At 42.2% G+C, this 119875-nt stretch overlaps 1 pseudogene; it reads right to left on the reverse strand.

The window, feature by feature from the left end:
- Positions 1-23346: 23346 nt before the first annotated feature.
- On the reverse strand, positions 23347-105452 carry LOC147422733 (uncharacterized; annotated as a pseudogene).
- Positions 105453-119875: the final 14423 nt, after the last annotated feature.

The raw sequence follows: 119875 nt of genomic DNA on the forward strand, positions 1-119875 counted from the left end.
CAAACCACGCCTCATGCAAACAAGAAAAGAACAAAACAAAGGGGGCACCACCCTAAATTAAGAGGTTTAGGGACCTCACACATAGTGCACATAGGCAAGTGAGACTTTTGGCATTATGATGGCATCAAAACATATGGCAAAACACATAGAAACGAAGCTTAGGGACCTTATGTAGCATATATATACACAAGACATCAGCTTAACAATACAACGGCATCTGATCATACATAAGAAGGATATAGAGAAGCAAGCCAAGGATGGCATAATCCCTTGTCAAAAACAATCAACCCAGCAAGTAGGTATGATCCTACTAGCAACACATCAATACCTTAGAGAATGATGGTGAGGATGGTGGCCATGGAGCATGAGAGAAGACTCCTTATTTAGGTTTTAGGGCTAGTAATGTAGCATACTAGAGGGAGAGAGAGAGAGGGAGAGAGAGTAGAGCTCCATCCATAGCTCCTCGTTGTGAGCAATGTCGTCATAGCTTCGTTGCTTGGTGAAGTGGGTGAAGTGTTGGTTTTGAGTGAGAGAAGGCCTCCTTATATAGGTTTCTGAGAGGGTTTAGGATTAGGGATAAACATGCTTAAATCCGTTGATTGGGGTTACTTTTTGCTTAGGGTGGTCAACAGATTGAGGTCACCTGATATGTCACCATCAAGATATTCTCTAGAGTGATGTGAGAGGGGAGGGTAAATGCTGATTTTTCTGATTGTGACACATGGGGATAAGGCCTTGACCAGCATTTAAGAGCAGGTAAGGTGGCTGTTGAAACTGGAGGTTCTGCACATGTCAGGGGGGGACCTGCGGGGGGGAGGTGGCAGCTGGGTCCTCCTGAATATCAAATTCTCAAAAAATCCTCAACCATGGCTTCTTTTAACATGTGTTCTTTGAAAAAATCAGCATGTCTCTTTTCAACTCAAAAGTCTTTATCCCTGTGGACTCACCTTTACCATAAGATTTTCCCCTTTTCTCCTCCTGTAACTGCATTGTTGATGCCCAATCACTGCTTCTAGTAACAGTGAACTGTTACCTACCGAATACTTATGGTGCAGTAAAAAATATTTACCATGGGTAAAAAAAGTTACTGTAGGTAAAAAGTGATTTGTATTTACCATGTAGGTGAAAAATATTTATTGTTGGTAAAAAAGTGAAAACGGAGTATGTTGTGCTGTTAGTCCACACGAACATCCTCGTGTAAATTTCACTAGAAATTCACACCTAGAATGGGCTATTCTGTAAGATATAGGTTGTAGGCATGCATAAGAGCTCGTTCCCACGTATCTTCTGTCCATGGCACTTTTTACTCTTTGGTGCTTGTGAAGTAGATTTTTCTTCTCTTTCGAGATCCCTTGGACTAGAGTATCCTCATCTCCCCAACAGCTGACTGTGCCTTTATTACATCTTCAGAAGGGGTCCTAAAAACCATGCATCAGGTCGTGATCGCTCAAGGCGGAGCAAGTCACGCACAAAGTCAGTTCTTGAATGTTGGAACTGCGGCAAGAGGGGCCACGTCAAGAAGGATTGCTGGTACAAGAAGAAGAAGGAGACAGAGTCTCAAGAAAACAAGCCAACATCGGAGGCCAATGTGGCAGGTAAAGTAGAGCAAGATGCTCTAATTCTCTCATTAGACAATGTGTCTAATTCCTGGATAGTAGATTCCGGGGCTTCATTCCATGCGACACCACACAAGCAACATTTCCAAGACTACACCAAAGGTAATTTTGGGTATGTATACTTTGGAGATGATGAAGCTTGTGAGATTGTCGGCAAAGGTACAGTTTCTGTCAAAACTGCTAACGGAAATGAATGGAAGCTTAAAGATGTTAGGCATGTTCCTTCTCTTCGCAAAAATTTGATCTCTACAGGACAATTGGACGATGAAGGTCACAACAGTGCATTCGGAAACAAACGGTGGAAGATCTCAAAGGGATCTTTGGTGGTTGCCAAGGGAGAAAAAGTCGGTACACTTTACTTGTGTACTGTTAGCACGCAACCTTCAACTTGTGCAGCAACTACAGAAGTTGACAGTGCGGAGTGGCACTATCGACTTGGGCATATGAGTGCCAAAGGAATAAAAATCCTTCAAACAAAGCTTCTACCAGGTTTGAAAGAAGTGGACTTAGAGTTTTGTGAAGATTGTGTTTATGGTAAACAAAAGAGGGTAAAATTTCAAAAATCAAGAAATGAAAGAAAAAATAAAAAACTTGAGTTGGTTCATTTTGATGTTTGGGGTCCTGCAAGTACACCATCACTTGGTGGCTCATTGTACTATGTAACATTCATAGACGATGCGACTAGAAAAACATGGGTTTTTGTCATGAAGAATAAATCTGATGTATTTTCCATATTTCAAAGGTGGAAAGCCTTTGTGGAGAATGAAACAGGTACCAAGGTTAAATGCCTCAGATCCGACAATGAAGGCGAATATTGCAGCCAAGCTTTTGAAAGCTTTTGTGCTAGCAATGGCATTCGGAGGCAAAGGACAACCCCAAGGACACCTCAACAAAATGGGATTTCGGAAAGGATGAACAGGACAATCATGGAACGAGCACGAAGCATGCGGCTACATGTAGGCCTACCGCTTGAGCTTTGGGCGAAAGCTGTAAGTACGTCTGTGTACTTAATCAATCGGTCACCCTCAATGTCATTGGATGGGGGAGTTCCAGAAGAGGCATGGACAGGTAAACCGGTGAATTATGCATTTCTCAAAGTGTTTGGGTGTGAGGCTTTCATGCACATAGATAGAAGCCTAAGATCAAAGTTAGATGCAAAGTCCAGAAAGTGTTTCTTCATTGGCTATGGAGAAGGAGACTTTGGGTATCGCCTATGGAATCCTGAAGATGGTAAAATCTTAAGGAGTAGGGATGTAATTTTTAACGAACAAAATATGTACAAAGATTACTTGGAAAGAAAACAAACAAAAGAAACAGGTGATGAGTACATGGAGCTTGAGGACGGTGAAGACTCAAGGACTGCAAACTATGACAATGTGCAACAACGTCAACCAAATGAGGAGCCTCAAACTATTCCCCAAAGATCTACAAGAGCAAGTAGACCTCCAGAAAGGTTTGTTCCTTCCTTCAACCATCTCTTGATCTCAGATTCTGGAGAGTCGGAATCATATGAAGAAGCTATGCAACATGAATCCAAAGAAGAATGGACGAAGAGCATGCAAGTGGAGATGGACTCACTACATCGCAACCAAACATGGGAGTTGGTTGAGTTGCCTAAAGGTAAGCGGGCACTTCAAAAAAAATGGGTGTACAAGCTGAAGGAAGAAGAAGGTGGGAAGAAAAGGTACAAGTCTAGGCTTGTGGTAAAAGGGTTTTCTCAAAAGAAAGGTATTGACTTCAATGAAATATTTTCTCCTGTTGTAAAAATGAATTCAATTAGGCTTGTCTTAAGCCTTGTGGCTGCTCATGATCTAAATCTCGAGCAAATGGATGTAAATACGGCATTCCCTCACGGTGACTTAGAGGAGGAAATCTACATGCTTCAACCAAAGAGGTATGAAGTAAAAGGTAAGGAGAAAATGGTTTGCAGATTAAAGAAGAGCTTGTATGGTTTAAAGCAAGCATCAAGACAATGGTACTTGAAGTTTGATCGATGGATGTTGGATCATGGATTCACAAGATGCAACTCGGATCACTGCGTCTACACGAAGAATTTGGGAGATGGTAAATTCATCATCCTAATGTTGTATGTTGATGACATGTTGATTGCAAGTGCTAACATGCAGGACATCAAAGACCTAAAAGAGGAGCTATCCAAATCTTTTTCAATGAAAGATTTAGGTGCTGCAAAGAGGATACTTGGTATGAAAATATCAAGGGACACGACAAAGAAGACAATAAAGCTATCTCAAGAAGATTACATCAAGAAGGTACTAGAAAGGTTTGCAATGCAAAATGCAAAACCAGTTTCTACACCTTTGGCTGGTCATTTTAAACTAACGAAGGATATGTGTCCAAAGACACAAGAGGAGATAGCCTATATGTCTAAAGTTCCATATGCTGCAGCGGTAGGTTCTCTAATGTATGCTATGGTCTGGACAAGGCCAGACATTGCATATGCAGTGGGAGTTGTGAGTATGTTCATGGACAACCCAGGTAAAGAGAATTGGCAAGCTGTGAAGTAGATACTTAGGTATCTAAAAGAGACAACAACAAATGCTTTGTATTTTGGAAGAATTGATATTTTTCTAGAAGGGTATGCTGATGCAGATATGGCAGGTGACAAAGATACTCGAAGGAGCACTACTGGCTATGTGTTCACGGTTGGAGGCACAGCAGTAAGCTGGGCTTCAAAGCTGCAGAAAGTGGTTTCACTTTCTACCACGGAAGCAGAGTATGTAGCAATGACGGAGGCAAGCAAAGAAATTCTGTGGCTTCACAGATTCTTAGAAGAGCTTGGATTCAAACAAGACAATTGTGTCTTGTACAGTGATAGCCAAAGTGCTATCCATCTTGCGAAGAACTCAGCCTTTCATTCAAGGAAAAAGCACATTGAGGTGAGATATCACTTCATACGCACTCTTTTGGAAGAGGGACAACTAAAGCTAGGAAAGGTGCATACAAGTGAAAATCCTGCAGACATGTTTACAAAGGTGGTCAACAAGGAGAAGTTGAGTTTTTGCTCATCTTCAATCGGCATTCAAGGATAAGAAGCCAGAATGGAAAGCAGTCACAGGTTTGGTTTGGAGATCAGTCTCCAAGTGGGAGATTGTTAAGTATGGAGCCTGATTTACCCTTGTAATTTTTTGTGGTAAAAGCGCACATTTGTAAGGCCCCCATTATGAGGAGAAGCCATCGTGCGTGAAGGAAAATCACTCACCAGAAACCAAAATTTTCACGGACAAGAATCAGGGGCAACTTTAAAGGAATATTCTTTTTCGCCGGAATATTATGGCCGGACGGCGGCCGGAAAGTGGTCGGAAAACAACTGGTCGGTTGGCCGGTGGCCGATGGCCGGTGATCGGAAGTCAATGGCCGGTGGCCGGTGGCCGAATTCAAAAGCGGACTTGTCTTCTGAAGGGCGGCCACACATGGGCGGATTGGAGGGTCCGATTTGGACTTATTCGCACAAGGGCGGCTACACATGGCTGTCTCTCATAAGAGAGGGCAACCCTTTTGGCCTATAAAAGGAGGCCATTTCTACACACATTTCATAGTGTGAAGTTGATGCAACAAGGTGAGTGTGAGGTGGTGAGAGTGAAGCAAGGCGGGAGCTCCATTAAGGGTATAATCCCTTTGTAAACTACTTCTTGTTTTGAAGTACTAAAGCCATTGAGTGGCTGCTTTCCCGTGGACGTAGCCCACATTGGGTGAACCACGTATATCGTGTGTACTCTCTCTCTCTCTCTCTCTACTCTATAATCTCGTGTATATAAATCTGTCTCTCTCCATTAAGTAATCTACTCAATTATCTATTTAGCTACGTCTTATTTCCTAACAGTCATGTGTGTGCCAAGATGATGGAAGTCCGTTGTATCTTCATGATGATCAATATAAGTGGCTGCCTCGCTAGTGGAAGGTAAGCCTAATTTGGTCTTACTCCCGTGTACACCACATTGGTGGAGGAGACGGGCAGTTGAGAGGCCTTTCTTGGTTTTCACTTTCTAGGTTGCGAACGCACAGTGCCATGGAGAGCCTCATTTTTGACCCAGGATAGGGAGTGAACCCCGCTCAAAATCTCTCTCTCTCTCTCTCTCTCTCTCTCTCTCTCTCTCTCTCTCTCTCTCGCATGGCGAACGTTGAAGTGACAGAGAAGTAGTCACAATGCTAGTGTTATAGGTGGCATCTTAAAAATGGAGCAGGAGGGGGCACTTGTCAGGCTGCCCACAGACGCGCAATCCTTAGGAATCTAAGCCCACAAGACCCTCTGCAATGTGCCATCTATTTTCGCCTTCTCAGCTCTCACTTCTACGTTGAGTCCCTTTGGATGCTCCTCTGCAATCGATGGTGTCACATAATCACCCTTTCCGCTTGGCAGTCCTCGGACCATTCTACACTCTCCCTCTTCCGCATCCTCTCCTCCTTGGATCACATTGTTGGGGCCTGGACTGCTCAGGAGCAACAACCATGGAACAAAGACATTACTAGAAATCCTAGGGGTCTCCGCAGGCTGAGAACTTCTTGTGAACGGGCCAAGAGGACCTTGTCATCCACTTCTCAGACAACCATTGAAATTGACTCCTTGTATGAAGGAATTGATTTCTATTCAACCATTACTAGAGCCAGGTTTGAGGAGTTGAACATGGATTTGTTTAGAAAGTGTATGGAGCCCGTTGAGAAGTGCTTAAGGGATGCCAAAATGGACAAGAGCTCTACCCATGATGTTGTCCTTGTGGGAAGCTCAACCATAATTCCCAAAGTTCAACAGCTTCTTTAGGACTTCTTTGATGGCAAGGAGCTTTTCAAGAGCATTAACCCTAATGAAGCAGTGGCATATGGTGCTGCTGTCCAAGCTGCTACACTTAGTGGTGAGGGTAATGAGAAGGTGCAAGAACTATTGCTGCTTGATGTCACTCCGTTGTCCCTTGGTCTGGAGACTGCTGGAGGTGTGATGATAGTATTGATTCCTTGCAACACAAAAAACCCCCAATTCATTATCTTCTCCTCATTTTTTTTCTTAGTTTTGATCATGTTCAATTTGGCGTTTTCACAAATGTTTCTTTAAACATTTGTTGGATCTAGCTCTTAGCATTACTTTGTGTTCAATAAAGAATGGAATCACACGCACCAAACCCATTTTGGAAAGATGTAAGCCGTAAAAAGATCCCATACTTGTTATTATGATGCAGCCCTCAGTCCTTCCTCATCTTGTCCATTACATCAGGATAGCAACCTCATGTTTGCATAAGCGAGATGTTCGAGTTCCATGCCTTGATGATGATCGGCATGATGACGAGTCTAGCCCCCAAGATCACTCTCTTAACCCCGAAGCCGTTGTATGATCACCCCCCCGGATGAGGCGTTGGAGTTGATCCCTTTGTGTCGAGTCCTTTCTCAGCCCAAAACTCTAAAAAGATGTCCATCTTTTTCTCCCTAAGGGGGTAGGTGTGGTGTGTAGGGCGTGAGCCCGCCCAAGGTGTAGTGTGAATGTCCCGAGGTCATGTGTGTGCCAAGATGATGGAAGTCCGTTGTAGCTTCATGATGATCAATATAAGTGGTTGCCTTGCTAGTGGAGGTAAGCCTAATTTGGTCTTACTCCCGTGTACACCACAATATAATAATTAATTAGCTTAATATCCCTAAGCATAATTACAACAATCAACAGAGAATATTTAATTAAGAGAGGATTTTTGAGTATACATAGGATTAATCTTTAATTTATTAAGAGAATAGGTTAACCTAGCTTTGCTAATTAAGAAGGATTAGGCTAATTACCATTTAATTAACTAACTAGAGCTTGATCTCTAGTGATTTTTGCGTAGCGGTCTCTCTAGATGAGAGAGAGTGTGTCAAGGCTCCGAGTCTGTTCCAAATTGTGAAGCAAGGGGTCCTATTTATAGTTTTCAGGCACTCATAAGCTCTCACAGGTTGGAAAAAGCAGTTGCTTGCAGCTCAAGTAGCCCTACAGCTCCAGATGGCGCCCCTTGCTGCTAAATGAGTCCCTGGCAGGTGAGTGATGACCCTCCCATTACCTGCCAGCTTTTAAAATGTCAATTCTACTATATTTTGACCTATTTTTGCTTAATTGGTAAATATCTTGTAAATATATGGGAGGCCTTTAATAAAGTCTATGCTTAAATGATTACTGCAACCCTTCAATTTTTCTTAATAATTTAATTTACATTGAATCTTTTTGAAGGACTAGCGGGGTCAGTTTTTGTCCGAATTTAAATCCGATAATTTCTAGCCCGGGGTTTGCTGTGCTTAAGATTCCAAAAATACCAATATTTGCCACAGTCGGAAAATTCTACATTGCTTTTTCAATAATCATATCAATTTGATTAGGATTTATATAATCTTTAAGGTTTCAGAAACTGGAACCTTACAATTACACTTCACTTTGTAGGGATGGATTGCCCATGGCTTGTTGAAGCCTAGAAACAAGGTAGTTAACAAGCATAGGGGCATCATTAGTAGCCTGCTTATTAGCAAAATCAAAGTTATCAACGTTAATTTCACTCTCTTTATTATTGTCAACCATTCTAACAATTTTTAGGTGTACTTTGGCACTTCAAGCCCTAGTTGCTACTCCTCTTTACCCCTTTAAAAAAGCAATCAAGCTACTGTACCTGTGGCTCGAATATCATTAATTGCAAGGAATAGAAGAGAGGGTATTTCAACACCAAAACAATACCGGCTCTTGTCAAGCTTCTAATAGCTCAATAGTGGTTAACCTGTAGGCAAGCCCCCTAGGACTCCACTATTAAGACCATAGCTCTTGACGGTGATGCCCCTTTATCTGCACGAAGGCAGGCGCACTGCAAGGCTGAAAAATCCCTATTCTACTTACTCAATTGCAATCAATAATACCAACCATTTATAGCTAGCTTGAGGACCTCCCTTCTTGAGCAGGAAAAGAGAAACCTTGTGCTCTAATACCAATGTAACATTTAATGGCCTAGTAACTTGTGTTTAACGGAAAATAGCATGAACATAGTGAGAATTTCATTTGAATAGATTCCTAATGAGCATAACAAGAGTGCTTGGGTGGAGAGAGAAACAAAAAGCATAACACCTAGTTATATAGGCATGAAAAATACTTCAAAAGAGAGAGAAATTAAGCTATTGACAACGGTTGAGGACCGGATCTACACGGAGCTGGTCCCCCCTTCAAAAGACTTTGTATTATAGGTTTCCCCCATTAAGGGAGACATTTTACAATACAATACTTTGTGTTCCTTCAACAACTAGCTAGTGCAATGAAGATGGAAGATTCAAGCACTAATCAAACACTTATAAAACACAACATCAGTTCCCTCACGGTCTCAGACCCAAGACCTCACACACCTTCGAAGATGGTGAGAGGTAGTGGGGTATGAGAGTAGATGGAGAGGAAGAAGGAGTAGTCTAATTATGAGAAAGAAGTATATCTCCTCACATAATCACTCATAAGAGCTTAGCATAGCTTAGTGATTAGCATGGTAGAGGAGATGAGCATGCATTGAATCTTGTCTGTTGGTTGGATTTGCATCACAAAGCCAAGAGTTGTTTGTGTAGGCCTCCCTTCTCACAAGCTTGGAGTAGATGATGAGCTTTCCATTGGGTTATATGAGATGGCGAGCGAGTATTTTCGAGCAACAAAGTAAACGAGCGAGTCTCTTCAAAAATGTTACCACTTGTCAGACAAAGTTGAAACTAATGCCATCTCCTTTTGAAATGTCTGCATAGAGACCATAAAGGCCCTTTTTCCTTTATGTAATCCTTTCTAGCAAATGTAGCCTTCCAACTTGAAACATCGGATCTAAGACCATGAACTCGTCCATATGGAATGAGTCTAAACAAAGGCAGTGGCAAGTGCTCAAAAGAAGTAAACACCCTTGTTGTTTTAATAATGTCCTCTACCCTGTCCATATGCAAGCGACTGTCATCTTCTACACTATCCATATGCAAGCAAGTGTCACATCAACGTTTGGCACTGATGGCTTATCCAAATTGCTTCCCATAACTTGCTTGGCCATGGCTCCTCTACCGCTAGGATACCATGATCACTTAGTGTTGTTTTTTGTTACCATGATAGCCTAGTATTGTTTTGGAGAATACTCGCATGTGAGCTATCCACGTGGACATTGTTTTTTATGAAGGTGAAAATACAAAATCTGTTAAAACAAACATGGAGTTGTAAAAATAACAGACGTGCAAAGCAAAATGGGGCTTACAAAGGAGTGGACACAGAGAGGTAAAGGTTCCACCTCCAAGGTGGTAAAAGCAGCCACCATTGTTGCTATTGCCTACAATTGAAAGCAAGAGAGATAGATAGTTGTTGACAGTATTTGGGAAAAATGTGTGTCAGCTTAATATCGTGCCGTTTTCAATTTCAAAAATTTCAATTGAAGGCAAGCGGAAAAGGAGAAATTCCGCCCCAAAATAGAGATAATTAGTGTAAAAACCAACCTGGTTTTCTAAGATTTCCTCTTGGAAAATTCAAGAAAGAATCTTTTGTATGTTTGAAAAAATGATTTTTCCCGAACACTGGTTGTTGATGTTGTTGTTGCCGAGAGAGAGAGAGAGAGAGAGAGAGAGAGAGAGAGAGAGAGAGAGAGAGAGAGAGAGAGAGAGAGAGAGAGAGAGAGAGAGAGAGAGAGAGAGAGAGAGAGAGAGAGAGAGAGAGAGAGAGAGAGAGAGAGAGAGAGAGACAGAGAGAGAGAGAGAGAGAGAGAGAGAGAGAGAGAGAGATGGGTTGTTTAACCTTTCTTTTGATAACATGTAGAAAAAGGTTCACTTAATAATGAAAAAAAAGGAATTCTCGTTCCAGCAACCTGCTGGTCTCCTGTTGCAACTAGTCCGCACCGGCGTGGACTGGTTGCAACAAGAGACCAGTAGGGAGGAATCTTTCTCAAAAGATGATCCTACTTGTGGAGGCATAGCTTGAGAGAGGCGCTATGGCAGGGCTTGGGCAGGACGTAGGTGAAGCTGGTGTTGGCAAAGACGATGAAGTGCACTAGAAACTTTCCCTTCTCCTGTTTGGACCCGCTCCTGGAGGCCACTTCTGCAATGCCTGCATAAGAGATGAGGTGATTGAAAACCCTGGATTCTTGAACAAGGTTAAGTCAGAAGAGAAAGAGTGCGTTAGATTCAATGAGAGTGTCATGGATGTCATTCAATTGGATGCCATTGAGGTATGCAGTCAACCTTGATTCTCTTGAATGTGGAGGTTTCTTTATTAGCTAGTGAGCTTATGCTGCTCTTTTTGTCTGTTTGTGTAGGGATCCTTCCCTGATGCCCGAAACTAGAGGAAAGAAGCAACAAAGATGGCCATCAAACTGCAAGATGCCGCGGATGCCATTATGTCTTCACAAGAAGAAGATGCTGACTACAATAGTTTGCTTGTTGTAAATTCAGAAAACATTGTCTGCTCCGATGCTACCGATGCATTGCAAGAAACATTTCCCTCTCTACATAGGAAGGACCTTCATGCATGAAGCCTCATTAGCATGATGCAAAATGGCACAGATTCTATTCAAGAGAAATTCTTGATGAGGCAGAGGTAGTAACTCAAGACTTACAAGGAGTTTCGATGCAAGATGGGCCTGCAAAGATGATGACCAATGATTTGCAAGAAGAGGCCGTGAAAGTTGTGACCAATTTAGACATTCTTGTGTCTAGAAATGAAGAAGTACGTGTAGCGCAAGATGATTCTGGAGAATTGATAAATTGTGTAAAATGCGATCCTTCAAGCAGAGAAGCTATTGTGAGAACTTAGAGATTAACTTAAATGTGATTAATATCGCTATTAATTCATATGCTAATGTCAAGACATAAGAGAGTGCAAGATAGAAATAGAGCAATGACAATAGATTGCACTTGAATGGAGAGTGAACACATTGTTACAAATGAGGGCAGCTAATGGGATTTATAAACAAGTTGAGGGAGTGAGGATTATCCATCACATGTGAATTATAGGTTGGTAGGAATAGACACATGTTGAGACTAACATAGGTAAAAGGGGTCCATGAGGGAATTAGGTGTAAGGACTTTGGGAATAGAGGAAGGTGGAAAGAAGTCCACACTTAATAAAGTAATATGTTACTTTTACATCCCCCCTTAAGGGTGGACTTCTCGTTGTAACGCATTGAGATTGATGAACAAAAAAGCTTTGTGAAGTAGACATGTCGTAGATACATGCTATCCCCCCTCAATGAGAAGTTCATCCAGTAGGGATCAAACTAAAATTACGAAATGAGGTGTGAGAGGTGCATGCGATTGCTTGCAGAAGCATGTAATATGATGTGCCAAGAAGAGGAATGTCATCTGATGTGCCTAAGATAGACATGCCTTTACAGATTTGCCACATGTAGATATTGTAGTCTTGTTGTGGAGTGAAGCCGTGAGCGACAAGGCGTGCCTTGTACCGATCAACTAAGCCGTTGGGGTGGTATTTCTTCTTTAATAGCCATTTGTAAGAGACAATGTTATGATTCTTAGGAGGTGGAACAAGCTCCCAAGTGTTAGCTTCTTTGAGGGCTTGGAGTGCATCCGATATGGCGGCATTCCACTCCTTACTCTCGCTAGAAGTGAGGGCATCGAGAACAGAGAGGGGAAGGGCATCTTCAAGAGGCTCTGGTGGATGTTCAAGAATCATTTCATCATTGAGGAAAGCAGAGAAATTGGTGGCTTCATAGATCTCGCGAAGAGAGCGAGTGTGGCCATGCGAGCTAGAGGCGGCTTGGTCCAAGTGTATAGCCAAAGTGTGTTGCGATGGCGAGGTGGCAGAAGTAGAGCTATGGGGGGCTTGACTTCATCGACATCTACTAGGATGGGAGTAACTGGCAAGGCTTCGTGGAAGTTAGGGAACAAAAATGGCAATTGTGAAGGTGAGACCGGTAGCGAAGGTGATGGGAGCTCACGAGGTGGAGCACCGAGTCTTTGCGGTGTGACGGAAGCAGCGGCAGTCGGGACGGACGGTGTTGGTGATGGTGTCAACTGTGAGGAGATGGGTGCAAGAGGTGGTTCAGGAGTGTTTCTGATTGGCTGTGCATGAGAATGCGGGACACGAGGAGGTGGATGGGCAATGAGTAAAGGCCTTTGGATGGTGAAGGGAGGCTCAAGATTGTGTCCAGAAGGGTGGAAAATTTGCATGGGTGTGTGTGTGGGTGAGGCTGTCAACAAAGATTGATGAGAAGAGTGGTTTGGTGATGAGAATGTAGGGTGCAATGGTGGAGAAAATTTGCCTGAGATGATGAATTCTTAATCAAAGACGACGGTGCGGGAAAATATAAACTTGTAATGGTCTAGGATATAGAGGTGGTATGCCTTGATGCCAAAGTGATCACCATAGCCGACAAAAGTTGTGCGTTGAGCACGTGGTGATAGTTTTGATAAAGGTTGCATCACAAGTGGGTATGCAATGCTTCCAAAGATGCGAAGGTGGCCAAGATGAGGTAGGCGACCATGCCAAAGGGTGTAGTAGTAGGATTGCGGGTGGATGGAATGCGGTTTTGAATGTAGCACGTAGTGGAGGTAGCTTCTTCCCAATAGATGTCTGGGAGGCTAGCTTGAAGAAGCATGGCACAAGCAGCTTCAAATAGTGTGCGATTCTTGCGCTCGGAACGACCATTTTGTTGTGGGTGGTCAGTGATGGAGAATTCATGTGGAATACCATCAGAATGACATAGACCTTTGAATGCATGAGAAGTGTATTCCCCACCATGATCTGTGCGGAGAGTTTTAATGTTGCAGCCATGTTTAGTCTCAACTAATGCCTTGAATGTGCAAAAATGAGAGAAGGTTGAGGATTTCTCCGCCATGTAGTAAGTAGTTGTGTATTTTGAGAAATCATCTATAAAAGTAAGCATATACTTATTGCCAGTGAAGGAGTTGACGGGCAATGGGCCACAAACATCAAAGTGGATGAGGTTGAGAGGTGCAGTGGCTCGTGATGATGAAGTGGGGAATGGGACATGATGTGCTTTAGCAAGAATGATTTAGCAAGAATGTAGCCCTCACAAAGTTTGAGGGCTGCATGGGTCTTGGGAAGACCTAGTGCAAGTTGGCGATGAGTGAGTTGGTGCAAAACATATTGAGAAATATGTCCTAGTCTATAATGCCATTTGAGTGTGTTTTCTTGTGTTTTTATGGATGATACAAATGCATGTGCAGGCGATGAGTCACCCAATGGATAAAGACGCCCAGTTTTGGGGACCAAAAGTGTGACATACTGACCATCTTTGTTTAGTGCCAAAATGTGGTAGCCTTCTCGCATGAATTTGATGATGATGCCGTTGTCGGTTAGCTTGCTGACAGAGATGAGATTTTTCTTGAGACTAGGGACATAATATACGTAATAAATAGTGGTGTGTAGGCCATTAGGTAGGTTAATGATAGCATCTCCATAGGCTTTGGTGAGCTGGATGCTGTTATCACCGACGCATACTTCTAGAGGGTGTTCTAGATAAGTGATGTTGGATAGCCGGTGTAGGTGGTATGTCATATGATGGGTGGCACCCGTATCAAGTAGCTAGATATTGGGATATGAAGTAGCTTAGTGGTGGCATATACTTGCAAAGGATAAGATGGGCTATCATAAGTAGATATGTCAGCATAATGAGCTTGACCATAAATAAAAGGAGATGGCTGGCCATGCCCCCCTTGAGGGTAAGAAGGATATAGATTAGGGTGAGAGATAGGACGATTTCCTTGATTGTGTGGTTGCCGAAAATCCTTTGTAAGGTGTCCAAAGCGATGAGAGTTGGCGCATTTCTTTGAATTTTGGTGATTGTGGTGACTTTGAAATTGCCACTTTCTTCCAAATTATTGTGTTGTCGAGGAGGGACCAAATGTTGAGGCTTCTTGCCGTTGTAAGGGTGTGAGTTTCTTGTCATAGTGACAAGTGTTGTGGACTTTTGCGAGCTGCTAGTGTGATCGTGAAGGGTTGCCTCATGATGGATCTTGGCTACAAGATTTTGTAGCTGCAAGTTAGCAGTGGTGGCTTGTGTAGTGATAAAGGCTCTCCATGATGCAGGTAGAGAAGCCAATAAGAGCATACTTTGAAGCTCTTTAGGGATGGCAAGCCCTGAGATAAGTACTATATCTAGAAGTATTTTCCACGTCTCCAAAAACTTGGAGGATGACTGACCCTCTTGCATGGTAGTGTTTACAAATTTCTTGATCAGGGAAACTTGGTAGATGAGGTTAGTGTGCTTATAGTTCTTCTCGAAGAAGTTCCAAATGGCACTAGCAGTAGTTAGCTTTTACACCATTTGGACTTGCCGATATTGGCAATGGAGAATGAGCTCCATCTTGGCACTATTGTTTCTACTATGTCAATTATTATAGGTGTCGATGAAGTATGTTGCTCTTCGGGGTCTTTGGGGTGGTCAGGTTGCTCTTTGACTCCTGATGAAGTATCTTTGTCTTCGGGGTCTTTGGGGTGGTCAGGTTGCTCTTTGACTCCTGACGTGACGTCCCAAAGTTGCAGCTACGTGAGGTAAAGTTCCACCCAAATCTTCCACACTTGGTAGTTAGTGCCGTTAAGCTTGTCGATAATGTAGCGGGGCTTGTAGGTGGATGCGGAAGATGAAGAATCCAACTCGGACATCTTTCGAGGTTCCGAATTCCTTGAAAAGAATGGAGAGTGAGGCTTCAAGTGTGGGCTAGAGAGATGGAATACTCTTAGTGCTAATTAGAAAAACTGATCTTAAGTTCTATCACTCTGATACCATGTGAGAACTTAGAGATTAACTTAAATGGGATTAATATCGCTATTAATTGATATGCTAATGTCAAGACATAAGAGAGTGCAAGATAGAAATAGAGCAATGACAATAGATTGCACTTGAATGGAGAGTGAACACCTTGTTACAAATGAGGGTAGCTAATGGGATTTATATACAGGTTGAGGGAGTGAGGATTATCCATCACATGTGAATTATAGGTTGGTGGGAATAGACGCATGTTGAGACTTACATAGGTAAAAGGGGTCCATGTGGGAATTAGGTGTAAGGACTTTGTGAATAGAGGTAGGTGGGAAGAAGTCCACACTTAATAAAGTAATAAGTTACTTTTACAGCTATAACCCTCTACGATGGTAGTGAGGTTACTAGTGTGCCATCTGTGGGTATTGATGGGGCCTATCCTGCCATGGTGGGCAGGGCTATTGCTCCATGTAAACAAGAAGCATATCTTCTGCATGGATCTGCCCTTGGATTCAACTTCCGCAATGCCTGCATCGATTTCCACCGACAGAGGGAGCAGCGGAGTGCATGGCTACATTTGATGGCTATGTGTGTAGGCAAATGCATCCACAATAGTGTACGGCTTGATGTCGCTTCACCCCCCCCCCCCCCCCCCCCCCTCTATCTCTCTCTCTCTCTCTCTCTCTCTCTCTCTCTCTCTCTCTCTCTCTCTCTCTCTCTCTCTCTCTCTCTCTTTCAACTCCTTGTAGGCTAGATCTTTAAGGTCTCTTTGAATAGTTTCTTACAACGTTAAAACTCTCTTCTTCTTCTTCCTCTCTCTCTCTCTCTCTCTCTCTCTATCTCTCTCTTCCACACACACATACTTTTGGCAAATTGAAAAGGCATCCCATCAATGGTGTACACCTGGTTCTCCATTGTAGGGAAGTGCTTATTGCTGCCTACTCTACCTTCCCACACCGGGGTTCCCTTTATATTTTTCTTACCTTTCTTTCAAGTGAATTCAAACCTTGCTTGCATGTCAAGAATCGGAGCACCATCTTAGCCTTGAACTATGCTTAAAGCCATTCACGATTGCCATTGTATGTCTGAAGCGTGTTTGCATGCTACCTGTGCCAAGGTCGAGTCTCTACATATATAAGGCACAGATCGCTAGTTTGTGATGGTGGTTAAAATATGCATGGAATAACTATTTTCTTCCAACATTGTTGCTAGTTCTAATTTGTCTTCAGACTCACTCGGACTTTGTCTATGCTCGTTTTCTTTGGCTCGGTGATTAGAATCCCCCCTTTCCATTAAAGCTTGAGAAGGAGAGAGAGAGTCTTCTTGCTTCACACATGAGGTTGTGTGTGTGTGTGTGTGTGATAATGCCTTGCCAAAATCAACCCCCTCTCTCTCTTGGTCGACCTCTCTTGCAAAATACTCATGCTGGCACCTCATTGGACCCTGCAAAGCTTAGCCAATCATAATTAAGAAGCATAAGTGATAGCCTTGTAACATGTGTCCCCCTTTCCACTTTTGTGAGAGCTTTAGGTAATTAAATAATGCAACTAAACTCTCATTAGACCCCTTTGTCTTCTGGCCAATGGGAATCAGGCAAGCCATTGGGCTGCTGAATGCTCATTGGACCCCTTGGGAGACTGTCCAATAGTCTTCTAGAGAGATTAATTCTTATTGGTTCTTTATCAAGTTTTTTTAAATGAATTAAACTAGATTTAATCTAGCTTGATTTCTCATTGGTCCACCTCTATGGCCATCCAATAGGATTTGAGTGCACCTTGTGGGCAATTGGCCTAGGGAGCTGACATGTGTCCATTTTGCCCTTTGTGTAAAGGGAAGCCTTTGAGTGTGTGTGTGTGTGTGTGTGTTCTCTCACAAGCTTCTCTCTCTTCCCCTACCTTTAGGGCTTGCCCCCTCCTCTTTAGGAGTCATGAAAGACTTTTTGGTGATCACTAAACCATCCAATTTTCCCTAGGGTTGGACCATTGGACATAGCCTTTGAATTTTGAAACCTTAGCATTTTGGAAGTCTTAATGGGCTGAACCTTAGGGTCTTTGAAGCCCATTGTTGCACATTGAACTTTTGCAGATAGCCCCCCCTTTGGATCGCTATTTTCCTGTCTTTGGATCCCTACTGTAGCTGGTCTGCCAGCTTAAGCAATATTTTAAGTTTTTCTCCCTTGGTACTTCCCCATATTAAATGATCAGTTTAACATGAGAAAATCATTTAGGAGAATTAGATACTAGTTATTATGATAGACATGTAGTCAAGGGGGCCATATTAATAGCTAGGATGGCCTATATAGTTTCATGCTCCACTCTTCTCAGTCTTACAATATCTTTTTTCATCAAATTTTGTCCAATGCAAGACTTGTATATTGTGATGTATGTTGAATTCAAAATCTAGCTATGTTGATTTTGTCCAATGCAATACTTGTATATTTGTGATGTATGTTGAATTCAAACTTGAGCTATGTTGATTTTATTTTTTCTTTGCTATGTTGATGTATGGCAGGTATGTAACATTTAATGGTCTAGTAACTTGTGTGTAGCAAAAAATAGCATAGACATAGTAAGAATTTCATTAGAATACATTTCTAATGAGCATTGCAAGAGTACTTGGATGGAGAGAGAAACAAAGGAATAACACCTAGTTAGATAGGCATGAATAATACTTCAATAAGAGAGATAAATTAAGCTACTGACAACAGTTGAGGACCGCATTTACATGGAGCCGGTCCCCCCTCCAAAAGGCTTTGTATTATAGGTTTCCCCCATCAAGGGAGACATTTTACAATACAATAATTTGTTTTCCCTCAATAGCTTGCTGGTGCAATGAATATGGAAGCTTCAAGCACCAAGCTCACACTTATGAAACACAACATCAATTCCCTCACGGTCTCAGACCCAAGACCTCACACACCTTTGAAGATGGTGAGAGCTAGCGGGGTATGAGAGGATATCGAGAGGAAGAAGGAGTATTATTACGAGAAAGAAGTATGTCTCCTCACATAATTACTCATAGTAGCTTAGCATAGCTTAGTAATTAGCATGGTAGAGGAGATGAGCATGCATTGGAGCTTGGCTCTTGGTTTAATTTTCATCACAAAGCCAAAAGTTGTTGGCGTAGGCCTCCCTTCTCCCAAGCTTGGAGTAGATGATGAGCTTTCCATTAAATCTTGAGAAGGATATAGTCTTCTTTACTCCACACATGAGATTGTGTGAGTGTTTTTGTGATAACGCCTTGCAAAATCAGTCCCCCTCTCTCTTGGTTGACCCCTCTTGCTTTTTACTCATGATGGCATCCTATTGGACCCTGCAATGCTTAGCCAATGATAATTAAGAAGCATAAGTGATAGCCTTGTGACATGTGTCCCCCTTTCCCATTTTGTGAGAGCTTTAGGTAATTAATTAATGCGATTAAACTCTCAGTGGACCCCTTAGTCTTCTAGTCAATAGGAATCAAGCAAACCATTGGGCTGTTGAATGTTCATTGGACCCTTTAGGAGACTGGGCAATAGTCTTCTGGAGACCTTAATTTCTATTATTTATCAATCAAGTGTTTTTAAATGAATTAAACTAAATGTATTCTAGCCTAATTCTCATTGGTCCACCTCTATGGCCATCCAATAGGATTTGAATGCACCTTGGGGGCAACTGGGTTAGTGAGCTGACATGTGTTCCCTATTCCCTTTGTGTAAAGGGAGCTTGCTATAGTGTGTGTGTATTTCTCTCTCATCCCCTAGTAAAAGGGCTTGGCCCACAAGCATCCAATTTACCTAGAGTTTGACCATTGAACATAACCTTTGAATTTTGGAACCTTAGCATTTTGGAGGTCTTAATGGGATGAACCTTAGGGTCTTTGAAGCCCATTGTTGCACATTTCTCTTTTGCATATGCTCCCCCCCCCCCCCCCCCCCCCCCCCCCCTTGGGTTCCCTATTTTCCCTCCTTGGGATCCCTACTGTGATCGATCTGCTAGCTTAACGAGTATTCTAGCTTTTTCTCCCTCGATACTTCTCCATATCATTAGGGAATATGGAAAGTCATTTGGAGGGCCTTCTAAGAAAATACAATTTTTTGCCCTAGAAAATTGGTGTGGTGCAAGTAAAGGTGTCCTCATCAATTGTTCAAAAAGTGTACTTCCAAGTGGATTCTTTTCATAGAGTCATAACGGCCGTAATGATTGATGGAATTTCCATTTTCAGTTATATTGAATGCACCCCGTCATATTGGAAGGAATTTCTTTTACATACGATGTATGCAGTAGATACCCTAAGGAGTAATGGCGCTATACTCTTTCGTTTCTTGATTTTCTTGACTGTGTATTCATGGCTTCTTCATCCACACCTCAAACCTTCTCACTTTATGCAAGAGAAGTAAAACAAACACAACAGTAACAAGAGAAAGCAAGACTTAGAGTAGAAGGAGCAAACACATAGATTTATGGACAAATGGCTCCCTCTATCCTTTGAATCCTATGACCAGTGCCTCCCCTGCATTTGTAAATCTGACTACTTTATTGACCTTTGCAGGTGATGGACAGAATGGTTTACTTGGCAACTGCAAAGCTCTAATTGGAAAATCAAAAGTTCAAAAAAGCATGGTTCACCATCAAGCAAATGAGATTATACGACTTTCTAATTTGCATTGTGAGGACCAAAAATCCCTTTTGCAGTGCACACAAGAAATACAGATATTGCAAGAAAAAGTGTGTAACGTACAAAGGAAAGATACAATCTTGGGTGCTCGTCTGCAAAAAAAGAGACTACGGAATCTTGAAATCTTGAAGGTTGGCTCTGGAGGTCTCAAGAAAAGAATACAAGCATTGAGATCATGATTGTGAACCTTTTAGTTTACTTCAACTATACATTTTTTTTTCTTATGTCTGTTGAATTTTCTATTAGACATGCTATATATCCAAACAAAGAAAATATAGATCCAAAGGCAAATGTGAAAAGCAGTTGAAGCCTTTGATAACAAGTGGTCTCGTAAAGGATATACTGCCTGACAAAAATTATAAGGTTTTGCAGCGGGATGTTGTTGACCATTTTATTACAAAGCGTGCAGTGCTTGCAAGTGAAATCCAAGGCACACTTGACTCACTTGGTGTGAGTAAGAGAGGGTATTCAACTATTCAGCAGTCTATCTCCTCCTTTTTTGTGAAGGATGGAATCAAGCCTAAACTTCTACCAACAGCAGCAAGTGTTTGGAAAGAGAGACTTCAACTCAGCCATGCAAAGATAGATTTCATTGGATGTCCCTTTCATATTGATGGTATTTATAGATCTCAAGGAACAAGTGTAACCTACGATGAGTACAACAATACCTTCATGGACCTCACTTTGTTGCAAGCTAGAATGGTTGAGTTCTACAATATAGCATTTGAAGAGACAGGTGGAGTTTTATATTTTGTTTTGAAGCTAGATGAGTGTGAGATCCTCAAAGAGAAGAAGCTAGAACGAGTTACAATAACATTGATAAATAGGGATCTTTCAAAATGCCCCACTAATGATCCTTCATACTTCAATGTTCAATCAGAAACCAACATATGGTGGCTTGGTGCTTTTCAGGTATTCCATTTCCACTTTCTGTACAGCTTTGGTGATCCCTCTTCAGATTAAATCTAGATTTACTTTAACGTCTCATGCAGATTTAATCTTGAAAGTAAAGAAAGAAGACCACAACATTTTTATATTGGGTGTTCCATCAAACCCGTAACCCTGATATCATTGACAAATAAATGAATCATGGAAAGGTGCTGGTTGTCAATGGGAGGGGAGACTTTCATGTCCAATGGCATCTTGTAGGTGATCTTAAAACACTGAAAAGTATGTATAATTGTGGAATGGGTGCTATGGTAAAGGCTCCATGCTTGTATTGTATGGAGCCTGCATGGATGATGGACCCAAAATGGTGGAGAAAGGCACCTACTCGCGACAATGAGGATCCTAATTTCCACCCAGTTCTAGACATACCACTTGTAAGTGTCCACATTTGTACAATGCATGCTCTTTGCAAAATTTTGGAGAAGTTAGTATATCTGTGCATTGGGTTTGCTTGGAAAATCAAGAGCTCAAAAGAACAGTAGGTTGCGGTAGTAGCGCTTGAACTAGTTTATTAGAGATGGGCCTCCATGGGGGCAATGTGAAAATCCAACGGGACGGGAAAAGGTCAACCAATGATAAACATGTACCTTGCAAACCATCTATCGGTGGGGTCAAGGCACGTCGTTTTCTATCAAAGCCAACAGGCGTCAAAGATAGGAAGCTAACCAAGCATGGAAGGATATATCTATCCACTTATGTTAGCAAAATTGAGTTTCAGTAATGGGAAAATCTCCATATGGTAGTGAAGGACCACGAACCCACAACTCGCAATGCCAAGGGTGAAGTGTGGCGTTCCATCGATGTGCTATTTCAGATGTGTGACAAAGATGAGTGGACACAAAATGATCTAAACAAGTTTAAGGAGAACCTTCAGCTACTAAATAAAGCATTTAGGTGAGCATGGACTGAAACTCAAATTACTCATTACATGGTATTGTTGACGCACCCTTTTAAATGATAAGGACTAAGAGGTTGTTTATAATTCCTGACAACTTGTTTTATTTGCAGCACATCATTTTCAATCACTTACTGTACTTCATTCAAAAGTATGGAAACCTAGGCATATGGAACACCCAAGGCTTGGAAAAGTCTCATTACATGGCCAGGAATGCATATTTCAGACACACACGTCATGTGGATCTCGAGATAAGGAAAACAATTTGAAAGAGTTGTTCCAGTGGTTTTATCGTAGAATCCTTCATCGGATGCAACAAAAACATGTATTAGACTGTTCAACAACAGCACAAGCAATTAGGCATTTGCAAGAAAGGAAACAGAAACGAGTAGAGGCATTCAACAACTCCAGTGCTCTTGAAGGCCGGAGAAAGTGGAGAGACAATGAAATATGGTAACCATAGGTGGATCAAGAGATTTTGATTTTAGGTAACAACATGTACAAGAAATGTCTAAGGAGAAAATAGATACAATACAAGTCACAAGTCTCTCAACTTGATGACAGGTAGTGGATATCTTTTGGCACGTTACCCTTGTATCGGATCATTAAATGTTTGCCATAATCTAATAGTTCATTTGGGTTTTGTTTCCCCAAAGTGAGTGCCATTGTTGTGTATATGTAATAATAAGCTGAACGACCACCAGTGTACCCCGGATAGTATCCAAAACATTCTGTAGCAAAAACTTTATCAACGAGGATAACTTTGTCTGCATTCTGTGGTAGCATTGGCCCACCTAGGAAATGTGATAGTGTCTTGAGGGCGAATGTTGCAGTACTTCCCTCTTGGGACATTCCATTGTGAGATACTAGTATGGGTGCCTCAAAGAGTCCGGCAATGTATTATCCTAGTGTTGCATCCCTTCCGCAATACTCTCTTCTCCGAGGGTGAAGAAAGTCACCCTTTTCAACAATCCGTGATTGTGAATAAAAGTATGAGTTAAAGAAGGACATGACAGCTAGGTTTTTTTTTTTTTTTTGGAGGGGGGGGGGGGGGGGGGGGGGGGGGGGGGGGAGGCTTACCATGTAGCTCTCATCTTGCATATATAAGTCATCCTTCCATAGGTCCACTGACCTCGTGGACCCTTGAGCGGGACGCGTAAACCAGTCTTCTACTTCCTGAGTATTGGTTGATGGCCTGAGGTTGTTTCTAATAGCTTAGAAGGTGGCCTCATCTGGGAGTGTCTCCCTATACTTTTCGGCCTTGTCAAAGCAAAGTTTTAGGCACTCCATCGGGTCACTAGAAGTTTCCCTTGCCTCGTCATTACTGCTGTCATCAGATACAAAACCACTCCTCCCCTCTTGAAATTTCAAGAGTGTAGCAAGTGCAAAGTCCTCCCTTAAAGAAAATATAATTTGAATGTCATGGAGGAAAGTATAAGATCTATCACCAAATTTAAAGTCTGGCAGTCCAGGAAGCATCAATGTGGCTTGTTTCTCATTAAAGCCAGAGACATCTAAAGGTAGTTTAATGTAAGATGTTTTAACTGTAAGTATTTTTGGTTCGTTGCACCTCTTTAGCCTCTACCTCAAGATTAATATCCTCCTCAATCTCACAAAACTCATTGGATTCCAAGTCCTCATCATCTTGTTCATTGGGTGGTAGATCCTCCTCCTCCATTACCTCTGAAGGATCATTCATTATACTAACAAATAGAGAATTTAAGAAAAGAAGGAACCCAAAGGATTCTTTAATTAGCTTGAAATCTTGTTGGTGCATAGGACACTATGAGGGTCTGTAGATAATAGGCAGTTGATGGTACTTATTGTACGCCCGTCTTGTGGAATCACAATCTCTTAAGTGCACTACCACCATGTCAGCAAGAACCACCCTGCCCTTGTGGACCTCACGCTCAAACTTATCTCTTTTAGACTTGAGGAAATCGTTGTGCTGGGCTACAAGGTCATCCAAAATGAATGGGGCATTGAACATAGAAGAGAACTTGTTGAGCATTTCAACAGCTCCTACTAATACTACAAAATCAAAAAGTATTTCATCCACACATGCAGGATTTTCAACCTCTTTCTTACATTTTGTAGTTGGCTCACAGGTAGAAGAAAGATCAATGTTTCTCTTTTTGGTGCTAGTCAATTGAAACTTCTAGCTTACAAACACTTATTCCTCTTCTGAAGATTCTGAGTCATTGGGGGGTTCCTTTGTTACCACAACTTCATCTCCAAGAAATGTGTCTTTAGCAAGAGCAAGTCCACATCTCTCTTTAAAGATACTCTCAGCAACTTAGGTGGTCTCTCTTTTGCCACCTTTTTACCACAAACAATTTCTTGATCCACCATCTGCCTCTTCACTCTGTGGGATCTTAATCTTAAGAAAAAGAAAATACAGGCACAAAGAGTTAATTATTGGTAAGTATGGCTAATAGGTTGGTTTGTTCAAAAATCTCTCTCTCTCTCTCTCTCTCTCTCTCTCTCTCTCTCTCTCTCTCTCTGTGGTTTCTACATCTCCTATCACGCAAGGCGTTGTCCAAGCAAAGAATGTAGAGAATGTGGACACTCAAGAATTGCAAGAACGGCAAAAACGCTCAAAGAACATCGTCACTCATGGAATCAAGGAAGAAAGCATGGAAACACCCCAATATCTTGCGGTTGCTATTGAAGAGTTTTTTGCTACACACTTTGGCATGTCTAGAATCATGGCTTATGGTGCATATTGAGTTGGAAAACAAGGAGTCCTTTGCTCAGGAGAAAGAACTATTGTATGTACCATGACTGATGAGGTAAAGAGAAATATCATCCTTGACAATAGGTGGATCTACCTCAAAGGAACCGGTTGTAATGTATATGAGGATCGCACTCTTATGCAACAAAATCTACACTGCAAAGCATATGAGGAAAGACCCAAGAAGGTCAAGGTGTCATCTCAAGAAGAAAAGTCACTTGAGGAGGATGCAAATCCACCCAACAAATAGGGACACATGATCTATGAGACCAAATCACGCTTACGAATAAGCTTTTGGAATTGTAACGGCTATCCATGGAATGTGAGAATTGGCATTGATGAGCTTACCAATGACTCCGATGTGATACTTCTTGTCAAAACATGGGAGCATGATGCGCAATGACTTCTTGGATTTGACAAATATGATGTGCATTCTTTGATGTGGACCAAAAATGCAAAGCAACATAGAGGCCAAGGAGGCGTAGCATGTATGATAAAAAAGGGTTTGAAAGATGTTTCAATTGTCAAATAAGATTAGTATAAATGCTACTTATGGCTGAAAATTAGCCCACCCAATGGTCAAGTCATGTTTGTGGTTGGTTGCTACATTCCTCACTTTGACTCCAACTTTTATGCTCGTTGGATATGGATAGAGATCAGTCCTTTGTTGAACTAGAGGAAGACATTTCTCATTACAAGGACCAAGGTGAAGTCATTGTCTTTGGAGACATGAATGCTTGCACAAATATGTTACAACACGACACACAACAAGTTGACATGCCGCATGTCTCAAGAAGAATGGATGACTCATACATGTATAATCGAAGTTCTAATGATGCAAAAGAATTGGATCACTATGGAAAGTTACTTCTACATATGTGCAATAGTACCGGAATGCTCATTGCAAATGGTATATCTGTATGGCAAGGCACCAATGACTTTCCATGTAGAAAGCACAATGGTGATAGTGTGATCGACTATATGTTGTTTTCGGAAGCCACTCTAGAATACATACAAAGCTGTACACTTGGTGAATGGAATCCGGAATTGGATCATAGGATGCTATGTATTGACCTCAAGTGTGGTAAAAGACCCGAGCATGTAGCCTCCAATCATGATGTGAATCATTTGTACCTACGTCTAGACTTCAAACAAGCACTCACATATGCTGATATGGTGGACCAAATGTTAAGCATGACAGATCATCAAGAGAGCCCAACATTAGAATGCAAGTGAAAAGTTTTCAAAGAAGTAATTTGCTCTTCTGTGAGGGAATGCTTTTTGGTGAAACACATGGTTTGCAAAAGATCTAAGAAAGGTAGCACCAAGAAGAAATGGTTCGACATGGAATGTAGTCAAGCCCGAAAGCACTTGCTAAGGTTGGATGCAAGCAAAGACAAGGAAGGTTACTTGGAAAATTCACACACATACAAAGCACTTGTTCAAAAAACGAGGAGAAGGGAGGACGTCAAAAAACAACTTCTTTTAGCACAAGAGAAAGCACATGCATGTGGCAAGTTTTGGCAAAATCTAAAAGGCAAGCATGTTGAGAGCTTGGTGCCTTGACTTTTGAGGATATGTATACGCATTGCAAGAACCTCTATGAGAAACCCAATGTTGATAAGATGGAGTGTTGTAGCTCCCTTCTGTTTATGCCTCCCTTCTTTACCATTGAAGATGTATGTTGCGCGCTTGAGAAACTTGCTACCCACAAGGCAGGGGACCTTCAAGGTGTCAAGGCTGAAATGATTAAATGGACAAGCAAGAAACCACGATATTGGATATGCAATATGTTTAACCTTGCACTTCAGCATGGCATGCCTCATGATTGGAGTGAAAATTGGATCACACATTTGCACAAAGGAGGAGATGTAAACAATGTGAACAACTATCGCACTATAATGGTTGATTCTTTGATGGCAAAGTTATTTGGATGTATCATAGAGATGAAGATAAGTGAATGGGCTGAAAAGAACGGTAAATGTGCGCTAGGCCAAGCAGGTTTTTGAAAGCATCATAGCACTATTGATCACCTTGTCACTCTTCGAGTTCTTATGGAAGCATCTCGATTGAAAGGAAAAAAGTTGTATTGTTGCTTTGTGGATTTCAAGAAAGATTTTGACATGGTACCGCGAGGAAATCTTTGGAGACGTATGCAAAGCCTTCAAGTGCCGAGAGAATTTATGCATGCCGTCTTTCGCATTCACCAAAAAGTGATATGTCGACTACGTATGGGAGATGGAATTTTAGAATTTTTTGCAAGCACCATTGGTGTCAAACAAGGATGCCCACTTTCCCCAACCCTCTTTGGGCTACTCATTGATAAACTGGAATGCATGGTTCTCGATTTTATGCAACAAGAAGGCATAGAAGAGGTGAAGATCAGAAATACGGTGATCATGCTTTTGCTTTATGCCGATGATGTAGTGCTCTTGGCACATACCTTAGAAGATGCACAAAAGCTTATGAGTGTCTTGGAACACTTTTGCCTACATAGCGAGCTGATAGTGAATGGATCCAAAACCAAGGTTATGCTTGTAAAGACCCTCAATGATGAAAATCCATACATTGTATACAACAATGAGCAGCTTGAAGTGGTAGATAGCTTCAAGTACCTTGGCCTTGCGGTTCCATCCAATCACAAATGGAAGGATTGCGCAATGCGTCGCTTGGAAGCCGGAAAGAGGGCTTATTATGCATTTGAGAACATGTGCAATGTTGGAGAGATCAAGTGTTGGGCTCTCAAAAAGTACCTCTTTGACACATTGGTGACACCGATGCTTCTTTATGGAGTAGAGGTGTGGGGTGGTAGCATCGGGAAGTCTACTTGGAAAGAGTTTGAGCATGTCCAAAAGCGTTTTCTCACCAACTTTCTCCAAGTCAAGACACAAACACCCTACATGCTCTTACTTCTTGAGTCCGAATCACTTCCCATTGAGGTCTTGGGCATGCAAAGGGTTGTGGAGTACATGCTTAAGACACAACGTAGCCCGTTGTATCAACTTCCTAGAATCACATATGAAGCAAGTCAAAAGGTCCAAAAGACATGCAAGAGAAAAATACTAAGTTTAGGGTGGATGCTTGACATCAAGAAATGGTTTGGAAGATGGGATGCATGTCACTTGGTCAAGGATGCGTCGATTGACTCCCAAGTTAATGAGGCCTTCTTACAACGCCAATGTATCACGGCTTGGGAGAAATCCGGAGGTTCTCGCTTCAACCATTACACCACACACATTGCCCCAAACTACAAATCTCTCTTCTTCTCTGAGTGGTGTAAGTGAACCCATCCCTACATCCTTGAGCCCATCCCATTGAGTGCAATCCGCAACATTTCCTCCATTCGTCTTAGCTCCCATTCTCTATGCTGCGAGAAAGGACGTTGGGGCACTGGCGAGAAGTCTCATTGACTTTGCACCTTATGCCCTCGTCAAGTGCGAGAGAGTGAGTACCACACACTACTTGAGTGCTCAGCTTTTGACCACATTAGATCCTCTTTTCCCCATAAATTCAGCCATGAGCTCTCCCTACATACCTTCCTCTGCAAACCACGATGTGAACTCTCTATTGCGACACTCATTTCAGCCATTTTTGAGCATCGAGAGTCACTTATGACCTCCACTCACACCATGTGACATGTTCATTTGGTCTCTCTCTCTCTCTCTCTCTCTCTCTCTCTCTCTCTCTCTCTCTCTCTCTCATAGATTCATCTCACAAGTCATGTTTTTTATTTTTATAGAGGTTACTTATAGTAGCTCATTTTATTTGAGTTCTACCCTTATATGCTCCACGGCCTACGATGCAACAAACCTTTTGGTGGCCGACGATGTGCAGAAGACAATCAGCCTCTAAAAAAAGCCATATGCGCACCATAATGCCATCCCAAATTGTTGTGGCTCTTCGAGTGAACCTACCCCATAAACACTCCAACTCTCTCTCTCTCTCTCTCTCTCTCTCTCTCTCTCTCTCTCTCTCTCTCTCTCTCCTCTCTCTCTCTCTCCAAAGAAAGATATGAGGGATTACCTTTTCCTGAGCTTGGCATGGCAACCTTCAAGATCTGATTCCTGGGCTTGGCCTCTCCCTCACACTTTCTTTGTGTTTCTGTCTCAACCAACCTATCTCTCTCTCTCTCTCTCTCTCTCTCTCTCTCTCTCTCTCTCTCTCTCTCTCCGATGAGAGGGAGATATAAGGGGGGCGGGGGAGAGAGAGAGAGAGAGAGAGAGAGAGAGAGAGAGAGAGAGAGAGAGAGAGAGAGATTGTTGGTGTGCAATCTTAGAGAGAGTGAGAGGGAGATAGGGAGAGACTGTTACACACACACACCAATCTTAGAGAGAGTGAGAGGGAGAAAGGGAGAGACTGTTACACACACACACGCACGCACGCACGCACGCACACACACACACACACACACACACACACACACACACACACACACACACACACAGAGAGAGAGAGAGAGAGAGAGAGAGAGAGAGAGAGAGAGAGAGAGAGAGAGAGAGAGAGAGAGAGAGAGAGAGAGAGAGAGAGAGAGAGAGAGAGAGATTTGCTTACAGGTAAATGGCAAAAACAAAGGTGACTGCGAGGAAGGCAGACAAAGGACCAGGTCTTGCTACTAAAGCAGGAGGAAGATCTGCTAGTAAAAAGAAGAGACCAGGGAAGCCCATGAGAATTTGAAAGCTCCAAGGATGAATAGGCTACAAAGACACATTAGACTGTTTAAGGAAATCAAGAAGGCACAAAAATGTATCAAGCGTCTAGTACAAAAGCTTCCATCCCAAAGACTGGTCAGGTCAATAAGTGAGGAAGTATATTTTGGTACAATGAGGTGGAAACCTGTTGCACTGTTAGCACTACAAGAGGCAGCAGAGGATTTTTTACTGGAATATTTCAATGACATAACAATTGTTGCAGCACATGCACACAGGGTAACAATTATGAACAAAGACAGTGAAGCTTTGAAAAGGGTAAGGTGGAGATATGACAAGCTGCTCTAGCCCAACAAATTTATAGATAATAAAATGAAAGATATTTTGCTTATCCCTCAATCAAAGACAGAGGTGATGAAGATTGTAGAAGTCACCCATGAAGTGAATACCAGGGCCATGGCTGAACAGGAAAACCGGCGTGTAGAAGAGTTAAATAAACTGAAAGAGTAGGGGAAAGGAAGAACACACTATAGAAGAAGAGGTTAACAACTACCATGTTGTAACACACGAAATCGTTGTCAATAACAACAAAATTTTTTCATCTATGGAGCAAGGCTTAATAGTAGATATACAACTAGAAGATGGTGGAAGAAGACTTGCACTAGATTCCATGTATATCAATATATTGCGGTATCCAGAGGCTCAAATCATAGATTCAATTGTATATATCTTCATAAAGTAAGATGCTTTCACTAGCTCTAGCATATTGTTGTTCACCTCGAGGCTAGAGACTAACAACGTCAAACTGTCTTGTAGTTTGATAAAGAGCTAGGTACCTCCACAATGCCATGGAGAAATTTATATATTGGATTCCCATATTTCTCCCTTACTCGGAATGAAAAATACCCCTATCGGCACATTCGAGAAGTGGCTTGCTCATTGTCCAATGCTGCAAGTAACAACCATAATTTTCCCATACGAGAGCAACTGCCACTAGAACCTTGTGTGCATTGAACTTGACAAGCCAGTTATCTGGACACTAAACTCAATTCAAGAAACACATCCAGAATTGAGATTGTGAGTATTGATAATTACAAATTGGTTTTATATTTGATGGTCAATGGAGACATACCAACTCCTCTTGCTTGCAGATGCGTAAAGAGACTGTTGTATGCATATGGAAGTCTATGCGGGAATCTAGAACTATACAGGGTAGAAATTAAGGAAGTCACCGTGCCTTTACAAAGTGATGGAAACTTGTGTGGATGGAGATGCCTCCTTCATGCTGAGTTTATATTGTAGAGCTTATTTTCATTAAAGCCATTCAAGTCCAAGGTATGCATTTTGCACAACATTACATTGTGAGAGTTTGGACCAAGTTGTGTCTCAATTCCTTTTTGTTTTTATTTTGTCTTTTGTAAATTGCATTGGAGAAGTACACCATAGAATATTTGCACCAATACCGTGCCACCCCAATCCAACATCTGCTTGCAATATCACATATTGTGAGTATGGATGCAGAGCAAACCCTGTTGGATGACCGCGTGGTAGAGTTAATGATGATTGCTGATGGACTGCAGCAAACAGATTCCATAAGGGCAGCTGAGAGAGGACAGGAGCAAGAGGAGGGAGGGACGTCCAAGATGAAAAATTCTGTAGAGGCAGAGGGGAAGCCCACATAGGAGCAAGATCACACAAAGCGAGGGGCTGAGAAAGAATTAGATGTTGAAACTCCCTCTGCACTTGGAGGGTTTTAGGAGGATGAAGTTTGTGCAGAGGGAAGGGCTAAAAAAGAACACTCTAACCCTCAAGCAGAGCATACCTCTACCACACCTCCACCTGTTGGGCAAGAAAATCAAGAGTCTTTTATGCCTGAGACACAAACATATCATAGCACATTAGAAGCATATTTAGATGCAATGAATCCCTCAACATTGGAGACACAAGAGTCTCGAACAACAGAAGAAGAAGAAAAGACGATCCAGGATTTGAATAGTGGACAAGACAACCTTGATGGCAGGCAAACCCAATATGGACCCTTGCTAGAAAACCCTATAATTGTTTTGATAATTACCTAAAATAAAGAATATGAAAGTCAACCTATTGCCTAACTACTTGTTTGTTTTACAAAATGTTTGTAGAGACTGATTATTTTGTACATCAACGGATTGTTGATGTTTCGGGAGCCGTATAATCCCCATGTAAAATTTATCAACCTATGCCACTTCAGGATTTGTGGTCGTAGATGTATTGTGTGTCCAGGAGCCAAGGAATTTATACACTTTCTACTAACAAGGTTCCGGGTTGCCATATGGTCCTCTATGCTACGGAGAAACCTCAATCCCCTTGTCGTGGGAATCGAACGTTTGCAATTTGATTTTTTGTATTCGTAGAAGGAGTGTGTTTACATTGAAGGCCACTAAAACCTTGCCAAACCAAATGTATTGCTATTACATAAACCTTTTTTTTAAATCCATGTCCCACATGATGATATGAACACTTTGTTGATAGATGACACACCCCATAAGGGCTTGCTAAATCCATTGGGCACCACTCTCTCTCCACCCTCATTTGAAGGTCATGAGCATGATTTTTATCTAGAGGAAATTTTGATCCCTTATTTGGAGAATTTGTATTTCAGCCGATTGACTGTTTTAGAATTTGTACTTACACATACTCTCTGAAATTCTAGCTCTCTAGATTAACTTCATTCTTTGTGCTTCTCAATGTGGTGCCATGGAAATGTGTCTATGTGTGAGTGTGAGTGTGTGCGTGCGTGTGCACGTGTGTGTGTGTGTGTGTGTGTGTGTGTGTGTGTGTGTGTGTGTGTGTGTGTGTGTGAGAGAGAGAGAGAGAGAGAGAGAGAGAGAGAGAGAGAGAGGTTTTAGATAACTCTATATATGTCGTTCAAAATATAGAGTTATCACACTACCAGCTAATAAAGGGACGTAGGTAGTGGGATAGGCATCATCTTATAATTGAAATAAAGATATAAAGATATAACCAAATTTGTGGAAATCATGTCATAACCAAATTGCAAGAAACGTTGGTATTAAAGTCAAGAATATAGATTCATTTAGTGGCACGATTTGGACTCGGCTAGTTAGTTCTCTAAAGACAATTTCTTTTCCCTTTTGTTGCATTACTTTGCACCCACCTATTAAGAAATAGAACTACGAGGGCTCGTTCTCCGTTGTCTCATCCACAATGCCATGCCGAAGTTGCGGAAGGTTGCATTTCTCTCTTATTGTAACAATTGTCACAAGGTTGAGCTCTTTATTGACTAGCTCCACGTCTATGACACCATTGTTCTCCAAGCCTGCAGACTCTTGATCAATAGGAATAAACTTAGAGTAGCTTGCAACAATCTGAGAGTGCTGGTATCAGAAGGAGATGAGAAGGGACTGTGTGCCGATCATGTACTTGGCCACCAAAGTGTCGAGTGCAACTTCACAATGTATGCCGTCCACCTCTTTAACATACCACCCTCTATCAAGCAGCGTGTCATAGAAGCAAGCATCTAGAGATTTACATACCAGCATTGTCTTTGCAACATGTATGTGGCAGGTGTGAAATAGTTCCACGAATAAACTTATATGACAGAAATTATAAATCTTTACCAATTTAGAGGGTACTGAATTTCATAAGACCTCTGCTTATCCCTAAACAACTTGCTTTTGAGAGCCTCACACACCGTGGTTTTCGGGATTGGCCAATCAATACAACTCCAATTGGTAGGGAGAGAGAGTTTAACCAGATTACCTTTTTGATTATTTTGGTTGAGTTGGTAGAAATTCTCATAGAAGAAAATTCCCTCATCTGCAAGACTCTTTCTAGATCTCCCATAATATTGTAAAACACCAAGGTCAGTGTGGGTTATAGAGATGAGACCTATAATATACTCCACTGGCTCCTATTCCTTGTATGATGAAGGATAGACATCTGCAATTGCAACAACAAAATGTAAGACACCTAGTCTAACTATTGAAACTAATGAAGAACTTATGAGAAATAGATCTTGACCTGTTAATATTGTTTGACCTCTTCAAAAGAAAAAACAAATAACGAGAACAACAAGGTCTAAAAGTAAAAGTAGAGATAGAAGGTTATGAATACTCTCACAGTTGCATCGAGGATGATAATCCAATGAGACATCTCCTCCATTAGCAATCACATCGGAGTGACTTTAGACATGTTGTACCAAAACTTCCTTAACAATTTTCTTACCCACTTCCACTTTGAAATCTAGCAATCATGCTTTCCATGCTGAATGAAATAGATTTTTTGTTGAGGATCTTTTCCTCCTCCTTGATTGTATAAGAACCCAAGAACCTTTTTATATTATCTGTTGTTGCCATTGACTATCTATATTGATGGAGTTTGAGATAGTGATTGAGCTTATGGTTCTACTTGGCCTCCTTGGGAGACTAATGGCGAGGCTTTCTGGGAAAAGAGCACAACAACCCCTAGAGCTTTTAGGTCGAGAAGAAGAAGAAGAAGAAGAAGAAACCATGGCTCTTTCTGCATGCAAGAAAAAAGTGTGAACTTGCTTCCAATGGAGGGAAATTTAGTTTTGAACGCTTGGTTATGGAGCAAGAGCTTTTGGTGGTGGGAGAATGATACAGTATCATAGATGTCTTTCAGTACCATAACTACGTATAGACTTTGGGCCCACATATAGATACCTTCAACACCATAAGAACAAGGTTTTACCTCATGTTCTTCACTTTCCTTTGCATTCTTTGATTTATTTCTTCCTATTTCTACGTTACGTCGGCTTGCTGTTCATTGGATGCACCTCCTTTTCTCTCTCCTCAATAAGGCCCTCCAAATGATCTCCCAACTTTCCTAATGTAAATGATCAGTTTAACATGAGAAAATAATTTAGGAGGATAAGATACTAGTTATTATGACATTACCTCTCTCTTGAAATCATAGTCGTCCTCAACTATGGGGTAGAGAAGATAAAGTCTATTCATTAGTCCTTTTTCTAGCGGGTAGAGTATCCCTATCTTAGCCTACCACATTGTTCCATAATGGATGACTAATCCATTTGGTGCTTGAGAGCCTAAGGTGCCGCAAGCATGTCTACACATTAGTCATATCAATCTTCCATAGTAGAGTGACAAGCTCTACTTGGTGTTTGGAAGACGTCGTCTCCACAAACATGATCCTAAGCATGCATACTTCTTAACATTTGTGCACAATAAAGAAAAAGAGAATCTTATAAGATAAAAACTTTGTTCATTATAAACATTTTTACATTTGCTTACTCTAGGGAAGCATTGTAAGCATTGACAAGGTTTAGGTTATCCTTTTATTGTATGCCTTGCATCCACCTAGCATCTTCAAAAGCATAGTTCTTGAACTTAATAAGATACCGTTGGATAATCTTACCACCTCTCAATACCTTGTATTCATGTTGGAGAATGGACTCGGGCTGCACCACCTCTTCTTGTTCCTCGATCTCCGGTAGGTCTTCAGTAGTTGGTTCTTGAGGTGGCTCTCGTTTGTAAGGCTTTAGTAGGCTCACATGAAAAGCATTGTGTATGAGCCAATACTTGGGAAACTTGAGTTGATAGGCCATCTCATTGGTTGAGAATTTGGAAGGGACCATAGTACCTTTTTGCTAGCTTAGCATAATACTTTTTGTGTCCCATAGGATTCTTGTCCGTTGTGTGCCTTAGTCGCCTTGGGAAATTTAAGCAAGAACCAATCATTTTCTTTAAAGGCTTGGCTCTTCAGTGCTTATCAGCAACAACCTTTTGCCTTTGATATGAGATAGAGATAGCATCCTTAATCTTTTGGAAATATTCTTGTAGGTCTCGGCTATACTCATCTATCTGTAGTGAAGATCTTCCCATGTACCTTAAGTAGCAATGGACTTTTGGATCTTCCCTCAATTACCTCGAAAGGTGCTTTTTTGGTGGAGATATGTAGATTATTATTGTAGGCATACTCCACTAAGGGTAAGTACTTCTCCCATTGACCTTTGATATACTTCCATTACGTAGGCTTTAAGTAGATCAAGAATTGTTAGGTTAGCTATTTAACTTTGGCCGTCCGTTTGCGGGTGATAGGCCAAAGAGAAGTTTAGCCTTGTCCCTAAATTCTCAAAGAGACCCTTCCAAAAATTACTGGTCATTCTAGGATCTCTATCCGACACTATGGACATTGCCAAGCTAGGGTACTTGAAGATTTGTGATATGAAGAGGGTTGCCATTTGATGGGCTTTGATAGTCTTTTTGACAGGTATAAAGTGAGCTTGTTTGGTAAACCTGTCTACTATCATCCATATCCCCATATTCGCATGGATAGACTCAGGAAATTCAAAGATTAGGTCCATGGATATGCTCTCCCATGGTGAATTAGGGATTGGCAAAGGTTGAAGCAATCCAGGTTGCTTCCCTCTATCAAAATTTGTCTTTTGGCATACCACATATTTAGAAACATACTCTTGTATGTTTGCTTTCATGGCACGCCTATAGAAATATGTTTCTATCCCTTTTAGTGTAATTGAAATCCCTCTATGCCCCACATAAGGAGGAGCATAAGATTCATACATTACTTTCTCACGTAGTGAGTAAGTAACGTATAGTCTATTGCCATAGAGGAGATAACCATCTTGTTAGGTAAATGGTTCCTCTTTCTTCCCTAGTGCAAAGGCTGAAATCACATCTCTAAAATCTGGATCAATAGCGTACTCATCTATCATAGAAGATAGACCATTGTGAGTTGCTATGGAAACCGCATTCACTCTTGGCCGTGTTGAGAGTGCATCGGCTACTTGATTATGCTTGCCAGCAATGTGAGCAATATGAAAATGAAATTGTGAAAGGAAATTTGCCCACCTCATTTGTTTGTCGGAGAGCTTGGCCTGTGTCATGAAGTACTTGAGGTTTTTGTGATCCATCGGCAGAATGAAAGGAGTCCCCAATAAATAGTGCTTCCATGAGTCTAAGGCATGTAGAACTGCGAGGAGTTCCTTTTCATATATGCCTAGAGCTTGCTTAATAGGGTCAAGCCTTCGACTTTCATAGGCTATGGGGTGCCCTTCTTGGAGCAAAAAAACTCCAAGGCAACAACCACAAGCATCTCATTGGACCTTAAATGGATTTGAGAGATTTGATAGGGTAAGCACAGGTTGAGAGATAAGCTTTTGTTTAATCTTTCAAAAGCATTGTTCTCCTTGGCAGACCATGCATACCTAATGTTTTTCTTTGTAAGGTCATGTGTAATGGTCGTGCGGTTTGTGAGAAATTTTCTATGAAGCATCAATAATATGCACACATACTTATAAAGCTTCTTAGTTCATGTAGATTCCTTGGATTAGGCCATCCTTTTATTACCTCTAGCTTTGATGGATTTATTTGGATGCCATCTTGAGAGATAATATGACCTGAATACTAAATCTCTTGTAAGAAAAACTCACTTTTCTTTCGATTAATATAAAGTTTATTCTCTTGTAAGGCTTGAAATGTTACTTGGAAATGTTGCTTGTGTTCGTCTAATAAATTAGAGTAGATGATGATATCATAAAAAAAACACTCCAGTAAAGGTTCGGTGAGGCCTAAATATCTTCTCCATTAAACAGTTAAATGTGGCTGGTGCATTGGTCAAGCCAAAAGGCATGACAATGTATTCGTAAGGACCAAACGTAGTGCAAAATGCGGTCTTTACAATGTCTTGATCAACTATTCTTATTTGATGGTAGCCACTTTTTAGGTCAATCCTATTGAAGTAGGTCAACCCTTGTGGCTTATCAAATAGGTCTTCTACCCGTGGAATGGGAAACCTATTCTTGATAGTGATCCTACTTAGTGCTCTATAGTCGACACACATACAATATGTGCCGTCTTTCTTTTGCACTAATAACACGAGTGAACCAAATGGAGATGAGCTAGGCCTAACCATGCCCTTCTCAACTAACTCATGCACTTTCCGCATAATCTCCTCTTGTTGACCTTGAGAAACTCTATAAGGAGGTTTATTAGGCGGTGAACTTCCTGGAAGAAGTTCAAATGCATGGTCATCATTGCGTCGTTTAGGAAGTAATTCACAAGGGATGTCATCAATAAAAACATCTTGAAATCCCTTGAGAAAATCGGATAACTCTAATTCCTTGTGATTGTTTATATTTTCTTTTGCTAAAGCATTAGGTTCATTTTGAGAATCTTTAACAAAAATCATGTACACGGACATAGAGCTCTTTATTGACTTATTGAAAGATTGCGTATGTACAATGGGTATGGTGTTGCCCAACTCCTTAGCATCTATTTACATATCTTTTTCCCTGAACCTAAAGTAGATTTGCCTTTCAGGGAATTCAACATTGGTAGCCATGCGATCAAACCTCCTCATGCTTGAGAGGAGAGATAAAGAAGTCCTCTTTGTCCATATAGCTTTGGACATGGAGCCTCAATTTCCCAATTAAGGGAGTGACTGAATCTTCTTCCCCTTTAAAGCACCATCAGCAAGTAGGACATCTCCCATCTCATAGGCTTGGATGCCTAGCTTGGTGGCGAACTCTGGGGATATGAAATTGTGAGTAGAACCAGAGTCAAAGAGAATATAAGCATCATTTTTTCTTACCTTTCCCCAAGCATGGCATAGAGGAGATCCTTTGTGGTGAGCATCCTCTTCTTAGATTTCGACCAAGGGAGCTCTAGGAGGCTCATTTCATGTACGCTTGTGGGGGGAAGCATGATAAGCATGCCCTTGCTCCCCACACTTGAAACATCGGTTATCTTTTCAATAATGCTCAAGATCTTCAAGAGAGAGTTTATTTTTGCCTTTATAAACTCCCTTTTCCTTAGCTTTGTTGTTGTTGGTGTTGCCTTTAGGAGACTTTTGGGCTTTATCCTTCCCCTTGGCTCATTGTTACGGTCCTTGTTCTCCGTGGGCTGAAAATTTCTCTTAGCCCCTTGTTGGAAATTGATTCGTGAAGCCACCATGGTATGGTGTATGACTGCAGATATGGTGTGTGGCCTTGGGGAGTTGACATACTCCACCATATCTTCAGGTAGACCCCACAAAATTGTTGTTTTTGCTCTCCAAAATCCATCTTTTTGAAGATAGTGGCTTTGAGATGTAAGTCCCAAAACCTGTGTACATATTTGTGAATAGATTCATAGGGAGAGAGCTTCAAGCTTCACCATTTGGTGAGTACTTCGTGTTTGGCATCGGTAGTCAAAAACTACTTCATGATGGAAGCTCTTAAAGCTTTCCATGTTCATGGAGCTTCACCGTTTGCCCATAGGCTAGACCACCAATGCATGTGGATTTTTGAAAATTCATAGCTACATGGCATAGCTTACAGGACTCCGTTAAGGCCTCGTCTCCAAACGCCGCATTGAATTGTTGAATGAAGGCCAAGACTTTGTCCGTAGCACCAAAGGTGCCATCGTAGGTAAGGAAATATATTTTCTTTCCTCCCTCTTTTGAACTTTTTGAGCTTGGACAACCTCTTCCATGTGGCACACGATTCCCTATGCCCTCTTCTTTTTGGTGGTTTGAAAGTTGCACCATCACATTCTTTAGAGGAGGAAGAATTTGAGGAGGATGGAGAAGAGGGTGACCTCTTTCTTGCCTTTTTCTTCCCTTGTTCCTCCTTGTCTAAACCATCACTTTCTTCATAAGAGGAAGAGGATGAAGAAGATGGAGAAGAGGGTGACCTCTTTCTTGCCTTTTCTTCTCTTGTTTTTTGTCATCCCTCTTTGAATTATGGTGTGGAGAAGTGTGTGATGGTCTTCTCCATTTACGGGGTGTTGAAGAGTGTTTTTCCTGTCGTCTGCATGGAGCCATCTCCGTAGAGGTGGCAGGAGACTCACTTCTTTGTCGTTCCTTCGGTGGGGGCTCTACCATTGAAACTTAAGTTCTCCTTTGGGAAGAATATGCGTCGTCAAGTAATAGATTTTTAAGCCCTTTGTACGGATACTCTTCTTCTTCCCTTATCGGAGAGAGGCCATTTTTTGAAGTCTCACAAGGAGGATTTCTAGGTACTCTCTCTTCTTGGTGGGGAGTTTGGAGAATCCCATGAGCACGTAGCTGCCATTGCACTTCACTTTGGAGGGATGGATTGCCCATGGCCTCAGGGGGGTTCACCGTTGAGTACCCCCTATATAACGTGCGTTTGCGGGGTATTTGAAAAACCCCTCTTTTAACATGTATGAATGAATAAAACGACCCCTTATTTTAGAAAATTTTCCAAAATTGAATATAAAAACCCCTTATTTTAATGTAGCTTTATTAAATTGTATAAATTTTTGAATTTTAAAACCCCTCCTATCGAACTCACGTTATACATTAACATGATTACATAGTGCACCCCCCCGAGCCTATAGCCTAGAAACAAGGTAATTAACAAGCATAGGGGTATCATTAGTAGCCTTCCCATTAGCAAAATCAAAGCTATAAACATTAATTTCACTCTCTTTACTATTGTCAGCCATTCTAACAACTTTTAGGTGTACTTTGGCACTTCAGGACCTAGTTGCTACTCCTCTTAACCCCTTTAGAAAAGCATTCAAGCTCCTGTACCCGTGGCTCAAATATCATTAATTGCAAGGAATAGAAGAGAGGGTCTTTCAACACCAAAACAGTACCGGCTCCTATCAAGCTTCTAATAGCTCGATAGTGGTTGCCATAGGCAAGCCCCATAGGACTCCACTCAGTTAAGCCCATAGCTCTCAATGGTGATACCTCGTTATCTGCACAAAGTAGGCACACTGCAAGGCTGAAAAATCCCTACTCTACTTACTCAATTGCAATTAATAATACCAACCATTTATACTTAGCTTGAGGACGTCTCTTCTTGAGAAAGAAAAGAGAAACCTTATGCTCTAATACAATGTAACATTTAATGGTCTAGTAACTTATGTGTAGAAGAAAATAGCACAGACATAGTGATAATTTCATTAGAATAGATTCCTAATGAGCATAGCAAGACTGCATGGATGGAGAGAGCAACAAAAGAATAACAACAAGTTAGATAGGCATGAACAATACTTCAATAAGAGAGATAATTCAAGCTATTGACAACAGTTGAGGAACGCATTTACATGGAGCCGGTCCCCCTCCAAACGGCTTTGTATTATAGGTTTCCCCCATCAAAGGAGACATTTTACAATACAATAGTTTGTCTTCCTTCAATAACTTGCTGGTAAAATGAAGATGGAAGCTTCAAGTACCAAGCTCACACTTATAAAAAAAAATATCAATTCCCTCACGGTCTCAGACCCACGACCTCACACCTTCAAAGATGGTGAGAGATAGCGGGGTATGAGAGTAGATCGAGAGGAATAAGGAGTATTCTTACAAGAAAGAAGTATGTCTCCTCACATACTTACTCATAGTAACTTATCATAGCTTAGTAATTAGCATGGTAGAGGAGATGAGCATGCATTGGAGCTTGGATCTTGGTTGGATTTTCATCACAAAGCCAAGATTTGTTGGTGTAGGCCTCCCTTCTCACAAGCTTGGAGTAGATGATGAGCTTTTCATTAAAGCTTGAGAAGGAGATAGTATTCTTTACTCCACGCATGAGATTGTGTGAGTGTGTGTGTGATAATGCCTTGCAAAAATCACTCCCCCTCTCTACCCCTCTTGCTTTTTACTCATGCTGGCATCCTATTGGACGCTGCAAAGCTTAACCAATGATAATTAAGAAGCATAAGTGATAGCCTTGTGACATGTGTCCCCCTTTTCCCTTTTGTGAGAGCTTTAGGTATTTAATTAATGCAATTAAACTCTCATTGGACCCCTTCGTCTTCTAGCCAATAGGAATCATGCAAGCCATTCGGCTGCTAAATGCTCTTTGGACCCTTTGGGAGACTATCCAATAGTCTTCTAGAGAGCTTAATTTCTATTGGTTCTTTTATCAAGTGTTTTTAAATGAATTAAACTAAATGTACTCTAGCCATCCAATAGGATTTGAATGCACCTTGGGGGTAACTGGAGTAGGGAGCTAACATGTGTCCCCTATTCCCTTTGTGTAAAGGGAGCTTGCTAGAGTGTGTGTGTATTTCTCTCTCATCCCCTACTAAAAGGGCTCGCCCCCTCCAAGATAGGGATGTGGGAAGACTTTTGAGTCTTGCCACAAGCATCCAATTTACCTAGAGTTTGACCATTAAACATAACCTTTGAATTTTGGAACCTTGGCATTTTGGAAGTCTTAATGGGATGAACGTTAGGGTCTTTGAAGCCCATTGTTGCGCATTGCTCTTTTGTAGATGGCCCCCCCTTTGGATCGCTACATTAGGAAGAGAATGGGGTCTAGAGGGCCTCTTTATTTGGAAATTTAAGGAAGTCAAAACTTTAGTATTAAAAAATTAATCAAAGGACATCTTTTGAATTCAAATAGGCCAAACGGTTAGTTTATTTGAATTCAAAATTCCCCCCAAAATGGAATTTAAAATCTAGCGAGTAAAACCATATCATGTAGCATATCTATGGAAAAAGCTTGATGCATAGATTACAGATCTACAATCTCCGCTCAAATCGGAGATCATATGTGGGAGTTATGGAAGGCCGAAAATCATAAAATTGTCCACCTCCTTTTTGGGGGGGAAAGTGCATCCTTTGACCACTCTTCAGCATCTCTTACACACCCACCATTGTTGCACACATGGCATAGACCTGTTTGTCAAAATGTTAATCACTTCCATAAGCTCATAGAAAATAAAGAGGCCCTCCTAGACCCCATCCTCTTCCTAATGTTTCCCACCTTTGGACCCCTACGGAGATCGGTCTGCGAGCTTAACCAATATTCTAGCTTTTTCTCCCCTCGTACTTCCCCATATTAAAGGATCAATTTAACATGAGAAAATCATTTAGGAGGATAAGATATTAGTTATTATGAAATTACCTCTCTCTTGAAATCATAGTTGTCCTCGACTATGGGGAAGAGAAGGTAAAGCCTATTCATTAATCCTTTTTCTAGCGGGTAGCGGATCCCTATCTTACCCTACGACATCGTTCTGGAATGGATGACTAATCCATTTGGTGCTTGAGAGCCTAAGGTGCCACAAGAATGTCTACACATTAGTCATATCAATCTTCCATAGTAGAGTGACAAGCTCTACTTGGTGTTTGGAAGACGTCGTCTCCACAAACATGATCCTAAGCATGCATACTTCTTAACATTTGTGCACAATAAAGAAAAAGATAATCTTATAAGATAAAAACTTTGTTCATTATAAACATTTTTACATTTGCTTACTCTAGGGAAGCATTGTAAGCATTGACAAGGTTTAGGTTATCCTTTTATTGTATGCCTTGCATCCACCTAGCATCTTCAAAAGGATAGTTCTTGAACTTAATAAGATACCGTTGGATAATCTTACCACCTCTCAATACCTTGTATTCATGTTGGAGAATGGACTCGGGCTGCACCACCTCTTCTTTTTCCTCGATCTCCGGTAGGTCTTCAGTAGTTGGTTCTTGAGGTAGCTCTCCTTTGTAAGGCTTTAGTAGGCTCACATGAAAAGCATTGTGTATGAGCCAATACTTGGGAAACTTGAGTTGATAGGCCATCTCATTGGTTGGCCTAAGAATTTGGAAGGGACCATAGTACCTTTTTGCTAGCTTAGCATAGTACTTCTGGTGTCCCGTAGGATTCTTGTCCGTTGTGTACCTTAGTCTAGCCTTGGGAAGTTTAAGCAAGACCCAATCATTTTCTTTAAAGGATTGGGCTCTTCTGTGCTTATCAGCGACAGCCTTTTCCCTTTGCTATGAGATAGAGATAGCATCCTTAATCTTTTGGAAAATTTCTTGTAGGTCTTGGCTATACTCATTTGCAGTGAAAATCTTCCCATGTACCTTAAGTAGCAGAGGACTTTTGGATCTTCCCTCAACTACCTCAAAAGGTGCTTTTCTCGTGGAGGTACGTACAATATTATTGTACGCATACTTCACTAAGGGTAAGTACTTATTCCATTGGGACCTTTGATCTACTTCCGTTACGTAGGCTTTTAGTAGATCAAGGATTGTTAGGTTAGCTATTTAACTTTGGCCATCTGTTTGCGGGTGATAGGCCCTTGTCCCTAAATTCTCAAAGAGACCCTTCCAGAAATTACTGGTCATTCTAGAATCTCTATCCGACACTATGGACATTGGCAATCCATGGTACTTGAAGATTTGTAATACGAAGAGGGTTGCCATTTAATGGTCTTTGATAGTCTTTGAGCTTGTTTGCTAAACTTGTGTACTATCGTCCATATCCCTGTATTCCCAGGGATAGACTTAGGCAATCGAAAGATAAAATCCATGGATATGCTCTCCCATGGTGAATCAGGGATTGGAAAAGGTTGAAGCAATCCAGGTTGCTTCCCTCTATCAAACTTTGTCTTTTGGCATACAAAAACATACTTTTGGATGTTTGCTTTCATGGCAGGCCAATAGAAATATGTTTCTATCCCTTATAGGGTAGACTGAATCCCTCTATGCCCCACATAAGGAGGAGCATGAGATTCATACATTACTTTCTCACGTAGTGAGTTAGTAACACATAGTCTATTTCCATAGAGAAGATAACCATCTTGTAAGATAACACACACACACGCACGCACACACACACACACATTATTTTTCCCACTTCTACAGACACACACATCATTCTTTCATCTTCTACTTGACATCCATCCTACTATAAGGAGAAAACAATTCACGACAGACATTGTACATGAATGAAAAAATACATGAAGAAAAAAGAGAAAGCATAGTATATGAATCATACCTATGGCGTACAGAGAGATTTGAGAGAGGATTGCTTGGATTCTTACAACATGCTTTGCAACGTGCTCTGGGCATCATAGTCTCCATCAGTGAAAGTGAATACTAAGTCTCTCTCTCTCTCTCTCTCTCTCTCTCTCTCTCTCTCTCTCTCTCTCTCTCTCTCTCTCTCTCTCTCTCTCTCTCTCTCTCTCTCTCTCTCTCTCGCTCTGACATTTGCATCAAAATGATCATTCCATGCTTGCTCTTTCACTTACTTTGTCCCACCTTTCTGCCACCCACAAATGGTTCCTAGACTCCAACTCACACAAAATAGTAGTTTGTATCAAGTTAGCACCAGGAATGGAACTATAAATTAGGAGTTTACTAAGTTTGTGAACATCGTGACTCAAACCCTTCATTCTTGCATTCAAGATCTGACACTTTTTATCAATTGCTTCCTCTCCTATTAAAAAGAGAGGGTTATCATGTTTTGTAACATTTAATGGCCTAAAAACTTGTGTGTAGCGGAAATTAGCATGAACATAGTGGGCATTTCATTAGAATAGATTCCTAATGAGAATTATAAGAGTGCTTGGGTGGAGAGAGTAACAAAAAGCATAACACCTAGTCAGATAGCATCAACAATACTTTCAAAAGAGAGAGAAATTAAGCTATTGACAACAGTTGAGGACCGGATTTGCATGGAGCCGGTCCCCCCTCCAAAAGGCTTTGTATTATGGTTTCTCCCATCAAGAGAGACATTGTACAATACAATTCTTTGTGTTCCTTCAAGACTAGCTAGTGCAATGAAGATGAAATATTGATGCACTAAGCAAAACACTTAGCAAACACAACATCAATTATCCCCGTTCTCAGACCTAAGACCTCACACACCTTCGAAGATGGTGAGAGCTAGCAGGGTATGAGAGTAGATTGAGAGGAAGAAGGAGTATCTTACGAGAAAGATGTACATCTCCTCACATAATCACTCATATTATCATAGATTAGCTTAGTAATTAGCTTGGTAGAGGATATGAGCATGCATTGAAGCTTGGCTCTTGGTTGGATTTGCATCCACATGCCAAGAGTGTGTCGATGTAGGCTTCTATCTCACAAGCTTGGAGTAGGTGATGAGCTCTCCATTAAAGCTTGGGAAGAGATAGTCTTCTTTACTTCACACATAGACCGTGTGTGAGTGTGTGTCTGATAATGCCTTGCAAAAATCAGCCCCCCTCTCTCTTGGGCGAGCCCTCTTGCTATTTGCTCTTGCTTTTCCCCCATTGGACCTCCCCAAGTCAAGCCAATGGCTATTAAGCAGCATAAGTGATAGCCTTCTGGCATGTGTCCCCCTTTCCCCTTTTGTGAGAGCTTAATCAATTAAACTTAATTGATTTAAATGAATTAAATCCCCATTGGACCTTTCCCCATTCTGACCAATAGAAATTAAGTAGCCCATTGGGCTGCTCAATTCCTATTGGAGCCCTTCACGGGCTGTCCAATAATCATCCAGGAGACTTAATTTTCATCGGTTATTTTTATTGAGTGTTTTTAAATTAATTAAACTAGATTTACTCTAGCCTAATTCTCATTGGTCCACCTCCAAGGCCATCCAATAGGAATTGGGCACACCTTGTGGGCATCTAGGCTAGAGAGCTGACATGTGTCCCTAATTCCCTTTGTGTAAAGGGAGCCTATGTGTGTGTGTGTGTGTGTGACTTTCTCTCTCATCCCCTTATCCTAAGGCTCGCCCCCTCCAAAGTAGGGATTTGAAAAGAATTTTTGGTCACACACAAAGCATCCAATTTCCCCTAGGGTTGACCTTTGGACACAACCTTTGAATTTTGGAACCTTAGCATTTTGGAAGTCTTAATGGGCTGAACCTTAGGGTCTTTTTAGCCCATTGTTGCACATGGATCTTTTGCAGATGGCCCCCCCTTTGGATCCCTATTTTTCCTCCTTTGGATCCCTACTATGGCTGGTCTGCTAGCTTAACCAATATTCTAGCTTTTTCTCCCCTGGCACTTCCCCATATTAAATGATCAGTTTAACATGAGAAAATCATTTAGGAGAATTAGATATTGATTATTATGACAGTACCTCTCTCTTGAAATCATAGTCGTCCTCGACTATGGTGTAGAGAAGATAAAGCATATTCATGAGTCCTTTTCTTAGCGGGTAGAGGATCCCTATGTTACCCTACGACATCATTCCACAATGGATGACTAGTCCATTTGGCACTTGAGAGCCTGAGGCTGCCGCAAGCATGTCTGCACATTAGTCCTATCAGTCTTCCATAGTAGAGTGACAAGCTCTACTTGGTGTTTGGGAGACCTCGTCTCCGCAAACTTGATCTAAGCATGCATACTACTTCATTTTTGTGCACAATAAAGAAAAAGAGAGTCTTATAAGACAAAAAACTTTTTTCATTTTTAACATTTTGTACATTTGCTTACTCTTGGGAAGCATTGTAAGCATTGACAAGGTTCAGGTTATCCTTTAATTGTATGCCTTGCATCCATCTAGCATCTTCAAAAGGATAATTCTTAAACTTAATAAGATATCGTCGGATAGTCTTACCGCCTCTTAGTGCCTTGTCTTCATGTCGGAGAATGGACTTGGGCTGCAGCACCTCCTCTTGGTCCTCAATCTCTGGTGGGTCTTCAATAGTTGGTTCTTGAGGTGGCTCTCCTTTGTAAGGCTTTAATAGGCTTACATGGAAAGCATTGTGTATGAGCCAATGATTGGGCAACTTGAGTTGATAGGCCATTTCATTGATTGGCCTAAGAATCTGGAAGGGACCATAGTACCTTTTTGCTAGCTTAGCATAGTACTTTTGGTGGCCAGTAGGATTCTTGCCCGTCGCGTGCCTTAATCGAGCCTTGGGAAACTTTAATAAGACCCAATCATTTTCTTTAAAGGTTTGGGCTCTTCTGTGCTTGTCAGCAGCAGCCTTTTGCCTTTGCTGTGAGATAGAGATAGCATCCTTAATCTTTTGAAAAGATTCTTGTAGGTCTCGGCTATACTCATCTGCAGTGAAGATCTTCCCATGAACTTTAAGTAGCAAGGGATTTTTTGATCTTCCCTCAATTACCTCGAAATGTGCTTTTCCCGTGGAAGTATGTACAGTGTTATTGTAAGCATACTCCACTAAGGGTAAGTACTTCTCCCATTGGGATCTTTGATCTACTTCTGTTACATAGGCTTTTCGTAGATCTAAAATGGTTAGGTTAGCTATTTCACTTTGGCCATCCGTTTGTGGATGATAGGCCAAAGAGAAGTTTAGCCTCGTCCCTAAATTCTCAAAGAGACCCTTCTAGAAATTACTGGTCATTCTAGGATCTCTATCCGACACTATGGCCATTGGCAAGCCATGGTACTTGAAAATTTGTGAAATGAAGAGGGTTTCCATTTGATGCGCTTTGATAGTCTTTTTGACAGGTATAAGATGAGCTTGTTTACTGAATCTGTCTACTATCGTAGATATTCCCGTATTCCCATGGATAGACTTAGGCAATCCAAAGATAAAATCCATGGATATGCTCTCCCATGGTGAATTATGGATTGGCAAGGGTTGAAGAAATCCAAGTTGCTTCCCTCTATCAAACTTTGTCTTTTGGCATACCACACATTTAGAAACATACTCTTGTATGTTCACTTTCATGGTAGGCCAATAGAAATATGTTTCAATTCCCTTTAAGGTAGACTGAATCCCTCTATGCCCCGCATAAGGAGGAGCATGAGATTCATACATTACTTTCTCACGTAGTGAGTTAGTAACGCATAGTCTATTGCCATAGAGAAGATAACCATCTTGTAAAGTAAATGGTTCTTCTTTCTTCCCTAATGCAAGGGCTGAAATCACATCTCTAGAATCGGGATCAATAGAAACTCATCTATCATTGAAGATTGATCATTGTGAGTTGCTATGGAAACCGCATTCACTCTCGGTCGTCTTGAGAGTGCATCAGCTACTTGATTATGCTTGCCATCAATGTGAGAAATATGAAAATGAAATTGCGAAAGGAAATTTGCCCACCTCATTTGTTTGTCGGAGAGCGTGGTCTGCGTCATGAAGTACTTAAGACTTTGGTGATCCGTTCGCAGAATGAAAGGAGTCCCCAATAAATAGTGCTTCCATGAGTCTAAGGCATGTAGAACTGCAAGGAGTTCCTTTTCATATATGCCTAGAACTTGCTCAACAGGGTCGAGCCTTCGACTCTCATAGCCTATGGCGTTCCCTTCTTGGAGAAAAACAGCTCCAAGGCAATCACCACAAGCATCACATTGGACCTCAAATGGTTTTGAGAGATCCGGTAGTGAAACCATAGGTTGAGAGATAAGATTTTCTTTAAGCTTTTTGAAAGCATTGCTCTCCTTAGCAGACCATGTATACCTAACGCTTTTCTTTGTTAGGTCATGTAATGGTCCCGCAATTTGTGAGAACTTTTCTATGAAGCGTCTATAGTATGAACACATACCTATAAAGCTTCTTAGTTCATGAAGATTCCTTGGTTTAGGCCATCCTTTTATTACCTCTAACTTTGATGGATCCATTTGGATGCTATCTTGAGAGATAATGTGACCTAAATACTGAATCTCTTGCAAGAAAAATTAACTTTTCTTTCGATTAACATAAAGTTTATTCTCTCTCAAAACTTGAAATATTACCTCGAGATGTTGCTTGTGTTCATCTAATGAATTAGAGTAGATGATAATATCATCAAAGAACACTCCAGTGAAGGTTCAATGAGGCCTGAACAGCTTCTCCATCAAGCGGTTGAATGTGGATGGTGCATTGGTCAAGCCAAAAGGCATGACAATGTATTCATAAAGACCAAATGTGGTGCGAAATGCGGTCTTTACAATGTCTTGATCAACTATCCTTATTTGATGATAGCCACTTTTTAGGTCAATCCTACTGAAGTAGGTTGCTCCTTGTAGCTTATCAAATAGGTCTTCTACCCGTGGAACGGGAAACCTATTCTTGATAGTGATCCTATTTAGTGCTCTATAGTCGACACACATACGATATGTGCCGTCTTTCTTTTGAACTAATAGCACAGGTGAGAAAAATGGAGATGAGCTAGGCCTAACCATGCCCTTCCCAACTAACTCATGCACTTGCCGCATAATCTCCTCTTGTTGAGCTTGAGAAACTCTATAAGGAGGTTTGTTAGGCCGTGAACTTCCCAACAAGTTCAATTGCATGGTCATCATTACCTCGTTTAGGAGGTAGCTCACAAGGTATGTCACCAATAAAAACATCTTGAAACCCCTTGAGAAAATTGGATAACTCTAATTCCTTTTGGTTGCTTTTATTTTCTTTTGCTAAAGCATTAGGTTCATTTTGAGAATCTTTAACAAAAATCATGTACACGGAAATAGAGCTCTTTATTGACTTGTTGAAATCTAGTGTATGTACAATGGGGATAGTGTTACCCGTTTCCTTAGCATCTATATACATGTCTTTTTCCCTGAACTTAAAGGAGATTCTCCTTTCAGGAAATTTAACATCTGCAGCCAGGCAGTCAAACCATGGTGCCCCTAGGATTACATCCTTATTCTTGAGAGGAGAGATAAAGAAGTCCTCTTTGTCCACATAGCCTTGGACATGAAGCCTCAATTTCCTGATCAAGGGAGTGACTGAAGCTTCTTGCCCCTTGAAGGCACTGTCTGGGGGTAGGACATCTCCCATCTCGTAGGATTGTATGCCTAGCTTGGTGGCCAACTCTATAGATATAAAATTGTGAGTAGAACCAGTGTCAAAGAGAATAAAAGCATCATGTTCTCTTACCTTTCCCCAAGCATGGCATAGAGGAGATCCTTTGTGATGAGTTTGGTGAGTCTCCTCCTCTTGGATTTCAACCAAGGAAGCTCTAGGAGGATCTTGGCGGTTGTTCTTTTGGGGACAAGCGCGGTACGCATGCCCTTGTTCGCCGCACTTGAAACACCGGTTATCCTTGCGATAACGCTCAAGCTCTTCAAGAGAGAGTTTGTTCTTACCTTTGTAAACTCCCTTCTCTTTAGCTTTGTTAGAGTTGCCCTTAGGAGACTTTTGGACATTGTCCTTCCCCTTAGGCTCGTTGGAACCCTTGTTTTTCGTGGGCTTATTATTTCTTTTAGCCCCCGTTTGGAAATTGATTTCAGAGGCCACCATAGTATGGTGTATTACCGCCGATATGGTACGTGGCCTTTGGGAGTTGACATACTCCTCCATTTCTTTGGTTAAGCCCGCACAAAATTGTTGCTTTTGCTCTCCAAAATGCAACTTTTTGAAGATAGTGGCTTTGAGTTGTAGGTCCCAAAACTTGTCTACATATTTGTGGATGGATTCATAGGGAGAGAGCTTTAAGCTTCACCATTCGGTGAGTACTTTGTCTTTGGCATCGGTGGCCAAAAACTGCTTCATAATGGAAGCTCTTAAAGCTTTCCATGTTCGTGGAGCTTCACCGTTGGCTCGTAGGCTAGACCACCATTTCCTGGAGGAATTTTGAAAGTGCATAGCTACATGGCGTAGCTTAGAGGACTCCGTGAAGCCCTCATCTCCAAACGCCGCATCGAATTGCTGGATAAAGGCCAAGACTTTGTCCGTAGCAGTAAAGGTGCCATCATAGGTAAGGAAAGAGATGCTCTTCCCTCCCTCTTTGAACTTCTTTAGCTTGGATGACCTCTTCCATGCGGCATATGATTTCCTATGGCCTCTTTTTTTTGATGGTTCAAAGGTTGCACCATCACTTTCTTCAAAAGGTGAAGAATTTGAAGAAGGTGGAAAAGAGGGTGACCTCTTTCTCTCCTTTTTCTTGTCTTGATCTTCGTTATTTTCACCATCACTTTCATAAGAGGAAGAGGATGAAGAAGATGGAGAAGAGGGTGTCCTCTTTCTCGCCTTTGTCTTCTCTTTCTTTTTATCATCCCTCTTTGAATTATGGCGTGGAGAAGAGTGTGATGGTCTTCTCCGTTTTGGTGATGATGGAGAGCGTTTAGCCCGCCGTCTTTGTGGAGCCATCTCCGCCGAGGTGGCGGGAGACTCACTTCTTTCTCGTTCCTTTGTTGGAGGCTCTCGAGTTCTCCTTTGGGAAGGAGATGCATCATCAAGAAGTAAATTCTTGAGTCCTTCGTACGGATTCTCTTCTTCTTCTCGAATCGGAGAGAGACCTCTTTTGGGAGTCTCACAAGGAGGCTTCCTAGGTGTTCTCTCGTCATGGTGATGAGCTTGGAGAATCCCGTGAGCACGGAGCTGCCATTGCACTTCACTTTGGAGAGATGGATTGCCCATGGCTTGTTGAAGCCTAGAAACAAGATAGTTAACAAGCATCGAAGCATCATTAGTATCTTGCTCATTAGCAAAATCAAAGTTATCAACATTAATTTCACTCTCTTTACTATTGTCAGCCATTCTAGCAACTTTTTAGGTGTACTTTGGCACTTCAAGCCCTAGTTGCTACTCCTCTTTACCCTTTTAGAAAAAGCACTCAAGCTACTGTACCCGCAGCTCGAATACCATTAATTGCAAGGAATAGAAGAGAGGGTCTTTCGACACCAAAACAGCACCGACTCCTGCCAAGCTTCTAATAGCTCAATAGTGGTTAAGCCGTAGGCAAGCCCCATAGGACTCCACTATTAAGACCATAGCTCTCGACGGTGATGCCCCGTTAACTGCACAAAGGCAGGCGCACTACAAGGATGAAGAATCCCTATTCTACTTACTCACAGGCAATTAATAATACCAACCATTTATAGCTAGCTTGAGGACCTCCCTTCTTGAGCAAGAAAAGAGAAACCTTGTGCTCTGATACCAATGTAACATTTAATGGCCTAAAAACTTGTGTGTAGCAAAAATTAGCATGAACATAGTGGGCATTTCATTAGAATAGATTCCTAATGAGAATTACAAGAGTGCTTGGGTGGAGAGAGCAACAAAAAGCATAACACCTAGTCAGATAGCATCAACAATACTTTCAAAAGAGAGAGAAATTAAGCTATTGACAACAGTTGACGACCGGATTTGCATGGATCCGGTCCCCCCTCCAAAAGGCTTTGTATTATGGTTTCTCCCATCAAGAGAGACATTGTACAATACAATTCTTTGTGTTCCTTCAAGACTAGCTAGTGCAATGAAGATGAAAGCTTGGTGCACTAAGCAAAACACTTAGCAAACACAACATCAATTATCCCCGTTCTCAGACCCAAGACCTCACACACCTTCGAAGATGGTGAGAGCTAGCAGGGTATGAGAGTAGATTGAGAGGAAGAAGGAGTATCTTATGAGAAAGATATAAATCTCCTCACATAATCACTCATATTAGCATAGCTTAGCTTAGTAATTATCTTGGTAGAGGATATGAGCATGCATTGAATTTTGGATTTTGGTTGGATTTGCATCCACATGCCAAGAGTGTGTCGATGTAGGCTTCTATCTCACAAGCTTGGAGTAGGTGATGAGCTCTCCATTAAAGCTTGGGAAGAGATAGTCTTCTTTACTTCACACATAGACCGTGTGTGAGTGTGTGTGTGTGTGATAATGCCTTGCAAAAATCAGCCCCCCCTCTCTCTTGGGCGAGCCCTCTTGCTATTTGCTATTGATTTTCCCCCATTGGACCTCCCCAAGTCAAGCCGATGGCTATTAAGCAGCATAAGTGATAGCCTTCTAACATGTGTCCCCCTTTCCCCTTTTGTGAGAGCTTAATCAATTAAACTTAATTGATTTGAATGAATTGAATCTCCATTGGACCTTTCCCCATTCTGGCCAATAGGAATTAAGTAGCCCATTGGGCTGCTCAATTCCTATTGGACCCTTTCACGGACTGTCCAATAATCATCCAGGAGACTTAATTTTCATTGGTTCTTTTTATTAAGTGTTTTTAAATTAATTAAACTAGATTTACTCTAGCCTAATTCTCATTGGTCCACCTCCAAGGCCATCCAATAGGAATTGGGCACACCTTGTGGGCATCTTGGCTAGGGAGCTGACATGTGTCCCTAATTCCCTTTGTGTAAAGGGAGCATGTGTGTGTGTGTGATTTTCTCTCTCATCCCCTACTCCTAAGGATCGCCCCCTCCCAAGTAGGGATTTGAAAAGACTTTTTGGTCACACACAAAGCATCCAATTTCCCCTAGGGTTGACCTTTGGACACAACCTTTGAATTTTGGAACCTTAGCACTTTGGAAGTCTTAATGGGCTGAACCTTAGGGTCCTTTTAGCTCATTGTTGCACATGGCTCTTTTGTAGATGGCCCCCCCTTTGGATCCCTACTGTGGCCGGTCTGCTAGCTTAACCAATATTCTAGCTTTTTCTCCCCTGGCACTTCCCCATATTAAATGATCAGTTTAACATGAAAAAATCATTTAGGAGAATTAGATATTGATTATTATGACACTTTTTGATTGAATTGTCCAAAAAATCATAAAATTTTGGAAATTTGAAGGGCAAGAATGCATGCCAAAAATCATCCCTGGTGAGTCCATTCACCTACTTGCTGTGGCATATTTCTTGATTGGTATGGTGAGAACCCCTTTTATAAAGCGTTTCTATGCTACCCCAAGAGTATGAAAACTCATGTTTTAACTAAGTTGCCCCTCTTGTGGAAAATGCCTTGGCCCTGCCCTATCATCAAGTCCCTACCTAAATATTGCATGCAAGTCCCTATTGACCATATGAAGCTACTGGCAACCTCACCCTTTCAAGAAACCTCCACTACCCTAGTTGAATCGTAAAGAATGGTAAGCCCAATAATCATTTGTCATACCTAGACATATGTCTGCTCGCCGATGCATCCCGTGCTCCGAGGTTTCACCTCAAAATATGTAAGTGTAGCATGCAAGTTTACTTGGAGGGGTTTTTTATATAGCAAAGAGTTACAAAATTACATGTACAAGAGGGGTTTAAAAATGGAAAATTGAAAAAAAGTTACATGTTTATGAAGGAAGAGGGGTCTTTTAATTCATGATGAAGTGTGTGTGTAGAGGGGTTTTAAAAATACCTCTTGAATGCACATGCGATAGGTATTTCTGAAAGGTGAACCCCCCAGGGTCCTAGGGTGCTTGCTCAAAAGACATGATTCAATAAAGGTGAGAAGGACCCCCTTTGATGAAACATTTGGCACAAATAAACATGTTTTGCAACCCATATCATCCAATAATGCAAGCATCCGAGTTTGTTTGGAGAATTTTGAGCCTTACCTTGTTGGTTTCTTTGAATCCAAGGACATATCGCAACTCATCTGTGGCCTCTCCCCATGCCTTGACGAGAGAAAAAACCTTCTGGTGCACGTGCATAGTGGTGAGAGGATCATCAACCACCTTGACCATCTCATCACAGATGCAACCTCGAAGAACATTTTCTCACAATTCTCAATGCATGTTTCTAATAGAGAGAGGATCAGGATCTGAACATGGGGCGAGCGTGTATTGAGAGTTGGGTGCTTCTTCAAAGAGCGCACCATATCGACACCACAACACAGATCGTGGTTGACCACATCGTAGGTGAGTATGTTGTTTTCCGAATTGGGCACTTCCATGGTTTCCAAGGTTGCGTGTTAAGAGCGAGGTGCTTCTTCAAAGAACACACCACATCGACACCACAAGAGGGATTGTGGTTGACTATGTCACAAACTAGTATGTTCTTTTCCCAATCGGAACCTTCCATGGTTTTTGAGGTTGTGTCCTTGATTTAGCGATCCATAGGAGACGATACTTGAAAGAGCTCATTCATTCAACCACTCATGGAGCTAACGCTGGCACTCATTTTCTTGTTAAGTCCTACTCTGCCAACCTTGATGCGCACTCTTTACAATTCTACTTTTTGTTCTATTAATAGGGTTGGGCTGGGTGATTTTTTTTTTTGGGACTTGGTAATTTTTATTTTTGTTTTGGGGGTTTTGACTTGTTTTTTCTTTTCCCAATATGCGTTGGAAGAGCCTTGAGACATAAAGGTAAAGACCTTCTAATATAGTCAACTTATCCCTAAACTTTTCCACATGTAGGTTTTCCAGTTTTTGAGATTTTTTCCTCCCACTAGGGACGGTGACAGAGCAGCTTTGTCTTTACAAATGGGACAACTTTAATAGATGTAAACAAACAAGGTGATTGAATCACAATGGTCTCGTTAACACGCTTAGTAATGTTAAGATGTAAATGGTGGGGGGAAGATGAGTCTCTCCAACATCTAAAAAATATGAATCCTTTCAAAATATCTCAAATGCATAAGTGAAGGGTAAATCTAGGAATTGAAAGGCATGGAAAGACAAAAGACTTTAACAAGAAATCGATAATGCTGAATGTTAGAGATAGCCAACAATGATCTATAGCCCTGAAGATGAAGGTTGTTGCTATTGCTGAGTTGCTAGAGGTGTCCTTTCAATGCCTCATGATAGAGACAACCAAGAGTGATCTAGCTTCTTCTAAGTTACTAGAGGTGTCCCTTTGATTCCTCATGATCTGCTTTAGGCCTATCACATATCTTGATGTACGGAGATTTTAATGCTATCCTAGTGCTCCCATTTGAATTGTTGTGTGAAAGATTCAAGGCCTTGAGGGAGGTTCATTCAACATAGAGAGGTGCAAGGTCAAATCTCTTGGGGGATTGTGCAAATATAGACAACTATGGTTGGAACGGTGGCCATAAAAGTTGGGTATTTCCACACTAAAAGGGTTACAACACGAATTAAGGTAGTGCCCATTGACATTCCTAGACTGGATGAATGGCAGATATGGAATTCCATTAATGTCCACTTCTATGAAAGAGATGGTGCCTATTTTATGAGGAATCTAACCACTAAAGGAATTTAATGATAGGTCCATGGATACCATGTATCTACAATTGTTTAGCTTGGGGAAATCATCCTTGATAAGCTATTGTTTTGCTGGTTGAGGACTTGCCACACTACTAGTTGCCAACAGAGTCTGGAAAGTAACTTGAGAGGTGGTTGAAGAGAGAGATGTCTCTCAATTGGTGGAAATTGTGGAGTAGAGGTGAAGTATTAGGAGCTGTTTCAACTAGTATTCTAGTGGGATGGGGAGGCTAAGTGTGGGGATGATGGAGATCTCCATTTGAAAGATCTTCAAGCAATTCAATAGAGATGGAGGAAGAATGCTTGAAAAGTTGTTGAACTAATGAAAGACATTGGTGAGGATGAAAAGGCCATCAAGGGTGGGGAAGATGGTGCTGATGAGGTTGTTCAATGTGATATTGACTCGATTGCCAAATATCTAGCTTAAAAAGTTTTTCATATGTCTACATTTTCTTTTCATGATAATTGCATTGAAATAATAGTCATCTAGCAAGAGCATCTTTGAAGCAAAGTCACATTTTTTCTAAAAAATCCATTAGGAAAAATAAAGTGGTCTAAGCAATATGGAATGTATTATACAAAAATCAAAAAAAGAAAAACATCAATGTGCTTGCACAAAAAGGTATAAGGATGGTATAAGCATTGAGATTTGCTACTCACTAAAGAACCATGAGAAGTGGCTGCATTGCTATTACCACCTTTTCTTTGAGCAACAACAAAAGCCTTTTTAACTACGTGTTGTTTAGCCATGTTCTTTCTTGAAAGTGACTCCTATAATATCAATGTGCATAATGCATCAAACTTGAAATATTGAGGGTTTCCTTGGGTCATAAGTCTCCATGTACTACCAAAAGTATGGTAAGAGTTTGGCAATGCATTGAGAATAGTATCTACAAGTGAACTGTCAAAAATAACTTCACCTTCAAAAAGGACTTGTCATTTATATCCTTGGTACTAGCAAGGAAAGTGTCCATGTCATCTTCCTCTTGCATAATCTTTTACTCCATGTATTTACGCAACAATGAAATTTTAGCCTCATTGCAACTTACATAAAGACCACCCAGAGTATCCCAAGCCTATTTTGTTGATTTGATGAGCAAATATGAGCAATAATAGTGCACTCCTCATATAATGCAATCAATTCATGAGCCTACGCATCTCTAACATCCTAGGAGACTGCTCAATGGTAGGCAAAACAAATCTAGCATCAACAAACATGCTAGAACCTGCAACATCCTCAATAGAGCCTATATTTACAAAAGGTAGATGTATATCAATGCCCTGCACAACTTTCCAAATTCCCTTTGAGACAAGAACATGTGTCATCATGTAAGCCCACATCGGGTAGTTATCCCCATCCAATTTGTCCTTAGTAGAAAACATCTTGAAAACATATGTGTTGTTGTCATCCATGGTGAGTGACTGCACTTGATTTGAAAATTGCTCCGAGAGAGGGAAAATGAAGTAAGCCTAGCACATGCTATGTAGCAAAACCCAAAGAGGATTGTAAGGGATTTTTAAAAAAATAATTCACTGACAAAAAATTTGCACAAAAGGATGAAATTGCTTTTACAATACTTCCTGCAGTGGAATAGGAGGCCGAAATGAGCCGGAATAAAAATTTTGAGCACACCCAGCTCAACAAGCTCACCTGAAGTATTACTTGACCCTCTAGCACTCACCAAAGCTCATCCGTTTTTGGAAGAAAGTGAGCCGTGGGAATGTACTTTGGGTAAGAGTGGACCCAAAAGACTTGCAAATGGAGCTTGGGGGTGAACAATGGATTTCCATGGGAAATGCCTCTTTAAAAAATACTCAAAAAAAAAATTCAATTTGTCAAGGATTTTGATAGACGACAATTGCGTGTTGACATGCAACAATGAGTGGTTGAGGTTGAGGTTTAGGATGTATACATTGTTTAGGGTAGCACATGCATTAGGTTATGACAAGAACAAACTCCACCAAGGCAAAAGATGTGCATGTATTGATGAGGGCAATTCTAGCAATTCGGGTTGCTGTGCAACTATGGAGACGAGAGTAGCTAGTGGAGGGTCTAGAGCATATGGTGACAAGGGATGGCAGGCCAACCCGAGTAATGGTTATGGAAGGCGTACTAGGCAACAGGAGCAATGTGGGGTCTACAAGGGCATTTGAAGTGGGCAGTCTCTTGATGGTGTGGACATGCAACGATAAGGCAGAGTACAAGGCAAATGGCCTACTTAGGTGGAGATTGTACTAGAAAATAGCAAGGAGGGTAGCCAGGCTAATGAATGGCTTTTTAATGTTGAAGGCGCTTTGGGAAGGAAAATGGGCTCCAGGTGTCGACTCTTGAGTAGAAAAGATAAAAAAATTGCATGTTACTAAAAAAAAGGAAAAATCCTCTGTCTTTCCTTGTTTAGAAAGTGACTCACAAATTTGAGTTTTTTCAAAAGCATTGAACAAATCATTTGTCATCTAGGCCACATAGACACTCAATTAGGGGGTTCTTAACCCCACCCAAAAAGATCTTAATTGCTCCTTTGAAAGCCTAAAATGAAGAGCTTTTGTGCACATGATTGACGAGGCAAATGGAGTGAATTTTTTTTGTTTGAGGATTCTACGAAAGGTTAGCATAGATAGCTACGACTCGATTTGTGTAGATGAAAAAGCTCATGCATATTATAAGCATTAAAATGCAATCTAGCAATTCCAATGAGAAAAAAAATCACACAACCTAATATTGAATCCAATTAGCGCTAGTCATTGGCAAGGGTAGTGGCTGTATAGCCGTGCCCAAAAACCAACACAAGAGATGATTGAAATTGAGTAACAATTAGCCTAAATAGTTATGATTCAACTTAGTGCTTAGAGAGAGCAAGAGCACAAAGTTTAGCATAGGTATCTAACCATTGTAATTAGGAAGTACTAATTACATGTTAGCTCTAATACCAAATGTAAGTGCTATGGTAGTTTGACCAATGTCGCATTCATCATTGTGTGAGCACCATAGCATTAGAGAGTAAGTAGATTAGAGATAGTGGACTCAATACAATGAAATGAACCTGGCTTGATTGATTATAATGAGAGAAGGTGACAAATTTAGCATAGTAGCATCATATAAGCTCAAGATGGAAGCTAGAAATAAAGGTGAAAGAGATATGCACCACAAATGGTAAAGGGCAAGTAGCATGTGGACTACAATATGTATCATGTGGCTATAATGTGTAGCATGTGTGCATAGCATGAGAAGAATATGTTAGGGATTTCTATGTAGGAGGTTGTATCTATGCACATAGGGATGCATGCTAGTATACTTGGCTTTAGGAATTGTTCATACATTAAGTGTAAGCCAAAGGCTTACCCCAACAAAAACTTTAGTGTAGATTCATCAATTTAGGAAACATGACCTCAATGCAGATCCATTGGATTAGGCATCACATGCATTTGGTGTCAATTTTGTGAATTTAGAAAGCACAGATTACAAAATCAAATTGCATGTGGGTGGCCACTGCAACTGGTGTGATTTTGTTAACCCGGGTATATTATGAAAATAATTAGATTTATATTGATGTAGACTTGAGATCTATATTGTTGTTGCATTTATGATGAGATGATGATGACATTGTTTTGATTTTGATGAATCTTGGTTATTGGGAGATGACTATAACCAATGATATCATGATGCATTAGCATATGACACATACTTCTACTTATTCTTGTGGTATGAGACACTAGAATATATAGTATGTGGGTGATTGAAGGCAGAAGCAAATGAGAGTGGTTAAGTCTGTAATCTTTTTTATGATATATTATGTTTCTCACTTGTACGCTTGTTATTTTGTGTATTATGTAGGGATACCACACCTTCGAGAGTTGCTCATGTTCTGTCATCCACCTTGCTTGGGCAAGAGGATTGCAGAATAAAATGCTAGAGATGGACTTCTTTCATCCTAAGAAGATGCATAAGTGTTAGCGGCTGGACACACTCAATGGAGGATGATTGCCCGGCGGGATACTAATTTACTTTGTAATCATTCCTTAACACTAGGTTGGTAATGGGACACTTTTATGTCCTGGGACACTTTTATGTCCTATTAAGTGACCATTTTCCTTGAATTATGTCAAGAGTTTCAAAATGGATTTTGAGGTGCTATCTATCTAGAAAGTTGTCTCATGAGCTGAAAAAATCTCCACATTTTTTTGGAATATCAATTCCATCTTTAACCTTGTCCTTGCACAACATTTCACAACCTAAACTGTGTGAAAAAACGGGTCCTGTTTTTGGCTTTTTTCAACTTTCTGCAACTATACCACTCTAGAATTCATGTTTGTGAGGTCTAGAATGCTAGAGAACTATCTTTAGTAGTCCTCAACATGTCCTGATGCTTCTAGGGAGAAATAAATGTTAAAGTTGTAAGTGATGACCAAATTACAAAAATTGTCAAATCCTGTTTTTTAGCCAATTTTAGCTCTTCTATGATTTTTTTGGTGGCTTTCATGATATCCAAATGCAGTTTTGATTTTCTATGTCGCATATTGTAACATAAAGCTAATATTCCTTGAGTTTTGGGACACCTAATACCCTATTTTGCATAGTAGACAACGATGGTTGATTTTTTCAATCATAGAAGAAAACGAAACATTCTAGTATATCAAGTATAACTTTTTCATTATTGTTAGTTTCTTGTGACAACTACATGCATTTTGTAGGTAGTAACCATATCTAGTCATAAGGATCAAATTTGGCTAGATATTGAATAGTTTCTATGGGATTCTACAACTCATAATGTTGAACCCATTTTTTTCATGTTTGCTATATTTAGCACTTCATCTTTGTCCCCAAGATTCCCCTTGGTAAGAGATTTATTATTTTTTTGACATGCTCCATGGCTCCTTATGAACCTAAAGGACAATAGGGAACTAATAAAACATGCATATATTATTTGTATTGAGCGTGTCTATAGAAACTTTGATGATAGGCTTGCAGAATGGTAAAAATTCAACTTTTTTGTACCTATTTCTTTTGGCAAAAGAAAAAATAGTGAGTGAGATGCAATCATGTGTTCTGATCACCAACCCATTGAAGTTAACTATGGAATTTATCTCAAGTCCTACAAAAATCCCTAATCTTATTTTTATGCAACAAAACATAAGAAATGACTGTTTTGATGAAAATGTACTGGTCCATCAACTTTGGAGGCTTGGTGTGACCAAAAGATGAGAAATTTTACAAGTTTATTTTTTTTTCCATGTGTAGTAGGCCTTGAACTATAACCTCATGAAAGGATTCTACAAAATGAGTGGATCTACTATGGTTTTGGAGGTTTTTTTCAAACCCTGAAAGGACATTTTTATGTCCTTTTAGGTTACCAACCTAGTGTTAATTGAGAAGAAATCTTCATTTCACCTTTGAGAATAGTGGGGCTTGTAGAAGCTTCCAAATTGTATCCCATTTTTGACATTAGACTTAGTAAATCGTTAAATTGGAATATTAAGGTTTGAGATTGTAAGGTATTTATACCACTTTTGACCTTAATGCAAAAAACCTTTTGTCATTTTTTATAAGTTTTGTCTGTGTGAGTTGAGCATACCCTGTGTACGAGAGAGAGTGAGAGTTTATCTTGATGCTACGCGCACACTGGTGGTCGAAATCAAGTGCGGAAAAGTGCAACGTGTTTCCCTTGAAGAGAGCTATGCGCCAACACCTACATTGCAGGTGTACAACCCGGCTTTGCGCCTCATCGACCCACGAGCTATATCTGGTGATTCAGTGAGCATACGTTGTCCGTTTTTGCATTTCAGCATATCCACGCGTTCACAATGAGTAGAGCTACGCATTAGGCATGTTAGTTTCAGAAAACGTCGACCTGTAAATTTCGACCAGACATCCTACGCGATTCTATACCGAGTGTTTAAGGTTGGGGTTTTGGGTCAAGGAATATAGGGAGAGTGACCTATTGGTGTTAATAGGATTTCCCTCAAGTTCCATAGCGTTTCGAGAACGATTGATGGGTATTTGGATCTTAAAAACATTGTAGGAAATATCCTCTTGTGTACTCTTGAAGGCTGTAACTTAAACATTGGGTAGAGAACTCTGTAGGAAGTAGTCAATAGTCGGTCGAGTGTAGGATGACACCCTATGCATGCTTCCACACGCCTACGGGTCGAGCTTCATCCTTAGCTGACAAATCTTGTTAGGTGAGTTCTCACTATGCTGACGTCCGTCATGGCGTATCCGCCAACATTGGCGCCGTTGCCGGGGACAAAAACCCTAGGTAGGTGACTGAGACTAGTCCTTGAGGATAGGGATTCTTATTTTACATTTCGATAGGATCAGAGGGTGGGGGACTCTCTAGGTCTTAGGAGGAGTCTAGGAAGCGAGTGTCTGGCAAGAGTAGGAGTTGGAGTGGTAGAGGCAGTGAAAGGATAGCTTGAGAGTCCGGAGAGACCAAGAAGCAACTGAGACACCAAAATCACCATCTCACATGATGTGTAGGAGTAGGGTAAGTAGGACATCATGATTTATGATCTGGAGCACTTCATGCATGTTATATTTGTTGTTAGGCTCATCAAAGAGCTGTAAAAGACGGAAAAGAGTGTTTAGAAGCTGAATTGAAGTTCAAAATTTTCTGTGAGTATTTCTGAGAGAGCTGCAGATCATAGGGAGTACTTTTGCCATAAAAAATTTAAATTTTAAGACAGTAGACATCCTACGTGTAGCATGTCTCCAGGGGGTTTTTAGCAAGAAATTTGGGAAAACTGAGGTCACCTGTGTGTTCAGAGGGTGGGTTTCACCCTAGTAACATATAAACTTGAGTGTTTTTCCCTTATTGGATTGCCCAAAAGCTAAAAGGCAGACTCAAAAAACGTAAAAGTTTAGAAAAGGTTTAAATTGAGAGAAATTTGCATATTTTTGCACTTGTAAGGCATATTGGCACTTGCTGAGAGCATAGGGAAGGCAAAGTAGCACTTTAGTTTGAGAAAAGGAGTAGTAGACATCCTACGCGTAGGATTTCTACAGGGTGTTCTGGTGAGAATTTTGAAAATATGAGTTGACCAGAGTGTTTAGAAGATAGGTTTTACCCTATTTTCACCTGAAAAGTGGAAGATTGACCATATCTTGACAGGATAAGGCCAAAAGACGGAATTGCCAGACATCTTACCCAAATTGGGCCTAAGGCATTATTTTAAGACCAAAACCTTAGGATGTCTTCATGAGCATGATCTACATGATTTATTGAGTGCATGAGGAAGGTTTCATCTCAATTGGGTGAGAAAATTGGATTTTAAGTAGACTTTAGCATTTTTTTACTGAAAAAGGCTAGAATAGCTAAAATTGGGGTCTTTTGAAATCCAAACTAAAATCTAAGCATAGCATTGGGTTGCTGACATCAAGGGGAAGCTGTGGCTCAAGTTTGGAGTCAAACATAGCACTTAGACATGCTATGTGTAGGATGTGTTCACAATGATTTAGCACTCCAAATCCAACTGTGAGCATACCAGAGTGATCAGCACCTTAAGAGGAGTCCGTGGTTTGAATTTGGAGCAATTTTGAGCAGCTGACATGCTACGTGTAGTATGTTTAAGGCATGACAGTGAAGTCAAAATCTGACTGTGGACATAGAGTGATGTTCCAATTGAATTAAGAGTTCCAGAATTTCTTTCAGAAGTGAAATTGGACCTTGTTTGACCTTTTGACGGAGCAAAGACGGAATTAAGACTTTACCTCTAGACTGACAAACACTCGGGTAAAGTACAGTTCCAGATTAGCACACCTAATCAAGAACAACCAAAGTGTATAGAGTACATTAGTGGTTGAGGTTAACCCTCCAATTATACCAATCATTACTAAGACCACCTCTAGCGGTTAAATGCTTTGATTTGATTGCCAAAATTAAACGCTTGTGTACAAGTATATTCAGCGGCGGCAAGGCAAGAAGTTGTGCGGGAATTGATCCCTTGCCAGGTGAGTGGTTGGATTTGTGATAAATTGCATTGCTAAGTTTGATGAATTTAAGATCAGGAAGACACATTCCTAGAGACCAAAAAGTGGCAGGTGATCAGGGTAGCTTAGTGTCCACTGAGGAGAGTGTAACTCAGCCAAGGCTAGATCCATTAGCATCGATCATTGAGGAGGGTAGTGATAATGACACTTAATCAGATAAGCGGACAGAAGTGATATTCTTAAGCTTGAGAGAGACCTTGCACACAAAGAAAACTTTTGCTTGAAGCAAACTGTGACAGAGCGCACTCAGCAACTGAAAGGCAAGGACGAAAGCACCACGCAGCTCACGCAGGATCTCAAAGAAAAAAATATTGTCTTGGATCCTCGGTTAAGAGAACGATGCTTACGAGACATTGAATAACTGAAGGTTGGTTTTGGGGGTTTGAAGAAGAGGGTTAAAGCAATCAAGTAATATTATCATTCAAGCAGGTTTAATTCATATTTACATTTGTAATTTTATATCTTACTTTCATATTTATGCTTAGATCGTTGCTACATCCTCAATCAAATATTGACAGCAACACACCAACTTCTTCAATTCCTTATGGTCTCATACTAAAATGCAAAGATGTTGTCGGACTTTTGGACGATAAGCGCTACTGCAAGATTGCTGCTAAGCAACTTGACACTCTTTTGAAACAGAATCAACTCCAAACACGTGATATTCAATCAATTTTGGATGAAGCCGGAATATCCAACAAAGGTTATTCTGTAATTTTTAGGTATGTCTGGTGTTTGAATCAATTGTCTTCACCTGTCAAATTAAATGTCTGCAAATTTTTAAGTATATTGGATATGTGTAGCATTTGAAAACTTGGAAAGAGTCCATTTACTTAATTTTCTGTTTACAGAACTATGCAGCAACAAAGTAAGAAGTTCAATCTCAAGCACACGTTACTGCCAAATCCTTTCTCCATTCGAAAGACAAGACTAGAGGTCAACCATGAATTGCTTCGGACATTGGCACTCCTTTTCACATTGAAGCAATGTACAAATCGCCATCAGCAAAGGAAGTGGTCTATGACAAATAAAATAATATATTTTATGATTTAGTAGCTTTGTAGACATATATTGTTCAATTGTTCGAGGTTTCTCAAGAGGAATGCAATGGAGTTTTGAAGTTTGTGCTTAAAGTGGATGAGTGCGAGCTAGTGAAAGAGACAAAGGTTGAGCGTGTCACAATAACACTTATGAATAGAGCATTAGATGAAAGCATTGCTTCAGACGACCCTAGAAACATTAGCGTGCAATCCGAAAACAATATTTTCTTATTAGCCACATTCAAGGTTTGATATCAACAAGTTTTTGCTTAAAAAAATGGTTAGACATGTTTCATTTGATTGGTTTGGTTTTCCCATTTCAGGTGCCTGTAGAGAATTTCGATATTCTTAACTGGGTTTTCCATCAAACAAGTATTCTTGAAGTCATAAGCGAACAGAGAAATGGAAAGACACTCGATGTATTAGGCATGGGTTCATATACAATAGAGTGGCATATGGCTGGAGATCTCACAACCCTAAAGTGTATGTACAACATCTCAAAAGGAGCAACAAGTCACAAAGCCCTTGTTTGTATTGCATGGGAGGAGTCATTAGTCTTGACAAGAGAAATTGGAGGAGAGCATCGGACAGGCACTTGCAGGACCTTAACTTCCGCCCAGTGTTGGATATTCCACTATCCAGAGTACATATTTGCACGATGCATGCACTCTGCAGAATCATTGAGAAACTTATGTTTCTGTACATTTGTTTTTCTTGGACCACTCGGCCAGCATTAGCAAAACAAAGGGCTATATTATCATTGGAAATAGTTTTCTCAGATATGGGCTTGCATGGAGGACATGTGAAAACAGTTTTCTAAGAATGGTCGGGATGTGCCAAAGAAGTTGTCTATTGGCGGTGTGAAAGCCCGTCTCTTCTTGTCGATGCCAACAAGTGGCAGACAACGCAAAAGCCAAAGTGCTCAGGAAAGGTTGACATTGAGATACAACCGGTGGAGAAACCTGCACAATGCAATGGTTGACCACGCAGAAAATGGTGCAGCAAGGACTCGCAAAGCAAACGTGTGGAAAAGTTTGGATTCCATATTCAAGTTTTGTGTGCTCAATACTTGGAGAGATACTGACTATACATTGTTTCAAGACGCTCTGGAGACCTTCCACAGGTCTTTCATAGCTGCATGGACAAATCAACACATAACTCATTACATGGTATATTACTTTATTTGATAAAATTGTGATTATATATTTACGTATTAACAATACACTGGTCTTTTTTGCAGCATATCATATGAAACCACATGCCTTGGTTTGCTAGGCAGTATGGTAGCTTGGCTATATGGTCTACACAAGGTATCGAGAAAACTCACTACCAAGCCCGTATTGGCTATTTCAGCCACACTCGTCACGGAGGTGGTGCAAACAAAGCCAACAGTTTGGAGGAACTACATCAATGGACTTATCGAAAACTTATGCATAGAACACACCGAAAGGAATGTGTCAAAGATAGTCAAATTGGCCAAGCAATGAGATTAGCAAGCAAACGACGGAAGAAGGAAATATGGGAGGCATCTTCTGCGGCATCGCGACATGCAAAGTGGCGACTTCAAAAAGAACGCATTGGACAAACTTGGACAACTCCGACCCAAGTTGTTTGAGACTTCCTAAAGATAGCGCATTGTAACATAATATAATTTTTTGTGCCAAGAGAAGACAACCAGTCACAAAAGTGAGAAACATAATGTACTCATTGTTTTGATAGAAAATGTACTATTTTTTGGCATCGACAATATACATTGGAGCTTCTCTATTCTTCATCTTTGTCAGGAAAATTTACAAAATATTCTGGCTTTTTTGCCTGCTGTGTGTTATCGTCTTCTTCTTGCCTTGGTCTTTTGCAACCTAGGCCTGCAGGTTCGTTTGTCGACAGTACATTTGTCTCCACCTCCACAGCCACAAGAGACATTTCTTCAGTAGGCAGATGCGCAATTGGTTGTTTATTGCGAAACATAGCATGCTTGTCATACTTTAGTAATTGCACAGGGTCAATGATTCCGCATGCCAAACCATATGTTGCTTGGGTCAAAAAATAGCGACTACGCAAACCATATATATACATTCCTGGCCGTTGGCCAAACATATACAATGCGGCCTTTTTTTCTAAAAGCATTATTTTATCTGCGTTCCACCTAATGACGGCCCCTCCTAAATATCTTGAAAGTGTCTTCAACGTCATCAAGGGTAGGTCCTCGTTGTCATTAGAGAAGGATGAATGGAAGACCAAAAAACTCGGATACTTAAGATTCTTTAAGTATTTGCCAAGAGAGGAATTCTTCCCTAAATCTCCCATGCCTCGTCCACGAGGGCGAGGAATGAAGGTATCATCATAGACCACCAACTGCAACAAATTAAAGTTATGAAATGAGATAAGTAGAAACCAAAAAGGTAAGGCAAATAAAAAAATATTACATTCTGGTTTTCATCTTCCTCAAGTAAGTCCTCATTCCATAGGCTGATGCCGCCTTGACCTCCAGTGGGCGCATTGGAGGTTGAGGCCAAAGATGATAAAGAAGTGCTTGCCTTACCCATTTCTTCAATCCCTAGCTTTTTTTTCACTTCCATGAACTCCTTTTTTGTTGGAAGCGTGCGCTCATACCTAGCAACATCATTGTAAATCATCACAAGTGCACTTGCGGGGTCAACGAACTCATCGTCATTTACATGGGCATCTATAACAGAATACTTGTCGTGCTCAGGGTCAATGACAGCATCATCCTCTTCTAGATTCTATGCCACAATGGCAAGGCAATAGTCCTCTCGAAGGTCAAAAAGCTCCATAATGTCGTTAAGCATGATATACTGCAAATCACCAATAGGTATGGTAGGTAGAACTAGTAGGCAAAGCACCCTCCTGAAGCTGGACTCCCTCTGAAACCTGCAAGACAAGGCTTCCCCGAGACTTGGGCTCTTGACCCTCCCCAATCTGATCCTCTAGCGAGGCCTCTGCAACATCAACATGCTCATCCAAAATTAAATGCAAATATAAAATAAAACTTGCATAATATTCAGCCACTCGACACTTGCGGTTATGAAGTGTACACTTGTAGTCTGTTATCCGCAAGTGCACTGGCAGCTTAAGGCAACTCCTAGAAAATATGTGTTTCTTGGAGGAGTCCAAATTGATATCCTTCATGTGAACAAAACGAACTCCTTGTATCCGACAGTGCCACTAGACGTTTGCTACTGGTAGGTCTGCTCAAAACCTAATAGGTAATGTTGCGCGGAGACAATCCACTCATGCAAAGAAAAATCTGGATTGAACATTGGCCTGATCTCTATCTCGCATTGCTGAAGCCCAATGCGGTATAGAAAATGAGATAGTTTGTCTTGAGGGGAATCTTGAGAGCAAGGCACTTCCTCCTCTGCTTCAACATGGAAAGGGTCCATAACGGAAATTCAAAAGCGAAGATAGACGAGAGAGCACAACATCCAAATAAAGGGAAAATGGGGGAGCAAGTCATATTTATAGGACTCCCGAGGACATTGATGACATCGATTGACGTGCATCATGGGGTCGCCGTGCATCATGCAGTCGCTGTGATGATTACACCACGTGTTAGTCGCCGTGGAACGGTCGCGCCACAACGCGAAACTGGTGCCGCCACTCTAGAAATGCACCGCTATCGCGTTTTGGCGCGACAACTTGTTGTCGCGTCATAATGCGATACGGCAAGTCCAAAGTACTCAGATCCACCTCTTCACGTTGTGCTGCGATGCCTTTTTGTCGTACCACCCGTGCATCATGCAGTTGCCATGATGATTACGCCATGTGTCAGCCGCCGTGGAACGGTCGCGTCACAACATGAAATTGGTGCCACCGCTCCACAAAAGCACCACTATCGCGTTTTGGCGCGACAGCTTGTTGTCGCGTCATAATGCAATACGGCCAGTCCAAAGTACTCAGGTCCGCCTCCTCGCGTTGTGCCGCGACATACCGTTGTTGCTAGGGCAACCCGTTGGGGCGCTTCTTTCCTCGTCGTACCACACCGCGAATAGACAGTGCCACTAATTTCGGCACCACCAATATCGCGTTGAGTCCCGATGTGCCACGTGGTGCATAATCATTATGATCGCACGCTTCCCGTCATACCTAGCAATGTCATCATTAATGGAGCCGCCTCTTCTCATATACTTATTCCGCTAAATATAACACACCCCCACCCTTTCTTTCTCATCGTTTTTTCCGAAGTGTCTCTAGTCACTCTGCATTTTTACCCACATCCAGATTTCCATATTTCCTCGCATTCTCCTCGTTCAGGTCATGGCCTGCACAAAGAAAACAGCAAGGAAGGTTTATCCTGGCTAGTCTCGTCCGCAGGGCCATGCTAGCTCGTCTATAGTGCAACCATCAACATCGCAGGTGATTCCGGGCAAGACCATGCTGCAGTTACGGGCAACAATGCGAAGAAGAAGATACGAGCAGAATAGGAGCTTTCTACTCGAACTTCGTAAGCTCCAAAAGCACATTTCATTGGCAATACCTAAACTGCCATTCTAGAGAGTTATTCGCGAGATTTGCGAGCAACACAACCTGAATTTCCGATGGTCTCGAAGTGCAATGGGGTGCTTGCACGAGGCCACTGAGGATTTTTTTGTAGAGCTTTTCTAGGACAGCTACATTCTCTCGGCCCACGTCCATAGGGCAACATTGATGCCACGAGACATCAACACACTTTGCCTTCTCAGGTTCAGGGATGACAAAACAATACCGCCTGCCAGTATTTCAGACCGAAAGATGGACAATATTCTTAGAATACCACCTATTGACAAGGTCAAAGTTCATAAAGTGTCCACACAAATGCATGGATACAACACCCGTCTCAACACCTAGCGGGACACAACAAAAGACATAGTGAAAGATTGGAGCAGTTACGCCTTGAGATGATGGAGGAACAAATGGCAGATGCCATCAGCACGCCAATTCTAATGATTTTTCATTGCTGTTTCCCTATTTCTATGTTGGCCTTCCTCTGTGGGGACGCATTCTATATTTTCCCTATCACCCCCAGGGGATTGCAATTTTACAGAACCGGACGAGGGAACTCACAGACTCAATCATCAATTGCTTGTTTTGGTGCGTGCTATTCTTTTTTTCACAATAAATTCTTTTAATATATTCAATTTTGTATGACACGAATTTCTTTACAGTTTTGTAGTTTCAAAATTGCCTTGTAATATGCAAGATGATTTCGCCGTCCTTGACTCGAACCTCTCGGTCGTTTTGACGACCGAGGATACATCTATAGTGGAAGTAGTTGACTGGTTCCAGTTAGTGAACATGGAGACGGAATTTTTTTTTGTTCTGGCTTATCATGAAGGGTACGCAATGTTTTCAATAGTGAAATTATTCTATCTTGAACTCTAATTTGTTGTGATGACATATGTTTTACTTATGTTTATTTGTAACAGTGCTCATTGGAGTCTTGTTCTCTTACACCTTGAACGAAACCGGTGCTACCTTGCTAATTCATCCCATGGATTTCATGGTGAAGTACGTAGGTAAGAGGTTTTGTATTTTTTTCGATATCGCATAGAATTTTGTTAAAAATAGCTTATGAAATTTAATTGTATTTTGTGAAGATCTGTTCAGAAGCTTGTGTCTGCTCTTGAAGCTTTAACGCAAGAGCAGATATATGAGAAGCTTACGATTATTATTTGCAAAGTCTGTAACAAGGACGATGCCTACTCTTGTGGATGGAGGGTCTTAATCAATGCAAAAATTTTGTTAGGGGTCATGCTTGATAGAAGTCTTAGAAGTGTAAGCATTTGACACTCGTTTACAGATTTGTATCTTAATAAGTTAGTAGCTATGTTAATAAACATGATGTTCTTAACGCAGGTAAGAAATTTGGCAGATTATTCAAAGGCTGATGTTTCTTCGTTAAGAAAAAGAATGATTGAAAACTTGATCAATTGCGCGACCATGCGTCCAGACGGAGCACGTGATGCTTTTATCCCGCCAGCGCCAAGGCCCACGCCTAGGCCTCCACCGACAAGATACCCCTTGTCTACCATACCAACATAAGCACATATCAATATCTCCCCAGATGCCTCCCCAACCCAAACTCCCACCAGCTCTCGTCCTCAAGAAATAGCTCCAGAACCCTCAAACCCCCCACCCAGTACCTCTCATGCTCATGAAGCAGCTCAAGAGCCCCCAAACCCCCCACCCAACACCTCTCCTAATCATGAAGCACCTCCAGAGCCCCCAAACCCCCAAGCCACCACCTCTCCTCAACCTCAACCAACAGCCCCCACATCACCGCACGCACAAGATTAGAAAGAGATTATGAAATGTACTTTTGACAAATTGATTACAAGTAGTGGATCAAAATTTGACTTTTGTTTTGATTATGGTTCAAAGTTTACAAAATGTTGTGTACAACTTTCAAAAAAAATGGGAGAGTGAGGATCCAATGGTGTTTTGTAATGTAGAGAGCTGCCTTTGTCGAGTAATCTTTGAGAATAGTATTTGAATCATTGTGTACAGTTAGTTCACTATTTCAAGTCTGTCGCTGGTAATCTGTACACAAAGAGTTGTATTTTCTTGTCTGTGAGGTACCTGCAATGCAACGTACACGATAAGACATTGGGATACATGAGCACGATAGAAACATCAACGTATAAAAGTAATACATGTAGCTTAGTACCTTTCGCATGTTACACCCGAAAACAAATTTTGAAGGAAAATTGAGATCGGACTCATTTAACAGATTCTCTCGAACCTGTCTTAAAGTGACATTTGATATGACCACAACAACTGTAAGCAAATAATTTGAAAACCATATCTCGATGGACATCAGGGGATTAAAAGCATTGTCACTTAAATCTTGATCCATAGCTACCAACTGACCATTCACTCAATGCCACCTCATGTAGTAGAAAGAAACTATAAAATTATGTGATGCTATCATACACTTGCACACAACCGAGCGCTTGTCAACTTTGCACAAAATGATTTCAGAATCACTGACATCGCAATTATCATCCAAAAAATCAAGGCAAGTTTGGGATTTGCAGATGAACATGGTTTCTGTTTTTCTAACCTCCTCATCGTGGAAGAAATCTATAATAGACTGACTCATACTTGCTTGCTTGCAATGTTTGGTCGCAAACACTTCAAAATTTCCTGATGAAGCTTGAGTTTAAAACACTCAGAGGTTTGTGAAGTTGGAACTGGCCACTTTGGGGAATCTTGTTGGGGAAGAAGAGGGAAAGGTTTCAAAGTGCCAAATCCATGGACAGAGCGAGGGGCGTTGTAAAAGTAGTCGTAAAAGAAAACTCCCCTCTCTGCAAGAGCTCTTCTCGCACTAGTTCTGTACATAAGTTCTCCCATTGAAGCATGAAAAGCATCAAAAATACCAATTATGAACTCAATTGGTTGCCAGTCTTCTTTGTTAGAAGGATAAATATTTGCAAAAACAAAAGATAAGAGAATGGTCACAAGAAATAGTCAACAAAATAACTTGAAGGATCTTTAAAGACTTTTTAGCAATATAGTAGTCACACAATTTGGTCTATGAGTAGGAAACCCCAAAGGTGACTGTTGTAGTCGTAGTTCGGAGTGCATATATGCATGCTCAATGAGCACCTCTTTCATTTTCTTTCCTGTTTGAGACAAGCGAAAATCTTTCACACGTCCTTTGTAGCTATTAATGAATTCATTTGACATCCGTTTTCTTCTTCTTGTTTGAAGCAGAACCCAACTACCAATGGTGATTGTGGTAGACATCCAGCGACCATGGTCTAAGTTAAAGCTGTTGAATAGTTCCACAGATTTAACAGAGGTGGATGGTCGTCGTGGTCGTCATCCTTTCATCTCTACTTCTATTGGCTGCAAAGTGATACTACGCAAAAACGATAAAAGAAAAGAGGCTCACTAGTTTACACAAGAAGTAGTAGCTTGAAAAGTGTTCATCAAAAGGTGTGCCTCATTGAATGTGAGTTATGGCACATTCGGCGTTCGTCGCCCATGGTAGGGGAATAATTTGCACAAATCGCGTCGTATCTTCTTATTCATATCTTTTTAATAGAAAAAACTCTTTTTTGAAAATGCAAAAATTTGAGATAAAAATCAAATAAATTGGAGCTACCGTTGTGGTGACTCAAATTCTATTGGTCGAACAACATTCTCTCTCTAACGTCAAAAAGTCCATTTTTGAGTCCAAACTTTTTCTAATGACACCCTAGACGCCAGGAACACTATAGGAAAAGAAGAACAAAAAACAAAATTAGAAAGAACCTGATGCCAAGGATAAAAGATAAAACTCACTATCTAATGCTTGTCAAGGCAGAGGATTGTGTAAAAGACCAAATATCAAGAAGATTCTCAAGAGTTCGAAGGGAAAGGACACATGAGGAAATAAAACAAGTATGGAAGACTAAAACAGAAACAAAATCAAGAAAATATCAACTATTAAAACAGAAAAAGACAAAAGATCCAAAGTGGACCAAAATGGAGCGTAAAAAGAAATACCAAGAACTAAAACGATCGTTACGACAAGTATGGACTACTGAGGGAGAAAGTGACGGTAAGGAGGATTCAGAAAAAGAAAACATGAATGTACCATCCCACTATCAAAAATTCACCATCCAAGACAAAAAAATCATAATGACACCACCAATAAGGAAAAGAATAAACCAAGAATCTTACGATGGGCCGGAAAATGCAAAATGGATAGACCTCGCTGCGTTAGGCAAAGAGCCTCAGCTTGTCTATATAGCAACTGATTTAGAGCTTGAAGAAGAAGAAAGGCTAACACAACTTCTCAAGAAGTATAAAGATGTGTTTGCATGGTCCTACAAAGACCTCAAAGGAGTTGATCCATCGATATGCCAACATACAATTCCTTTAAAATCAGATGCCAAACCTAGCAAACAGCGTCCTTACACATATAAAGACACATTCGCTAAACGAATCAAAGAAGAGATTGACAAGCTGATGGATGTTGAATTCATCTATGAAATTGAGCATACAGATTGGGTGTCACCCATTGTGGTTATCCCCAAAAAGAACGAAAAGCTGCGTGTGTGTGAACCTCAAAAAAGTGAACGCAGCCACAATAAGAGATAATTATCCCTTGCCGATCACAGAACATGTGCTTGAGAGGGTGGCAGGAAAACGGGCCTATTCCTTTTTAGATGGGTTTTCGGGGTATAACCAATTGGAAATTGCAATAGAGGATCAACACAAAACAACATTTGCCACAAAGTGGGGAATATATGCGTATACAGTTATGTCCTTTGGTCTAATCAATGCCCCACCTACCTTCCAAAGGTTAATGACTCATGCGTTCAAAGAATACCCGAGAATATTCTTAGAAATATATATGGATGATCTCTGTGTCCACTCTCTCATACGAGAAGAACATATTGACCATTTACAAAAGGTATTTGAGAAGTGCAGAACATACCGAATCTATCTCAACCCGGAAAAGTGCATTTTTATGGTAAGGCAAGGCCGCATCTTAGGACATGTTGTCTCAATAAATGGAATAACCACTAACTTAGACAAAATTAGAGTCAAAGAAGACTTGCCTAGGCCTACTAATACCAAACAAGTACAATCCTTCATGGGACACTGCGGATATTATCGAAGATTCATATATATGTATGCGGTCATTGCACATCCACTATATCGCTTATTAGTCAGTTTCGACTGGACTGAGTGTGAAAATTCATTCCAAAAGCCTAACGAAAACCTTGTATCAGCACTTGTACTTAAAGCACCAGATTGGGAAAAGATATTCCATGTTCACATTGATGCCTCTACATACGTAATTGGGAGTATTCTCGCTCAACCTGGAGACGAAACAATGGATTTCCCAGTTTGTTATGCGAGCCGACAACTAAATAGTGCAGAAAAGAACTACACCACCACTAAAAGAGAGGGATTCAGAATGATTTATGCTGTAAAGAAATTTAGGCATTACTTGCTTGTAAAAAAATTTGTGTTCTTCACAGATCATCAAGCTCTTTTGTATCTAGTAAATAAACCATGCAATACTGGGTAAATTGTACAGTGGTTTATTATATTGCTAGAGTTTGACTTCACAGTGGTAGTAAAAAAGGGTAAAACTCATCTACGGGCAAATCATCTTTCAAGGCTACAAAATGGGGAAGCTCCTGAAGGAGTAGATGATGACATACCTGATGCTTATCGTTTCAATATTGAAATGATATCCAAATGGTCTCAGGAAATCGTTAGCATTCTTTTCTTTGGAGGTAGATTTGATAACAGGGAAGACAGATCCAAACAACAAACATTTCGACAAACAAAAAATTTTCAGCTGATTTCAGGACAACTGTACCATCTAGGCTCGGACCAAATTCTACGATTATGTATAAATCCAGAGGAATTCGAGTGTTATCTTGAAGAAGCACACATCCAAGATTGTGCATTTTATTGTTCAACAATGAAAACACACCAAAGATTGAAACACTTAAGAGTTTATTGGCCAACTATGTATACTGACACACATGCTTATGTTAACAATTGTACTATATGTAGTGCCAAACGACCGGTGGATCATGCGACATTGTTTCAGGTAACCATTGCACCTGCATGGAGTCAATATATCATTGATTTCTTAACAACAAGGAAATTTCCTAAAAACATAACAAAAGCACGAAAAAGGGCTATAGAGTTGGAGGCTCGAGACTTTAATTTAATTGGAAATCAACTCTACAAGAGAGGAAAGGACAATCAACTTAGAATCTGTGCAAGTGAAAGTGAATACCTGCTGATTCTAGAACACGCACATGGAGGAATAAGTGGAGGCCATTTTTCAATCGATAAGACGAAAAAAATTGTCTTAACCGTAGGAATATGGTGACCTACATTCCACATGGATGCTGAGGAGTTTGTAAAGCGTTGTGACGCATGTCAGCACTCTAAGGTGCCGATAAAGAGAGATGAGATGCCACTACAGCCAATGATGGGAGCACGGGCATTTGCAAAATGGAGAATTGATTTTGTGGGGCCTATTTCACCCCCTGCATATCGAACCCATACCCAACATATCATTGTGGCTACGGACTCTCACAAAATGGGCTGAAGCCAAAGCAACACAAAAAGCAGACGCAAGAACCATTGTACAATTTTTGTATGAGAATTTCTTTGTACGATACGGATTACCAATAGAAATTATCACACTACAAGAGGTTGTATGCTCTTGTGACGCTGTTAGCGACGGAAATACACTGGGTTTTTATAACCCTCGGCGTCGCTAAAACCGTCGCTACGAGCGTCGCTACGAGAGCGTCACTATAGGCGTCGCTATATGCGTCGCTATATAGCGACGCTCATAGCGACGCTTTTAGCGACGCTCATAGCGACGCTTTTAGCGACGTTTACACAAAAGACTATAGCGACGCTACAGAGCCATAAATAGCGACGCTTATAGCGACGCTTATAGCGACGCCCGAGAGATTTTTTTTTTTGGTGGCAGGGCATTGAATGCCCTGCCACCCATCAACCATATTGTACTTGATTCACTTTTTAAAAAAGTGCAAGGGTAGATAATAGACCCAAAATAGTCACCCACAAGACGCATTGTTTGCAAAATTGACAATTGTACACATCATAGGCAAAATGAATTGATTGGCAAATGTAATAATGACAATTGTACAACATCATAGGCATAAAGAATTGATTGGCAAAAGGAACTGCGGTGACAAATGTAATAATATACATGGTTCAAAAAGACGTATAAAATCCGTCTCATGATACATAAGCTATGAGAAACCCTAAACTAATGCTATCTAGCTACGGCTAAACTGACGTCGTCTAGTCAGACGTCTTCAGTAAGTATAAACATATAATGACATTTATAAAACAATACAAAAAATAAAAAAGAGCAAACCCTAATACTAACCATGCCGCCGCGAGAACTAAGAATGTCCATCAGGGCGTTTAAGCCCTTCCTGCCTGCGCACTCGCGCTCGTACGGTGTGGGATCACGTCCTGTCATCGACCACTGTCAAAACATACAAAGATTTCATTATGTTAGAATTAAAAAACTCATAAACCCTAAACTATCGAACATAAAGAGCAATGTGAAAACACTTACAAAATCGGCCTCAAATGATGCCCATCCACCGCTCCCCAAGTGGTGCGAGCTCCCTGCCTCTACTCGTGCTCTAGCTGCATCCTTTTGTTGCTTCCACTTGTCGGGATTCTCGCGCGCTGCTTTCTTCGCATTCTTCCAATCTTCTTTGGCCAGCCAATCTGGCCTGTTCCACCCATTCTTGATTGCTTTTTGCACTTCGAAACGCTTGTGTTTGCAGTATTCGCGCATTCGAATCTTCATCAGGTCTTCATTGAAGCGCTGATCCCGTGTTGGAACGGGAAACTCATCATGAAGTATGCTGATGACTCTGTTTTTTAAATCACTTGGTACTTCACTCCATTTGTTTAGTATGTAGTGTCTAAACAGCTGAGAGCAAAGACCACGCATGCGCGAGATCACCTTCTTGCCGTCATCATCCATGATGATGCCACCGCTGATGTCGATGGAGTAAGGCAAGCCCTCTGGCCGGTGACGCGTGAACCTGGGTGTCCCGGTAGGGGTCTCTAGCGGCGTGTCGATGGGGGTACGGACGTCAGGTGTCTCCACCGGCGTCTGGGCCCCGAAGCGAGGAGTGTCGAGTGGGGTGTAGCTTCTAGGAACAGTCAGCCGTGCAAAACCTCGCGTAGATGGCGATGCTGTGGCTGGTGTGGGGGCGGGCAAAGAAGGGGAGGGTAAAGAGCCTCGTAGAACACGAGGCGGTGTGGAGGCATCGGTGGCAGAATCCCCACAACAACCGCCACCGCCACCACTAGAGCGCCGGTGTCTAGACGAGTATGAAGCTCGTCTCGTCGACGCCGAAGCTTCGGAGCGCGCCGAATGCTCCGAAAGAGAGGGAGATACGAATGGAGTAGGAACGCGCGATGATGCGCCAGAGCGATGACGCTCCACGTACCACTGTCTCTGCTGCGATGACAAAGAAGAAAGAAACTCCTCATCATCCATACCTGCATTAAACACACGAATATTTAAACTTAATATTGAATGAATAGAGTAAACAATGACGCAAAGACCATTAAATACAATGACGTAATGACGCATATAAATACAATGACGCAATGAATTGAGTGATAGAAGAGGCAAGTCGAAAACTCAGAATTTTCAATCAAAAGATGTGAGCGCGAGTAGAAAAGAGCGTTATACACCATGGAAGGTACTTAGAGAGCCAGAGCTTTTACAACACGGAGCAAAATTGTTCAAATACAATATTTGTGGCTTTAAGAGATCTTTCTCTCATCCTCGCATAACTCAGCATAACTTCCTATATCTATATAGAGCTCTCCGTTTAAACACATATCCTCTGTTTCATTTTGTAGCTCCTCTGCATGCACCCCATATAGAGTAGTAGCATCTTGATGCTCGTCTGGCACCACCCCAGCGGCTTCTGGTTGAGCATCTTCTCTGATCTCCTCCATTGATGTCGTTGTGATTGGCACATGGTAGCCTTCATACGTCCTTGCACTACAAGGGGCTACCTCTATGACGTACCACCAGTTTGATGTAGACTTTGTAGGATGAAATATTACCTGCCAGAGCCACATAACTTACATGAGAGCTTTCAAGCACATAACTTGTAACAGGGGGATGTTAACTATTTACATACTTACTTGTTCACAATGCTCGGGTAGTACGAAAGTGTCTCTTAGGTCAGTCCATTTCTTAGTAGAATCCACCTCAAGAAAACCAGACTCTCCTCTACGCACAGTAGCATTGCGACCCTCCATGATTATCTTGAACCATTGCACGTCGAACAAGTCGACAAAAAATCCTCTGTAATCGATCCTCAAAATCTCTTGCAACGTGCCGAAGTAAGTGAGTTCCGCCACCATAGGATCTGCATCAGAGGAACGTCGTCGACTAGACTGTTCAAATTTTGCCATGATTCCACAATCTTGAGTAAAACGCTTTTTGTCAATTCGTTCCACCCTAAAATGTCGACCTTTACACCATGCTGCTGTGTATGACTTATACTACAACGAACAAAGATTATGAGTGGCCGTTCAAACGTTTATAAATAAAGTCACTTGCTAGTCGTACATTGCAAACTTACCTTGGTCGCGCAACCCCGAGAGTACTCCCACTCTTCTTCAGTCACTTCGTCACTGCATTGTTGTGCGCTTTTCAATTGGTTGTGCAACCATCTTAAGCTCATGAAGGTTGGTAGGCTCTCTAGAACGGCTGGATAGTGCATTGGTGGTCGTCTTCCCGTCTCCACTCGATTCGTGCCCTTTGTCGCTCTTGCTTTGCATCCTCGTATTGTGAAATCCACTTTTGCATCACTGGATTGTGAAGCATGCAAAATCGGTTGATTTTAGCCTCTAGATCTTCCATCATCTTCTTCTCAACACCGAGATTGCACATGACAATCCCAGATATGTGCTCATCATCTATGGTTCGCCATAGCATGTCCCGGGATTTATCAAATCCGTCTAGCCACTCTCCAATGTACACTAGGGACTCTGATACCAACCAACCTTCTGCCATGCTACCCTCCGGACGTGCCTTTTGACGCACATATCCCTTAAGCGTTTTCATGAAACGCTCTAAGAAGAACATCCATCTGGAATGAACTGTGCCAGCTATTTCCACCTCATCAACTATGTGAACAAGAAGATGCATCTGAATGGTTAGCATTGTAGTAGGAAAATGTTTCTCAAACATGCACACAAGCTCCGCAGCATTTAGTTTGGCGAATGGTATGGAGTCTACGTTGATCTCCTTTTGTGAGATCCATTGCACCAGCTTTGCAAGTTTGTAGATTGTGTTACGGATGTCGAGAGACAAACATCCCTCAATGGCAACCGGTAAAATAAACTGTAAAGTATGTGCAGCAATGATATTAAAGTCCACATTTTATGCAATGATATTAAAGTCCACTATGAACGTACCTGACACATTTTATGCCAATCGTGTGACTTCAAACCGGTAAGCTTTCCTTCTTTAGTAAAACACGTTCGGAGCGAGTGCATTACGCCAGTGGGGGTCCGCAAAGATCGAATGGTCTCTTTTACTTTGCGTTCTTGGGCTCCTGTGAAAATCCATGGTGCTTTAGGGAGTTTTATCGATCCATCAAACGCTGTTTGCGGCCAATATTTCTCCATACGATCCACATTTCTAAGGTCAACTCTGGCTCCCAAAGTATCTTTCTTGCCGGTCAGATGGTCCCATAGTAGATTACCCACATTCTTGAATATGTACATTGGATCGAGCAAGTGATTGATCATGAGTCGGGGCCAGTATGGTAACTCGTACCATAGAGATAGTCTCTTCATCCCTGGAGGCAATCCGTCATCGCACATCTCCTTCTGCTCTAACCATGCTTGTGCAGACATCCTTGGTGCCTCTCTTCCCAAAAAGCCGTCGCGTAACACATGATTCTCTGGAAGATACGCTTGATGACCTTCATAGATTTGCTTCTTCAGTGAGGGTGCCCTACGTGCATTTAGTCTAGGTCCACATGTGACACATGCTCTGTATCCGCTTGTTTGAAGCCCTACATGTATACACATGATAATAGATCAACTATGGGAAAAAACAAGATTTACTGTGTCTGAGTGAGGAGTGTCAATAGATCACCTGAGCATTCTGTTAGCCCGGGATAGTCATGCATGGTCCACATTAGAATGCCTCTGATCAAAGCATTCCGTCTTCCTGTGTGTCGGCTCATATCCACCACCTCTATGCCAATCCACAATTGTTGTAGCTCTTCCAATAGTGGACGAAGATACACATCCATATTCCCCACTTTATATCGCCCTGGCACAATCAAGCTTAGCCATAGGTGCCCCTTCTTCGTAGTCAACCACGGGGGAATGTTGTAGTTGACGATGACAACGGGCCATACACTGTAAGATGTTGATCTTTGACCAAATGGATTTACGCCATCCATAGCCAGGCCTAAGCGCAAATTTCGAGCTTCCCTGGCAAAATCCGACCATGTTCCATCTATATGTTTCCACTCTACGCAATCTGTAGGAATTCGTAGCACACCATCCGAAGATTTATTCTCCTCATGCCATGATGCTAGGGCGGCCATGGACTTACATTCGAAGAAATGCTTGATGCGAGGAAGCAGAGGGAAATGTTGCAAAACCTTTTGTGGAATTTTTGTCCCGTGGAGATCTACTCGATATCTTTCGGAATCACATTTCGGACACTTCTCCATGTCTATGTATTCCCCTCTGAAAAGAATGCAGTCATTAGGACAAGCGTGGATAGAATTGTAATCCATCCCCAAGTTTCGCAAAATCTTTCTTGCTTCATCTCGGGAATCTCGCATCACATTGTCAGCTGGTAGTATGTGCTCTTTCAGCAATCTACACAACATAAAAATATGATACAGTCGTGTAAAAATCTATCAGATCATTATACATTCAGAGTTTTATTAAAGTAAACTAATTGTAATAGATCACCTGAAAAGCGCTGTGACGCTAGTGTCACTCCATCCAAACTTTGCCTGCATGTTGAGAAGAACCAGGAGTGCTTTCAATCTAGACATACGTGCTCCATTATACAATGGCGGATCGGCTTCACTTTTCATATCATCATAGATAAGCCTTTCTGAATCCATGATCGTCTCGATCATTTCATCAATCTCGGGCTCAAACATTGCCTCGTTGGGAATGTGCTCTGCATGATCATCCCCCGAGCTATCAGAGGCTACATCTTGTGGCCTCACATATGCTGCTTGACCAAAGCGCCTGCGAACACGTCTATTGGGTTGCAAGATTGCTGCTTGTTGGCCAGCGTCAGAGTCCGACGAGTTATAATTGGCAACAACTCGATCTATAATAGATGGATCGAACTCGCCAAATTCGTGAACGTGCTGCAAAAAAACACGTCTTGTCCGTCGCACAGCATGCTTGCATGGATTACAAGGACATAAGACCCTCGTTGAGAGATAGGTGTTTCGGTTGGACGGTCCCACATCCTCGTCGCTACTCATAATGAGGATAAAAAACTTATAACCTGGACAACAAATTTAATATTCTATTGGCATTCTTCGTCTTATCTCTCTCTCTCTCTCTCTCTCTCTCTCTCTCTCTCTCTCTCTCTCTCTCTCTCTCTCTCTCTTTACCTCACATTCTCTAGTCATGTCCAATCCCCGCACACCTCCGTCTAGAGGTGCACGGAGATCAGAACCACTGGGTTATAATCTTGTCTTTATTGGTCAATACCTATATTTGTGGGTACAAGAAATCTACACACCCACGTCTACATGATACTGCATGTAGTGGACAAAACCCCTTTGCCTCTTCTCTAGCTGTAGCACTTCAAAGCATCTTAACATCTTTTCACTGTTCGTCTAACTCTAAACCCTAAACCGTAAGTAATTCTTGCGTGGACTCGATCTAACGTAAATAAGCGTAAATCTAAATAAACGTAAATCTAACTAAAAATAAACCTAAATCTAATTTAACGTAAGTCTACATGTAACCTAATCTTTAACGTCTTTTGGGATAGTTTCCTACGACGTTAAAACTCTCTTCTTCTTGTGTGTGTGTGTGTGTGTGTGTGGGTAAACCTAAATAAACCTAAGTCTAATCTAATATAACATAAATCTAAATCTAACGTAAATTATGTTATATTAAAAACAAAGAACTAAACTAACAGGGATTATAAGAACCTTAAAACTGATTTAACACATAATTTTTCACATAACTCGGCAAGAGTTGGCATTCTCATCACTAAAGATGTGAGAGTTAACTTCCGGCGGTGACGCTGCCTCATCTCCATCCACATCTGACGACAGCAATTGGCCCTTTAGACCGTTCTTGCTCTTGTTACTAACTTTGAAGTTGTTGTTGAATGACTAGAGGTTGTCTAGATAGTCATTGTGTCGGGGATGTAGTGACTCTTGCCGCCCTGAAGATCCACCTTCTTCCCTATCTTCTGAAGACATTTCACCAGTACTTTTGGATCGACGGAGCCCACCATGAGTGAAGGCAGCAATACCCTATATTTCATTGAGGGCTTTCTTCACCCGCTTCATGCAGGCATCGCAGTCTATGGAGACCTAAATCTAATCTAATATAACGTAAATCTAAATCTAGCGTAAATAAACGTAAATCTAGTTAAAAATAAACCTAAATCTAATTTAATGTAAGTCTACATATAACCTAATCTTTAACGTCTTTTAAGATAGTTTCCTATGACGTTATAACTCTCTTCTTCTTGTGTGTGTGCGCGTGTGTGGATGTGTGTGCCAATAAAAAGAGATAAATGGTATAACCTTTCTATCACCCATGCCAAGTATGATAGATTGATTATTCCATTTCCCTCTTGAATAATAGGTCTTTTAATTTTAATTAGTTTCCTACGACGTTAAATTAGTTTCTCTCTCTTTCTCTCTCAATGTGTGTGCGTTTTTTTGGATCGTATGCATGTTTTCGCTCTCTTTTCCTCTCTCAAAGTGTGCGTTTTTTGTTTATGCATATTCTCTCTCTCTTTTCCTCTCTCAATGCGTGTGTTTTTTGTTTATGCATGCTCTCTCTCTCTTTTTCTCTCTCAATGTGTGTGTGCATTCTTTGTTTATGTATGTGTGTGTGCGTTTTTGTTTTTGTTTGTACTCTCTCTCTCTCTCTCTCAAAAACACTATGTGTGTGTGTATGTGTGTGTGTGAGAGAGAGAGAGAGGGAGAGAGAAAGAGGGGAAGGGAACATGAGAATGAGAAGAGGGAAGGAGCATACCTGGCTCTCCTTCCTCTCCTCGTGTGTGTGTGTGTGTGGAGAAGAGAGAGAGAGAGAGAGAGAGAGAGAGAGAGAGTGAGGGAGAGCGTTACCTGCTGCTTGCTTGAGGGCGTCGAAAAACTCAGATCTGAGATCTGAGTTTTTGGGCGCGCTCGGTTATTTTTTTAGCCCAGCCGGCGTCGCTATGAGCGTCGCAAATTTCTTTGTAAATTTGCGACGCTCATAGCGACGCCGGGATTTTTTTTTTTGAGCGTCGCTGTGTGACCGTCGCTAATATGAATAGCCACTTGTAGTGTCAGTGATCGAGGAACACATTCTCTTAATGAAGTCATTGAATACCTATTAGAGAAATTCATGGTCATACATAGAAAATATGCTCCATATCATCCACAGGCAAATGGACAAGCTGAGGCCACAAATAAAAAACTATGCATCGTTTTGACTAAAATTGTATCATAGTCAAGGACCGACTGGGATCAGAAATTACACTCAACACTATGGGCATACAGGGTAGCTTACAAAACATCAATTGGAGCCACACAATACAACATGGTGTTTGGTCTAAACGCTATATTACCCATAGAGTTTTTAGTTCCAACTCTACGAGTAGCGAAACGCTTAGAATGGACAGGCCATGAGCTCTCTTCAAGAAAAGATGATCTTGAAAAGCTAGATGAACTTTGATTGCGAGCTGTAGCTTTGATCTATGCTAAAAAGAGAAGACAAAAAGATTTTTCTGACAAGCATGTGCGTACGAAAGACTTCAAAACAGGTGATTATGTACTTGTTTATACTTTGAAGCAACATGCCAAAAAACTTAAAAAGCGAGGGATGGGACCCTTTGTGATTAGTGACTTATCACAAAGTGGAGCTGTCAAACTTTCTACATTGGCAAGAGAAGAAATGCCAAATTGGATTAGTGGGTGCCGGTTAAAAAAGTAGAATCACAAGCAGAAGCACAAGAACGCATTGCAAAAAGAAGGCTTTTACGACAACAACAACAAAGTGGATCACCGTTGCGAATAAATGCTATTCGATTAACGAATTTTGGTGAAGACATAGTGGAACCAATAATTGCAGTCAAAGTGGGTAGCAATCAAGTTGAATCGACGGCATTGCTTGATTCTGGACCTTAAGCAAATCTGATCTCTTACAAATTATATAAACAGCTCCAGCTCGAAGATCAACTACATCCTACTCAACAAGTGCTAGAAAGCAGTACCTCAAATTCATTAAGCACATTGGGCTGGACGATATTTCATATACAAGTACATCAGAATGTTTATCCCCACAAGTTTTATGTGGTTGAGGATGCGAGCACACTACACCCCATGTTGTTGGGACAACCTTGGCAGAAAGACTATAATGTGCAGATAGATTGGAATTCGAATACAGTCAGAATTCAACAAGCATAAGAACACCAAGTGGTAGCCTTTGCTAGGACAACCCGAAAGAACCCAATGATGGTGCCACAATCAATTGATCAACAAAAAAATAGATGGGTGCCACTTAACCAGCAAAAGATACCTACGAAGGATACACAAGAAACAACCAACTGTCTTCAATCAAAAAATGAGATACCACAGGTGACAAGAATAGATCAAAGTCAGCAATAAGCAAACAACAAGTATGGGTACGGAAACATCTACGTGAACCACCCTACAAACCACTGTGCACTAGCACACAGTCTCCGGAAAACCAGGTTAATCAAACACCAAATAGAGTCATCAAACATATATGGATACCTAAGGACATGCTCAATTTCCAACTACATGAGAAACGTGTTTGGATCCCCAAGGTGATGCTACAGGAACTCCCTTCAGTACAAGCAAAACCAGCAGTCAGACAAACGACATCGGCAAATCAATCTGTGCGGATGCCAATCAACAGAAAAGCCACCAAGACCAAAAAAGAGGCAATAAACGTACAAATGCATCCAAAACAAAGCTACAAATGGCAAGCAAAAGAGACAAAGATTACGGCCACATCAACCACAAAAATTCTCTCCACGGGGACAACCACGGCCATATCGGCAACCCAATTTTGCAAAGAAGACGATCAAACAAAGTTACAACTTTTACTTGCAAAGAAAATCTTCCAACCAAATCAACAAAAAACAGGAAACCTCGACGTCGAATGCCAATAAGCATCTTGCTTATTCCCTCATCTTGCACATCATTAAATTTTCCATGCATTTCACTGAGTATGCATCAAATAGAGCCACATTACAAGGCCGCGCATTAGCACAATTTTTAACCCATGCACTACATATACCCTGAGGCGATACCTTGTCGTCCGGGAGGACTCCGACTAGGGGGGGGAGGCATTCTCAATGCGGACCCAATGAAGGTGAAAAGAGCAAAAAAGGGCATGTTTTTTGAATATTTTGAAGGGTTTTCGTTTGATTGCGAAATTTTCTGCACTAACCTACGTACATATGCCATTATACAACAAAAAACTACAAGTATATGGGGCCAAACGCCAAATTAGGCCTCTAGGTGTGTGTATATATATAAAAATAGCCATTTTTCGAACAAAATATTGGTAAAATGGAGAAATCCGGCCATAAAAATTACATGTGAGTGTACATAGTGTTTTGCGGTGATGTGATTGAGGTATTGTGTTTTTTGGGGATTTTTTGGGTTTATTTTTCTATTTTCTTTTTAATTTTACTAATTATCGGCATAAAAACTTCAAAAATACAAAAAGCAGGTGAAATAAGGTCGTAATGAAAAACAAAAAATATGGGGATAATCAGTGCCTATAGGAAAACCTATGGTACAATGGGGGTGCAATTATGTGAATGTAGCGGGAGGCGTGCTTTGGCCAGATTTTGATCGAAACGTCAAATTTCTCGAAAACTGGGCAAACGGAGTCCAAATCAGGAACTTTTCGAGCCTAAACCGCATCTCGCAAGAAGTTGGGAGCACATGTCAAATTTCATAGAAAGTGGTTCGGGGACCCCCGTTATAAGATTGTTTCACTTCACTTAGAGCTCATTTCTACTATTTCCTTCTTGAGAGAGAGCTCTAGCCACCTAGAACGAACCGGACTTCCAGCTGCTTCTACGACGTGCACGACCACCCGATGGGCTCCAGATATGAGGGTAGGCTCACCACCTTGAGCTTTTCACGTATGTTTGATGTTTTATGGCGAAACTGGTGTAGGGTTCACATGGAGAATGTGTAGTAGAGACCTACAGGTAGAGGTAGCCACCTAACGGCTAACCCAATAGCAATAAGGCTTCATAGGGGGTTTACCCTAGCATAGGAGACCACTCTTGAATGCACAAAGGCGACAAAAAACCATTGGGAAAAACCTTGGCACCACAAGCCCTGCAAGAGGCCACCAAGTGGTAAATCGCTGGAAAGTCGCCCAAATGCTACCAAAACTCATGGGTAGGAGCATCTCGACATGCTCTACAAGGCTATATAGCCCACATGGCCATAAGGCAACCCGAAGCAGGACTAAGCTTCAGAAACGACATCCGACACACAAAGCATCAACTGGCTCTCACGGCCAAACCGGATGTCCGTTTGCCACCAAACTTCACGAGTGGTTTGCCTAGACCATCAACAACCAAGTCCTTAGTGGTAGACCACCACAAGTCATCGACGGCTTGTAAACGCAACCACGGGCGCGTCCAGAGCGACAAATCGCCAAACGGAGCTCGAGTGAAGACAAAGCGAACAAAAACCATATGGCAAGGTTCCCTAGGGAACCATGAAGCTATGGAGACTAACATCAAGAAATTTCATCGCCGAAAAGCACTCCAAGAGTCAGAAAACGACTCAGAGGCTCTGAAATCCAAACTGGGAGTTTCTATCTATCTTTTTGACTTTTTTATTGAAATAAGGCTTAAAGGGGACTCAGGGGGGCTAAGGGAATATACTAGTAGCACTTCTTCCAAAAGAATTCATCAGGGACATCCTACGCGTAGAATGTCTGAGGGCCTCTTTTGCAAGCCAAACCCAATATCTCACCTCATACACAACTTCTACATAGCTTATATATGCTACCCATCAAGTTTCATCACACTTGGACAAGAGTTGACCTCATATGCATTAAAAAACCGGAAAGTCAAAGCATAGAGGCAATAAAGGGTCATAGACATACCAAAACTAGTCCAAATCACATGAAACTTGCACATATACTCATTATCGCATTGCCAAGCTAACTGTGGAGTCAGATATGAAAAATAGTGAAATAGACATCCTACGTGTAGGATGTCTAAATGCCCTATTTGACCTCCAGCTGGTGTTTTTGAGTTCCACATATCTTTATAATATCTTCACAAGCTCATATATCAAATTTCAAGCCAGACCCATCACATTTGGCCCCCAAAACCTCAAAGATGCACTTTTCTGAGCCTAAAAACACTAAACATGCTCCTAACAACACCAATACTTATCCAAATCAACATCTAAGAACAGGGCCATGTTCTACATGCTAAGGGCTACCCACAAAACGAAAATCAAGTCATTCTGAGATAAGAGATCCTTTGCGTAGGATGTCTCCAGGGTCATATTGACCTTCTGTGCAATGGTTGATATCATGGGAGTCTTTTACATGGTATAAGAAGCCTATATATCAAATTTCATTCCAATTGGATATCATTTGCCCATCCATATAGGCCATCCTACCCATTTTGTGAGCCAAAAGCCTAAATCTGCTCAAAATTGCACTTTTTTGATGTCGAAACCAAACTCCAAGTACATAGCCATGTTGCACAGGTCAAGGGCCACTGAGAGCATGTTGACCAAGTTTTATCAAAATCAAAGGAAGTAGACATCCTACGCATAGGATGTCTACATGCTTATTTTTCGGCCAAAAACCTATTGTGGGCACATGCATGGCTTCCCTAGTCCCTTTTGAGTTCTTATTTCAATTTTCAAGTCATTTGGGTAGTCAGAACTCAGTTTACCAATAAATCTGTGAAAAAAACGCTAACTTTGGACTATTGAGTGCAACAGGATCCATGGCAGCCACAAAGTTGCCTGCAAAGAAGAAGAGGATGGCTATCAAGGACTACTTAGAAGAAGTGGAGCCTTTTGTTATCCCAGAGGGAACCTTGAAGCCCACAAGCACTTGGATTCAAGATGACCTACTAGAAGCCAATGATCTGAGAATCTACCAAGGAGTGTTTAAAGATCCGGAGGGAAATGCAGTGGACCTACCCATGATCCCTGAAGAGCTCAATGAATTTGTCATGAGCAAGATGGGGGACTACTTGGAGAAACTAGATCTCCACAATTACTTTGAAGCCTTGCCATTAGGGATTGATGTTAAAAGAGTGTGGGAATTTGTCACCACAATCAAAGAGGACGGCATAGCCATAGTTACAGATCTGCAAGGCAAGCCTAATAAGATGATTGTCATCACAGGGAAGGTGGTGGCAGTAGCACTTGACCTCTCTAACAAAGGAGATAGTGTGACTAAGAGGCGGGATGACATTAAGGTCTACTCAGAGAAGAAAAATAACTATACATTTGAAGATATTGCAAACCCGAAGGTGGCCATCATGAGCCAATTATACAATCAGTACTTCCACATGTGTACCAAGTGGTCACAGAAATACAGGATGCCACCTAGAGCTATTGCCACCACTTTCACTTGGGTGATGCAAAAGAGCCGCCCGAGAGAGATAACTTATGCCGCTTACATTCACTACAACCTTGTGAGAATGGGGACCAAAAATCCCACTTATATTGTGCCTGGTGAGTTGATAACCAAAGTCATCTATGGAGCATTGGATGCCAAGGGAAATTGGCCTCTACCTCCCTCCCAAAATTATTGGCTCAAGCTAAAGGAAGATAAAGAAGAAGAGCCTCCTGAGGCTCCAAGGGTAGCCACAAGGTTGAAGCGCCGTTTAGAGACAGTGCCAGAAGAGCCGCCACAGCCCAAGAAGGGGAATAAGGCAACTCTATAGGTGCCAGTAAAGGAAACAAAGTCACAGAAAGCAGCAAGGCTGGAAAGACTAATGGAGAGTTTCAGAGCTGAGAGGATGCTAAAAGGGGGGTCTGAGTGAATTATGGAAGCCCTCACTTGAGGCTATGTCTGGATCTTCTCAAAGTACTCAAAGGGATCGCTTTGAAGATTATATAAAGAATTTTGAGATTTTAGATGCTACCGCTAAGAATATCCCAAACATACCTTTTACCAAAGAAGAAGTTGATGATGTGAGGTGGTAGCTGCTAGAAGAGCGGGAAGGGGAAGAAAGAGAGAGGAAAACAAAGGCTGATCGGGACTTCAAGAAGAAGCAACCAACCCCATCATTAAGCCGAGAATCTAGCCCTCCACATCACCACCTCCTCCTAGTCCTCCTCAACCCCGACAAACTGAGAAGTTGAAAAAATCTGATGGGCAACAAGACTCCAAGGAAGACGAGGAAAAAGAGAAAGAGTAGAAGGGAGAAATTGAACCAAAAGATGAGAAGCCAGATCCAAAAGAAAAAAATATAGAATATTCCTTGATCTACTAGCTGCTTGATACTCTCAAGAAGAGGCAGCTCATGCATCTTTTCAGTTGTCTGGCACTAGGCCCAAAGAATATATGTTGAGCCCTCGATTGGTGGAGTTGAAGGAAATGGCCACAGGTACAATGGATTTATAGCCACAAGCCAATGATTGGGATGAGGTGATGCAAAGACTCACTGGGCTCAGAGCAAGGTCTATCGCCACTGAGATTGAGTGTGATAATCTTAAAGTAAATAAAGTTCAAATCAAAGCCGAGGTGGACTCGCTGCAAAAGCAGGACCAAGAGAACACACAGAAGCAAGCCAAGCTACAAGCTGATTTGGACGCGGCACTAAAAAGATTCCAAGATCTAGAAAGTCAGAATCAGGCAGCAAACCAAAAGCTTCAAAGAGCAGATGAGGAGTATAAGAAAATCAGCAAATCACTCACGAATGCGGAGAAAGAAAGGGACAACTTGACACTCCAGCTTGTGGATGAGTCCACAGAAGTGGAGACTTTGAGGAATGCTAAGGAAAAAGCTGAGCTAGAACATGAGGCTAGCCAGGAAAAAGTTATAGAGATGAAAGATCAAATAAAAGTGAGAGATCAGACAATCCAGAGGCTAAGGGCATCTCCGGACAGAGTCAGAGCCACGGCCTCAACTAGCACTACTTCAGAGAAGGATATGTATGAAGAACAGATGAAGGAACTCCAAAAGGAGTTGACACTAGAGAAGAGACAAAGATTGATGCTGGCCGAGTGCTCCCTAATGATGCAAATCCGTTTGGAGGATGAGAACAAGGCCATGAAAGATGAGCTAGCAGCCTTGAAAAAGAAGATGGATGAGGATCTCAAGAAGATGCAAACTGAAAATGAAGACACCAAGAAGAAGCTAGAAGAGGATGAGAAAGCCAATGCTAAATTGAACGACCTTTTAGTGACCATGGGGGATCAAGCTAAAAAGGAAAATAAAGCATATCAAAAGCAGATCGATGAGCTAAAAGGCCAACAACAGACTAAAGAGCCACAATTGAGCACAAGGCCAGAAGCTATGAAAGGAATTGATATAGACAATCTGTCAAATCCACTGGACACAACAATGCAAGAGGACATCCTTGTGGGACCATCTCAAGAGCCCCGGGGTCTGACACGAGAAGAAGAAGACAATCTACAAAAGGCAATAGAAGCAGCCATAAAAGACACCGCCAAAGAAGCAATGTATTGGGAGCAGAGGATATTGAGGTCTATGACCATTCATAAATTAGACGCAAATGTCATTCGACATGAATGGCTACAACCCTCTCTCCCATATCCTCTTCTCAAGTATGAAGCTGCTACACTAAACAAGAGCATTAAAGAGGAGCCAATAGTGCCACTATACGAAGAAGATATCACCAAACCAGAAGGTGTTAAGCTTATTGTGGACTCTCACCCAAAATGGAGGAAGGCATGTCTAACTAAATACCCACATTATTTAGTACATCTGGTAGAGGCACCTAAAATAATCAGAGACAACCTTAGATTTTTCCCTCCACCTGGAAAGAACAAGAACTGCTGAAGAAAAGCCACCCCACATGGCTCAACTACCCAAAGCTGCCAGGCTTGAAGGTAGGTGAGAGAATGAGTGAGCAATAATGGTGCAAACCCTAACGGGCGCCATTAAACTGTTCAGTGGCTCGCGTGACCTCTCTTGCATTATGCTCAGGAAGATATGTAAAACCCTTCTGGCAGGTTTTTTTTTTTTCCAAGAAAAAGATCCTTCTATTAGTTAATGAAAACTGCCCATAGGGCTACATCCACCTCTGCAAGAGAGGGCTACAACAAGCATGATGGGGAGACTCTCCCAATGAAAAAACAGCATATATACAATGGGGCTAAATCAAGAAATGGGAGGAGGGAAGAGCCACACAGGTGGACAGTAGTGCCATCTGAGCACCCCCTGGACCATGGTGTAGAAAGGCCCAGGGCGCTAGAGTCGAAGGAAAGCCTCGCGGCGCTCCCGCATGCGGTCGGAGCTGCCCTGTAGTCCCTCAAGCTGTCCTCTGAGAGTATGGATCAGCTCTACCCAAAAGTCACGAATAGTCTCTGCTGGTGGCACAGGGCGAGCCTCAAAGATGCGGAAACAACGGGCCCGCCAGATGAACCAAAGAGCTAGGCCGCTGATGAGCTCCCAACACTCCTCTCTCTCACTGCACCACTCCTGTGGAGTAAGTTCTGTAGCAGGCTGGAGTGCAGGTCGCCCCCCCTGTATCACTATCATCCTGCTGGTGGAAGATAACTCAAACTGTAGTGCCCGGCCCGTGAGGGTGGACCAAGCCGCTGCCCCCCAAGTGTACTGTCGAGTCGCGGAGAGGGCAGGCATCAGCCGAAGAACTCGTAGCCACACCTGTTGGGCCGAAGGAAAGTCCCAAAGACATTGTCGCTGACTCTCCACCAACTGGTTACAGGCTATACATGCGGCCGAGAGACCACTATGCACAAGCCAGCTCCCTACTGTTGTGGCTCTGTGTGCAACTAACCACTGGAACAAAGTGACGCGCCTCGGCTATCTGGAGTCTCGCAGCCTCTGCCAAAAAGCTGCCAAGAACTCAACTGTGAGACCCTCCTCCTGCCAATGACGTGTTGCAGCGGGGCGGGCCTCTCTCTGCGCTACAAGTATATGACGTCCAAGCCAAACAGTGTACTGAGAGAAAGGGACTCCTGGGCGGTCTGCAAAAGAGGAGGGGTCCCTCCATAGCCACTCACAAGGATCCCACTGTACTCGTGCCAGTGGACAACACTCCCAAGCCCATAGTCTCCAGTGTCCTGCCTCGAGAGCTGCTGGGTCAGGGTCTATGACGCAAGTCCTCCCACAGATGCCCACAACTCGGATCCTCTAGAAACAGCACTCTCCTACCTGCGGGGCCTCTACTGTAACTCGTTGTAATCGTCCCCCACCCTGAAGCTCAAAGAACAGGGCTGGGACAGTCTCTGAACAAGCCCTGACTGAGATGAGAACCTCCAGTCGTGTGAAGGCTCCCATCCATCGGGGTGCTACAGGCTCGAGAGGCGTGAGCCACTCAGCTGGAACTGACTCTGAGATGTCCTGATACATGCTCTAAACCCCTCTCATGCCCTGTAGCTGGACACCCTGCACCTCCTCTGACAAACCTGTGAACTCTAGCCAGTCACCTAGAGAGCACGTTGGACCTGCTGCCATGGGACCCCATGAAACATGAGGCCTACTCCCAACCAGGTGGCCTCTCTGAGTGCTAATCATGGGGTTCTAGACGAGGGGCTGTCGTAGGCGCTCCTCCGTGCATGTCGATTGTCTTTGCTCTAGGCCACGCCGTAAGAGCTCCCAAGAGCGAAGCAAACTCACAGCGAATCGGTCCTCCAGTCTCCTGCTCAAACCAACTCGGCGCAACTCTGTAAAGATCCATCTGGTCGAAGGTTTCCAAGGGCCTCCTGACTGAGGCACCGTGGCACGAAGCCTTTGCAGCAAGAACTCTTTCCAGGGCTCCTCGCCTGGAAGAGGTCCTGTGACGACGAACTTCCCAAGAAGGGCTCTGCTCTGCTGTGCTGGATCAATGATCCCAAGCCCTCCCTGAGAAAAATGAAGTGTGATGACCGACCAAGCCACCTTGGCTCAGGCAACCTGAGTGTCGCAACCTGACCAAAGGAGGTTCCTGATCAGCCTCTCTACCTGGCTGATACAAGAACTCGAGAAGATCCAGCAAGAAGTGATGTACCACATAGTTGCCAACAACACCTGGTTGGCAACTACTACTCTACCAGCCAGCGAAAGTCGTGCTGAGCTCCAGTGGAACAGCTTTCTCCTAATGGACAGGAGAAGAGGAGAAATCTGCTGCTCGGGGGACAAATCCAAACCAACCTGGCAACCCAAGTATCGAACTGCAGTCCCTGGGGGAATCCACCTGAAACCCTCTCCTGGCATCCACTCTGGCACAGGAGCACTGCGAACCAAGAAAGCCACTGTCTTTCTCCAGTTGATCAATGCGCCCGATGCACAGCAAAAGGTCTAAGAGCCTGCCCACACCTGTGTAAATTGGCCTCCTGGCCCTCTAAGTACAAGGCTGAGTCGTCGGCAAACTCAGCGTCCAGAAGCTCATCTCCCCGTATCGGGAGTGCTAAGCCCCTCAAACCAACCTGCTGTGACACCAAAAATCTGCTCATCGCCTCCGCATAGAACAGAAAGAGAAAGTGGGCAAGAGGACAACCCTGTCTGACCGATCGTGTGAGCATGAAGCGCTCACCTCTACCTCCTACCAAAAGCACCCGACTGTGAGCCTGTCTGTACAAAGCCGACACCCCTCTGATCCAAGCATCTGAAAAGCCCATCCTGCGAAGCGTGCCCTCTAGAAAGTCCCAGTCAACTCTGTCGTATGCCTTCTCAAAATCGAGAAGAAGAATCACAAGGTCCTCCCCACGGAGACGTGCCAGGGCAGAAGCCTCCCAGAAAGTGAAGATGTAGTCAAGGATACTGCGTTCCTTGACAAAACCTGTCTGAGTCCCATGTATAAGGCTCTTCAAAAGTGGCTGAATCCTCAAACTCAGAGCCTTGGCAAGAATTTTGTAGGCTGAGTTGAGGATGGTGATGGGGAGCCACTGTCGAATCTCATCCAAGGAGCCACCCTCCTTTGGAATGAGGTAAATCAGGCCCTCACTCATGGTATCCGGCATCACTCCTGTGTGGAGAATGTACTGAAAGGCACTACAAAGATCTGGGCCAAGCAAGTCCCAGTACTACAAGAAGAAGCTGGGAGTCAGCCCATCCTCACCTGGACAACTACCATGAGGAAGGGCCCTAAGAGCCGTGTGCAGCTCCTCAAGCTGAAGAGGTATCTCCAGCCTCTGGCGCATCTCCTCAGTCACAAGACAAGGCTTCTGCGCCCAAACCTGCTCCCTGCATGCATCCTGTCTCTCTGACTGGGGCTCAGCCGTCAGTAGCTCACGGTAAAAGTCAGTAGCAACTGCACGCATATCCTTAGGCTCACAAGAAACTGACCCATCGGGTCTCCTCAGCTGAGTGACCTTGGCATGCGAGTACCGAGGTCCTACTGTCTCAAAAAAGGAACCTGTCACTCTGTCACCTACCTGAGTCCATTGAGATGCCTTCTGGTGAAAGGCAAACTCATGGCACCTCTCCTCTGTGCAAGCAAGCTCTTGTCGAGTCTGCTGTAACTGCTCCTCCAACCATGGACTGTCTGGATGCCACTCCTGCATCCTCTGTAGTGAAGCAATGCCTCATCTGAGACGCTGCTCCTCCTCTCTCGCTACAGCCCGTCGAGCCAAAGAGTCTTGGAGAAAAAAGTGGCCAAGCTGAGCTAGGCGTAAGGCCACTCTGTCTGCCGGTAGAGCTTGGCTGTCCATGCCCTCTGTCCAAAGAGCCTCTACCCTCTCTCTGAGTGCTGTGTCCAACAAGACCCGCTCTGGGATGCGAAGCATCGTGCTTCCACTCCTCAGCCTGTCTGCCACTGTGAGGATCACTGGTGCATGGTCCGAGAAGGATTTCCCTACCAGGATGCCCACTGATCCCCCCAAATCACTGAAGTGGTCACTAGTGTAGAAGCGATCTATCCACGATAGATTCACTCCTCCCACTCTGCGGTCTGATCTAGAGAAGGCAAGCCTCTCTGGAGGCGTCACAAAGCCAGAATGCTGCCATGTATCCGAGACCCTCAAGGTCATACACAACCTCTCCCAAGATGCTAACTCGACTCCATGCACAGTAGCATGGCTGCCTCCGATCCTGTCAGAAGGGTCCTCCAACATGTTGAAGTCCCCTCCTACACACCAATGGTCAACCTGTGGCAAAGACTCAACAATCTGTGACCAAAACTCTGCATGAGCACTCGCCACATTGGGCGCATAGATGTTCAGGAAGCCCACAAGGCCACCCTGAACCTGCAAAGTAATCCACTGAGCCCTGCCTGGCACAATAATCCCTCTGCCCACAATGGCCTGCTGCAATGAGTTCGCAATAGTCATACATACCCCACCCTGGATGCCTCCAGGTCCAAAAGCAGCTGACCAAAAGGTATCATAACGTCCACGCAAAATCTGACCACAGCGCCGGATGCAGCTCTCAGACAAATGGTGCTCCTGAAGCATAAGGAGATCAATCTCTCCTCCCACAAGGCAACGCTGAAGCTCCTGCCGCAATCGGCCCCGCTGTCGCTGAAACTGGGGCCCACCTATTCCCTGCACGTTCCATGAGATGATCCTCATGGGGAGCGAGAGAGAATAGATGCTGCAGCAGTAGCAAGACGGGCTATCTTCGAGGCAGGCTTGGATGGGGAGTAATCCACATCCGAGCGTCCTCTAGATAGGCGAGCCTGTAGTGAGTGCCTGGCCCAAGCCCAAGCAGAGCGAGCCGAGCGTAAAGCAACCTCCTCTGTCCAAGAGTCCTCATGTATGTATACATAGGAAGGCAAACACTGTGTATCAGCAAAAAAGTACACCACAATGTGCCTACATCCTGCTGAGTCTGGGGGTGTCACCGCAAACTTGGCCAGTGGCCACAAAGTCTGCAGCAAATCTGTAACTCCAAGTTCTCCCTTGTGGTGAGAGAACTTGAGAACCTGTGTATGCAACCATCCCACCACTGAGTCGAGGGACCACTCTGTCTCGATCCTACCGCAGAGAGGAAAGGAGAAACCAACTGGTGAGTCCAAGGCCTCTGTCCCCCTAGCGGCGAGGAACAGAGCGTGGACCCTGAAGCAGGCTGCCTTGTGGTCTGCTGCGGAATCTCCGAGAAAGCGAGTGAATCCGTAATCGAAGAAGTCCCAGCGGCGTCGGAGGTCAATGCTCGTCAGACTACGAGGGATAGCTGCAAGGGAAGATGTCTGAATATGCAAAGGGGGCTGCAAGAAGGGCTGACCCTCTCTCGCTAGGCGACTCGTGGAAAAAGCGTTGCCAAGAGATCTCCTAGCCGCCGGCGAGGGAACAGTCTCCTGAGTCGACTCTGGTACTGAAGCAGGAGGAGGGGGAGAAGGAGATGGGGGGGGCGCAGGAGAAGAGAAACGGGGCGGGACGACAGAGATAGGGGGGCGAGGTGGGGAGTGGGCGGGAGCAAAGGGCGGGGGAGGGGATGAGGAGGAAGAGGGGAAATCTGAAGGTGGAGGGGCTGGCGAGGGTGAAACGGAAGAGAAGGCTGGCGTAGGAGGCTCCTCCTGCTCAAGAGGACCAAAGAGGTTCCCCATGGGAACCCACTGCTGCTGAGTAGGCACCTGAGGGCCACTCTGAGTGCCAGGCTATCGCTGTGGCCCCTGGTGTTGACGGCCACGGGCCTGCTGCCACCCCTCCTCCGCTGGAACCCCAGGCTCGGAGGGTGGCTCAGAATCTGTGCGCTGTGTCGCTGGCTGAGGTTGCGGCCCAGCCTTGGCAGGCTGGGGCTGAGGGTGAGGTGCAGGTCGCGGTCTCCTCCGTGGACAGGCCTTTGCTAGGTGGCCCATCTGTCTGCAAATGAAGCACTGGTTCGGGAGACCCGAGTACTCCACACTCTGCCTAAACCAACCCCCACTCACCCGAGGCAAAAGGATGACCTTCGGGAGCGTGTGGGTATCTTTGACCAAAACTCAAACTGAAGGGATGCCGGCCGCCTTGGCAGCTACTGATGCTGCCGTACGAGGTGTCTCTAGAACATTCTTGATGGCGGAGCCAATCCTGGAGAGCAGTGGAAGGTACTCCCTCCGTAAACCCAAAAAGCAGACTGAGATGGGGATGTCTGTCTCCTCTACGAGCACATCCGAAGTCGGGTCAAAACTGTGTCGCCACTGTCGAAAGTGGGCGCGTGATGCTCAGATAGCCAGTGGACTCATATCTATGACCTTGGAGGCCATCTCGGAAGTCTCGAACTCGATCTGGTAGTACCCTCGTCCGAGGATCTGGACATCCAAAATCTTGCCCACCTCTACGAGAAGGCGGGCCTGGAGAAGGTCACGCAGCTCTCCTCTGCTGGGTTGAGTGCCGAGAAAATTGCAAATAACCGAGGCTGCCTGCAGACGCTCTACCTCATCGGCTAGGCTCACTTGCTCTGTCGGTGAAAGAGCAAGTCGAATAGTGGGCTTAGCGGTGTCCCTATGAGGGGGCTTCGGAGGAGTCCCTCTGAGGTGGAGCATGAGCCTCCATTAGTGTCTGCTGCTCTGAAGGAGAAGGGCGGACAAGAAGGCCAATGGTTGAGAGCTCGGCAAGGGGAAACCAACTGAGAATCCACTGCCAGGCAATTCAAACGAGGCCTTCGGAGGGGGGGGGGGGGGATAAGGGGCTGGAGCGGCGAGGCTGCGAACAAAAAAAGGGGGGGCAGCGGGCGGGGCTGCACTCTGGCTGGGCTGCGCGCAGGCTGGGTGTAAGCTCAGCAATGCGCGTGGACAGACAACGCGCAACAGGGGAAGCGCGAGGGCGAGGGCGAAGGGGCGGCTATGGCGCGGGGGAGCAGGAGCAGGCGGGGGGGGGGAGGGGAATGCTCAGGAGCAGCAGCGAGCCGTCGTGCTCAAGCTTCTCCAAAAAGAGCTATCAAGAGGTCCCTTCTAGCAGGTTTTGAGATCTTTAAACCTAGACAGGCAACATACATCATATTCTTCTTCCAAGACACATATAGATGTGCGTATGAACTATCTGCTCAACCTTCCCATGAGGTGATACATACCCTCTACCAGCGAATAATGTTTTTGCCCTCGTACCATCTCCAGGCCTTTGAAGAAGCATTCTACACCGGTTTCTTCACCATCGATACAGATATATTCGGCCCCACATTACTGGCACAAGATGCACGATATGAGTATGTTCTGAAGATGCGCAAAAGCCTCCACTGAAGAAGCAGTTCTACTCTCATGTCGGGGACGACATGATCTAGGAAGGGGGGAGTGTTAGCGGTTGGACACACTCAACGGAGGATGATTGCCCGGCGGGATACTAATTCCTTTGTAATCATTCCTTAATTGAGAAGAAACCGTCATTTCACCTTTGTAAATAGTGGGGCTTGCATAAGCTTCCAAATTGTATCCCATTTTTGACATTTAGACTTAGTAAATGGTTAAATTGGAACATTAGGGTTTGAGATTGTAAGGTATTTATACCACTTTTGATTTTAATGCAAAAAACCTTCTATCATTTTTATAAGTTTTGTCTGTGTGAGTTGAGCGTACTCTATGTACGAGAGAGAGTGAGAGTTTATCTTGATGCTATGCACACACTGGTGGTCGAAATCATGTGTGGAGAAGTGCAACGTGTTGCCCGCGAAGAGAGCTACGCGCCAACACCTACATTGCAGGTGTACGACCCGGCTTTGCGAGATTGACCCACGAGCTAAATCTGGTGATTCGGTAAGCATACGTTGTTCGTTTTTTCATTTCAGCATATCCACGCGTTCGCAATGAGTAGAGCTACGCATTAAGCATGTTAGTTTTAGAAAACGTTGACGTGTAAGTTTCGACCATACATCCTACGCGATTCTGCAACGGATGTTTAGGATTGGGGTTTTGGGTCAAGGACCTTAGAGAGAGTGACCTATTGGTGTTAATAGGATTTCCCTCAAGTTCTGTAGCGTTTCGAGAACTTTTGATGGGTAATTGACTCTTGAAAGCGTTGTAGGAAATCTTCTCTTGTGTACTCTTGAAGGCTGTAACTTAGACATTGGGTAGAGACCTCTGTAGGAAGTAGTTAATAGTCGATCGAGTGTAAGATGACACCCTATGCTTGCTTCCAGGAGCCTGTGGGTCAAGCTTCGTCCATAGCTGACAAATCTTGTTAGGTGAGTTCTCGTTGTGCTGACGTCTGTCGCGGCGTATCCGCCAACAATAAGGCAATGCAGCCTTTTCACAAGAGGCTACTCTTTTGCAAGAGCCATAGTAGACACAACTATAGTGCAAAAAACTGGATGATAAGGCTGTCAAATGCACTTTTGTTGGATACAGTCCTAAAAGCAAAGGCTACAGGTTATACCATTTGCAAAAAGAATGTATCTTGTTTTCACAAGATATTGTATTAGTGGAAGATTTTGTTCATCCTTTGTTATCATTTGCCAAAAATGAATTGAAAAAGCGAGGGATGGGGCCATTTATGATTCATTCTATATCACCAAGTGGAGCCATTGAACTTGCTGCATTGGATGGATGGGAAATGCCCAATTGGATCAATGATTGTGTAGGTTAAAGAAATATCACTTACCATTGACTCAAGAGATGCTTGAAAGGGAACATGCAACCCACAAAAAAAGATAAACATGATTGCATGGTTTGACAAGCATAACAAGAAGCAACAGAACCTGGGGGATTCACTCTATATACAAAAAGGGACGCCACCTATGAGCGGATAACTTTGATAAAACCCCTACATATAGGAATCATATTAGGGAATATGACCCCCTTTATACGCTTATACGACAATCAATAAAGAAAACTATCATACCCCTATCTTACACAAAAAAGTTAGATCTCACATGATTGAACTAAATAAAACTAGTCAAAGAGTTTCTAGCATAATGACTAGAAACATACTAAGGAACCACTTCTATTGATAACTAGATGTACCCTCAATGTATCTTAGTTTGATTTTCAAACTATGTGCTCGATCAACCTGCACTTTGGTACTCATCCAATTATGACCTATCTAAATTACTAAAAAAAAATGGTTATAGTGTTGTGTTAGGTTCTCCATGTAAATTTGCATCTAGACAAACTCTTTATAGCTTTTATCCCTCAATAAATGAACTATAATAAAAAAAGAATCAATTGATATAAAGCAGTGTTAGTTCTTGCATGTATCTTTGTAGCTATTGACTTACAAGGTCAAGGGGCGCAGATTCTTTTGAGAAGCCATGATTTTGAAACACAAAAACTTCCTCTCATATTTCCATTTTCTCACTTCTCTCACCCCACCCACATATGATACCCCCCTCCCTTATCTTTAAGCTTGGGAGATAAATTATTGGGGGCATGTTCCTAACTTATACGATTATGTAACTTGTAAAAAAAAAACCCTCCCCTGCACTTACGTGTTGCGGTAATTTTTCCATGGTGAATCCCCCGGGCGAAAGAATTGGTAGCAAAGAGGAAAAAAAAACTGGAAGACTGGGAGATGGGAAAGACTGTGCGAATTCATCAGCTTACAACTATTGAGGAGGATGAAGAGAGTTGGGATCCTTACATTTCTATCAAGCTAGGAGCCAACATGTTACCTATTCATGTGCTAGTTGATTGAAGTGCACATTTGAATCTAATTGGTTGGGATCTGTACCAGAAAATTCCATAGTTGGTCCTACAACCATTGGAAAGAAAGTTCACAGGATTCAATGGCATAGTACTATCCCAGACTACATGGAGATTTTGCTACACATCAAAGGATTACCATGTTCCCATAAATTCTTTGTACTACCTCCAAACTCCCCTGATAATCAGCTAATACTAGGTACACCATATAAACACAAATACAAGATGTATATACATTGGTCAAAAAACCAAATGTATTGTACAATGGACCATCATGTGAAATATATTGCATTTTCTTCCATGGAAGATACCAGGTATCTTTTCAAGAACGACAAGAAAAAGATTAGGGAATCGGCCAATGGCTTCAATGCAATAGAGGCACAACAATAGGTACCACTGGCCATACAGGAGACGAAAACTATAGGAAAAACAACCCAAGAAAATTTGGATACCAAAAAAGACACTTGTCCAAGTTAAGCCTAAGCCACCCAAAGCACCTCTAAACAATAAATTTGGATACCTAAAGGAACTCCCAAATTTGAAGAAAAATTCATTTGGATTCCCAAAGTCCAATTGCCATGCTTATCTCCACAAATACAACCACGGTGTTCACCCACAACTAAAAGAGCAAATCGAAATGTCATGTGGCCTACAAGAGTTCCAAAACCAAGGACACTTAGTTACAACCAAGTGTGGGTACCTAAGCACCCCATTATAGTGGAAAATTTGACAAATCAAATGTGGATTCCAAAACAAAAAGATTCACTAAAAACCACACCCCACAATGACGCTTCTAAGTGACCACAACGCTTGCCAAAGTCAGAACCCACTATAATGGTGTGGCGTCCCAAACCTCAAACATCGAGCCTAAAAGGATAAAACCTTTTGACAATTTGCCAATGAGCTGTAGAATTACAATGCTTACTACATGATGGTATATGCTCTCTAACATAAGAACATGTAAACCTCGTTGTCAGAATGTCTTAATCACCTTGATTAAAACCCACCTCTTGCATAGCATTGATTTTTCCATGCATTGACCAAGTATGCATACATAGGGCCACTTTGCTTAAGACCCCCCTCACACATAGCATTATTTTTTCCATGCATTGATCAAGTATGCATACATAGGTCCACTTACAAGGCCTTGCATAAGGCACTGCTTTGATGCCCATGCATACCACAATCCTGATGACACATTGCCATTTAGGAGAACTCTGACTAGGAGGGGAAGGAATTCTAAATGCGGACCTATTGATCAAATGAGTAAAGTGCATTGTTTTATCAACTTTTTTGTTATAATTTACGTTTGATCTCTCTTTTTTGATAATTTTTTGAAATTAGGCCATGAGTAGAAGACGTATATCAATAATAAGAGACAAATGGCAAAAATGATCCCTTAGGTGTGTGTGAGTCGTACCGTAGCCCGAGGAAGATTTTCTGAGCAAACTAAAACCCGAGCGAAGATTTAAATGGAATGGTCTACAGAGCATAGAAACCATGTCAAGATGAGCATGCTTCATCTCTGCGATTTTAACCTCTCCAACTCAGAGGAGGCAGGTCAAAGAACTTTCCACGAAGGTACCCTTGGAGACCTATGGCATTTGCAAATTGTTTTGATGTGTGAAACCAAGGGTTAGCCCACTCAAAACCAACAACATTCAAAAAGAGAATGAAGTAATTGCTTTAGGCTAAGCTCAAGCTTGGAACCAAGGGATTCTAGTCCATGTTTTCCACACCACGGTTGGCAAATGTATCCTTTCCAAGTTGGAGGGGATCAAAACCATAGTCACCAAGAAGTGATCCGTTAAGCCATTCAAGATCGACAAAGTTGCCACCTCCAATAACCCCACGATGCACGACTTCATTCCGGAGGAGGGTAGGGAAAAGACCTTCTTGGTGGACATGCAAATAAGACAGAGAGCCATTGGAAGGGGCGAAGAAGAGGGAGGGGTAGGACTTCCACGAAGAAGTTGCTAAAAAAAGAGGACGGGCAAAGAGCGGTACTCTATAGAGAAGAGATAGTTGAAGAGATATACCATCACCATAACTGCACAGAGAAGGAAGGCGCTTGGCAACTGGATTTTCTAACTCTTTTACCTGCAAGCAAACTCCCCCCCCCTGTGTGTGTGTGTGTGTGTATGTGCGTTCGGACTCAGACAGACCATCCCTCAAAGATGGTCTCTGTGTGTGTGTGTGTGTGTGTGTGTATGTGCGTTCGGACCCAGACAGACCATCCCTCAAAGTTGGTCTCTGTGTGTGTGCGCCTGTATGTGCGTTCGGACTCAGACAGGCCATCCCTCAAAGATGGTCTCTGTGTGTGTGTGTGTGTGTGTGTGTGTGTGTGTGTGTGTGTGTGTGTGTGTGTGTGTGTGCGTGCGTTCGGACTCAGACAGACCATCCCTCAAAGATGGTCTCTCTCTCTCTCTCTCTCTCTCTCTCTCTCTCTCTCAGACAGACCATCCCTCAAAGATGGACCATCTTTGAGGGATGGTCTGTCTGAGAGAGAGAGAGAGAGAGAGAGAGAGAGAGAGAGAGATGTGAGTGTATGTGCGTTCGGACTCAGACAGACCATCCCTCAAAGATGCTCTCTCTCTCTCTCTCTCTCTCTCTCTCTCTCTCTCACTCAGACAGACCATCCCTCAAAGATGGTCTCTCTCAGACAAACCATCCCTCAAAGATGAACCATCTTTGAGGGATGGTTTGTCTGAGAGAGACCATCTTTGAGGGATGGTCTGTCTGTGAGAGAGAGAGAGAGAGAGAGAGAGAGAGAGAGAGAGAGAGAGAGAGAGAGACCATCTTTGAGGGATGGTATGTCTGAGTCCGAACGCACATACAAAGAGAAAGAGAGAGAGAGAGAGAGAGAGAGAGAGAGAGAGAGATGTGCGTGTGTGTGTGTGTGTGCACGTGTGGACCAATAAGTGGATGCTCTAAAAGATTCATAAACAAAATAAGCCAATATCTTCTGCCTTTGCATGTTGGATAGCTCTTTTGAAAGTAAACTTCCCAACATATGTATTAATTATTTGAAGACGAGGTGTTCTTGCTCACTATGGACACAATTGCATGTGGAAGAACCTCAAGGAAGTGGTCGATTATAGGGCCCAATGCTTCTCTTTCCTTCTGCTATGCTTTCACCAATCTAAGCATGGCTTTTCATGTAATTCCTTGAGGAGGTGTGAATGCTTCATTGAGAGGTCCATAACACATTTGATTTGTTGGTTGTGGGCATCAACCATAGGTATAACAAAGCCTCCATTACATCCAAATCATGCGAGTCTTGACTCCTCACACAAATACAAAATCAGACCAGGCTTAGAGAAAGAAAATTACTAATGCTGTGACCGGGCTTTGAAAAACAAAATGAGTACTACTGTGATGGGTGGATGTGAGTTCATGCTGGCATAAGGGAGTATTCTGGCAAGTATTTTGGAAATGTTGAGCACGGTATTTATGAGACACCCACATGCACACTTTGTTGAATGCCCCGGAGCAGTGTTCGGGAAGAATTATTTTTCCAAACATACAAAATTCCTTCCTTGAATTTTCCAAGAGGAAGTTTTAGAAATTTAGGTTACTTTTTCACGTTTTTGCACTATTTTCTCTCTATTTTGGGCTGGAATTTCTCCTTCTTCCCTTGCCCCCAACCAGCATGTTTGAAATTGAAAACGACACAGTATTAAGCCGAGACATATTTTTCTTGAACACTGCCCCGGAGATTCAAGGCTTCACACCCGGATTCCATATGCTCTCCACGAAGTAGCTCTACAACAGCAGACGAGGTTGTTGGCATCAAATAGGCTAGGGCACTGAATACCCTGCAGCAAGAATGGGCATCGAGCATCAGCCTGCATTATTTCCTGCTGACGCCGGCGTGCGGATGATCCTCAACAAGCTGTTGTGAAACTCTGCAAAACAAAGCTTTGAAATTTTGAAGCCGTTAAACTAAAACTCTGCAGTGTCAACCTCTCCTACCGTCAAGGTCCAGGGTCGTGGGGCAGGGGATCTCGGTCACTCATCTACTGTCCATTACTGACAGTAATTTCAGCACGGGCCGTCAGATGTGAGACAAATCAGCACGCGTAATCACTCATGGCAATGATTGGCAATCATTTTATGACACCTCAGCATGCGGAAAAATGGCTGCCTGTACTTGCGCTGCAGGACTGCACATGCTCGTCGTCAGAGTCCAGTGCTTGGCCCCCCTCCCCTAGACCTTGACGGCCGGGAAAGGTCTTTTACTGACCTTTCCCTCGTAAAAACTGCTCCCGCCATGGCTCCCGGCTCCCCACCGGTCGCCATGGGGTCGCACTTTTTACGGGGAAAGGTCAGTAAAAGACCTTTCCCTACCCCATCAAGGAGCGCACGCCAACGTTCGTGCATAGTAATAAATACATCTCCCCTGACGAACGAGTGAAGTAAGGGCAAACTTGAAATTCTCCCTGTGTAACTTTCTCGGTTTTTTAAAAGGCAAGTAATCGAGTTTTTACAATTTCAACCATTTAAAATACAATGGACGTGGATCTTTTTCTAACACTTGCACTACATATGACTCCATTGTAAACTGTGCTAAAAAAAGCTTTTTTCTAAAAACTTGACAAACCTATGCATGAGGAAACAAGGAATACTTAAGGGAAATTACATAAATTTGAAGGTTTTTACACTATTTTACATTATATTTCTTCAAAATTTATAGGTTTCCTCATCTTGAAATTTAAAGTTGAAAAGTAAATTTCAAAATTTGTAAGTGAGATTACACTAAACCTAGATTTTTTTCGAGCACTGAAGTTTGTAAATGAAGCATCTTATGCCCTTCGCAAAATGAAACCATCTCACAAACCTTGCTCCACAAAACTGATGTAACAAAATTTATAGTTGACAGTACATTGGACCATATCAAAGTAATTTGAATCAAATTCATGTTGGACACAAGTTAAAAGTTGTTTTATATTTTTAAACATTTTAGCATCTTTAAAATTAAGGACCTCATATTTTAAAATTTTATTGATCTTGTTATATATTTTAGCATCTTTAAAATTGAGAATTAGTAAAGCATTTTAATATTTCAGACAATTTATAGCTCTATTGATCCATCTTGAGTGAGTCTGCAGTCAACAATGATTAGGTAGGTACATAACCATTTATCGTGGCCACAAGCTTGCTTATATGTACACATATGCCTTAATCTCCCGAATTCAAAGTAGGCAGGAATGTACTTGCCATTCTTCAAATCATGAGTAGTTGCATTAAAATTGAACTTAATTAAAGAGGCTATTATGTTTGTAATGAGACACATGTTTTCTAGGTTGGCATAGAGGGATCGAGGAAAAGGGGAATTACATACTCTTTGACAATATTTGATTTTCCACGATTTACCTATGAAGACTTAAAAAAAAAAGGAGTCCAAGAGGCTCAACCGACTCATGTGCGATGCAAGAAGCATTCGAGTGGGAGTTTGAAGCCCTTTGGGAAAACTGATCAAGGTAACTATTTTGGAGAGTGTTGGTTTTTGAAAGTTGAGAAAGTTTTTGGATTGCCTACATGAAGAGGTGCGAGATAAGGTCGAGTTGGATGGCCTGATGTTACACAAAGAAGACATAGCAAAAGAGGGGACCAAGAAAATTCTGAAGAAGCGCAAAACTAAGCAAGGTTTTCCAGGTGCTGTGGTGTGAAAGCACAATGATGCGGTGGTAGCCAAGCCAAAATTGGTGCAGAGGGATGGAGAATGTATAGTCTCCAGTTGTGGAGAATGTATAGGTGGTTCTAGATCAAGAAAAAGGTGTGCTATGGCTGTTGAAGCTCCATTGAAGAGAGGGTGCAGTTTACATATGAGGTCAAAGTGGTGAAGATAGAAGAGATTCCCAAGCTCAAGACAAAGAAAGAGGTTGAGATGAGGGATAGCAACTCTATGGATGATGACACGAGTTGGGATACCAAGTCGTTTGGTTTAAGGTATAATGAGTTCAATCTCTTGCATGTGAGTGGAGATGTAGTGAATATGTGCGAGGAGCAGGGTACGATGCAAGCCGATATGCTCGATGAAGACCAAGTGGAGGAACTCGAGCCTACATGTGAAGCCATGCAAGTAAAAGATGTGCGGTGCCATGCTAATGGTCATGTTGGTTAAAGTTGCAGTGGAGAGTGCTATAGTGGTGCAGGAGGTACACATTTGGCCAAAAGGGATGAAGCAACCTTGCATATGGAAGAAGACAAGGATAATGTGGTAGAGAATGAGTTTCTCTCCTCCTTGATGGAGCATGATGTAGCGGAAGAGAAAGTGCTTGATGAAGAGTAGCTGATAAGAAAGTGGTGCTAGTCAACCTTGAAGGGCCCATTTAAGACAACGTTGCAAGTGAGAAGGCAAGCATGGAGCCAAAGATAGAGGAGCTCTCAATGCAGCATCTATACTCTATGGATGATGGATGTTGCTAGGTTGTGTCCAAGCTTTCCAGGGAGGTTTGTGTGTGGGGGTTGAAAGGTACATTGATAAAAGCAATTGTGCAGTGGGCTATTAAGCAGATACAAGATCTGTACGAGGAGGATCTCGCTTTACATGATTGGGGGGCATGTACACATGGTATGTTTGATGAAAGTGATGGTATGCTTGGTGGTGCCTTATTTGAAGTGGGCAGTTTGCGGATGGGTGCTTGGCATGGTGAGAATATGATGATGGCAATTTGTGTATACTCTATGGATGATGGATTTTGCTAGGTTGTGTACAAGCGTTCCAGGGAGGTTTGTGTGTGGTGGTTGAAGGGTACATTGATAAAAGCAGCTATGTAGATCTGTTCGAGGAGGACCTTGCTTTACATGATTCAGGGCAATTATACATAATATGTTCAATGTGAGTGCTGGTATGTTTGATGACAGTGATGTTATGCTTGCTGGTGCCTTATTTGAAGTGGGAAATTTGCGGATGGGTGCTTGGCGGGTGAGAGTATGATGCTAGCAATTTGGGTGTGTGGTTGGCTATATACCTTGGTCCAGCACTATGTAAGCCTCATGCAGGTGGATGGGCATGATCAATGCTATGTAGTTGACCCAGGTGGTGTCCATGTTATAAAGGAGGGGATTGGGTAACCCACTTGAGTAGGAGTGGTGGGTGACAAGTGTCGAGTCATTTATATATGGTGGGCTTTTGTGGTGTACAAAGAGTATGTTTGGGTGTGCAACTTTTTTAGTGCAGTGAACATGTGTGTGGTTGAACATAAATATTCAACAAGGGGGTTGGCAATGATGGTGCAAGCCAACTTGGTTGATGCCAAGAAAATGTGCAATGCCAGGCTAAGGCTAGACATAGGTGGAGTGCAGAAGGCTAGAGCAGGAATGAAGGCCCTTAGAAGGCAAGCGGCAGCGGAAATGTATGCATGATGTGGTTTTTTAGGCCAAGAAGGCTCCAAAAAGGGCCAATTGGGATGCCAAGTCAAAGTGTTCAAAGTGTAGGAATAGTGCCCAAAAATGTGGTGCTCGAGATGCTCTAGAAGTCCATCCAGCATGCCGATCTTTCCGGATAGTCAATCCAGTCTTGAATGAGCAAATTATGGCATGTGGAAGATTTGTCGGGGGTCAGTGTGGGCCAACTTGACTGCATCGAATAGGCATGCCAAAACAGATTTTTTTAGCTTGCCAAGGTTCTCAAGAGTTGCATGCAATGTGGGCAGTCAGCCAAAATTTACAGCTTGTCGATCAGAGTCATGGGCACCTCTATGCATCCGAATTGAGCTTTTTCCCCACTTTTACGATTCGTTGTTCAAGGTCATGGGGCGGTTGGGATGCAACATGTAACATTTAATGGTCTATTAACTTGTGTGTAGCTTAAAATAGCATGAACATTGTGAGGTCCCCACCCCGTCGTCTCAACAATGGATCTGATGGTAAACTTGGTGGCCACTAGATCTATAGCGGAAGCAAACAAAGTGGTCTCGGTTCATCTAGCGAACGATCTCTCATCACAAAGTGAATTGAGTTCGAGCCTACTAGCAAGGAGATCTAGCTCCACCTCGCAGGGGAAGCGTGATTTAACCTATGTAGCGATCCTAAGACCCACCTTCCAAGAGGAGAGAAACCTCGAGTGCCTTTTTCCCCATGTTTCAGAGGCACGTACTCTCGAGATTTCACCGCTCTAGGGCCAATGAGTATTACTAATATCGAAGTAAGCACAATGGGGATTGAGAGTTCCCGACCCATCGGGACCACCCATCTCGTAGGCATTGGCAACCTGAGCCAAGCCCCCACTTTCCACCCCCACACTCACACTTCCTTGTGTGACCTAATTACTACCACAAAAGTTGTTCAACATAAAGATTCCTTGTTTAATTCCGAATCACATTGTTCGTTAATACAGCCCTTCAACCAGTATTGCAAACAACACCAAGACAGAATTCTAGTAAAAATTCTACTCAAACTTTTTCATAAAAGTTACAATGTTCTGGAGGTACAACATCCCCCCTCCAGCGAGAGTTCACTCCTCCCGTTGTCGCCTAGCTGCCCATACAACTAGGTATGTCCACCGCATAGAAAGCAAGACGTGGGTTCCCACCACATAGAAAGCAAGTCGTGGGTATCCACCGCATAGAAAGCAAGTCGTGGATTCAAGAGCCCTTAACGAGGAACTCTGCCCCCTGTGATCAGTAAGGGGGTCAGGACTGATTCAACATTGGAATTAAAATGAACATGTCGAGCTAAATTTTCCCTAGCAGACATGATTTCCTATTGCAAACAACATACCCATCAAACAGTGCCTTCCTACTTTAGAATTTAATGTACAATGATTTCAATGCCGAGGTTTCCGTCGGATTTCTCCAACATGTTTGGGGATATGAGAATTCCTAACTAGCATATGCAATGTTAATTTAAACAACTTGAATAAAAATATGATCTACCTCTTCCACTTCTTTATCGATGGCCCGTGAGATGGCCGGTATTTTTTCCTCCATAGGAGCTTTCCCCTTTTCGTTGACATTACTTGTTCCTGCCTCGCGATCGTGGGCACCACCGAAGCGCGTCTTCTTAACCGGGGCCATTTCTCACTACTTTAAATGATTAGCTTGGAGAAAGAGCTAAGGTTCGCAAGCATCATAACAGTCCAATGGGTAGATTAGTGACATCAATTAATTTCTCCTATATGAGAGATCTAGATTTCTTTCATAAAGCAATCATTAAGGATGGCACATAATCCTATGGGAACCGGCTCTAAAATAATTATTCGGCTTACATGATTAAGAATAATTAGGATTTCACTATTGGAATTACCAGAGAATTGAATTAAGTATGATTAAACTATTTCCTGGCAAATAGACGATGCAGATTTACCTTAGGCATATGTGTGAGGAAAACCAATTCTTAGAGTCTTAATGACAGATTAATTCCTCCTTAATTAAAATCTTAATGCATAAGATAATGAATTCAATTAAGCTTCATTGTTAATGAGTGATTAAAAGAGTGATTCTCTTCAATCTACACAATTACTAGCTTACCGATTAATTACTATGCTACCTAGAGAGAGAAAATTCTGATAATTATGTTCTAATCATTAACCGAGAGTGATGATTGGCTGATAATTCAGCTATGGAATGATGATTAAATAATAGAATATGGATAAGGAGAATTTAGAGAGTAGTCATAGAGAATTACGACTAGGAATAAGCATAATAGACGAGAAATTTAGATGGTAATGAAAAGGATTTGCAGAAAGCATTAATTAAACCGTGGTTACCATGATTTAGGGCTGATAATCCTACCCTCTGAGGCGTGATGTCATGCTACTCCCAAATAACATGATCACCCCAAGAACAATAAGAAATTCGATTCTCTGATCTAATTGAGCTTCTTGAGGCGAGAATTCGACAGCACCTCCCTCCTTGCTTCCCCTTCAAAAGGTGTGTGTTCCGGTAGCACCTTCCCAGAGTGTGTGTAGGTGTGTGTGTGTGTGCACTGTGTGTGTGTGTGTGTGTGTGTGTGTGTGTGTGTGTGTGTGTGTGTGCAGGTCTTTAAATAGGCCACCTCAAGCTGAAAATCGATATGGGTTGCTAAATGCATATGGGAGCTTCTCCAGTTAAGCATGGCAAGTCCAATTCCCTGCCCACCAAGTGTCAGGTTGGCTTGGTTAATTGGTTTTGAGACTGAGCTGCTGGCTTGGAAACTCTCCCAGGACTCCCACAAAGCAAGAGGGCGCCCCCTAGCTGCTAAAGCTGATCTGGAGTGGGCTAGAACCTAGTCCCGGGCCCCCGGTACCTCCCCAGACAATTTTTAGGAAAATTGGTTCTAGGCTAAAACGGGTCATACGAGTCGGATTTTGACGCCGTAAATTGCTATAGCAAGCTCTAACTAAGGCGTACTCGCCCGAGTACTTGCCATATTTAGCAGCCCCTAGGGTCCGAAATGCATTTTTTTGAAATTCGGGGTACGGGTGCAGTTTTTCGAGACGATCAAAACTGGACGGGTCGGGTGACCAAAAACTTACTATTTTTGGATTTTTTTTACAAAAATTATTTTAATTCACATTTCAAAGCTTTAAAACATTCTAAACATCATGGCACTAACAGAATCTGAAAAAATGCTAAAAATAGTAACTTATTCCATTATTTTCATTTGAAGGTACAATGGTGTTCTTGCTGATCGGTGTCGGAGACCTTACAAACATAGTGAGCATTTCATTACAATAGATTCCTAATGAGAATAACAAGAGTGCTTGGGTGGAGAAAGCAACAAAAAGTATAACACCTAGTTAGATAGCATGAACAATACTTCAAAAGAGAGAGAAATTAAACAATCGACAACAGTTGAGGACCGGACTTGCCATGGAGCGGGTCCCCCCTCCAAAAGGCTTTGTATTATGGTTTCTCCCATCAAGAGAGAAATTTTACAATACAATTCTTTGGTGCAATGAAGGTGGAAACTTCAAGCACTAAGAAAAACACTTATCAAACACAACATCAATTCCCTCACGGTCTTAGGCCCAAGACCTCACACACCTTTGAAGATGGTGAGAGCTAGTGGGGTATGAGAGTAGATTGAGAGGAAGAAGGAGTAGTCTTACGAGAAAGATGTACTTCTCCTCACATAATCACTCATATTAGCATAGCTTAGCTTAGTAATTAGCATGCTAGAGGAGATGAGCATGCATTGAAGCTTGGCTCTTGGTTGGATTTGCATCACAAAGTCAAGAGTTGTTGGTGTAGGCCTCCCTTCTCACAAGCTTGGAGTAGGTGATAAGCTTTCCATTAAAGCTTGAGAAGAGAGAGAGAGAGAGTCTTCTTACTCCAAACATAGACTAGTGTGAGCGTGTGATGCAATAATGCCTTGAGAATATTAGTACCGCTCTCTCTCTTGGTTGACCCCTCTTGCTATTTGCTCATGCAGACACCCCATTGGACCTCCCTAGTCTTAGCGAATAGGATTTCAGGAGCATCAGTGATAGCCTTCTCACATGTGCCCCCCTTTCCCCTTTTGTGAGAGCTTTAGGTAATTAATTAATGCAACTAAACTCTCATTGGACCCCTTTGTCTCCTGGCCTATACGAATCAAGCAAGCCATTGGGCTACTGAATGATGATTGGACCCCTTGGGAGACTGTCCAATAGTCTTCTAGAGAGATTAATTCTTATTGGTTCTTCTATTAAGTGTTTTTAAATTAAATTAAACTAAATTTAGTCTAGCCTAATTCTCATTGGTCCACCTCCATGGCCATCCAATAGGATTTGAGTACACCTTGTGGGCATCTGGGCTAGGGAGATGACATGTGTCCCTCATTCCCTTTGTGTAAAGGGAGCTTGTGTGTGTGTGTTTCTGTCTCATCCCCTATTTGCAAGGCTCGCTCCCTCCTATGTAGGGATTATGAAGACTTTTTTGGGACACACAAAGCATCCAATTTCCCTAGTGTTTGGCCTTTGGACACAATCTTTGAATTTTGGAAGTCTTAATTTAGGTATTTTAGCCCATTGTTGCACATTTCTCTTTTGCAGATGGCCCCCCCTTTGCATCCCTATTTTTCCTCCTTTGGATCCCTATTGTGGCCGGTCTGCCAGCTTAACCAATATTCTAGCTTTTTCTCCCCTTGCACTTCCCCATATTAAATGACCAGTTTAACATAAGAAAATCATTTAGGAGAATTAGATATTAGTAATTATGACATTACCTCTCTCTTGAAATCATAGTCGTCCTCGACTATGGGGTAAAGAAGATAAAGCATATTCATTAGTCCTTTTCCTAGCGGGTAGAGGATCCCTATGTTACCCTACGGCATCATTCTAGAATGGATGACTAGTCCATCTGGCGCTTGAGAGCCTAAGCTGCCGCAAGCATGTCTGCACATTAGTCCTATCAATCTTCCATAGTAGAGTGACAAGTTCTAATTGGTGTACGGGAGACGTCGTCTCTGCAAACTTGATCTAAGCATGCATACTACTTCATTTTTGTGCATAATAATGAAAAAGAGTCTTATAAGACAATTTGTTTTTTTCATTGTAAACATTTATACATTTGCTTACTCTAGGGAAGCATTGTAAGCATTGACAAGGTTTAGGTTATGCTTTAATCGTATGCCTTACATCCATCTAGCATCTTCAAAAGGATAATTCTTAAACTTAATAAGATATTCGGATAGTCTTACCACCTCTTAGTACCTTGTCTTCATGTTGGAGAATGGACTCGGGTTGCAGCACCTCTTCTTGGTCCTCGATCTCAGGTGGGTCTTCCATAATTGGTTCTTGAGGTGGCTCTCCTTTGTAAGGCTCTAGTAGGCTCACATGGAAAGCATTGTGTATGAGCCAATGGCTCGGCAACTTGAGTTGATAGGCCATTTCATTGATTGGCCTAAGAATCTGGAAGGGACCATAATACCTTTTTGCTAACTTAGCATAGTACTTTTGGTGTCCCGTAGGATTCTTTCCCGTCGTGTGCCTTAGTTGAGCCTTGGGAAATTTGAGTAAGACCCAATCATTTTCTTTAAAGGCTTGGGCTCTTCTGTGTTTGTCAGCAGCAGTCTGTTGCCTTTGCTGTGAGATAGAGATAACACCCTTATTTTTTGGAAAGATTCTTGTAGTACTCGGCTATACTCATCTATAGTGAAGATCTTCCGTGTACCTTAAGTAGAAGGGGACTTTTTTATCTTTCCTCAATTACCTCAAAAGGTGCTTTTCCCATGGAAGTATATACAGTGTTATTGTAGGCATACTCCACTAAGGGTATGTACTTCTCCCATTGGGATCTTTGATCTACTTCCGTTACATAGGCTTTTAGTAGATCAAGAATTGTTAGGTTAGCTAGTTCACTTTGGCCATCCGTTTGTGGGTGATAGGTCAAAGAGAAGTTTAGCCTTGTCCCTAAATTCTCAAAGAGCCCTTCCAAAAATTACTGGTCATTCTAGGATCTCTATCTGGCACTATGGACATTGGCAAGCCATGATACTTGAAGATCTGTGAAATGAAGAGGGTTGCCATTTGATGGGCTTTGATAGTCTTTTTGACAGGTATAAAATGAGCTTGTTTACTGAACGTGTCTACTATTGTCCATATTCCCTTATTCCTATGGATAGACTTAGGCAATCCATGGATATGCTCTCCCATGGTGAACTAGGGATTGGAAAAGGTTGAATAAATCCAGGTTGCTTCCCTCTATCAAAACATTTAGAAACATACTCTTGTATGTTTGCTTTCATGGTAGGCCAATAGAAATATGTTTCAATCCCCTTTAGGGTAGACTGAATCCTTCTATGCCCCACGTAAGAAGGAGCATGAGATTCATACATTACTTTCTCACAGAGTGAGTTAGTAACAGATAGTTTATTGCCATAGAGAAGATAACCATCTTGTAAAGTAAATGGTTCCTCTTTCTTCCCTAGTGCAAGGGCTGAAATCATATCTTTAAAATCAGGATCAATAGCATACTCATCTATCATAAAAGATAGATTATTGTGAGTTGCTATGGAAATCGCATTCACTCTCGGTTGTCTTAAGAGTGCATCGGCTACTTGATTATGCTTGCCAGCAATGTGAGCAATATATAGATCATTGTGAGTTGCTATGGAAACCGCATTCACTCTCGGCCGTCTTAAGAGTGCATCGGCTACTTGATTATGCTTGCCAGCAATGTGAGCAATATGAAAATGAAATTGCAAAAGGAAATTTGCCCACCTCATTTGTTTGCTAGAGAGCTTGGTCTACGCCATGAACTACTTATGACTTTGGTGATCCATTTGTAGAATAAAAGGAATCCCCAATAAATAGTGCTTCCATGAGTCTAAGGCATGTAGAACTGCGAGGAGGTCCTTTTCATATATGCCTAGAGCTTGCTCAATAAGGTCGAGCCTTCGACTTTCATAAGCTATGCAGTGCCCTTCTTGGAGCAAAATAGCTCCAAGGCAATCACCACAAGCATCACATTGGACCTCAAATGGCTTTGAGAGATCCGGTAGTGTAAGCACAGGTTGAGAGATAAGCTTTTCTTTAAGCTTTTTGAAAGCATTTTTCCCCTTAGCAGACCAGGTGTACCTAACATTTTTCTTTGTTAGGTCATGTAATGGTACTGCCATTAATGAGAACTTTTCTATGAAGCGTCTATAGTATGCACACAAAGCTTCTTAGTTCATGAAGATTCCTTGGTTTAGGCATCCTTTTATTACCTCTAATTTTGATGGATCCATTTGGATGCCACCTTGAGGGATAATTTGACCTAAATACTGAATCTCTTGTAAGGAAAATTCACTTTTCTTTTGATTAACATAAAGTTTATTCTCTCTTAGAACTTGAAATATTACTTGGAGGTGTTGCTTGTGTTCATCTAATGAATTAGAGTAGATGATGATATCATCAAAGAACACTCCTGTAAAGGTTCAATGAGGCCTGAAGAGCTTCTCCATCAAGCGGATGAATGTGGCTGGTGCATTGGTCAAGCCAAAAGGCATGACAATGTATTCGTAAAGACCAAATGTAGTGCAAAATGCGGTCTTTACAATGTCTTGATCAACTATCCTTATTTGATAATAGCCACTTTTTAGGTCAATCCTATTGAAGTAGGTGGACCCTTGTAGCTTATCCAAATAGGTCTTCTACCCGTGGAACGAGAAACCTATTCTTGATAGTGATCCTATTTAGTGCTCTATAGTCTCGACACACATACAATATGTTCCGTCTTTCTTTTGCACTAATAGCACAGGAGAACAAAATGGAGATGAGCTAGGCCTAATTATGCCCTTCTCAACTAACTCGTGCACTTGCCACATAATCTCCTCTTTTTGAGCTTGAGAAACTTTATAAGGAGGTTTGTTAGGCGATGAACTTCCTAGAAGAAGTTCAATTGCATGGTCATCATTGCCTCGTTTAGGAGGTAGCTCACAAAGTATGTTGTCAATAATGACATCTTGAAACCCCTTGGGAAAATTGGATAACTCTAATTCCTTTTGATTGTGTATATTTTCTTTTGCTAAAACATTAGGTTCATTTTGAGAGTCTTTAAAAAAAATATGTACACAAAAATAGAGCTCTTTATTGACTTATTAAAAGCTGCATATGTACAATGGGTATGGTGGTACCCATTTCCATAGCATCTATGTACATATCTTTTTCCCTGAGCTTTAAGGAGATTCTTCTTTCAGGGAATTTAACATTGGCAGCCACACGATCAAACCATGGTGCCCCTCGGATTACATCCTCATGCTTGAGAGGAGAGATAAACAAGTCCTCTTTGTCCACATAGCTTTGGACATGGAGCCTCAATTTTCCAATTAAGGGAGTGACTGAAGCTTCTTGCCCCTTGAAAGCACCATCTGCGGGTAGGACATCTCCCATCTCGTAAGCTTGTATGCCTAGCTTGGTGGCCAACTCTTTTCCCAAGCATGGCATCGAGGAGATCCTTTGTGGTGAGTTTCCTCCTCTTGGATTTCAACCAAGGTAGCTCTAGGAGGTTCATGGTAGGTGTTTTTTTGGGGACAAGTGCGGTACACATTCCCTTGCTCACAGCACTTGAAACAACAGTTATCCTTGCGATAACGCTCAAGCTCTTCAGGAGAGAGTTTATTCTTTGTAAACTCCCTTCTCTTTAGCTTTGTCGGAGTTGCCCTTAGGAGACTTTTGGACATTTTCCTTCCCCTTAGGCTCATTTTGGAGCCCTTGTTTTCCGTGGACTTCGAATTTCTTTTAGCCCCATTTGGAATTGATTCAAGAAGACACCATAGTATGGTGTATAACCGCTGATATGGTGGGTGGCCTTTGGGAGTTGACATACTCCGCATTTTTTCAGTTAACCCTGCACAAAATTGTTGCTTTTGCTCTCCAAAATCCAACTTTTTGAAGACATTGGCTTTGAGTTTTAGGTCCCAAAACTTGTCTACATATTTGTGAAAGGATTCATAGGGAGAGAGCTCCAAGCTTCGCCATTTGGTGAGTACTTTGTCTTTGGCATCGGTGGCCAAAAACTGCTTCATAATGGAAGCTCTTAAAGATTTCCATGTTCATGGAGCTTCACCGTTGGCCCGCAGGCTAGACCACCATTTTTTGGCGTGCGACTTTTAAAAGTGCATAGCTACAGGGCGTAGCTTAGAGGACTCCATGAAGCCCTCATCTCCAAACACCACATTGAATTGTTGGATAAAGGCCAAGAATTTTTCTGTAGCACCAAAGGTGCCATCATAGGTAAGGAAAGAGATGCTCTTCCCTCCCTCTTTGAACTTCTTGAGCCTAGATGACCTCTTCCACGTGGCATAGGATTTCCTATGACCGCTTCTTTTTGATGGTTCAAAAGTTGCACCATCAATTTCTTTAGAAGATGAAGAATTTGAGGAAGATGGAGAAGAGGGTGACCTCTTTCTTGCCTTTTTCTTACCTTGATCTTCTTTGTCTTCACCATCACTTTCATAAGAGGGAGAGGATGAAGAAGATGGAGAAGAGGGTTTTCTCTTTCTTGCCTATTTCTTCTCTTGCTTTTTGTCATCCCTCTTTGAATTATGGTGTGGAGAAGCATGCGATGGTCTCCTCCATTTTGGAGGTGATGTAGAGCATTTACCCCGCCATCTTCGTGGAGCCATCTCTGCCGAGGTGGTAGGAGACTCACTTCTTTCTCGTTCCTTCGGTGGAGGCTCTTGAATTCTCCTTTGGGAAGGAGATGCATCATCAAGAAGCAAAATTTTGATCCCTTCTTATGGATCCTCTTCTTCTTCCTAATCGGAGAGACGCCTCTTTTGGAAGTCTCACAAGGAGACTTCCTAGGTACTCTCTCGTTATGGTGGGGAGCTTGGAGAATCCCATGAGCATGAATCTGCCGTTGCACTTCACTTTGGAGGGATGGATTGTCCATGACTTGTTGAAGCATATAAACAAGATAGTTAACAAGCATAGAGGCATCATTAGTAGCCTGCTCATTAGCAAAATCAAAGTTATCAACATTAATTTCACTCTCTTTACTATTGTCAGTCAATCTAACAACTTTTAGGTGTAAACTTTGTAGGTGTACTTTGGCACTTCAAGCCATAGTTGCTACTCCTCTTTACCCCTTTAGAAAAAGCACTCAAGCTACTATACTTGTGGCTCAAATACCATTAATTGCAAGGAATAGAAGAGAGGGTTGTTCTACACCAAAACAGCACCGGTCCTGCAAGCTTCTAAGAGCTCAATAGTGGTTAAGCCATAGGAAAGCCCCATAGGACTCCACTATTAAGACCATAGCTCTTGACAATGATGCCCTTTAATTGCACAAAGATAGGCGCACTGCAAGGCTGAAAAATCCCTATTCTACTTACTCACATGCAATTCATAATACCATCCATTTATAGCTAGCTTGAGGACCTTCCTTCTTGAGCAAGAAAAGAGAAACCTTGTGCTCTAATACCAATGTAACATTTAATGGTCTAGTAACTTGTGTGTAGCAGAAAATAGCATGAACATAGTGAGCATTTCATTATAATGGATTCCTAATGAGAATAACAAGAGTGCTTGGGTGGAGAGAGAAACCAAAATTATAACACCTAGTTAGATAGCATGAACAATACTTCAAACGAGAGAGAAATTAAGCAATTGACAACAATTGAGGACCGGATTTGCATGGAGCCGGTCCCCCCTCCAAAAGGCTTTGTATTATGGTTTCTCCCATCAAGAGGGACATTTAACAATACAATTCTTTGTGTTCCTTCAATAGCTAGTGTAATGAAGGTGAAAACTTCAAGCACTACGCAAAACACTTATCAAACACAACATCAATTCCCTCACGGTCTCAGACCCAAGACCTTACACACCTTCGAAGATGGTGAGAGATAGCGGGGTATGAGAGTAGATTGAGAGGAAGAAGGATTAGTCATACGAGAAAGATGTACATCTCCTCACATTATCACTCATATTAGCATAGCTTAGCTTAGTAATTATCATGGTAGAGGAGATGAGCATGCATTGAATCTTGGCTCTTGGTTGGATTTGCATCACAAAGCCAAGAGTTGTTGGTGTAGGCCTCCCTTCTCACAAGCTTGGAGTAGGTGATAAGCTTTCCATTAAATCTTGAGAAGGAAGAGAGAGAGAGAGAGAGAGAGAGAGAGAGAGAGAGAGAGAGAGAGAGAGAGAGAGAGAGTTTTCTTACTCCACACATAGACTAGTGTGAGTGTGTAATGCACAAATACCTTGAGAAAATCAGCCCCCTCTCTCTCTTGGTCGACCCCTCTTGCTATTTGCTCATGCAGACACCCCATTGGACCTCCCCACGCTTACACAATAGGATTTCAGGAGCATAAGTGATAGCCTTCTCACA

This window comes from Adiantum capillus-veneris, chromosome 27, assembly GCF_014529385.1.
Source record: "Adiantum capillus-veneris isolate H3 chromosome 27, ASM1452938v2, whole genome shotgun sequence".
Taxonomy (NCBI): domain Eukaryota; kingdom Viridiplantae; phylum Streptophyta; class Polypodiopsida; order Polypodiales; family Pteridaceae; genus Adiantum; species Adiantum capillus-veneris.